Source organism: Pelobates fuscus, chromosome 8, assembly GCF_036172605.1.
Source record: "Pelobates fuscus isolate aPelFus1 chromosome 8, aPelFus1.pri, whole genome shotgun sequence".
In the NCBI taxonomy this organism is placed as follows: Eukaryota; Metazoa; Chordata; class Amphibia; order Anura; family Pelobatidae; genus Pelobates; species Pelobates fuscus.
The window spans coordinates 41,278,604-41,422,782 of NC_086324.1; the positions used below are offsets into that span (position 1 = coordinate 41,278,604).

General features: G+C 39.0%; 1 protein-coding gene across 3 annotated transcripts; it reads left to right on the plus strand.

Moving 5' to 3' along the window:
• The first annotated feature begins 58,797 nt into the window (after positions 1–58,797).
• ITGA6 (integrin subunit alpha 6) lies at positions 58,798–121,493 on the plus strand. Of its 3 annotated transcripts, none has more exons than XM_063429734.1 (26): positions 58,798–59,360; positions 84,777–84,901; positions 86,258–86,337; positions 86,651–86,909; positions 88,363–88,494; positions 89,659–89,775; positions 95,292–95,505; positions 97,364–97,560; positions 98,909–99,000; positions 99,536–99,663; positions 99,753–99,848; positions 101,116–101,177; positions 101,520–101,680; positions 102,457–102,603; positions 103,751–103,863; positions 103,968–104,157; positions 104,241–104,324; positions 105,106–105,185; positions 105,289–105,366; positions 106,175–106,277; positions 106,601–106,774; positions 107,321–107,422; positions 108,526–108,636; positions 109,745–109,843; positions 110,443–110,568; positions 120,071–121,493. In XM_063429734.1, exons 1-26 carry the CDS (start codon positions 59,179–59,181, stop codon positions 120,230–120,232), a joined length of 3,414 nt encoding a protein of 1,137 aa, XP_063285804.1. In that variant the 5' UTR covers positions 58,798–59,178; the 3' UTR covers positions 120,233–121,493. The 3 variants fall into 3 exon arrangements, with proteins under 3 accessions (XP_063285804.1, XP_063285803.1, XP_063285802.1); XM_063429733.1 differs by lacking the exon at positions 89,659–89,775 and adding an exon at positions 110,993–111,124 and having other exon boundaries at positions 58,799–59,360; positions 120,071–120,159; XM_063429732.1 differs by lacking the exon at positions 89,659–89,775 and having other exon boundaries at positions 58,799–59,360.
• The last annotated feature ends 22,686 nt before the right edge of the window (positions 121,494–144,179 follow it).

Here is a 144,179-nt window from a genome sequence, read left to right on the forward strand (position 1 = left end):
AAAGCATTGGAAAAGCAGAAATTGTTGCCATATTGATATTGTGTTTCCCAAGTTCAGGTGGGTGTTGTAGTAGATGTATCTAGAAAACTAAACAAGTAACAAGGAATATAGGATATTGGAGGAAAAATCCTGGTCTCTGCAATAATTAAAGGATTTGATAATACAAAAAAAACAACACGGGTTAGGCGCTCACTAAGATAACAAAATAGAAGGCAGCAGTAAACCAGCAAGTATTGCCAATCTTGGCTAATGATAACCAAAAAGTGAAAAATAAGGTGGTAAACCGCGCCAATAGGTTAACAGAATAAAAGCCAATGGCAATATTCACTACATACTGTGCCATTGGATTTTATTCTGTTTTTTCCCTATATACGGCTGCTGAGAATTGGACACCAACTACCGCTACTATACACATATCCTAAACCGGGGATTATACCATCCATGTGATATACGGCAGAGCTCTTAGCAGCTCTGGAAAGTGTGAGTTAGTATTTTATTGGGTTTTTATATACACATATGTGTTAAAATTTATGTGACATATTGCACTATTATTTTTTCTGTTCTTATTTCTTCGAGGGTAATATACACCACCATAATATTGGACTTCCTCTAGTGTATGTATATATCATTATTTTTATTGTACGCACTTTTGGCACTGTTAACCTTTTGGAAAGGATTTGATAAACCTAGTTCCATGTTAGTGTTTTCCATTTGACCTGTACATTTCCCAGATCTAGATACCCTGAACGTTAAAACATTGGAGACAATATCATTCCAAGGAAAGAAACAAAACAAAAAAAAATCTGGAAAAGGATTTTATCCCCCAAGTTCTTTACACTAATACTCTAATATCGACCATCAGGCCATGACCTAATGGGTTAACCTTTTTTGGGGAATTGATGCCCATTCTGTCTACAAAAAAAGTATCGAATGTCATGTGGATGAGTACAAAACCCTTTCTAAGTGATTTGTATTTAAACTGTTATAATTTATGGTATATAGTTATATTTCCTCTCTTACCTTGGGCAATCTATGTGTTAGTTAAACTATGACCTAATCTCTCATAAATAATAAATCAAAGTATTCTTTTATATTTTTAATATAGCTTATTATTCTATGTATCTCAGATTTATTCAGCTTAATCTTTAATATAGCATTTCCAAACAAGTTTTTAAAAAAAAAACACAAAACAAAACAGGCAAAAAATAAAAAAAATAAAAAACCATTTACCCTTTTAATAAGAAACTTCTTCAAATTAATTGCATATCAGCTTACTAATGCAAACTTGTAAGCAAAGTCTCTTGTGAAATGCATACATATATATTATTAATGCACAGAAATGCACAAGAGAATCAATACGAGTAAAAGTACATTGACAAATTTTCAGATCAATACAATAATTCATATATTAAATATCTTCTGTTAAGGGTAATAAATTTCTACATGTACCAATTTGTTTGGCAGGGAGAGTAACAATTATACACAGTAATACAAACCCACTAAATCAATAGTAACTTACTTAGTTTTATACTTTGAGGATATTTAGTATAATTAGTATTAACAGCCCAATTTATATTTGTAATAAAACTCTTGGGTGTTGCATGGAGTATGCAAAAGTTAAATACCCCTTTTTGCTCCTAAACTGGTATTTGAGTTGGACAATTTTATGTCGTATAAGTATATATTTGTCAAAAGTGTGACTGTGATTTTATCCGCACAGCTCTCCTGTATTTTCATTTACCCGGCAAACAATGCAGTTGCAATTACAATTAATTATATAGAGCTAACCTATTCTACAGTGCTGTACAATAGGTAAAACGAGAAAGTTTGACATGCGAGAACAGTATGCCCAGATGATCTCACAATCTAAAATAACGATGGACAAATACACAGAGGGGGGTGAAGGAATCAAAAGGATCTTGATATACCTGATAAGATGGGTGTTTGGAAAGAGGTAGCACAGTAGATGGGAGACAGCAAAGGCTGTCAAAGGTTTAAGGCAGGAGGGGTTAAGAGCAAACTGATAGGCTTCTCTGAAGAAGTGTGTTTCAAAGGATATTTTGAAGGATTGAAGAGGCAAGGAGAGTCAAATGTAGCATAGGAGGGCCTTTCATAAAAATGGGGCAGCCTTGGAGTTGGTCCTGCAGACAAAAGTCTGGGTGCGGGTTCTAGAATGGGATAGTAACAGCTCGATGGCTCATATCCCCTTAGAATAAATATCACTTCGAATGTAAGCTCATTTGAGCAGGGCCCTTACCACCGTCTGCTCCTGTATGTTCAGCTTGTCTTGTTGCAACTACTTGTTTGTTAATCCTCTTATTGTACAGCACTGCGGAATAAGTTGGACCTTTAATAGTTATAGTACCCGCTAATTAGGGGGGAGATGGAAGCAGTGGCATGGTGGCTGGCAATACGTTTTAACCCTCATCCATGTTATTACACATTTCTCTGGCAAGCAGGGTTCCACTTAATAACATACATCTCCTGCCTCTCCCTTGTAGGTTGGGATTAGTGGGGTTCCTCAGTTTAACAGTAGTCAAATATGCAGAGAGGAAAATATAAGTGCCATAGTGCTAGCATCACAGAATTTTTTAAAACACAAAAAGAAAAATGTTTACAAAAAACTAAGCTGAGAGACTGATGTTGGGATTCTCAAGGTTCCGCCATTGGAGTTTTAGTGCCATGGGAAATAGAAACCACAGCACATACAGCGCAAAGGCATGACCAGCACAACTTCAATAACTCACTTGTATGGTGCAAACATCCCAAAGTATACCACGCTGTGCTTAAATACGAATATTTTAGTCATTTTTGAAACTGAACTATCAAAAGGGGAAAAAAAGGTACATTCCAAGCCATGTGCACACACAGCATTATCCAACATTACTTGTCATGATTAAACATAAAAGAATGGCAAACCTTTTCCAAATGCTTGAAATGTGCCTGGCCTGGAGCCAGTGTTTTGTGTTAGCAATCGCATACTCCACCCTAAAGCAGGATGCCTTGCCCATCGGCTTAGCCAGGATGCGAGAAACACATTTGTTTTTTAACGCAGACCCCTCTAGGTTATTAAGGGAAACACGTTTAATAGCTATTGTGTTTTAAATAATTTTTTCACAGTGGTAAGGTCTCATCATCCTTTAAGACTTCTTTCATTTCATGCAAGAGATTTTCAAAGAGCTGAAAAGTGTAGACAGCATTAATTCAAACAATTGAATAATGGAAGTGCCAACCCCTTCTTTGCTATAATTATAAATAAATAGTTTTAAATAAAGGTAACAGTAATTTGGAATGTTCTGAAAGTGGAATTTTGTAATCATTAAAGAAGGGTTTATTTATAGCATGACTTTGTTTATGTTACTGTTGAGATTTCTCATATTAAATTTTAAGTAACATCAATTCAAACAGTTCGTTCGTTCGTTCATTCGTTCAGTCATTCATTCACAAGTGCTCTTTACATTGTGTAAACAGTTTGCAGACATGGGAAGTTGTTACCTCTGGAAATACGACTTTGTCTCTTGTTGCAAATGTAGCAAAATTATTACCTTTGAAAAATAAAATACACAAATGGAACATGGAGATAATTCTAAGTAAAATCCTGCATGATCTTTTTTCTGGTTTGATGGAATGGAAAATTAAGCCAAAAAGAAGACAGGAAAAAAAAATGATGTGAAGAAGCAATGGGGACCTTTGACCCATTCTCTAGTTCTAATCTCAATCCCTTCTTTCCAATTGTTTTTGCTCCATAACAATTATCAAAAATTGGCGCAAATTATTATAAAAATGATTTTATTATATAAAACAATTAACAAAAAAAAATGACAGTACAATATACAGTAGAGATACATCAAAAGCATGATTGAGAGCGAGAGAGAATCATTAAATGCTTAAACACTTTTCTAACGTCAATGAAGATTGATAAAACATGTCATCATATTGCTTTTAAAAATGTGATATTCAATAGAACCCTTTTAAAGAATGATAATGCAAGGCATAAATATTCATTAGTCCTTAGATAGTTTAAGGCCTGAATTTTAAATCAGTATATAATGTACATCTATGAACAATTGTCTGTGTCTTATATGAAAAAGAGGGGAAAAAAAAACAAAAAACACAAAGCAAAGTCTGTTTTATAAAAAAGCAAAAGTCCAAAACATTTTAATTACATATTTTAATTATATCATGAGCTGCAAGTTGCAAATTGTTTCAGTGTCATTAAACATAATGCAGTTGTTTTCTGTTTTATCTGCACATACTTCAAAGGGTTACAGCGAAGCATCATTAATTGTTTTGTTAGTAGGCTGGTTAAAACAACAGCACATTTAATTAACACTGTAAACAATACTTGATTTCACAAGATCTTCCTTAGAATAATATTAGTATGTTAATGTTTAACTCAATGAGATCACTGTTGGCACATATATAATAAGCAAAGACAGTGGTAAGGTCTCATCATCCTTTAAGACTTTTTTTTTTGTATTGACCTTATCTTCCCAAATCAGCCAGGACCCCATTCTAAAATAAGAGTTTATGGGTTCAGGACCCCTACTATGGCCATTCCAACCCTTGTATTCGAATGATCCGCAAATGAACCCATATGGATTTCTCATTAGCTTAAATGGCGCCAGCATGTTTTATTTTCTTTCAGTTTTTATATCCTTATGGTTCGTGTTAGGGATGCACCGAAATGAAAATCTTGGGCCACAAATACAGGATGCCCCTGGCCGAAAACCGAAACCGTTAACCTTTACTTTTAAAAAAAAAAATGCAAAGTGATAGAGCCACTTTAAACATTAATAAGAATGATTCAGGCACTGGTTGAACTCTTGGGGAGTACTGAGCTGAGATATAGAGCAGAAGACAATGCACGTTGCTGCAACAACCAGGAGAGACATTCAGACAAATAGTGAGTGCAGTAACCTTATAGTCCAGAGTCATTCCTGGGGCTCCAAAACATGTGAGTCGCATGATGCTTGATGGATCTTCCCAAAGTAGAAAATAAATAACTAATTTTAGGAAGAATTGTTTCACCATTAGGACAAATGATAAATTCAATTATTTGTAGAACGGATAGATCACAAGTCATATCATATAAGTATAATAAGATCCAATACAGTTAGACTGATGTGAATTATATAAATATAATGTTAACTGAAGCTCTGGCAGTTCTGCATTGTAACCATATTATTTGCTGTATTAGTAAAGAAATCCACAGACCTATATCTTAATTAACAACATGACAAAGGGCTTTCACCTGATAGTCATACATTGCATATTGATTTCCTGAACAGAGAAGCTAAGCTATTGCCTTCTGCGGCTGGGGTATCGTCTTACAGGCAATTCCTCTTTACAAAGCTATTAGAGAAATGGCTTCAGATAACATTCATTGATCACAAGTTTCTCTAGTGATAATATCGACATCCTCGCAAAACCTCTCTAGTCTCATGGTGCTTCAAAGGTTAATCTTAAACATATTTAATTCTGTTACCGAGCATTCAACATTTACAGGAACAATCATTTAAGCCATGTAGCCTTTGTTGACAAGATTTCTCCCAATTTTTCATCTTGTTATCAATTATCAATTGCTGATACCAATATTTGGTTATAGAGTCTCAGTAGTGTTCCATGTAGATATTCTGTTGAGGTCGCATTTTTCCTAGAAATATTTCAGTATTAGTAGGAATAAGAGAGTAAGGTGAGTTAGGATTAAAATCATGCAAGGGGGTGAGTGGATTGGGAGAAGCACACAGAGCGGTAGGGGATATATGAGAAAACACAAAATGGTAAGAGGGGTTCTGCGATATATACGAAACAATATATAGAATAATTGTAGTCTGCTGTATTCATTAAAGTGTAGATACTTAGTGCAGCTGTACTTACTTTGACTGGGCAATATTCACATATACAGAAATTATTTTTTTATTCTCAAAGTATCGTTAGAAAACTATGTTCTCAAAAATGCTATTAGATGCCTTATACACCCCCATAAGTACTGTATGCAACCATTTTTAGTTTATCTATTATTACTATTGATAATAATAATAATACTAAATATTTATTACGCATACATAATAAAAATAAAACCTTTTGTTAACATTTCATGATATTAAAAACTAGAAAGAAAGAATAAAATATATGTACTTTGGGGGGGCGGAGCCTAACCAGCGAACTGGCAAGACGTGTGTAGCAGGAGCTCCTGCCACACGGGCGCTTATAATGCCCACCTTCCGAGCTATAGAGCTCAAATCCTCCTACCAGTGTGCCCACGACACAGAGGATGCCTGCCGGAACACATCGATACCAAACCCGACGCCCGGGATGACCGAGCACCGCAACGGCAGAGTGAGGCAAACAGCCGCAAGCGCGTATGATATATCCCCCCCTATGGACCAGTGGGGGAGCCCCACACTCTGCACCACATGAGTATGCCTGCAACTCCTACAAGCAAGGTGGGAGCTGGGGCACCCAAGATGGCGGACACAAGCGCATCCAGCATGAGAGGCAAGCAACAGCCCGCCAAACAAGGCAACCATGCCCAGGCAAGAGACTCAATCAGTGAAATCTTTGACTGTTTCTGGGCCAAGCTACAGGCACACATGCAGTCAGCAGGGCCAAACAGCATGAAACCGGCGAAACACACAGCCCAAGATGGGGGGAGGCCTGAGAAACCTCCTCGGGGCACCACGGAGCACCAAGCGACAAACCCCCGAGATGGGGGCCCTCCCGGGCTGGGAGCAATAGGGGCAACACCCCACAGGTGCCAACCACGCCGGCGGATAGGGACAAGAGGTAACCGACTGAAAACGGAGAAAAACACCCACCGCAATATCCCGACAGGGAAGACCCTGGACCACTACGGAACCCAGGCTCGTGGCACAAGAGCACCAGCTCCCGTACAGCGCCGGGGCAGAAGGACACAAACGACTGACCACAGATCCAGACGCTCCTATGGAGGACTGAACTTGGGCCCACTAAGGAGACCCCAGGGCCGGAGTGCACAGACTGTAATACCCAGCAGTAGACAGACACCAAAAGCAGACAAGAGTATCCAACGCCCAGCAGGGCCACAAGACCATCTCCGGATAAGCCCAGCGGCACCCAGGACCCCCACGGCCATATCTGATGACCACCCCAGACAAGCAACTACAACGTCCAGACAGGGCATCGGCTGACCTATACAACCAGAGACTCACAGGGACTTTCAGGCTGTACCGAGCTGAGACACTGGCTGACAGTGCCAAGTTATCCCGAGCAAGGTAACAGTGCCTTATCCCACCCAGGACTAGCAGCTACGCAACAGCATGGCCATACCCAGTTAATTTTGAGCCAGTCCAATTTGCTTGCACTATTATTTTCTGGTATCACCACTTAGTCCTACATATTTTTTGGCAGCCTTTTATTGCGCACTCTCTCCTCCTGTTGTTTTGTTTTTATTTAGTTATGCATTTACTGGATAGGGCAACGCAAGCCTCTCACCTGTCGGGGCTAAGCAAGCGATTTATATGTAACCAAGCACAGGGTTCATAAAGTACAGCTCAGAGTAAAGGTTTTTTTTTTATCTGTTCTACTGAGATATAACCTGCTGCACTGTTAGCGAGAATGCCTAAAATACTATGTGTTTATATGTAACCAAGCATAGTGCCTATACAGAACAACGTAGAGTAAACGCGCTCTCTATTTGTCCTACTGAGATATAACCTTCTGCGATGTTAGCGAGAACAACTGAAGTACTTATTATATTGCTTATTATAGCGAACCTAAAACAACGCCAGTTTAACTTTTAACTTACTATAGAAATGTCGAAGACTGTACAAACACTAACAAGTAGTTAAATCTGATGGTCAACCTTCTAACAAAGTTCTGTCCTATCAAAAATTAAAGAATTAAAAAAAATATATATATATATATATGTACTTTATACTTTGATTCCATTCATATAAATAGGGTTTTTTAATTGCGAGGTAAGCCGTGGGGTCTGACCCTTATATATATATAATATATATATATAAAAATGATTTGACTATGTGCCACAATAGATAAAGATTCAGTGACAGTATTAGAGTCAGTTTGTGGTTTTAAACCACAGTCTAACAAAGTCCAAAATATTAATATAGATGATGTCTTTGTCAAGCTTGAGAAGACTTGCTGTGTGTCAAAATGTTGGCAGGTCCATTTATTTGAATGGTGGATTCATCTATATTCGGACCTCAGTGGTGTTGCCAAGTTTCCATTTATCTTCTCTGATTGAGGGACTTGGGAACAGGAGTCCTCACTATAGCATTGGTTGATATCGCCTGGAATATAAGATGTTACTTAAAATACAGTATCTTAGAGATACTGATGCTAGCCAATGTGATGGTACCTGTGGTCACATAGAACACGTCTTTTTTTGTGTGTCATTTTCACATCAAGTTTTGATACATGACTCTGCCATAATGTGTCTCTTAATTCACAACATTTTTTGAATGTAGACAACCCAGCGTTATTCCGGTGTTGACACACACACAACATTCTGGGTGTTCAGAGTGGCGCAAACCAGTCCTCAGGTATTAACAGCTATGTAAACCTCTCACGTGTTTGAACACATCGACCTGTTTTGTTTTCATCTTTCCCAATTGTGCGACCTCTGTTTAGTATTCATTGTTTTTGTATTTTGACTAAGCTTCTTCTGGACCTTCCTGCCCTCTGGTATCACTGATGTGGCCTGGCTTATCTTTAACCTTGACTCCTTTATTTGCACTTACTATCAGGTGATATGAAGTAGGTATTTCTCCCCTTAAAGTGGCATATTCACTTTTAAAGTGAATTCATGAGAAAAAGAGAAAAACAAGCTGATCACCACATTCCTGGTGTATAGTCCTTCGATACTGCTCAACTTTAAAGAATGGGAAATAAAGCATAAACAAACAAACAAACAATAGTGACAATAATAATAATAAATGCAATGAATAAAAGTCCTAACGCATTAAGTTCTGGTCCTGGACTTTGTCAGGAAAATGTAGCTAAACCAGGAATGAGGACCACTGTTTGTGATGATTTGCTTGTTCTTATCTTTTTCTTATGAATGCACCTTAGAAGACTCTGTGAAGTGAATATACCGCTTTAAGTGGAGACAGGCTTGTTTAATATTATTATTATTAATTTATTATTTATATAGCGCCATCAGATTCCATAGCGCTGTACAATGAAATATCACCTGATAGTAAGTGCATTACTTACGTCCTAGGGATTGGTTTTATATAATATATTACCCCGAGATTAATATTGTTGTTTGCAGCTATACACACTAGAAGTCATTATATATCTTTATCGAAGAACGCATCACATATCTATTGGATTGATTTGTCCTACATCAAATACCAGAGGGTGCTTTTCACCAATAAGTGTTATATTTATTAGGTAGTAGACACTTTTATCACTTGTTGGGTTCTTTATTTTGCGGGGGTGTTGCTTATTCTCTGTGTTCTGTTATACATTGGTTATTTTTGATCTGTAGCGAGAGGCACTTTATTATTATATATACTTTATTATATTATTTTTATTAAATAGGTTTATACAATGCATTAATAATTTAACTTTTTGGGGTCAGGGCCCGACTGCAATGGCGACTGGACGTGTTTTCTAAGAGCTCTTCAAATACTACAGAGAAAGGCTTACTCCCAGCTATCGACCAAAACAGGGGCCTCCTGAGAAGCTTCATGCTTGGAGAGGACACTAGCAAACAACACAGGACCTGACTTGCCACCCAGGTACTGCCTCACCACGGTCTCTGTCGCCCCCGGTCTGCTGACCTGTGGTATAGTGCGGGTCATAGTCTTGCCCATGGTGGAAATCAGCTAAGGATCACACATAGGACTTTACATTGGCTTACCCTAGGCCTGAATTGTCTTCAACACAAAGAAACAAGGCTAGGCTAATATTACCAACCCATTTTAGCTAAAGTCGCATGTTTTGTTTATTGTTCTTAGTACTCTGTCTGTACAAATGTTTCTCGAACTCAGTAATCTATAGTATATTGAACTCTCCTATCTCTTGCTTTTAGAGTCCCTTGTGGTGGAACCATCGCTAGATATTATGCATGTAATATGATACCCTACATTACTACATAAAAATGTGCAGGATATTGAATGCCATACAAATGCTTTTCTTACATAGTGTTTGTATTGCTTGCTCTAGCTGTTGTGGCAATGCAAGCCTGTTTGTACCACCTATGCACAACTACAATAAAGAATTTTAAAAAATAATAATAATAATTTCACTTATTGGATTAGTAAAATTCAATACTTTAGTCCTAAGTATTTTAGTTTTAGTGCATTTTGTTCTCATTATCTATTTCTTACATTTTTAAATAACACATTTCATTTATTTTATGGGTTCAGGAAGGTGGAAGAGAATTTTCCTCATCTGTTTTAAGATACTCTGAGCGTAATTAGGTGAATATTCACTTTATTAGTTAATATTGTTTTTATATGTTCATCTAAACAAGATGTTGACAGCAACTGATGTGTTCCCAACGCAGACATACATTATGTTGTGTCCAATATGTACGTAATGTCTGTGGGTAATGTATGTCAGGGAGGTACAAAACATATTAAGTTACCTTTTCTTCGACTTTTCTATTCTAAGGAATGTTCTCGGTACTGGATGAAAGTTTTAAGCGCTAGAGGCAAAAATTGTATGTTTTGATGTACGTGAAAGGTTACAGAGCTCATTGAGGGTTGTGCCCCACAGCAATGACCTTAAGAGACGCACTTACTGTTATATATAGCACTGCACTGGAAAAACCTATAGGATATATTATCTATAACAAAAATTCTAAATTCTAAAAAAAGGTATTTTACTACCTTCTCTTCACTTCCCAGGTAACTCATTTCTGCATTTACTGTTTTTAATTACTATTACTAAAGGTTTTAATATAAAATTCAATAAACAAAAAAAAAAATAGTGGTCAATTGTTACTTTGTTACTTTATCCATAAAAATAAAATAAAACAATTTAAAATTGTAATTTGACCAGATATTTAATTATATGACTTATATGAATTACTGGCTTAGGAGATCAACCAGCGGACCCAGTTCTGACGATTATTATCATTTTATTATTTATATAGCGCCAGCAAATTCCGTAGCGCTGTACAATGGGTGGACTAACAGACACGTAATTGTAACCAGACAAATGGATGCACAGGAACAGAGGGGTTGAGGGCCCTGCTCAATGAGTTTACATGTTAGAGGGAGTGGGATATAGTGACACAAACGATATAAGTAGGGGTATTGAAATAGGTTGCTATAAAAGTAATTACTGAGAACTTAGTAGGTTATTTTTGACAGTTGAGTGTAGTCATGTGGGGGAGATGAAAACCAACTAACAGTTTAAATGATATGCTTTCCTGAAGAAGTGTGTTTTCAAATATTTTTTGAAGGAGTGGAGACTGGGTGAAAGTCTAACCGTGAAGGGAAGTGTGGCAGACCTATCTGCCTTTGGATTACTATTATTTCACCTTGCTTCGTCTGTTTGTTCTGTTATTGCCGGTTGTTTGTATGGTTCTGGTTACATTCACCCAAATACAAATAAACTACCGAATGGCAGGCCACCCAGAAGGGAAGTGTGCTGCTCGTTAACCTTTCTGACCTCAATAACATTGTGGTTAACCGCAGACACTTCCAACTCCCGAATGGTTGGCTGGGTGGTTGTCGTTCGGATGAATGAACATGTGGTGGTGGCCATTTTGGACAGTTGAACGCCCAGCGCTGTTCGTCAACAAACTCATGGAACTGATTTCGGACACTGCTTCCCACGAACACCGCTGAAGTCACCGACCCTTTATCGTTCTCTTCAAGGTTCATACGAACGCTGTGCCATTCGGTAAATTGATAATGCACGAACGGAACTGTACCAGGTAGCAAACCCATGGAGCTCATTCGTTTCATCGAACACACAATGTACAAGACTTTATCTCCATGGCGATTGAACTACATATATGGGATCTGAGCGCTATTCGGTTATATTGAGCGCTCAGATCTAAGCTATCTGGGGATACGTTGAATGTGTGGGTTCTTTTCGGTATATTTGGAAATATATGTTCCAAATTATTATGCAAATTATATTTTTCTCATTTACCCAAATAACTGATGTAAATAACAGTCAGCATAATTCTTATGTTATCAACTATTACAAGTACAATTCAAATGTTATTGAACAAACCTCCTAATGATAACAGTATTTTTTTTAAACATAAAAAACTTACAATGCACTGTTCCAAATTATTACACACAGTAAATTTCAAAACACTTTATAGGTTGTAAAGAACTGAAAATTGTCATTTGTTGTGTTTGCAACATATTTACTGAAATCAAAAGGTATTTCAATCAAACTTATAACAACATTTTAACTTTTTAAACATTTTAACAGGTCACGTTACATTTTAACATAGGACCCGTTATTTAAAAGCAGGTTCACAAGTCTTGCATCCATTGAACTTGTGAGTTTTTGGACAGTTTCTGCTTGAATATTTTGCAAGATGTCCGAATAGCCTCCCAGAGCTGCTGTTTGGATGTAAACTGCCTCCCACCCTCATAGATCTTTTTGCTTGAGGATGCTCCAAAGGTTTTCAATAGGATTGAGGTCAGGGGAAGATGGAGGCCACACCATGACTTTCTCTCCTTTTATCCCCATAGCAGCCATTGATGCAGAGGTATTCTTTGCAGCATTAGATGGTGCATTGTCATGCATGAAGATGATTTTATTACGGAAAGCATAGTTCTTCCTTCTGTACCAGGGAAGAAAGTGGTCAGTCTGAAACTTCACATGCTTAGCAGAGGTCATCTTTACACCTTCGGGGACCCTAAAGGGGCCGACCAGCTCTCTTCCCATGATTCCGGCCCAAAACATGACTCCACCACCGCCTTGCTGACGTCGCAGCCTTTTTGGAACAGGGTGGCCGTCCACCAACCATCCACTACTCCATCCATCTGGACCATCCAGGGTTGCATGGCACTCATCAGTGAACAGGACTGTTTGAAAATTAGTCTTCATGTATTTTTCTGCCCAATGCAGCCGTTTCTGCTTGTAAGCATTGGTTAGTGGTGGCCGAATAGAAGGTTAATGCATAGTTGCAAGACTCTGGAGGACTCTACACCTTGATGTCCATGGGACTCCAGAGGCACCAGCAGCTTCAAATATCTGTTTGCTGCTATGTAATGGTATTTTAGCAGCTGCTCTCTTGATCCGATGCATGGATCTGGTAGAGATCTTCCTCAATGTGCCTTTATCTGCATGAACCTGTCTGTGCTCTGAATCAGCCACAAATCTCTTAATAGTGCGATGATCAAGCTTAAGTTTTCATGAAATATCTAATGTTTTCTTACCTCGTCCAAGGCATTGAACTATTTCACTCTTTTCGGCAGCAGAGAGATCCTTTTTCTTCCCCATATTGCATGAAAATGGTGCTCTTCTTAATAATGTGGAACACCCTCCTTTAGTAGTTTTTCCTTAAATTGGGCTCACCTGGCAATCTAATTATCACAGGTGTCTGAGATTGTTTGATCAAAAGAGCCCTGAGACACAATGCCATCCATGAGTTAAACTGAAAAACAAAATATTTAATCTTTGTGACACTTAAATAGAATTTGCATAATAATTTGGAACAGGATTTATACTTTTATGTGTTTTTACTTACAGTAGAATGGAGGATATGCTCTATCCCTGGAGCTAATTGAGTTACCCAATTATCTCCAGGATAGAGAGGAGGAGTTGTACTGTGTGTGTGGGAGTGTTTGCATTCTGTCCTTGTACATGATTGGTTACTGTAAAACTTGTCTCAGTCTTCCACAAGGTCCTTATGGGAGTGTCCCTTGCTGGAAGGATGACATGCAGCCCCCATTAAACAGATCCTGCTCGACCATCAATACAGAGCCTTGTCTCGTACTTGGGGGGGATAATTCATATGTCTCCTATTCGGTGCTTAGGAGTGTTCGGTAGCTGACTTCATATTTGGGAAAAGGAACAGCTTTGGCGACGTTAACCCCTTCCCTACTCGGGGTGCCATTACAGGAAGGGAGTTCCACAGAAAAGGTGCAGCCCTGGAGAAGTCTTGGAGGCAAGCATCAGATGTGGTAGTGCAGACAGTGGATAGGCGTAGGTCTTCGGCAGAGCGCAGGGGCCTCAACGGAACATACTTGTGTATTAGGGAGGATAGGTAGGTTAGAGGAGCATTATGTATGTACTTGTAAGCAAGCACCACAATCTTAAATTGAGCGCTATATCTAACTGGAAGCCAATGTAGGGACTGACAGAGGGGAGAGGCGTGGGATGTGCGGGGGACAGGAAAATGAGCATTCATTGTAGATTGCAGCAGTGCAATCTGGGAACACGTAAGACCACTGAGAAGGGGATTGCAGTAGTCGAGGCGAGAAAGAACAACGGCATGGACCTTAGCTGCGTCTGGTGTTAAATAAGGGCGGATGCGAGCTATGTTTTTGAGATGGAAGCTGCAGGATTTGGCGATCGACTGGACATTAGGAGGGGTCGGAGTCAAAGAGAACACCTAGGCAGCGAGCCTGCGAGGAGGTGACATTGACTTGGAGGGAGACAGATCAACGAGGATGAGCCATTCCAGAAGCCTTAACTCTTAATTGTACTTTTTAAATGCATAGTAAGACATACATACAGGTCCTAAATCTCTGTCTTCACCAGCCACAATGAGATTTTAAGTAATACAACTTTGATTCTATTATGATGTACTTGGAATTAGAAGACAATCTCCAATTACAAATAATTAGAGGTGATGTATTATAATAAAGGCAGATTCTATCATACTCAGTAAGATAACTTAGTTGGGTAAAGTGCTGACTACATTATCTTTCCAAACCTTTTGCTGGTTGGCTTGATTCCTGGCTGGATCAATTCAACCCACCCTTCCTAGATCAAAAATATGAGTCCCATAAAGTTAGTTATCAGGAAACTTCCAATCTGTTTGTCAAGAGGTGCACTACCAGCTTTAAGCCCCTTTTTAGAAAATAGCTTGAAATGGGTCAATTATATTATTACTTTGTATAAATTACCAAGCAATAGCCTTTAGATATTTTACACCTTAATGCAAGTCACTTAAAGGGTTACTTGAAACACCATGACCATTTCAGTGATTTAAAGTGGTCATAGTGCCTGGAGTATTTACGTGCTTTTGGAGGTGTAACTCCAAATACAGGAGAGCAATTTGGGCACCAGTCACCATGCCTATTTTGTGCATTTTCTTTTGCATAGTGTGCCATTCATTGGCTCGGAGCACTAAGTCGTCAGCACAACAAAAAACTATTTCGGAGCCCAGTGGGAACTCGGGTAAAACAGGCTGTAGTGGTTATGATACTTGGAGTAAAACTCTAACTACCATTTACATCAAACATATGAAGTACTTCAAAGATATGAGTACATTCCTCATCTAAAAGTAAATATCAATCCATTTTTACATTAATATCCCCAAGAGATATTCGCAATTATCCGGGTCAAGTTGAACAAAGCTGAACGTTTGAAGAGGCTGCTTGTACAAGAAAACACCATTAAACCCAACAACAATTGAAGCAATACATCATCACATCGACATTGACACTGTAAGAAAAATTTTAAAACATCTAAGACCTTCCCTTCCAAGCAATTCTTATCTAAACAGGAAGTAAAAACATACATTACTGTACAATATAGCAAGCACAGGAAGACCGATTACGCTCCGTGAATGATGGGTGCTGATTTGTATAAGTGGTCAGCCTATAGATCGCAAGTGCGATAGGAAATATAGGAAACGTTTTACACAAGGTTGGAGAGCCTTGGATATGTTCGTGAAACAGTAAAATCACCAGACGTTCCACACGTAACAGGGACTCGATGGATTTAGCAGGGTGATCCACCAGTTGTAGCACATAGATCGTTTAGTCTTGGAATGTTGAGTAACTTTTAAAGCCTGGTTAGCAGTATAGGACTTGGATTGTAAGCACAAGTAGCTCAGTGACCTGTTATTATGTGTAACATTTTAAATTTAAAAAAAAATCTTCTTTCAAATACACTATATGGGCAAACGTATTGGGCCACCTGACCATTACACCAAAATGGTGTTTATTTTGAAATATAACCAACCACTTCCATGTGTCAATCTGATATGAATCTCATATGAGATAATCTTGCAACACAAATCTTAGTATTTTTGTTCCTGAGTACCCTGTCATAACACGAGAGTTCCTTGTTCCTTCACCTCGGTGGACCTTAGTTCAGCATTTACTGGTGTGAAAATAACTGCTTACCATTGGTGCACCTCTATGTTCCGGCGACTTCACAGTCCCATGATGCTTTGGGAGCAGAGGGATCTGACAAAAGAATGTTGAACGTGCCCATATGTGTTTGGCATTTTCTCCAACAATGTTGTGCGCATGCATACACCATATTAACACATTTGCATAATAACAAATAATTATGTATGTAATTTAATATAAAATTAACTACAAAGATTTTAGAAGAAAAATAAATAACACAAACAATAAATGGTTCATACCTTTAGGCAACTCTTACGGTTTGTTTAAATTTAGGAAGTGACAGCTCATCTTTAACGCTGAAACAAATCGGGTTATATATTAATATTGTATTGGCATGTATGTTACACCTCTTGCAGGTGTGCTGGAATATCCTTATTTTGTTGCCTTGTATTTACGGGTTACAGTGTATGTCTGAATACATTGCTATGATCTGGTTGAAGTATTATTTCATGTAGCAAACATCTTCATTATGATAAACATACGTACATCCTGGATACAGCTTGCAGCTCTTTTTTTTTATACACAGGAGAAGTCTGGTACAATAGCCGCCTAAGTAATTGATGTGAAGAACAAAGCTTTCAGCTGCAGAGACGGAATTATAGGGTCAGCAAACAGCGGCATACAATCTGCTTTAGGAATAATGATAGTGCTGGTATTATCCAAATGTCAACTTTGATATACAGATCTTGTTAGTTAATACGATTCTACAAGCTAACCCTAGCAGCTAAAATGCACTCAGGTCAGAACAATGAAGTCATAACATTTTTGAAATATGATTACTTTGTATATAGTTTTATATCTAATCTAATGGATAGCATTGGGAAACACAAAAAGAAACTGCTGTGGCTAGCTTGTGGCCATCTTATAGCCACTAGATTTTTTTTTTTTTTTTAACTCAATAAGTGGCTATATTTACTTTCCTCCTCTGGCCTTTCCATTACCTCTACCTGAAATAAATTTTGTTGTCCTCCATTATCGTGCTTACAGATTGGTGGGCTCAATGATCAGTAGGGCAATTGGCGCCCTATAGAGAGCTTCTCTACTTTTTGAATATTGAACTTAATTTGTCTTTATAATTTTCCTTCATTTATGAAGTACTATGTTCAAAGTCCTGTACTATTTGCCTTCATAGTAATTGACAAATTGGATAAAAACGATACCATTACATATAACGATACAGTAGATGTTGAAAGTCCAATCAGTGATTCAAGAATCCAGTAAAGAATAGAATGGGATGGGATTTGTGCTGGTAAATTTTCAAACTAAATTGAAGTAATTAAAATGTGCCCTTCGAAGAGGCCCCATCAAAATGGCATGCTTATATTAACGCTTGTAAGAATAATATGGCCGTCAGCAGGAGGGGCGCAAGAGGGCGCTTGCCTCAGAATGAATTCAAATGTGCACAAGCAACCTCTTATCAGATGCCTGTGTATAAGGCAACCTTTAAGGAGTCTGTTGACTTGCACTTACAGAAAAAAAAAATACTAGATCACAGCACAGATGTGTATTCTACCATGGTATAAATCTCTGTTAGCTTCTTAGAACACCATGAAATAACCCTGGGCATAGTTTGCCCCCCACCTCCTCCCAGCAGGTAAGCTATTGGTGTAAGGAGGTGGCTTGAAATAAAACTGTTAAAGGGACACTTTAGTCACTATAACTATTTAATTTCTTTGAACTGGTTAGAGTTTCTGCAGTCCCCTGGCACTGTCCCTTTATTTAGTTTTAAGCCATGTTCGATCAGTTTAACACTAAATATGGATCCCTGGCCACTCACAGTCCGGCCCCTTTTGGGTGTGTGGCCAAGGCAGAGATTACATAATTCCTTGCAGTCATACCATCAGTTGAAGCTTTGATAGGCTACCAGCAGTCAACTGACACTCTCAACCAATCACAGCGACCCATTGCTGCTCAGTATAATACTTCCTCATTAGCCAAAGCAGCACAGAGAGGATGGGCTGCTGGGGACTCTCATTTTGAATTAAAACATTAAAAACTCTTTAATGCTGAATGAAATCATGGCACCAGAGGATTACAGACACTATAACCAGTTTAATGAGATAAGGCAGATACAGTGGCTACTGTATACCTTTAATTATGCTTTCAGATCCTTCAATAAAACATATCTATCTATATCTGAGTGCCATACATTTTACAGTGTATTTCACTTCAATGTTTTCTTGACATATCTGGCCCTTAAGCGGTTAACTTTGTGAGCGTGGGTTTTGTACAGCAGTGAAAGGAAAACCGTGTTAAACAGGAAGGAAGGATTGCCATGGAAAATAGCAGCTTACTGCCTGGACAATTTAATTTTCTTGTACCACCACATGGCTATTGACTTTGGAAAATAGAAGGATTACTGAGAAATTGACAGAAACAGAGGACGGTGATTTAAGATTCCTGCGCACATGGATACAGTATGGCTGGTAATATCTGACCCATTACATCCATTAGATTTTACTAGAAGATATTGGGATGGAGGTCCTGGTGCAGCTGAAAGAGAAAAGAAAACATGTAGGGCTTACTAATGTATACTAACAGGGTTACTCACTAACGTAAACAGAACTGGAATTATCCTCTACGTTAGCTCTCAGATTGGCTTGGAATTCTTACTATAGTGAATAACCCTGTACACTATTCATAAAAGTGGGTGTAACTTCATATTTTTCCATATATAAGACTGTAATTTTTTTCTAAAACTTTTTAGTCTAAAATTGGGGGTCGTCTTATACATGAAATGTCATTGCAGGGATAAAAAAAAAACACTAGTGAGCAGGGCATGAGTTAAAATGGCACCTGCCGCAGTTCACATTGCCACAGCCCCACACATACCTGGTCTCCCTCCCACTGATCCACTTCTGAATGCTGTGGCAGGGATCCTATATCCTATATCAAGAGGTCCCTATATGAGTGGGAGCTGCAGCAGACATCAGCACTTGCCACCAACGGAGCTCCAGAAACATGCCACACGATAAAAGGTGCAGCCATATTAAGGTTTGCTCCATCTCAGGAAGGTCTTGCTTTCTGATTTATATTTATGGGGGAAGAAATGAGGATCAGGGAGCAGAGGGAATACTGCTGTGATGTCCCAGCATGCCCTCACACCACCTGCTGTATTGTGGGAGCTGTAGTCTCCCAGCATGCACTATAGAGCCATTAACTTCCCATAGTACTGTGGCACAGGGGAGGCATGAGAGTCAGAAGTGTGCAGTTCATCTCAGAAGTCACCTCTAAAATATCAAAGATGTTCTATTTTATGTTTAAAATATTGATTTCTTAATTATGGGCTCAAAAAATAGGGGTCTTTTTTATACATGGGGCGTCTTATACACAGAAATATACGGTATATTTACACAATAAATGTAACAAACATTTATACTCATTATGATGTTGAGTTTGTTTTTGTTTTTTGTTTTTTAATTCTTTCTTTTTAGTGGTGCATTGCCAGTTTCACAGATAGACGAGACATGTTCGAAAATAAAATTTCAGTTTTTAAAATTGGTTTTTAAATACTATGGGAGTGCTACACAGAACAAAGTGAGCAACTGGATAAATGAAAAGCAAACACTAATTGGAATGTAGAAGAGAGAAACAAATTAAGCTGGTGCAGATGGGAGATACGGGAAAGCTACCTTATTCTATTCTACTCAGGTACAGAATGCTGACCTAAGAACAATGTAGGCTTGATATTTCCTATCCTAATGTTTCTAATACCCCACTTCCTATAGACTGTAAGCTCATTTGAGCAGGGTCCTCTTCAACCTATTATTCCTGTAAGTTTTCTTGTAAATGTCTTATTTATTGTTACATCCCCCCCCTCTCAAAATATTGTAAAGCGCTACGGAATCTGTTGGCGCTATATAAATGGCAATAATAATAATAATAATAGGCTTTCTATTGTACCATGGTGCTAAAATCAATTCCTCATTGGAGTGAATCTCCGTCATAAATGGAGTGTGAGTGGGCATTACTGAACATCAGGATATTATTAATTATTATAAATAAGAGGTGAGTTAGTGCGAGTTACGAGTTGGTTGTGACGTTTTGTTCGAGAAGCATGGATGGAGGAGAGATTGGACATGTTATATGATGTTACTTTATAGATTTTTCACCAACGACGGACAAACTGTGACAACAAATAAAAATGCTGACATATGGCGGTTCTAATGCTGTAGAAGAGCAGAAAGCAGCACATTACTAATTTGTTTTTGCTAGTTTCACAATCAATTTCTCTTCTAAGAAACAGTATTGTCTTTATTTTAGTCCAAATAACATAATATGAACATGTAATCAAGGTCAAGAATACAAGTGAAAGTCATGGAGCTAGCATCATTTTACACTCAAGAAGTCCCTACTGTAGAGCAGACTTTCATTTATCCTCAACTTTGGATTTAGTCATCGCTGACAATGATTTTAAATTTGGCTCTGCCATGATTGGTTGGACGCTTCAAATAACCCATCTCAGCTGAAGTGGTAGAGGTTAACACAGTCATGTGTCCTTAAGGGGTTAAGCTATCCTAGACTTAAGATAAGGCCAGGGACTAATTAAAAGTATTTTGAAATATTGGGCAGACTAGATGGGCCGAATGGTTCTTATCTGCCGTCACATTATATGTTTCTATCTGAATTTAGCTTTGTGTTCATGTTGGGTCACTTAGTATTTTTGCTTTTTTCTCAATAAATCTTTCTGACGATTCTCTCTAAAATGCATGCGGTATTGAACATTTGACTAGAAAGAAGTTTGTTAAATGGAGGCTGGCCCAGTCTTGAACTACGTTTCCCACAATTATATTAAATATCCCTAAATGCATCATTGTTGTAATTAACAAAACACTTTATAAATAAATATGATTTATACTATACTTTTTATAGCGTACATTGAAAGATTTGATATTCCTCTGTGAATGTGGCAAACAGTTGTTGGCTGGTACATTGAACCAGATCCCACCCAAGCTCCAACAGAAGTGTTTAGTACAAAGCAATTTAGTACCGCTCACCTCTGACACTTTATCACACAGAAAACAAGCAAAGTGATGGCTATAATGAACTTCTGTTGGTATGATCAACATTTAACTGCAGCTGAAAAGTTACGTGTTTATGGTGTAATAAAATATGAAGATCGACACTGACTATTTGTGTCTGGATTCTTTTGGGTTGATAACGGAATCCAAGATGACAATACACATGACTATCCATATGGAGGAGATATGGGATCTAGTAATTAGTGATTTATATCAAGGTACAGACCCCACCCCAATACCTTACTCCCTCACTGTGTATGGTTTAGGTAATGTGACACAACAATAAAAAAAAAAAATATTTGTCATAGGAATTGTTTAAAATATATACTCTATGAATACACACCCTGCGGTAGAAAGCGTGGTTAATGTGTGGGCTGGTATGCTTCCCTTTGATACAAGTATTACGTATTGAGTAAGATATTTTGCAGGTTAATAAAGGCAATCGTTCGTCCACATTTCCAGATCCCATTCACATTTCACTTGGAAAACGGTAACTTCACAACTGTCTTTCAGTTCAAAGCAAAACAGTTCTATATAATTTACGCTTGGCCACAGATGTGTAGATTAATGAAATGGGAACTTTCTAAAGGTTTTCATAGATCACTAGCCAGCTCACGGTTGTCCTGCTTCCTCCTTCCTATGGGCTCTCTCCATCTATAATACATAGCTACATATTAACTTCCTTAACTACCCAAGTGTATTTTCCTCTTGAGTTTGGGCATTATAATTTTTTTTTTTTTCTGTTTCGGTTTATTTCATGTGTTTCATTTCGGCTTTGTAATTCCGCACCCTCCCTCCCACCCCCTATTATTTCATTTAGAAAAATAACTTTTTATTAAGTTTTAAATTCTCCAGATGAACTATTTTTTTTAATTTTGGCTGTTTAGGGCAAAAGTTATCTCAACTGTCAATTCTTCAGAGTTCTACTGAATAAACCTGGAGTTGTAGCAAGCTGACAATCAATTTGGCTGAGATTATTTCCAGCTACCTTGAGGTGAATTTTAAAAGTTCACAATTCACTTTTTAGCAAAAAAGGCTCTAAGTCAATCAGCACCATGCCGACCATGTCTTTTACATGAAATTGCCAACCATGTCTTTTATATGAAATTGTACAATAAAAAATAAGATCATTCTAGATGTGATAAATTAAAAGGCAAATTGAGAACAAGTAAGGGTCTAGAGACTCTAGACAAAAATGGCATTGCAGTGGATTCCCCGGTGGAGTAATTTTTTAAATGTTGAAAAAGACCTGCTAAAAAGTTAACTTGATATAGGAAAATATTCTAATGTCCCTGCATTTATATGACCACAGCATTACTAAACAGGTAGAAAAATATATTAAAACAAAGATGTAATGTGAACGATAAAGGTTAGAGCTTTAAGGCAACATCTTGTTTGCATTCCTTTGTTTTCTCAACCCTAATTTAAGCAAAACGATTTGAAGATCTCCTTCCCATACAAGATAAAAATGTATCAAATAATAGCTTATAAATGTAAAAATCACGTAAATGCTTTCAGTGTGGTGATTTTTGTATTGACCCTGCCTTGCCTATGATTATTGTGTTCGCTAATTCCATAGACTCGGTGTGTTACTTACTTTCATACTCTGTATTTCATGGGTCTGTTACCTCTGTTAGTATTATAGAGCTTGTCTACTTGTTTGGAGACTTTCTTTTTACTCCTCCGAGATTCCATTAAGCCTAATTACCTTAAGGACTGATAATAAATCTTTTTATTCCTGAATTCCATTCCAATCCTTATATCTGTCTGCTATTTCTCACAGATGCATTGTGGGGTTTATTCAGTGATGTATTTTGGATTTGTGCTGCCCTAGGCACGACTAAATTCGGGCACCCCCAAAATTGAAGATTATATTAGCTTTAGTGTACTAATAATCTTAATTTTAGTAATGACAGGAGGCGAATATTTGCATATCTTTCTTTACTGAAAACTCCAGCAGCATAGAAACAGTAACAACCAATCAGAGAAAAGATATGCTGCCCATAAAAGGCCCTGTCTATGACATCACTTCCTCTTTCTTTGAAGCGAAACAATAAACAGCAACAATAAACATAATCATATTACGTCAACAGTTCAAAACATATTAGAATATCCAACTCCAGTAGTTCCGTGATGCAGAGGTATGGAAGGTGAATCTTTGTCTCGATGAGAAGACGTTCACGCTGCAAGAAGAAGAAAAAGGTGAAAGGTTTCTGGCGTGATAACTTGTCCGCATACAATAAGCATTAAGCATCTGACATACCAACGAACATTAGAGTGTGAAAACATATCAACATATATTAATACTAAAGCAATGGTATTTAAGAATCTATAAACACCACATAATTCCAGGTTCATGTCTAATATTCAACCTATACAAGACCCTCAAGATACAGGTCTAATTAACAAACATACAAACCATAACGTACTTACCTTCCTGAACATAAAGGGCATATTCTGTTCCACACGAGAAACATGGGAGGGATCCTATAGGGTGGGAAATATTCGCCTCCTGTCATTACTAAAATTAAGATTATTAGTACACTAAAGCTAATATAATCTTCAATTTTACCACATGACAGGAGGCTTCATATTTGCATTTTTAAAGCTTTGAATTGACCAATGTGAAGGAAGCATGAGATGTTGTCTGAATAGAACATTCTAAACGTACTTTCTCGCGCCCAGACCGCGCAGCGTATAATGCTGGCTAGGGGAGCGTCAGCCTGAAAAGGCTTGTGAGGCCGCCGCTCCCCTGACCGAGTGGGCTCCGAAACCAGGTTCGACGCCAGCGAAAGACAATAGCCAACGGACCCATCTGGTCAGTGTTGCGGTAGTCACCGGTCCATGAGGGTTCACGTAAGACGTCAGGAGGTGACCCGTCGAATGAGTTCGAAGGGGGATATTGATATCCGCATACCCATTAGCGTTCTGACCACGCATAGTGTGGTGTCTGACACTGAAGACGAATCGGACTTAGTTCGTCTCGACATGGTAAAGGCAACCCCATCTGGTGTGAGAGAGAAACCATCCATATCGCAAGCCCTAACGTTCGCCACACATCTAAAGGATTCGAGGCATAATAGGAGGGCTAGTTTGGCTGAAGGTTGTTTCAGTGACAAACAAGGATTGTCCGATCATTCCCTAAGGGATCTCAGCACCACATCCACCTGTCAGAGGTGTGAGTACTTGGGTGCCAGGGGTCTCGATAATTCGGCACCCCGTAGTAGTCGACAAAACCAGTGAATATTGATCTACTGACCTGCCCTGTACCGGAACGTGCGCCGCCGATATGGTGGGTCAGATCACGTTGAGGGATCGATATGACCGACCCACGAGACCAGGTGTGACAGATAGTAAGGATCAGCGTGACAGGTGCGGTAAAGGGGTCGGAATCCCTTTCCACCCACCAATCACTCCAGGCCGACCAGGCAGAAATATAGCATTTCCTGGTGCCGGGAGTCTACGAGTCCCATAGAAGGACTTAGGTGATGCAATAGGTCGTGGACTGATCAGGAGCCCCTGAAACCGTCCAGGTCACTAGTGCCAGTAGTCCTTCCCTGACAAGGGAGTGAGCTTCCCCTCGCGGTCCCGTCGGAAGAAGAGGAAAGTCAGGGAGTAGTAGAGGGTCTTTGCGCGACATCTTCAGGCGATCCGGGAAACCGCGGTTGATCTGTCCGAGGGGTGTCATGAGCAGGAGCGATATCTTGTGGGTACGTGTGTATCGAAGCACCCTTGCTATTGTGGAGAACAGCTGGGGCACGTTTGTAGGATACATCCACCGTTTCGCATCCGGAGGAAGAGTCAAGGATCGTTCAGCCAATTCAAGTTTGTATGTGAAGTAATCACTATCGAAATTCCGTCCTCATTTCTGCGGACAGTGAGATCCAGTGGTTCTAAGAGTGGCCGGTGCGTACGTATCTCGCCATCAGCTGTTGCATGGCCCTGAAGTGTAGTGGGCCAGGGAATATCGCTTGTATGGAGGAGGAGAGGAGGAGAGGAATCCCGCAATCCGGCGAGTATCCTGAGAGGAATCGTATCCAACCTTAGGGTGTGTCTGACCTCTATCCTTATAGAGGCGATCTTTGCCCTAGACCGACGCGGAACGTGGTTCTCCAAGCCGATGTCGAAAAAACCGAGGAATTGGCCCAACTCAGATGGAGAAGCGATCATTGTTTGTGTACTACCAAATGAGTAAACCAGTCGTTATCGCTTAGGAGGTCTTGTAGAAGATGAATTTCCTCTATCTTGAAGTGTTTGTGACATAGCCTTGTAGTGTCTGGAGAACCCCAGTGACTTAGGTAATCGTCTCCCAATTCCGTAAAACAGAGAGAGGCTGCCGGTCGTAAAACGGGAAACAGTTAGCTATGTAGGTCGACTCACTAGTAGAGAAGCGAGTAAGAAAATATATGAGGACTGTGTATACGACCTGGAACCTGTCGCCCAGAAGCGGCTGGCGGCTCGGTTCCGCTACCGACCAGTCCTCCCAAAAACATCCTTCCCCGTAGGGGAGACTTGAATAGATTTACGTGCTCCTTGAGTTCTGCCATGAACACTACGTCAAATAGTAGGCCTTGTGCTTTTGGGCCGAATTCTTGTAGTTCCTAAGTCCCATAATGTGTTGTTGATGTGCACCAGAACAGAATTGCGTCTGTTGGCGCATAGTACGCCAGCTATTGGGCTCGGGCGCAACTACCACTTTGTCTGGGCGTTTGGCCTTGAGGCGTGCGCATACTTCCATCCCCAGAGGGTTGCGCAGCCAATAGCGTTCATCCAGGAACGGTCCGTCTTCGGTCACTCTGGTTTTAGTGCCGCTGTCACCGAGTCAGGTTTCCCCAACGTACTTCGAGGAAGTGTCCTCCATCAAGCGGTGTGGGGCAGAGCCCATAACAGAACCTTCTCCACTGAGGCCGCTACAGCGGCGTTTGTCATTGCCTAGAAATCTTGGGAAGGTTGAGTGTCCACCATGACTCATTCCCATCCTGTTTGGAGACAGTGGTAGTCAGTGGGAGTAGTGGTTGAGGATCAGCACGTAGGAGTGCTAGACTCCTGGCAGAACTGGGGATCACCCGGGTAAAATGGTTTGAATTGCCTGTTTAGTTTTTTTGAGAGTATGAATACCTGTGGCAGGTGTAGAGGGGTCACCTCTATTAGTTTAATCTGGCTACTGAGAGCCGCGGTGCAGGCCCGACTGACAGGTAGTGGTGTCTGGTCAGGTTAGCCGGGTCCACCACAAATGTACGCCAGAGCTGTATGTACGGTATTAAATTATACAGGCTGATTATAGAGGCGCGTGGGGCCTGTCTCCATAAGGTCTGCAACCGCAGGACCCACGTCTGTTTGGTTGGGTTCATCCCAGGTGGTGTGCCATGGTAACCCAGAGGACACCCACAGCAAAGGTAATGGTCTGTCAGTGACCTTGCATGCATATCTGGGGGGTCACCCCAGGTGGTGTGCCATGAAAAGTACCCAGAGGACACCCACATTATAATTATTGGTACCTTGCAAATATTGCATGCATATCTGGGGGTCACCCCAGGTGGTGTGCCATGTAAAAATAACCCAGAGGACACCCACGTTCAATATGTACACTAGGCACCGTAAATATACATATATGTATCCCTGTGAAGGGTACTACGCAGTACACTCAGTTTCCTTAGTGGTCCTGCCGTCAAACCGTATCCTGCATGGTACTGTTGCTTTAAAGTAACTGACAGGCCGTGAGAGGGCTGTATATGCACGTAGTCAGTGAAATCAGGGCTGTATGTGTTTATCTCTTGAAAATACAGGCCCTTGTGCATATCATCGGGGTTCACCCCGGGTGGTGTGCCGTGGCAATCAGAGGACACCCACATCAATTGAAATGGGCCCTCAGCGCCCTTGCATGCATATCTGGGGGGTCACCCCAGGTGGTGTGCCATGAAAAAATACCCAGAGGACACCCACATAAATGTTGCACCCTTGGGTACAGTAATGTAATATAACCCTGTGCCGGGTAATCAGTATAATATTCCCTTTTGAAGGGTATAGCAGTATTTGAACCCCTGAGGGGAAATAACGTTGCATCCGTCCCTGCAGGGACCAGTGAGGCAGTATGTCAGTTAAGGTATGTATATCATATATAGTACAGCCTTCATACCAAGAAAACTCAATTGTGCCTGCATAGACTATCTTGTACCGAACAATAAAAAACAGGACCACCATCAGAATGTGATCATACCTACTGACCTTGCACAGGATGGAGAGTAATGCCTACCAGAAACTTAAATTTGTACCTTAAAAACTGGTACGTAGGCAAAAAGGGATACATTATAAAACTAATTGATTAAATTTTAACATAGATAATGAATGTTATATACTAACATTTGATAAAAGGTCCTTATATATATCCTGCTTTTAGTGCCAGTAAAAATGCCAGAGTTTTTCATAGGTGCCCATATTGGGGCTCAAACATGCATATAGCTAGAATAGCAGTCTGTTTGTTTGCAGGCAAACAGCATGACACCTAAACTGTGTGTGGTAGCTTTAAGTCAATAGCAGTGAGTGTTTAAAGCCATCTTGCAAATATGGATTTTTAACCGATCTATACATAGCATGTGACAAGGGTTGAAAAATGTGAAATAGTCCATATATTTTTACTAGCTTACTATTTTAGCTGGTGGTCATATATTTATTAAATGGTTAACTTACTAAAAGGAACTAAATAGTTTAGTTCCTCTGGAAGTAAAGCGGGGGTTGGGGGGTCCCTGAGGGGGGGTCCCCCAACTCCGTTGCGGCGATCGGGTGATTCCCGAAGCGCCGAGTGAAGAGAGAGAGGGGCCGTCGCGGGTCTCGCGAGCCGCGAGAACCAAGATGGCAGCCGGCCGCATGAGTGGGTGAGAGCTACCCGCTCGCGGCTGCGAGCGGGAAGGGAAAAGGAGCGGCAAGAGACAAATCTAACCCCGGCTACCCTCCACCTGTCCCTACCCAGCCCCCTGTGCCAGTAAGGGCCGGTCCGCGCGGCGAACGCGGCACGGACAGCCGTGACGCCCGCGGACCGTCAGCCCGAAAGAAGCGAGGTAACAGAGGCACAGAAACAAGCAGGGCGACTGAGTAAGTGAAAACAGGAGGGGGACAGGTATAGGTAGATAGGGGTGAATAAGGAAAAAACCAGTCATAATACATTAAGAAAAATAAGAAAAACCAGTAATAATACTATGAGAAAAATATGAAAAACCAGTAATAATACATTAAGAAAAATAAGAAAAACCAGTAATAATACATTAAGAAAAATAAGAAAAACCAGTAATAATACATTAAGAAAAATAAGAAAAAACTGTAATAATACAATAATAAAGGTAAGAAAACAGGAATAGTGCAATAAAAAGACAATATAAGTACATAAACCAGAGAGGTAAAATTACTCTGACCTGTTGATGGCTGGAGCAGCAAAGAAAGAGGAAGTGATGTCATAGACAGGGCCTTTTATGGGCAGCATATCTTTTCTCTGATTGGTTGTTACTGTTTCTATGCTGCTGGAGTTTTCAGTAAAGAAAGATATGCAAATATGAAGCCTCCTGTCATGTGGTAAAATCTAAATTTGCCCCCCCAATTTGTGTCAAGGACATTTTTTGACTGACAGACACATGCCCTCCTTGATACGTGCACTGATATACACTCACTGACAGATACACAGTCATTGGCACACACTGTTTAACCAACACACACTTTCACTGACACACACACTGACACACCCACTCACTGACAGGCACACACTCTCAGATACACATAAAATGACATACACACACTCACAGGCACACCCATTCTCACTCACAGACACACACTGACAGCTACACTCACTCACTCACTCACAGTAAGGTGGACAGCCCCAGAACACGAGGCAAACAAGGCATTTGTCCTGGAGCTTGGGGTGGCATTTTTTGCCCCCCCCCCCCCCACCAAAAGTGCCGTCCTAGGCAAATGCCTTGTTTGCCTTGTGGTAGATACATCCCTGGGTTTATTAACTACATTGCATTTCCAGGGTTAGGGAATACATTGCTTGCTGTGCCATATTTATATATTTTTATACTGGATCCAGTGGAAAATGTATCAGTCTGTCATCATCAGCATTAATGCTTTATATTGCACATTGTGAGCTCCTTTGATCTATGGCCTTTTCATCCCTTGGTCTTGTTGATATTATTTTGGTTGGCAATTACCTACTGTTATATATCTAATTTATAAAATTATACGGCACGGAGTGATATGTTGGTGCTATATAAACAATACTCCTGGTTTCTCACTGAATGTAGTTTGGTGACGAGATTGCATGCTACATATATAACGTGAAGGAAAGTAAAATATAATATTTTAGATGAAAAGGGCAGGATCTGACTTGTGTTTAACTGTGCTATAAAGTTTATAGCCTATAGTATTGGATTCATATTTATTTGCGGATTATGACGTCTGCAGGAAATCGCACATTCCTTTAGAGCGGTAACATAGATCATTACAAAGCACACACCTATGGCAACTCTCATAAACCACAAAATGTTTATCTGCAGGGCTGAATAAAGCTTCCCCTGCCTGCCAGCTCAGGTACTGGTCACCAAGAACTTTACAAGACAAACACACACCCTTTTATTAGTCAGATTGCTCATGTCTAATGATTAATGTATACCTGACGGGGCAGAAAAGTGAAATGTCTAGACTTTTCCTTTTAACACCTTGATATAACAGGCACTTATACCACACAATACAGGTACACGTTAGAAGTAGAACATGTGTAATAAGGACATTATTATTATTATTATTATTATGATTAACATTATTAATTAACATGTTAAAGTTTTTTTTACCTGTACATTTTTACCTGTAACATCATAAAAACATTAATAACACTCCTAGTATCAGATCACTGTTTTTAATAGACACAAAAATGTTAAATCAGTCTGTCTGTTTGTCTGTCTGTCTCTCTCTATCTATCCATCTGTCTATCTACCTATCTATCTACCTATCTGTCTATCTATCTATCTCCTAGTTCAGACATAGGCACTCCAGATGTTGTGGACTACATCCCCCATAATTCTCTTACACCCATAATGCTGGCAAAGCATCATGGGAGGTCTAGTCCAAAACGTCTGGAGTGCCAAAGGTTGCCGGTGACCTAGTTCATCAGAGGCTGGAGCTAAATGTTAATGGCTCAGCCTTTCTATGTCAATCTGTTTAAATGAAGTCTATTTCATGTAAAGGAGGAAGTACATGATAATATACAGAACACTTAACATTAAAAGCTGCATGGGAATGCATTTAGGTAGGACTTCTTCATTTACATCTCAGCAATTTTAAAAGGCCCAGTGCTCCTTATAAACTCTTCTGTAATATAAGTAGTGTTCTTCTTTTTGCAGTAAGAAGTGTGGGAACTCCGTTCCCTCTGTAAATAGTGAGAAAACCTAGTTTCCAGAAGGTCATGTAAGCAAATTTTGGTGACTCGTGACCAGACAAATTTTAAACCAAAAAGCAAGAATAGTAAAAAAAAAACAAAAATAAAATTCTGCTAAAATTTTTATATTTTTTTCATCTCAGATACTGCGGCCAAGCTGGGTCTTCGCAGGTTATTCTATATCGGTCTATTTAAAGTACGCCCACCTTAATTTGCGTCTGCCCATGTTGCATAGGGAGAAGGCTGATGCTGGTCTATAGCTTTAGTGCAGGGGAGCGGGTAGACTCAAACATTTAATTATATAAAGTCCTCTTGCCTGTATGATTTGACAGTCTGTGCTGATAGAGACCTAATGAGTTGGAAAATCGAGTCCTATGTAGGTGTCCTCTGCTACTGATTGAGTAGACCAGTGAGAGAAACAAACATAATTATTCTCTTTTTTTGTATTGGACCTTAGATACAGATCTGGTTGTTCCTCCGTGAATATCTGGTAAATGGATGTAGGTGGTGGTAAGTGGCACAAAAACCTGCACTAATTACAATTAGTAATTAGTAATTGCAATTAGCTAAAATCTCATTGCAGTTTTTATCAGACTAGGAAGCATATTTCAGCACACACTTAGGAACATATCAAATGATAGGACTGATTGTATAATAAAACAGGAAGTGCAACAGGAAACTGTACCATCCAAGTCAGCTGAACAAAGCAGAACGTACACTTTAAAAATATTCATTACATATACTACAGTCTACATTAAATTGTACAAAACACATATTTAATTTGGAGAAACTGATTTGATATGAAAATTCTTATAGGGGAAAAGTCTATCTTACGTGGATAGCATTTAAAATGTTAAGTATAATGTTGGCTTTTTGTTTGCTGCCACTATGCAAGTAACAATATTATTTACTTGCATTTTTATGGCTTAGGTTTTGTTTGGTCAAAGGATATGACTGTTTCCTTATTCTTTATGGAGATTTTCTAAACATGTTTTTTTTTGTATTCTTTATCAAGTGTACACAGCAGTGTGATAAGGATTCATCCTCTTTCTCACTTGGTTATATATTTATCTTGGTATTCCCAGTTTAAGAGGCCATGACCATATTCAAGCATTAAAAACAAAAAAAAACTATCTGTTGGCTGGCATGTTAACACTATTTTAAATGTTCACCTCATTTTAAGAACTAACCATAACTCAATAGCACTTGATTTTGTCTCTTGTACTTAGAACATAATTTACTGGTTACTGATTGGCTACTTTTGTTGTGCTTTATCTTCCCGATCTTATGAACATGTTTTATAACTCGTGCTGAAGGCAGGATGAAACAAGGCCTTGTCTGTGTTGATTTTAAACCTGTTAATAATGCATGCCAAAGATTTAACTTAAAGTGCTCTATTAAATCTATTTTACAAACCACAGCGCAGTTGACAAAACTGATCTATTGACTGAAGGTACATTCCAGGTTTACCACATATATTTTAATGCATAATCATTCTACATATTGAAATGTATGTAGTCAGTTGTTTCAAATTGTAAAAAAAAAAAGTCCTTAAAGAAATACTCTAATATTATACATACATATAGCTATTTATCAGTATTAGAGTGTTGTTGGTAAATTCTAGATTGTTGACCTCCGCCTGCCTCCCCTAAACCTCCCTCTCCCCCTCCCCCCGAGTTAAAAAAAATACTGTTAAAGGGACACTAAGCAAAATAACAATTTCATCTCTTTGAATTGGTTACAGTGACTAAAGTCCCCAGGCACTGTTCCTTTATTCAGTGTTAGACCATTTCTGAGCAGTTCAACACTAAGTATGGGTCCCCGGCCATCCACAGCCTGGCCCCTCAGGGGGGTGGGGCTAAAGCAGAGATTACACACTTCCTTCTTACCATACGTATTCATTCCAGCAATAGACTCTGAACACTCTCAGCCAATCACAGCCTCTCAGGCTACTGCTTCCTCATTTGGCTGAGCAACAGAGGTGGGGGGGGGGGGGGGGGGGGGGAGGGGGGGCTGCTGATGGCTCTTATTTAGCATTAAAACTTTAAAATGGTTTAACACCGAATTGAAGGACTGCCCCAGGGGACTGCAGACACTATAACCATATACTATAAAGTGTTTTGATATTGTATATTTTCCTCCTTTAGTGAATTAGATACTTATTCTCTATCCCTTCATCCCCTCCCTCCCTCTACTATACATTGTACTTCTACGCACTGTATCCAATTACGCAGTATATTTTCTGTTGTGTTCTTTATTTGTCTTTTTGTATTCAATGTACATATATAAATCAAAACAATTTATAACAAAATTATCTAGAAATGTGTCTGGTGTGGCTGATGTTTTTTTAAGATGCTTATATTATGGTGCGATTTAATAGTATTTTAAATTTTTCAGGTGCAATATTCTCCATTACAAGTGATATTCTAAGTAACATTTTAAACCACTATAATAACATATGCCATGTGTTTTTTTTTTTTTATTGAGTTGTACTTTACTAATGGTTTGGCTTTGTATATTGGTGTTAACGCATGTCATCTTTGGTCAGCCATAGGACCTTGTTTCTTTGGGATTTGGAGGTCAGTTAATGGGGTTATGGAGTTCAAAAAGTTCTACAAATGCCTTTCAAGATGTATCGAGGGGGAAAAAAAAGAATCTGATTCATGTAGTGATATCAGCTTATGGCCTTTATTCTAACTAAACAACCAAAGTGATAAAACTTAAACTGTTTAATAATGCTCTTTCCATTACAAAAATGATCAGACAGATGATAAAGTGTATTGTGTGTGATAATCCTATTATTTTATAGGTGCATTGGCCTGGTGAAATGCTAGGGGAAATACTTTTTACCTACTCTTCAATAGACCCATCTATCTGTTAATCAGCCTCTCTGTAATTAAAGGAACACTATAGGCACCAAGACCACTTCATCTCCTTGAAGTGGTGTGGGTGCAGTGTCTCTGTCCCACTTAGTCTTGTAATGTAAATCATTGCAGTTTTAGAGAATGCTGCTTCCGGGATTTTTCCGGACCTTAGGTCGCCTAACTGACGTTCTGCATGAGGACATCAAGCGTCAGTTAAATCCCTATAGGAAAGCATTGTGTCAATGCTTTTTTTTAATGGGGAGGGCCTAATGCGCTTTCGGCACTCGCTGCACATGCACATTAACCCTCAAGTCGGGTTATGTTGGATTCGGCGGTGTACCGACGCAGCACAGAGGGACATTGTGCAGTTTGTTTCTTTTTAGATATTTTGAAAGATGGAATGGTCAAGTAAAAAGTTAATTTATGAAATGGAACAGTGTGCTGAAGATCCTTACAGGTTAACCGGGTGTCCTTCTTGTCTTGTATATAAAAGTGTTGATGAAGAGAAATTGGTGCTTTAGTAATTTAATTAATTTGCACAATCTTGGCTGTTCATTAGACTATGGGGTGAGGAGTTTTTCTTATCCGGTTTGAGAATTCGCCCAAAGTAGAAGGTAATTCATCTCATAGAAACGTATTGGATTCATTGCTTCTCTCTGAAAAATATTGCATGCGCTGTAGGACCTATCTGTTTCTCTATGGGAAGTGTTGTAGCGGACCAGAAGATACTTACTAGTATTTTGTATTGTGCCTTCCTTAACACACATCTTCAACTGCTCTCTCTTCTGGCGTTGTCCCTGCTGACCTTAAACAGGCCACTGTAGTACCTAGCCTGAAAAAAAAACATCTCTTGACCCGTCCTCCCCTTCTATCATCCCATATCCCTGCTCCCTTTTTCCTCAAAGCTTCTGAAAAGACTTGTCTTTACCTGTATGTCTCACTTCCTCAATTCCAACTCTCTCCTTGACACTCTTCAAGCTGGCTTCCGCCCTCTCTACTCTACTGAGACTGCTCTTATCAAAGTTACTAACGACCTAATCGCAGCTAAATCCAAAGGTCACTACTCCATACTAATTCTTCTTGGCCTCTCTGCTGCCTTTGACACCGTTGATCATGCTCTCCTTCTTCAAACTCTTCAATCACTCGGTCTCTGTGACTCTGTTCTCTTGTGGTTTTCCTCTTATCTCTCCCAACACTCATTCAGTGTCTCCGTTTCTAATGATACCTCCTCCCCCCGTCCTGTCTCAGTTGGAGTCCCCCAAGGCTCTGCCCTTGGTCCCCTTCTTTTTTCTCTTTATACTGCCTGTCTTAACATACTTATTACCTCATTTTGATTCCTCTAACACCCGTACGCTGATGACACCCTAGATATATCTCTCCTCCCCAGACCTCTCCCCTGCCGTCCTGCAACGTGTCACTACTTGCCTTTATTCCATCTCCTCCCACTTTCTGAAACTCAATCTCTCTAAAACTGAGCTCCTTGTCTTTCCTCCTCCTAATACTGATCCTCCTCTTTCGCTCTCCCTTCAAGTTAGTGGTATCCATATAAGTCCATCCTTGCAGGCGTGCTGTCTTGGCGTCATACTTGATTTTGGCCTCACCTTTGAGCCTCACATCCAGTATGTTGCCAAATCCTGTAGATTCCATCTTAAAAACATAGCCCGCATCCGCCCCTTTCCTACGCAAGATGCTACTAAGGAGCTTGTCCATGCTCTAGTCATTTCCAGCATGGATTATTGTAACCCTCTCCTAATTGGTCTTCCCAAAAGCCATATTGTCCTGCTACAGTCTGTAATGAATGCTGCCGCCAGACTGATTTTCCTCTCTAGTCGGTCCACTCACACCTCACCCCTCTGTCAGTCCTTACATTGGCTTCCTGTATCCTTTATGAGTCAATTCAAAGTGCTAACCCATACCTATAAAACATTGACCAATTCTAGCCCATCTTATATCTCTTCACAGATCCATAGGTATGCCCCTTCTTGGTCTATCCGCTCTGCCCGTGACCTTCTCCTATCCACTACTCGCACCCGCACAGCCAACTCACACTTGCAGGACTTCTCGCGGACGGCTCCCTTCCTATGGAATAGCCTGCCTAGCTATCCCAGCTGTCCTATTTAAATTTAAATTGCCCCTCTTATAATATTGTAAAGCGCTACTGAATCTGTTGGCGCTATATAAATGGCAGTAATAATAATAATAATAATAATAATGAGCACCCTATTACTAGATTATAGGTAAATATTTTTTTCTTTTTTTTAAACAGGAATAGGGATCGGGCCTAACTACAAACAGACTGTGGAACACTACACCATTAAAAACAAATGTATTTAATGTTACTGTGTGAGTGGTCTTTTAAACCAAAAGCTGCTGTGTTGGCATCGAAACATAAACGAAAGCTGATAAAAATTAAAGAAAGGTCTTTGAGGCAGAACATGGTGGAATGTTGGTGAAGCCCGCGTGAAAACATGGGATATGGTCTAATTATTCAGTTGGTGGACAAAGTCTTTATTCAAAGGCCTTTTCTTTCAAGAACTTTCTTAATCAGATCATATTGCTAAGGGCAAAACAAGTTCTGACTTTAAAATCTGTGAACATTAGTCACTTCAAGATAATCTAATTCCAAAATGCCTGTGTGTCAAGAGACAGAGGAAGCAATGCCCATATACAAATGGGAGTAGATAAGAATAACAAGTTCAATTTCATATAGTTATACAAAAAGCATTTTTACATTATGCTGGTGAGATTGGAGTTGAATCAGTAAACACGTTTTATTACATTACCAGATGCACCTGTGTATGTACACATCTGCCAGAAAACCAGGTGATACTATATATATATATATATATATATATTTTTTTTTTTTAAATTAATTATATATTTTTTTCAAGGGAATGGTCACCTGCTAGGTGTGAAAAATATAGTTGAATGTTCAAACCCGCACCTTTTTATCTTGCAAATGGACACCTCCATTTTAGGTCCTGTTCAATCATTGTTATAAGCATTCAAAGAGACATGAAACTATGTTTCTATTTCTAATCTTTATTTGCAATGTTTGTCCTGGCTTTGCCAGGGCTCGACTGGATTATGAAGTTAATTGCTTAATCTTTAATATAAATTTAAAATAAACAAAACATCTAATAAAAGAAAAAGATAATCCAAATTATAGTTGATTTTCAAAGTTTAATTGAATGGTGTAAATTCCAGTCAAGTGACAATTCCTCTTTGCAAGTCAGCATGTTTAAACTGGGCTCTGTCATATTTGGCAGAACAGAATGCTCTTAAAGTACACCAACATTTAGCTTCACACGTTATGTCACATTGCTATGAAACCAGCTCTACAGATCATAAAGGGTTCTCAGAGCATAAAATGTTTGGTTTGAAAAGACTTGTTTGATTTTTTACACATCACCAAAAACATTACAGACAATTCCAAATGTCGATAGTGAAATGTATAAGTATCCAAATAATAGCGGAATGGTGGTGGTTAACTTTCAAACTCCATCTTTTAGCAGACTACAATTCCCATAATTCTCTGCTAGTAAATAGAGGATGTTGGGGGAAACTAAGCCCAACAAGAAGGGTCACGGTTGTTCACTCCTGTTCAAAAAAATTTCAGATTAAAATACTCCCACCCAGAACTGCTTTACACTTTACCAGTTACATCTGAAAATATACATGATATGACGCTTTATGAAGCATTTCTGCACAGACATCTATTGTGCTCGATGTCTGACTCCTCTGCGGACTGTTCTTAATTGAAGATAATGGCTTTAAAGGGTTTCTAGGGCCATTCTGTCATAGGACAGAAAGAATTCCTTTTAGAGGCCGAGATCTAAAAGGAATGAATAAAGAGAGTCATTAAATTAACAATTCACTGCTCAAGATCAACCAGGCATTAATACAAGTATGTCAGAGTTCAAAACCAAAGTGAATCATCAGCAGGTTGCCTCTTATTTTTGTATTTCATAAATCTCTCTGAGACCATTTAGAGCAGACAGTAATTTGTCTCTAGTAATAAATATCTTTAAAAAAATCCTTCATAACTACATTTTTATCAAAGGATAACTCCAATCACCATAATCGCTACAGTGCACTGTAGTGGTTACGGTTCCAAGAGTGCCCTTGCCCACAACCATTATAAAGAGTCAAACCATTTTCAAATGGTTTGAGTTCTTACATGGGATTGAGGGTCACTTTCTGCCTCAGTGAGACACGTAGGTTCTCTGCCTGAGCTAAACCCGGCAGTTAAGGGCTTAGCTCACTGGCTGAGAGTGATCAGCTGACGCTCTAAGCCAATAAGCTGTCCTTGCACTGCAGAATTTAGCTCAGTGGAGCTAACAGAAAATCCTAACAGGAGCTTTCAGCTCTGAAAACTGAAGAGAAAGGGTGAGGATGGGCACCCAGTGGACACCAGATAAGAAGTCAAACCGTTCAAAAACAGTTTTACTACTTACAATGGAAGGAGGATGGGCCAGTAAGCTGTAGTGGTTATGGTGCTCGGAGTGTTGCTTTAAATGCACATCACATTAAATTGTGGAAAATGCTGCTAGTTAAGCATTGTTGGGAAAAAAATCCTCAAACTTTTTCAATGCCAATATCCTCATCATAGGATGGTGTTGCGGGAGCAAGAAACAAAATTAAAAATAGAAAAATGGATAATGATTAGTAATGATCAGGCCATTTTGTTGTGTACATATAGGAAATATGTGATATATATTTATATATAAAGCTACATTCTGACGTTATAATGCACACAGGTTGTTAATTTCCCCACTACCAATTGGCCACACTACCTAAGCAGTATGCTCACTCCTCTTAACTTTACAATTTCCACTTCAAAAAGGAAGTTGGCCAAGTCGCTATTATTAGTATATTATTATAACGTTATCTTCCATAAAGTGCTGCATGTGCCAGAGTATATCCAATCTGCCACCTGTCTAAAGTGCTTGAAAAGTACGGCACCTTCCATCAAATAGCAACTGATGCATTGTTACAAAACAAATCGCAGGTGGTTCACGTGACCGTGTAATAGACAAAAAAAAAAAAAAAGGAAACACTAAATATATGTGGTAATTAAATTCTGTTTACTGTAAATACAATTACAAAGTATTAATAAATAATGCACAAAATACACCATTTGCATAAAATGCCATGCATGTGCCTTCTAATATAGCAATTGGAATGTTGAAGTATTGTCGATACAAATATTTCAAACCCATATAGATAATAGCTCAAGTTATCGCTCTATTTATGTAAAAGAATAAAAAATCTTAAACATGTCAGTTCATCTTTAATCAAATATGCCAGTTTCCTGTACTTCCTGTAATATGTACTTGCTTTTGCCATTTTTTTTATTTTTTTCTGAAGAAACAGGCTTCTGCTTACAAAATGAAAATGGAGAGGAGAGGGATATAAGTTTTATGTTTGAGTGTTACTACCCCTCAAGTGAACTTCCTGCCACAGAATATGGCTTTAGGTAAATTAATAAAACGATATACACACCTATTTTATTTGATATGGCACAACATGTATTGGTTGCTAGGGCTATAAATCCCCAAAAGAACATCTTAGAACATCATTGGATACCTAAGGCTACATCTCTGGGACAGCAGCAAGTAAAGACATGACCCGAAAAATCTGGGTGTTGTCTCAGAACAGTCACAGCAAAGACATTTCCCTTCAAGTTAATTTCTTGGCTTCTTTCTTACGCACATCATTTTAGAACATTACATTTATTTCTACGTAGATATTCCGATTTCTATGAACACGATTTGAAAGACTTAAAATGTAATTTTTGTTTCTCTGTAGCTACAGAAATAGCTAATTTAATGATAAGGTTCCCTAGGTTTTTGTTCATACATCATCATGTGCTATGTCTGCATTTTTTAATCACTCTTTTTTTATTTATACACTGAATTTGGATCTGGAGTCAATTACAAGAGATACCCTATCTATGGAAAAAATTACCATTCGATGCCAAAGATGTGCTTATCTCTTATAACGGCATCTAGCTGTTAGTGTGCTTAACTTCAGCAATAATTTAAGTATCTGCATTTTTATGTATTTGATAAGAGATGCTAACTCTTTTTAAAGTATCCCAGCACAATAACCATTGCAATGCGCAAACCCTAAAGCAGTTTACTTACTTAAATGGGGGAGGTCACCTGGACTCTCCCTGGCACAATAAGCACCACTGTAGTGGTTGTGGTGCTTAGAGTGTTCCTTTAATACAGGCAAAAATGTAGGCACCATAACCACTTCAGTTCTTCTTTAGCAATGTTAACCAATTAACACATGATATTGCAGAGATGCTCAGTCTGCAGGCTAGTCTCCAATGACGATATGGCAATGGCGGAAACTAATCTCTTCTTCGCCCCATATCAATTACCAATAAAGCTTAGAATCTCAGCCTGTTACTACCCACTAAATCTGCATGGTGCCTTTGCTTCGCCATATCATTGGGGGACAGAATGCAGCCTGCCGGAGACCAATCATCTCTGCTAAACAGGGAGTAAATTATTCAACACTATTGAAGGACCTGACACCTGTGGACTCCAAGTACCATAACCACTTCAATCAGTTATGGTGCCTATAATATGTTACCAGTGGATAGCATATGAACAGAGAATAAAGGTTTAAACATTAAGGCATCTATCACAATCTCACATTTATTTTCGGTTGATAATGGCATCTAAACCTAATTTTTCCTCCCTTAAGTATAAGGGAGCAGGAAACTGCAAAAGGTTTTCGATGTTCTTCTTCTATATAAAATGCTGGCCATGTAGCTATATCCATGGCTTATGTACTTTTCCAGCAAATGTTTCTTGACCTGCAGAATACAAGTGGAAGAATTGAAATGAGCTTTGAGCAAGTACTAACCACATCATACTTCCCTTTCAATATTGCTGCGTGGCCTCTTCAAACTGACTACAATACTCCATCTCATAAGGGCTGGATCTATAGTTCATGTCGCTAATGGGATACCTCAGGGTAGGGATAATGGGTAACTAACTTGAACCCTTAAATTCAATGTACTTGATTGATGATCATAACAAGGGCTCAGATTTCCCCGAGCCATTGGTGACAGAAAATGTATCCCCGACAAGTAGAAATTCACCCCCTGGCCTATGCTATTGACCCTACAGGATTTCACTGGTAAGATGCTGATACAATAAAACAAGCTGTGGACAAGATATTTTTTTTAAAAAAAGTAGTGCTGAGTACATTGCAGAGATAACCGTAGAACAAACAAAACTGAGAATAAAGATAGATATAATACACAGAGCTGGGGACAATACAAACATACCTATACAATACACAGAACTGGGTAGACTACAGAGTTACCCATAGAACAGTGAGAGCTGAGTAAAATACAGAGAAATAACACACAGAGCTGGGCACAATAAGGAGATACCATAACTACCCCACACAACCAGGATCACTGTGATGGATTACACAGAGCTGCTCAACAGAGATCCCCACACAGTATGTCTCTGTAAAATGAGTTAGTTCTCTCCCTCACCCTCTCTCTATATCTTCCAAGCCCTCTCGTAGCTCTCCCTTAAATGAGCTCATCTTTAGTAGTGTTCCTGATAACTTCTATTAAATATTGCTGCTGTTATGGAACATGTCAGCACATAGTGTGCACATGGTTAAAGCAGAAGGATACTGATAGACTCCTAACAAATTTTGCAGCTGGCAATATAATTATTCTGCAGTGGTAATATGGATCATTACAGATTACAACAGATAGAAATCAGAATGAGATCAGTCCTCAGAGTCACAGTCCCAGTCCTGCAATTTGAAGCTTCACAACTTTCCAACTAGTCACAGCATTAGTGTCTCAGGTTGTAGAGTGACTGTGCACTTTGCAGAAGATGGTGAATATGTGCAGTAGGAGTTATTAAAACTATCAGTGAAAGGCAACACAGAGCTCTGTGTCAGAAATGTCTCCCTTCCTTTTGTCACCCTTGCCTTATATATAATAGTTATGCATTTGAGTAATTCCCTTGCTAAACCAGCCCTCAGGCAGTCACTGGGGATATTATTATCCACTTACATTTGGATGGGGCCGGGATCTGCTGCTGCTGTGCTCTCTCTGTGCTGCTTCCAAGATGGTTTCTTGCTTCTCTCTCCTGTGGACATTGTAACCCCACCCCTTGGTGCTCTGAGCCAATGGTGGTCCCTAAACAGGGAGGCCAATAGCATGCCTCCAACCATGGGCGGCTGGGTCTGTAGCTCGAATGGCTATAATTTGGAAATACCTGAAATTCCTTCTTAAAGGACACTAGACATGTGCAAAACCTGCTGAAACAGGGCAGATTTCAAACCAGCCCCATTAATGGACATGCCTAGATGGTCTCAAGTAGGCTTCTCCAAACAGTTACAAGTGAGGGGGAATGGGCTCTGCAGAACTGAAACCTATTACAGAATTATGGAGATTCTTTTCCTTATTCCTCCCCTCCAGAAAAAGAATCTTAGAGTTTCTAAACTACTGCAAATATTTTGCCCCCCACATAACAATTAGTGTGGCACTGCCCCAAGTGCCCATACGTATGAGCCTCCACTGCTCGTAAGATGTGTAACTACTGTGCACTTTTCCTTTGTTATTATTATTACTACTGTCATTTATAAAGCGCCAACAAATTCCACAGTTCCATACCATTGGGGGAAAAGAAAGACACAAACCAATACAAAAGATAAAGAAAGATAAAGAAGGCATCTGAGCTGAGATATAGCCATTGTTGGGCATTTAAGTCTCTATAGTAGCACAGCTATTAAGAAATGCATGCTCTGAGTGTGGCCCCTAATTTATTTATATGGCCTTATGGTATAACCAAATAATGTGAGACAAGGTTTTAAGTATCCTTCTACGATTTGAAAACGTGCGAGTTAATTCTTTACATTCCGTATGACTGTAGGTTTTTGTAGCAGCATCGATATTAAGAAATTCATGTTCTGGGTGGAGCCCGGCAATTCTCTTTATTTTCTTTGTGCCGCTTTTGACCTGAATTAAAAATGTAGCATTCAGCAAAAAATTTAATAACTCTTAAACAGAAGAACCTTATCCCAACTGTCAGACCGAGTGGTGGGAGTGTGATGGTTGGAATGGCCGTGCTGACTCATTATTTAAATCTTTGTCTAATCATGATTTCTGTGACATATCAATAGGTTGCATACAAAAAACAGATAATCCATGAAATTAAATCAGGTAACACAAAATCATAGCAATAAATGTGCAAACAGAAAATTAAATATGCAGAACAATAATTTCTATGTTCTTGTCGAAGTTTGGACTCCATCAACATGTTGTCAGGATCTGAAGTCTATCTAAGTAATCTTTAAGTAATGGGGCTGTAAGTGCCCAGACCTGATTTCATTTACCTGTTCCTCATTTAATTCCCGATTTAGATTTTTGTTTTTTCATTGTCCGCTCTCCCCATTAATTGTTTGTCCTTCTCTCCCCTCCAATCCTTTCCGTATAAGGACTGAGATTAAATTCTGCTAGTAATATAGGTGTGAAAAACGTGCCAATCCTGGGGATTGCACAGGATATTTCTCACCACTGTACCATGTTAGCTTTGGAAAATAAAGATTTAGTAAAGTCAACAGTTTCAGTGGCTTAATGAATTGGATATATTCCCAGTGCTACTTAACCATCAATCACCTTCATTCATTTAATCCTGTGTGCTCCGTCATGACATTTTAGTGTTACTACAAATCAGCTCTCTGATGCAATACAGTTAGACAATAAAATCTATTTTCCTGAGTGAACATGATAATGCATTTGTTTTAAAGCGACACTCCAAGCACCATAACCACTGTATCTTATTGTAGTGATTATGCTGTTGCTAGGCTACAAGTGCAGTTCCTCTTTTTTTTTTCTCAAAGTGTTGTCAAGTGGTTTGTCAAAAAATGGAGGTTATCAAGCGCCCAAAGACCACATTCTCTGCTGCCCTAATAATTGAGAAAGTCTAACCCTCTCACCTCCAAAACATTTGGTTAGCAGGATTTGGTTGCAGTTAATCACTATTAATCCCTTTTGCTACTTTCAGAACTCTTCCTCCAATGAAAAGGTTGATTTAAAATACTAGGAAAGAAAATTCAATTTACAAAAACACTTAACTTTCTATAATAGTTATAGCTAATACTGTACTGATGATGTTTGTAAACTGCATTTACCATAATGCTCAAACAGCGCTTGAAATGTTTAATGTTTACAAAAATATTAAAAAAAATTAAATCCTTGGTGCAACATGAGCATCATGGGAATTGAGGATTCTATAATTCCAGAACTCCGGAAAATTGGAAACAAAGAGTGACAATAGAAATGCATCATTGGCCACTGCAACAAGGGGGAGAAAATTCACGCTTAGAAGCTTACCTTACAAATCCGAGTTGTTTTGTAACTGTGAATAGCCTTATTTACATAATTCCCAGAATTTAACCTTGCCAACTAGTCAAGGAATGGTTTTAATTAAATTACACTTTATTGACAGAACTATAAAACTTTCGTTATTGTTGATGATAGACAGACAGACAGACAGACAGACAGATAGACAGATTCAGACAAAGTACAGGTAAATATCTATAAATATCTATACACATATTTATTTATTACTGGTATTTTAAAAAGCGCCAACAGATTCTGCAACGCATTAATATACTAAAAGCAGAATCATGCATTTGTGAATTGATCTTAGAACACTAGTATAAAATTCTAGACTCTAGAACTGAATGAATATTAAAAAACAAAATATTTAAGAGTGCCTTGCTTACAGTGGTTCTATTAACATATTTTTATGTTTTACTAAACATTCTTGTGATATTAGAAGAAGACAAAGCTGCTCTGTTCCTTTTGCTTGCTGGTTCCATTTGTCTATACTGTATGAGATTCCGAAGCAATGTGTGGTATGAAATTCAGAATAACTGAAATATGTCAAGGGGCTACAATGACAAATGGCACTGAATGCACTATTCATTTAAACAATGTCCCATTTGGCTTTAATGAAAAGATCACACAAGGCAGCCTGCTTTACATTTCTAGGCTCACAGAATAATGGTCTATATATGAAATGATTGAGTCACATTAGAAAGTAGAATCTGCTTAGAATCTTCTTAGAAAGTAGATAAATTGCATTAAAGATCAGATCACACAAAGCTGATAATTTTATTACCATTTGTGTAGCACAATTATCTACATTCTAAGTTAAAACAAGAATCATGTGTCCAGTCTCACTATTCTTCAATTACAATATGTTTCAATAGATCTATAGCTATATTTTTTACTGTAAAAAATTACAGAAGAAAGGGTGGTTTTGCCCATAATAAAAAAAAAAAAATAATTAACATGCTTTAATCACATGTATGACAATTTTTTTTTTGTCATGACTCAAAACTGTTAACCAACTACCCAAGCAAAGTGTATAAACACAAAGTACACAGCGAATTTGCTATAATTACAATGATTAATGATTAACCCTGTCAGTCAAACACTAGTTACAATAAAAAGGTAATATATCAACCAATCTTACAAGTGGATTTCTTATGACGCTTATGTGGTTTCAAAACATCAGTACTTTTTATTAATTTATTTATGTATTGTTCAAACTTTGTTTTATTGCGATTATAGCTTTAAACTGTTAATGAACAGAGCAATATCAGAGTTTGACAGTTTGGCACAGTACTGTTTTATGCAATTCTAGTATCCGTCACCTCTGGGTAATATCAATTTCTCATTTTTTTTTTAAAGAAATATAAGTGATACAGGCTATGAACATGTCTCAACTGAGGACAAAGCAGAATCTGTGATTTAAACTGAACTAGGTAAACATGGATAATGCTAGTACATTGAGTTTACCACTGGAACTTAACACAGTGTTAAGACTCTGCACCCCTTTACCAGCTTATCGCCTAAGCATGAATAAACACAGAATGGCGCTGGTATGGTGGCCCTTGGGGCTAACAGTGGCAGAGTCAAGTACAACCTGCTCATTGAGAGCGGAGAGGAATTGCGAACCAGCATGTCCATATTCAGCCAATGCCTATTCTCGGAGGAGGAGCCACAGGGGCGTTGGGGCTGCATATCACAGCAGAGCAATGCGGGCGGGTTGAGGTCCCCCTTCAGCCCCAGGCCTGTGTGGAGGGTGGCATCTGTGGGCCACAGACTCCAAGGCACCAAGAGGCCAAGTCTTTCCCTTGCATCGGGAGACCCAGTTCTGCCGCCGCCTGCGGCGGGCAGTCTTCCAGAAGTGTGGGTGTTGCTGCTGAGGCAATCTCCTCAGGAACCTCAGCCCAGGTAGGCGATCAGTGTGGGAAGCTGACGCAGGAGTGTTAGTGAAGATTTCCTACGTCAAGAACTTTTCTTTATGTCATGCCGTGGACCTTTTAGCAATTTGGAACTCTGTATTTCTCCTTGTCCCAGAACCAGCTGGTGAGGATCCCCAATGAACGAGACAAGACAATGTAAGGTTCAAGGTGACTTCTAACATTTAATAGGCTGTGTAACAGGTTATATTCAAGAGGAAACAGGGGTGGTCTTATAAACATTATCCAATAATAACATCATTCATCAATCTTATCTCAACATAAGCTAGCATGCAGGTGTCATGTTCGGGCCTTGCACAAAAGCTAAGTTTCAATATAACTACGCACTTAGAATTAATACACATACGCACTTAAAATTAAAGATATTACGTACGCAGTTCTAAATCACACATTACTAAGCTGTTGTGATCAAAGGGAGAAGCACAGGAAATAAAGCCAACGGCAGAAACATACAGGATATAACACTAATACTTGTTACACGATGTTCTATGGCTCTTGTCCTGGGTATATTCATTGAAGGAACACTATAGTCAACCTAAATTACTTTAGCTAAATAAAGCAGTTTTAGTGTATAGATCATTCCCCTGCAATTTCACTGCTCAATTCACTGTCACGTAGGAGTTAAATCACTTTGTTTCTGTTTATGCAGCCCTAGCCACACCTCCCCTGGCTGTGATTGTCACAGCCTGCATGAAAAAAAAAATGGTTTCACTTTCAAACAGATGTAATTTACCTTAAATAATTGTATCTCAATCTCTAAAATGAACTTTAATCACATACAGGAGGCTCTTGCAGGGTCTAGCAAGCTTTTAACATAGCAGGGAATAAGAAAATCTAAATTAAACAGAACTTGCAATAAATAAAGCCTAAATAGGACTCTCTTTACAGGAAGTGTTTATGGAAGGCTGTGCAAGTCACATGCAGGAAGGTGTGACTAGGGTTCATAAACAAAGGGATTTAACTCCTAAATGGCAGAGGATTGAGCAGTGAGGCTGCAGGGGCATGTTCTATACACCAAAACTGCTTCATTAAGCTAAAGTTGTTCAGGTGACTATAGTGTCCCTTTAAGCATTGTATACAGACAAAGTATATTATTTCAAATAGCTGACATGCTCCAAGTTAGCCGATTTTAAACAGACTGAACATGCTGTCATCTGTAGCTTGAGCCGTGGGTCAGTATAGGCAAAGTATATTATTTCCAACAATGAGCTTCACCCGAGAGAGGCTGTTCCCGCACCTCATCCCCATCTCTCCGCTCCTCTCTCTCTGTGTGTTTCTGTGGCTGATACTATTGTGTCTCCAGCTTTGCCCAGAAACATCGGAAAGTTTTGTTGAGCTGTGTGAGCGTGTGCTCCAACATATCATGATAGTTTCTGTGAGGCTGCGTGGATGTGCACACCGATGGTAGAAGCTTGTCCGCCATCTTGTCACCATCTGCAAGGCTCGATCTGCAGCCTGTTGCAGGGATCGGCAGAGGTATGTGCGTAGAGCCAGCGGGGACCGGGATAACCCCCACCAGTCCAAAGAGGGGGGGGTGGAAACGGGACATAGGAAACGATACTTCAGGGAGCTGTCCTGTGGCATTTTGCAGGTAGGTGAAGCGGTGGCCATCCACCTCACCCCTCGCTTGAGTAGGCCGCAAGCTCCAGATCCACCAACTCCCTGCAAGGCTTCACAACAACCACCCAAAGCTCCGCAGGCATATTGGTATCTGCTCCCTTCTCTGCTGATCATTTTAAGGCACAAAGTGAGTCGGATATTTGCTGTTTAGTAGCTTCATTACAGATTTCTGGCAGGAGCTTGTCGAGCAAGCAACTAGTCAGCATGGCGGTCCAGCCCCACTCCCCCTTTTTTTTTAGCTTTTTAATTAGAGTTTTTTGACTCCTTATAACCTATTTAAACTTCTACTCAACAAATATTTAGATCTTACAAAATATTTTTAGTTTTATACCTTTCCTTTCTCATCCTGTATATACTAAATAAGTTAAATATGAGCTTTTAACAGTCAATTTTTTCCTTTAACAGATATCCAGAGAAATGCAGTTGTTTTAATGTTATTATTTTTGTTTTCAACGTTTTTTTTTTTCTTTTAATGTTGTATCAGCTTTACAGTAGGTCTGTAAGATTTTCCAAGTTGTATAGAACTAACTAACTTATTTTGCAACTCTGTGTGAAACTCTCAGTACAAACATATCTGAATTGTTCTTCTTTCAAGTAACGCAAAGTGTTAAATCTCACAAGACTCTGGGGAACTGAGTGCTGTTCACTAGGTCAATGAGAAATGACATTCTGGGGACATCTAACTCCCACAGGGTAAGGATAACAGCTTGCTGACTGATGGGATAGCAATGTTACAGCTGCCTTCAATCTTATTTTTGTTGGTGTCTGTTCACTAAACAGTAAGTTGTGGTGCTTCCAGTTCACTTAGAAAAATGCTTATATAGAGTATATGCAATTAAAACGTATCCCTTGAAAGGTTTACTACGTGTAAGAAAATATAAATATTGCAGACCTTTCAACTTTTCTGTATATCTTTAAAACCCACGTTAGCAGCGTGTAAAGAAGCGTGCCAACATGGCAGGAGGCATTGCCAATTTACCTTGTAAAAACTTTCTGTGCTTTTAGAGATATAGTCTACTTGTATCAGGGCTTTGTCTTCCTATTAGTGTGTTTCTGTATTCCTGAGTCCGTGGATTAATTGGTTTCACCTTGAAATATCTCCTCATTTATAAATTTGAGCTACCTTGATTAACATTTGTTACCGTACCTGACTAAATTCCCGATTTTGCTCCACTATGCCATATTAATAAAGATATCGCCTTGTTCTATCACTCAACTTTCTATTACGTCCTGTCTCGTCTCCAGATCTGTTGGTTGGCTAACTGTTTCGTTAAGCTCCACTTAGCCAAACCTAACCAAAGCCTGTCCATTATTTGTTACAATCTTCACCACTTGACATAATATATGGAACAAACATGGCCAAGATAATCTTCCCTCTGCCTTTGGCCAATTTGAGATTTTGAGGTTGTGCCTTTGTTGCTCCCACAGTACCAATGTTATACAATTATGGGGATGCATTGTGGCAGAATTTTGGCAGGGACTGGATGCATTGCTCATCCAGGTTGTGCTCAAGAAATGTTTCCTTCACAGTCTTCCCAGTTTTCATTAATATCCATTTTCAAACTCACCAAGATGTGAGCCTGTTTTTAATTCTTAAAACTAAAAGTCATCTGGGACTTATCTTGTCTGGAGTACAAGTGGGCTGACTGACGATTTGCAGAAAAATATTTGATTTGATATTAAAGTTTCCCCATTTCATTACTTGTTTTAAAATGTTATTAGAGCGGATTATTATTGCTGACTCCTATAGTCCAAGTCTTTATTTGCAGGTAATACTCCTCATGTTACAAGGTCAATGAAGTGTAACATTTGCAAGTATTAAGCCACAGACCCAGGAAGAGGTGATAGGTGTAACATCTGCAAGCATCTACAAGGCCAGGCAAGCAGGATTCAGAGAGCAAGAAAAGGAAGATATTAACCAGTGCTTTTAGCTTTGCCAGCTGACACCGTTTAATTCCCTTTGGTTAAAGTAGTTCTAGAAGATAAAACATTTTAAAAACACATTAGATAAAAAGATATCTAAAATCCAGAACTGTCACCTGGCACTCAGTTTCTCTCCTAAATCCCAAAGCCCTTCGGCAGCTGGTAAGGTTTTAAGATGATGGGGTGCTTGCCTTCCGCCCCCCACCCCCCCTCAGAATTTTACTCCATCCTATATTTTACAGAGATACTCATACAATATAGAGAGCCAAGCATATTACAGAGATGCCCATACAATAAAACAAGCTGGGCACAAGATATATATATAAAAAAACATAAAGCTGAGTACAATGCAGAGATAACCAGACCACAAACAGAAATGAGAATAAAGATATAATACACAGAGCCTGTCCTAATACAAAGATACCTATACAATACACAGAGCTGGGTAGACTACAGAGGTACCCATAGAACAGGTAGAGCTGAGTAAAATACAGAGAAATAACACACAGAGCTGGGCACAATAAGGAGATACCATAACTACCCCACACAACCAGGATCACTGTGATGGATTACACAGAGCTGCAATACAGAGTCCCCACACGGTACATGTCTCTGTTAAATGTATTTCTCTCTCTTTATCTTCCTAGCCCTCTCTTAGCTCTCCCTTGGTCTCATATTTAGTAGTGCTCCTGCTATGATAACTTTATCTTTCTATTAAAATTGCTGCTGTTATGAGGCATAGTGGTAAACCGCGCCAAAATAGTGAAACAGATCAATCAGTAATGGTTATGGTATATACATACATACAGAAAATCCTGTGGTATATAGCCCTCAAAAAGAAAGAAATGCAAAACAATAAGTGCAATACGTCAAATGTATAAGAGCATAGATAAACTGGTAGATGACTAACTCACACGTACAATCCCCGTCTTGGGATAAAGATGATGGTACAGTGCGGTATCCAATTCTCCACAGAGGTGTATATAGAAAAAATAATATAAAAAATCCAATGGTATAGTATATACAATAAAAAATATATTAGTAAAGGAAAGGTATCCTACTTACAATTTCCAGAGCAATGCCTTGCTCGGGTATAAACAGCGTGTGGTGGTATAATCCCCACCAAAGGATACAGGAAGTAAGCAGGATTCAAGGTGCACCAGGAACAATAAATGTAATAATAAAACTGGAACTTTATTAATACATAAAAGTAGAAAATAAATATAAAAAGAAATAGACTTCAAGTCTCTTACTTAACGCGTTTCGCCCGGTCTAGGGCTTCTTCAGAAGTATAAGTCCAGTCATTACTAAATTTTTCTTATATGGGAGTTCCTGTTTGTCTTGATCCTTTTCTGGTGTAAATTTACTAACTACTTCCGGGTCGCGTGTGTCGCCCGGAAGTGACGTGGGCGCATCTCTCGATGGTTGATGGGACGTGTAGTTTTAATTTCCCAGTTTGCCACCAACGGTAACCTCATCAACCAGAAGTGACGTGTCAAAGTTCGCTAAGGTTGATGGCACATGTAGTGCAGCGCTGTGCTGATAAATTTATATGAGTCCTAAGTAAATAGTCTATAGCACATCTGTTTTGTTCAATAATTAACAGATATATTGAAGGAAATTTTTCCTATTAATTCAAACTTATAAAAAAGCACCATAATGAATAATAATAAAAATATATCTAACCATATATAATTAATTATGCAATTTAACAGGGACATTACAATATTTTTGTAACTTGAACCATTCATATTCCCTTTGAAAAACACATATTATGCAGAAATTTTCGCACCCAGCTATGCCAATCTCTTCATGACCGAGTGGGAAGAGAGAATGGTGTGGAGTGGGCATGGCTGGGTGGAGAACCTGGTCACTTATTTCCGTTATATAGACGACCTCCTCTTAATATGGAAAGGTCCACTAATGGGCAGTTGGTTCTGCTGCCTGAATGGCGTGCATGGAATACATGTGCAAAGAAGGCATGTGCAAACCTTTCTGAAACAGGGCAGATTTCAAACCAGACCCATTTTTGATATGCCAAGATGCTCTCAATGAAGCTTCTCCAAACATCTACCCAATGTTTTGAAAGCAAGCAGAAAATAAGAGATTAGGTCATCTCTAGCAGATGTTGGGGAGATTCCACAGTCTAAGCTGTATCTTGCTGTAGATATAACCATGTTTCTAAAGCACTTAAAGGATTAAGGTATTTGTTCTTATACCGTTTACCTCCTTACTAAATGTAACCATTCTTTGTAATGTAGTCACTGCAGTCGTAGACTTGTGGATTATACTAGTCCTCTCCATATGATAATTTATGGTAAAGGAGAGAATCTATCACCTATTTCATGAGAAGGAATTGCAGACTATAAACTCTAGCAGTGCACATATTACCCATAAATACATATAGGCTCCTCACCATCAAAATATGTCCCAAAAAGTGGACACTTTAAAGAGACACCATAGTCACTATGGTGAGTATAGTCAGTCCCTTCGGGTATTTTATTGTTAACACTACCCTTTCTGATATAAGTCTAGTAGTGCCATACACATGAATGTACAATGCACGCAGCACCAATTTACTTACTTAGCCCTCCTTAGCTGGCCAGGTATGTAAGGAAAGAAAGAAAGAAAACAGTTTTTAAAAAACAAAAAACAAAGAGCACACCTGATAGCTACCTTTTAGTTATTTATTTGCTTGTGATAAAAGTAACAGTTTGTGTGGAATTTTGCGATAGTAGCAAGCTCCAGGAGGATGCGCGACTCTGCAAGTAACTCACGAGGTTGTACGATGCTTAGGAACTGTTATGCGATGCAGTAATGCAGTCCTCAATAATAAAAAATAAAACAAAATGAGAAAAAAAAACTTTCTTTTTTTATTCTTTATTTTGCTTTATTTTATTTTTTTCACTTACAAAAGACCGACTTGAAGACCACTACACAGATATCAATAAAAAGACAATAATTGTTTTTGAAAAAGAATCTTTCAAGGTTAAGCTGCCTTCCTGTAATGTATGTGACAATCACTGTATTATAACTGAGCGTCAGAGCAGCATAAATATCAAGTAAAAAAAAATAAAAAATAAAATGCACTTCAGTTTAATTGGTGACCAGAGTGTTCCTTTGACACTTATGTTAGAACACTCAATACCACTTTAAAATGTTAAATAAATAATGTCTTGTTCCTATTGTATCTGTATATTATGGCACAGGTCAACTCCTCACGACGTTTAGATAAAATACACATTTAAGAAAAGTACAAAGTATAAATGATCAATATTGGTGTACCTTATTCCACCCCTTACAAAATTAAATAAAGCAAGGTAGATATTTACAATAATTAAGACTGACATAAAACTTTTTTATGTTATCGTTGCATTACGGTTAATGTAACCTGCTCACTTCGGGTGGAGATTTTATGGCAGCTATATGTATATCATTATTATTTTATTATTTATAAAGCACCAGCAAATTCCATAGTGCTATACAAGAGGATGAGTCCGGGACTTGGATTCCAATTGATGTAATTTGTACTGACTCTGTCTAAAGCACTAGCTATCATGTTTTATTTGATTTTTGTATGCTTTAGAATACAGTATGCTTTTCCTTTTATGTTTTTGCGGTGAATGGGTTTTCTAATATCACTAAAATGTCCAGCGCATAGGAGAAACAGGAGGTGGCACGTCCAGAACGTTATTTCAGAGCTGATTTGAAGAATAAAGCCGATAAATGCACATGAAAGTTTTAAGGGAAATGTTTATGAAAATAGGCATACGCAGCTTTATTTACTAAACCATTCATTGTTGGGAGTTCGCCAGAGACCTGCATATTTTAGGTGAAGATAGACACATTTTAACCCCTTAAGGACATATGACATGTGTGACATGTCATGATTCCCTTTTATTCCAGAAGTTTGGTCCTTAAGGGGTTAAACAACTTCCAAGCCAGCGATAATTCCAGCATTGCTGGATTTTATTTTTGAGGAGTTCCAGTCTACTTGACAGAACGTGTGAACTTTTTCTGCATAATTGTGTACTTTATTAGCAATCCTTTTTATACGTATACTAAAATTTGCAGTTCCTGGTAAATACCGAATGACCCCTGCTTTATTGAGCAACCACGAATAATCATAAATATGTGAAATTTACCTCAAGGAGAAAATAGTTTCACAGATCCAAATCGGCTAGCTGGGCCTATCCAGGCTCTCTATTTAATAACAGGCAAAACACTAAGGATTTTACAGTAATAATATACATTTTTATGTCAGACAATGCATAAAAATAGCGGAAATGTACATTTTCTGCTAAAACTTGGGGTTTGGTTACTGAACGTTGAGTAATGCTGTCGTGAGAACAGACATACAAGATTTAGGCCCAGCCTTAAATTTGCTCTCTGTCTTCAAACATCAAGACGACAAGTTCAATATTTGTGAACGCAGGTTAAGCACTGGTTTTAACATTATGTAATACATTGATAAGATCTGGTTAGATTTTCAAGAGGTCTGAAGGAACACTTTCTAGGATAAAAAAAAATAAAAATACTGGCAAACATCCCCCCTCAGTGCAATATCACAGAAACATGTCATTCACTTCACATTCCTGTAACCAATGGCAACCAGGCAGGTATGTAAGAAAGGTAAACTTGTTTCAGGCGAGAGGACTAAGACGCCTTTAATATCACACAAGTGTCAATGGAAAACACAGTGTATGAATGGCTCTTAACATAATTACACTATTCTCAATACATGGCTGACCTGATCTGCCCAATGACATTACTGTATAATCACTGGCAGGGAGAAACAGCTTGGCTAGTGTCTGATTGGACGGCAAATACAGCTTTTTTTTCCAACTTAAATTTATGGAATACTGAAAATGCAAGGAGAATTGAATGCTAAAACCAGCAGTGAAAAATTAAAGATACAGTAACACCTTTCTTTCTCTCTCTCTCTCTCTCTCTCTCTCTCTCTCTCTCTCTCTCTCTCTCTCTCTCTCTCTCTCTCTCTCTCTCAACTATCATAAACTCATGCTGGCCAAGATATTATAAGGTAAGTTCACAGTCTAGTTGAAAGAAGACGTTAAAGATGTAGGACGCGTTGTTCAATGGTGCAGAATGTGTTGGTTCTTTGATATATGTTAGTAAGAATAATAATAATGAACACTTTTTGGCAATGGCAATGGTTCCTGGGAGTTGTAGCTTGGATGTCCTACATCATTATATCAAATACAGCAGTATTTTTGCAGCAAAGTGGGAAAGAAACATTGCAGTTTGGGGATGAGAAGAAAAATAATTGTTGAAAAAAAATATACTAAAAATAAAACAACTCACCATACCTACCTGTAACCTAATTTTAATATTACTCCTAAACTCCACCTCCACTTAGAGCGACCCTCTAATACATGAAAGCAAGATGGATATCAAATAGATATTTTGTGAATAATATTTATTCCTTTATTCAGAAGTTTTTTTTTTTAATAGAATAATGCAATAAAATTATTTAAAAAATAAATAAAGTGATCTAGATGTACAATGGTGAACAAAAGTGCCTATCACATCACAGTAACGGAATTGTATTTACATCATGTTTAAATCGAACCGGTATACTCACAGTCCTAATTGTGACACAAAAAAAAGTTTATTAGCGAACATCCATCAAATTCAGATTTTCATGTGTATGGCATGTACGCAAAGCTCAAACGTGTGTTAGCTCTCTTATAGAAGTTGGAAGTCAGCCGTTTAATGGTTATTAGGTTAATGTTATACAGGATATGAGTAATGCTATGTGGTTATCAGGAGGGTGGTTTGAAGATTAGGACAGTACAAATATATATCCTGGAGATTTACAATAATGAAAGCTGGCTAAGGCCACACTGGGAAGTCCTGAGAGATTCCTTGTTATGTTTTAGTCTATTGTTACAAATATTTAGGAATGACTAAGTATACTGTGTTTCCACTCTCAGAGTGTAGCTACAAAGTGCATTTCCGGGCTGGGGTGATCTTTTTTACCATTATTTAAAGTGAAACAAAATGTTCTAACAGTCGATATATACGTAAATGTTTAGACTATTTGACATTAGAATTAATTGGAAAATAAAACTTGGATAAACTATAATATAAAGCTATTTGCCACCACCAAGTCTTAGTGTTTATTACAGTGAAATATACTATATATGTATATAGGCATTAGAAATTAGAGGAGTCAATAAAAAGATACTAATTCATATTATTGAGATCATGTGGGGTTAACTTGGTAAAATAATCCCGATTTTTTTAAGCTTGTTTTGCAGAGCATTGCCCTGCTTTTGCACTATATGATTTGTGAGTAATCTGAGTTTGTAATATGTTATAATTAACATTAATACTTCAGGCTTAGCTCAATGGAGGCATTCAGTTTATCATGCAAGAGGAGACCAGATGTAGCACAGGTGCTGGGGGCCCCAGGTAAGTTGTCAAACCTTTCTAAAAAATCTTTGACAGATTACTCTGGGAAAGGGCTAAATTCACTCCAGGCACCATCATCACTACCAGGGCCAAATTTACCCCCTCTGCTGCTCCAAGGCCAGTTTCCACAATGCGCCCCAGCCCGTCTTATATATGAAGTCTGGTGTATGTGATTGGAAGGATGAATGTGACTTGTCTGGTGTATGTGATTGGAAGGATGAATGTGACTTGTTTGGTGTATGTGATTGGAAGGATGAATGTGACTAGTTTGGTGTATGTGATTGGAAGGATGCATGTGAATGGATGGATGAATGTGACTAGTTTGTGTTATGTGATTGGAAGGATGCATGTGATTGGATGGATGAATGTGACTAGTTTGGGGTATGTTATTGGAAGGATGAATGTGACTAGCTTGGTGTATGTGATTGGAAGGATGCATGTGAATGGAGGGATGAATGTGAATAGTTTGGTGTATGTGATTGGATGGATGAATGTGACTAGTTTGGTGTATGTGATTGGAAGGATGAATGTTACTAGTTTGGTGTATGTGATTGGATGGATGAATGTGATTAGTTTGGTGTATGTGATTGGAAGGATGAATGCGACTAGTTTGGTGTATGTGATTGGATGGATCAATGCGACTAGCATGGTGTACGTGATTGGAAAGATAGAGCTTGTTTGGTGTATCATTTTGGATGGATATGACTAGTTTGGTGTATCTGATTGGATAGATATGACTAGTTTGGTGTATGTGATTGGATGGATGAATGTGACTAGCTTGGTGTATGTGATTGGATGCATCAATGCGACTAGCATGGTGTACGTGATTGGAAAGATAGAGCTTGTTTGGTGTGTTTTATTGGATGGATATGACTAGTTTGGTGTATGTGATTGGATGGATGAATGCGACTAGTTTGGTGCATGTGATTGGATGGATACGACTAGTTTGTCGTTTGTGATTGGATGGATGAATTTGTCTAATTTGGCTCAGACTGCATGGTAATTAAGACTGTGTGGCTGGATGGCAATAAGTGCAAGGTGGGTGCTGGTAGGTGACATGTTATGTGGCTAAGTGTGTAAATGTGATTGGGCGGGTGGGTATGATGGGACTATCTGAATGGGTGGATAGCGGAATATGATCAGTTCAGAGTATGTGCTTGGTTGGGAGGCTGAATGACAATGTGTACATAGGAGCATATTATTGTGTAGTGTTAGTGAGTGCACATGAAAGACATGTATTTGTCTAGAGTGCTAGTGTATGAACATAGTGGTGTGTTAGAGTACTAGTGTATGAATATAGTGGTGTTTTCATAGAGTTATAGAAAAATAAGCCCTGTGCTCAGACTCCCATTACTCTTGGGTGGCAGCAATGACTACAGGACACATCAGCCCCTATACATAAAATAAAAACCAAAGAATAAAGTTACCTGCACACAATCCCAAATCGCTATGCACATCTAGATAATCGGAGGTTTTAAGCATCAATCCAGTAACCAATAGAGGGGAAGCTCACCTGCTAAACCCATACACATTTATTAACCCTTAATAGGGAACACATGGGCTGGGCGGCAGCATTATAACATGGATGTGTATTAAAAATATACAAAATGAAGTTCCGCGTTCAAACGCCCACTACCCCTGGGCAGCAGCAATAACTATAGTACATGTCAGCCTCAATATACCCCAATTTTCCAGCGAGACAGAGTGTTGCCACTGGCACTTGCAGCGAGCCTCTGTCTCTCTAGAAAGCGTTGAATTTCAAAGGAGGGTTAGCTGTGGTGCCTGCACCTACTTGAGGTGCAGACCAAAGGCTCACTTGCGGTCTAGGTGCTAGGGAACTGTAAGCTGGCTGGAGAGATCCTCTAATCTCTGCAATTGACCAATTTTGGAAACACAAGCAATTGTTCTAGAAAGTTTAGTATTTCTATTTCACTAGCTCTTCGATTCCTGCTGTGAGATTTGCAACAGAAAGTGAAAGTTTCCGATTTGCAGGATTCACAATTACAAACTATAATTTCTTCTTATTTTTATGGTTTTGTATCATTACTATGATAGTCAGATATTATACACCCTGTAAATGTGTCAACACGCATATTAGCTGGAAAAAGTGCCAGTCTTTTTTTTTTTATAGTTTTATTATAATTATTATTTATTTGTATTATTATTTTATTTATTTTACAGAGCATTAGGAATAAAAGTATAAAAACGTAATTTAATAAGTAATAAGTAAAAAAAAAATCTGGATGATCAAAAGGCGACTGATGAGTCAACACAAATTAAGTATATAAAAAAAAAATAGAGAGTCAGATTGTCACACGAAAAGGGGAGGGGAGTAAAAGAACAGAGGGAAGAGAAAAACGAAATAAAAGGCTAAAACAGAAGCCAGTGTTGTGTCACAGACAGTTGCAGTAACAATAAAGACACATAAACAGTTTGATAAAAGTCAAGTCTTCATTTTCCAATTTGAGATTTCACCCAAAATTATGAATAACCTAGCAAAGAATTCTTACAGCACACAAACCACACTGCAAAAAGTACACACCACAGCTTTTATATTTATTTTCTTAATTAACGTTTAGTGTGTACATAAAATGCCAGAATTACCTGCATGCAAAAAATGTGGTAAAATACAAAAGGGATGTCAAATAAAATACCATCCCTAGTCCTAAGAGCTTACAATCAATGACAGGCAACCCTGAGTATTCTCAATTCTTTTTGCTGCTGCAATCCCTGGCTGAAATAGTGTTACCTGAGGCACAGTATTTGGGTTTGACTAAGGTATGGCTGTGAGCCCTGCCCAGATCTGCTGGCTCTCATTCCCATGTACTGACTGAGCCCCTCCCTGTGACTGTGTAGACTTGACTCAAGTTATTATCAGTTTGCTGTAAAAGACAAGGCACCTGCTCTGCGGGCAGGAAGTGTTGGAGAGTGGGCAGGGCTAGGTTGGGCATTGCTGGGCAGGGCAGGGCTGGGCAGGGAAACCCTGGAGAAGACCTGAGAGCCCCAGGCTGCAAAGCTTGGGCAGAGGGGGCGGAGTGTGATTGGCTGGGAAGCTCTTCATATAAGAGCCCAGTCTGCTGGAGGACAAGGGAGCGCTCAGTCTGCAGCAGGGGAAAGGGCACAGGGAGGGGGCAGCAGAATCCCCCCAAAAAATTACCCAGGCAGGAAATCAAAGGACACTGAGCCCTGAGACAGAGCCTTGGATTGAGTGGATCTAACACTGGGAGTTATTTAATACTTGGAGTGGATTTAATACCAGTCTGTCACACATGGCTGCTGCAGGGAGAATGGCTGCCTGGTTTTACCTGTCCTGCTGTCTGACATGGGGCCCCTGGGTCACTGCCTTCAACCTGGATACTGACAATGTCATCTCCAAGAGCGGAGAACCCGGCAGCTTTTTCGGCTTTTCTCTGGCCATGCATCGGCAGCTGACCCCCGAGGATAAACGGCTGTAAGTCCCGAAACGTTTCCTTCTATAATGTGCCACCCGCAGGATTGGCTGCGATGATCCTGCGGAATGGAACGTTCAGGATAAGGAGTATCTATTAATCGATACATTGATTTATTTATTATTATTTTTTCTTTAAATTAATTTTGGAGGGGACAGAAAGTGTGTCCAGGTGTACTTTGCAAAAATTGGTTTGAGCGGAAGCACTGATAGAGATATAGAAATATAGTCCGATATGTGAATAAATGCTGAAAACAAATAATTCAGATAAAGGGGTTGTTTGTAGATCTGAGAGGTTTTTACAGCTGCAGACACGGCTTGGTGATCAGAGAGGTGACAGTCAGCCTCCTGGCCGTAACTTTACACAAAACAATGATTGACAGATCAAAACTGTAAAGTATCCCATATGGTACAATAAATGTTTCAGGAAATATACATATTTAATATATAGTTAGTATCTGAGATATATATTAAATATATACACATACACCTACATATAGGCATTCAAATCATTTGCTAATGTTTCTCAGATCCTGTTGAAAGCTCTGTGTTGTTAACATCTGCCATAGATGACTGATTCTGTGGACTTTGCAACTGTGTATTTTTCAGGTAAATGATTAAACGACAAAAATAATAGATCCTTTTCATCTCCTGATTGCCTAGAATCAGGGATAGGCAACCGCCGGCACTCCAGATGTTGTGAACTAAATCCCCCATAATGCTCTTACACCCATAATGCTGGCAAAGCATCATGGGAGGTGTAGTCCAAAACATCTGGAGTGCCGAAGGTTGCCTATGCCTGGTAGATGCAGGTGTCGCTTGTCCGCTTACACTGTTGCAATCCTGCAGGGCTCTAGCTGCCGGCTTGGTAGGTCAGTCTCTAAGAGTTTCTGCAGCAGCTGAGGCTTACAGAGAGAGGACTGCACTGTGTGTTTGACAAGCAGGAACAAAGCAGCCTCTATCAGCATAGAAGCTTTGAACATACCCCAGATATGCTGAACTAGAAAAGTGTGTGGTTGCCAGTCCATATGGACAAGTTGCCTTTTCTGGTGTTTCACAGCCCCTAGTTTAGGGCAACTGTCCCCATTCCCCCACCCCCATCATGTCACCCAGTGTAACCTTTCTGAGTCACCCTCCTTCCCCAGCCCATGCATGCATTGTTCTCTCTTTGTATTGCCTTTTTTAAGCCCCTCTGGTTGTTCCCAGGAGTGGCTGCCTCTGGCCCTCCAGCTGTTGTTCTATACATCTTTATTGTCACTCTGTGTGTTGTGCTGGGGTGACTGCCTGATAATTAACACTTCTGGTTCTGTGGTCTGTGTGCAGGATACATTGTTTTTGATGCTCACAGGAAGAAAGGGGTGTTGAGGAAGTTAAAGCATATTTTGGTCAAGTCTCTAGTCTAGTGCAACAAAAATGATAGAAAGTGGAAGGCTTGTCCCCTCCCCCCCCTTCTCTCTCTCTTACCAGATAAGTCTGTACAAGTAATGGCTGAGCATGATAGGATTGTTGTCTTACAGCAGATGTTTGCCTGAGAGAGGTTTTTGAGATTTAACACAAAGTAGTGTAAATGTTTCATAAAATATCTTAGATTATGGTAATACTTCTGGGATTATTGCACAAACTCCCTCTTATACCATTTCTTAGTACATCTCTCAATATGACGCCCAGCTGTTAGTGCATAGACACCAGGAGGCAAACAGTAACTTTCTTGTTGGAACCCATCAGTTTCTTTCCCTTTTATGTGAAATAACAGGAAAAATATTTCTTGCTGCCCAGAACCTTAATTTAACAAGTGCTTTTTACCGGTCACACCCATTGAAGTAGCTCACAAGTGTTTCAGGAAATAAACTCCTCTGTATTCATTTCAAATAATGCGGAACCTCACCAGTGACATAATACATTGGAGTCATTTGTACGACACTATGGTATAGAGTCCACGCATTATACATTAAATAATTATAATAATGGCTCAGAGATTTGTGTTCATAAAGTCATTCTGCCAGCTTGTTTTTTATTTAAATATGCACAACCTTTCCAATTTAATATTCACAAGTGACAATAGTAAAATACTGGATTATATTATTTATACTTTGAGAATATACACTTTTTAGGATGCGGTTGTTGTGTTAGAATTGGTTCAGCCACATGTCTGTCTGCTGACATGTTAAGTGCATTGTAAGCTTCCAGCCAATTGATATTCTGAATGCTAAATATGTTTTCCATATTAATATTGGTAGGGTCGGAATTTGTGACTATGGCATGATTCAGTGCTACTGTATTTCATTATAATTTATGATTCTCAAGAACTTTGCTATTTTTAAATAATTGATTTCTTGCATCCGTCGGGGTCTGCCTATGGAACATCTATCTGCATTTGGATCATTCTACCTAGGGAAGTTGAATGACAATAGCAACACTATTGCCAGTTCACTTTTGTAAACATTCCAAAGGGATGGTACTGGGGTGGGGGTGGAATTTACACTGATTCCACAAATTTTTCAAAACCTTTTTTTAATGTCAAAAACTAAGAATTAACTGTCAGCGGTACGGAATATGTTGGCGCCTTAAAAATGCCAGTAATAAAAAAAGCTGCTTAATTTGCACTGGTGCAGACTCTGTGTGAACCCCTGCAATTGGCCACTCCCAGCTTCTGCAATCCCAAATGAATCCTTTGTCCCTAGTGTTTGACACAGTGTAGTGTCAGGGCCAGCAATTCCTTCTCTTGCCTACACATTACCATGTCCTACAAAAGAATTCCAGGGCATCAACAAAGCTCTCTGAATGGCCTGGCCTGGGATTATAGCAGTCTATTGTTATTTGACAGGCTTAGTCAGTAGTGAATAAACCCCTCACCCCAAAAAAGAGACAATTGGTTTGCATCATGCTCATCCAGGCCATAAACCGGTAAAGGTTTTTCATCTCTGAGTTGATTGATAGAAACATTTCATTTTATGGTTTACAGACTACTGCTTTGCATTTTGCATAGACATGTAATGTACAAACATCAAGGAGTTTATTAAATAAATTGTGAGATTTGGTGTCGGTGAATTGGAGTCTAACATTGATCCATGGTACAGCGCTATGGAATCTGATGGCGCTATATAAATAATAAAATAATAATAATAATATTGTAAGATAAATTAGCTGAGAGTGGCAAAAACTATCTCCAACTTTTCTGTTTTGGTCTATGCTCAACAGTTGGGATGCCAACTGTATATAACTTACTGTTTAAAGAATGCACCCTGGGAAAAGTCATCATTGCAAATGACAGAAAGATCATCGGACACTGAGCTTTATGGTGATCACCTCTTTTTTACCATTAACCTTGTTTGTCATCCAACACTTGTATACCTTGTTTATGCAGTTTATGGTAAAGCACAATTTGTCCATGATTTCTAAAGAAAAATACTTAATGTTCTAAAATGGAATGTCCAGTTCAAACAGGTGTCTTAGATGTACATAATATTGCTTTTCATTCACTAAACATTCATTCAGTTGTGGTGGGTTGACTAGCAACTTTTTTTAACCAAAAATTGGTGATTTTTTTTGCTGAAGTTTGTTATTTTTTCCAATTTTGTTCTTCCAGCCTAAATTTTGTGAGTCATTAGTTGACTCAGTACAGCTTGCTGTTTCGTGAATAAATGGCTTGTATCGTCCTATATTCTTGTACTCCGATCATCTTGTACAACTAAATAGAAGATACAGACAGAAGTGAGATCCCATCTCTGATAATGCTCTGCCAGTCTGCAATATAAGACTTTAGTTCTTTGTAATGTAAATAGTCCTAATTATTATTATTATTATTATTATTGTATTATTTACATAGCACCAGCACATTCCGTAGCGCTGTAATTGTTTTTCTTTCCTGTTGCATAAAGAAAGTTGGAACCTGTAAGTTAGATAGCAATATGCATTCTTGATTTCCAGAACCTCTCCAAATCAGCCAATTTTTCTGCTCGGCAAAATTTAGCCTAAACTTTGTAATTTACTTGTCAATTCTCGGTTTAATGAATAAAAAAAACAATAGATGGATTTAGATACATTGCATATTTCTTGTACACTTAAATATGTCAAACTAATGTAAACTCCAGTTTTATGTATCTTTAAAAAAAATTGGGGAAGAAATCTGTTTTTTTAATTAATTAACCTTAATCAAGCTTACGTTTGTTGTTTATAGATTTGTGAGTTTTTGTTAAATTTTTGAAAGGTCGTCCCAGCTCTTCAATGGTTAACATTTTTACATGCTGGAATGCCTGCCATTTATAATAAATCTCAAACTATTCCGTGCAAGCCTTGATTAATGGCCAGTTTCCCTAAGATGAATCCCTACCATTCAAACCTTCCATCAGAATTTGTAATGATCCTTTGAGCGTGGATTGGCAGTGGCCTCTCCTTGTGTTAGGCCGCCCAGCTGTAAATTGTACAGCATTGGAATTCCTACTTCCATTTAGAGAGGTTGAATAGCCTGTTTTTAAAGACTGCTTGTTAGGAAAATATCTGCACCTATCCCCAGCACTTAGTTATTTACAATCTGAAAGCTGATAGAATCAATCGGTACAGTAAAACAAATCCGTCGCCTATAAATATTTGGATGACAGGGTCACCAATAAAATTCAGTCCACAATTAAATATAGTATGTTCGAAAATCAAATGTAAAGCTTAAAATATAAAATATAGCATACTGCGCAGTTATATGAGCAAGCTGATAAATTCTTTTTTTTAGCAAGAAATACAATTTAGATATTAGCTTGCTCTTTGGCTAGCATGGTGTGAAGATTAAATTTTATCCTTTAGAATGTGTATTCAAGTAATTTTTGTGACAGGTGCATTCTGCCATCATCTAAGCTTGTTTTAAGAGTAGTTTCTCTTTAATTGGTTTTGGACTTAACAAATCTTACCAAAAATGTTCTTAATCTACAGAATATAATAAACTTAAAGGACCACTATAGTGCCAGGAAAACAAACTCGTTTTCCTGGCACTATAGGGTCTTTGGGTCCCCCCCACCCTCAGGGTCTCACTCTCGCCGGGCTGAAGGGGGAGGAAGGGGTTAATCCCTTACCTTTCTCCAGGGCCGGGCTCCCTCGGCACTGGGGACTCTCCTCCCTCTTCCGACGTCATCTGCCGAATGTGCATGCGCGCGTGCATTCAATCAGTCCATAGGAAAGCATTTCTCAATGCTTTCCTATGGACGTCAGTGTCTTCTCACTGTGATTTTCACAGTGAGAAGCGCGGAAGCGCCTCTAGCAGCTGTCAGTGAGACAGCCACTAGAGGCTGGATTAACCCTAATGTAAACATAGCAGTTTCTCACAAATTTCGATCCGAACAAAGTCCCGAATTGCATCCTAACACTAATGGAAAATGTAGTTTTCCGGCATTCTGTCTAAAAGACAGGACGTTCGGGAATACTGACAGGAAGCATCGCAAGATCACGGAGGAAAGGTAAGAATTGTGGGAAATTTCTCTGACCACAGGAAACGGAGCACAGTTTGTTCCTTTGCTGGTCATAGCTGGTCAGGCGTAGGAAACCTCCATAAGACAAAGTAGTTATATAAAAGTGTTTTTTATAAATCTTACTTTTCGTCATTTCAATCTCTATTTTTTTCTTTCTGTTTATATTTATAGTTGCAGAATGATAGAGAGCTAGGATTGCATGTTATCTAACACTCCAGTCTTCATTCTTCCTCTTAGCGAGTATGTTTTCACAGCTAATCGCTGGCACTGAGCTGAGACTAGGAGTTTTTTTTTATCAGCTAGATGTATTGGAATATATTGGTTGCTGCATGTATTCACAGCACAGCCTGTCTTGTCTGTGCATGTTTGTAAAGCAAAGCAGCCACGGAAAGTTAGGAAAGATCATTCCAAAAACGGCTTACAAAATGTAACTCAGTCAGTCAGTACTGTGTGCTGAAATTGTTCTTTAAAGGACTCTCCGATCACCATAAAAGCTACATGGAATGAAGTATTTATGGGGCCATAAGGGGTTAAACCATTCTCGAACAGATTACCCCAAAGATTGAATCCAGTGCTGATCTCCAGGTCCCCCAGAGGACAGCTGGCTGGGGCACACTGATTGGCTAGAGTGGTCAGCTGACGAGGTAACCATTCAGTAGGTCCCCATTGATAAGAAAGGCACGTATGGCAGATTAAGTTGTTATGGTGCCTGGAATATTTTCTTTAACAATTTTCTTTATTTTTTTTAACAGGGAGCCATATTATGTGCTGAGTATTTGCTTGGTGATCCATTCTTGAATTGCAAAACTAGCTTGGTAACCCATTACCAAAACTAATAAACACTTAACTGATTTGTAAAAAAAAAAGCACTTTCATCTGACTTGTTTCTTTATCCATTATGTGACCATTGCACTGGGCAATAAGTGTATTCAAAAATACATAACTTCTTTGCCAGATGCTTAGATGAATAAAAGAACTGCTAAAATGATATAGGATGAGGGGGGCACTTTTAAGTCCATATCCAGTAGTAAAAAACTGTGGTATATTGGATCAAATTATGGCGAACTGTATAAAATTTTATCGTCTATCTATCTATCTATCTATCTATCTATCTATCTCTCCTATCTATCTATCTGTCTGTCTGTCTGTCTGTCTGTCTATCTATCTATCTGTCTGTCTGTCTGTCTGTCTGTCTGTCTGTCTCTCTATCTCTCTATCTATCTCTCTCTATCTATCTCTCTATCTATCTATCTATCTATCTCTCTATCTATCTATCTATCTCTCTATCTATCTCTCTATCTCTCTATCTATCTATCTCTATCTCTCTCTCTCTCTCTCTCTCTCTATCTCTCTCTATCTCTCTATCTATCTATCTATCTAGTCCTCTATATATAGAAACTTGTTTTTTTAAGGTAAAACAAAGTATTTAAACGTTGAGTGCCAAAGAAGTGGGATATCCATTACAACGAGGAGCTAAAAAATATATAAAGTACAATTCTAAGACTAAATTTTGGAATTAATCCAGCTCTGGCAGCAGACTGTCGGTTATGTGTGATCATGAGTAAGTGTTATCACATGGTAATCCAAAACAGAGACTTGATGAGAGAATATACATTTATGCAGTTACTGTTTTTTTTTTTTAAATGATGGTATTTGTATTTTTGGTCAATGTCACATAATCCTTGCTTGCCGAAAATATGGTCCTTGGGCCTCCAACTGTTAATGGACTGTATAGCTCAGTTGGTAAGTGCCACACCTGATCACATCTCAGGGTCATGTGTTTGCAAGCTCCAATCATACTGCGGCCAATTAAATGAGTAATACTGGCTTTGGCAATATTAAGAGTTATACCCAGGCCATGTGTGTGACGTAGAGAAATCCATGTGTATTATTCATGATAAAATATGTTATCATTAGCAATTTAGCACCCAAATGAAATAATAGTTATCATGATCTTTGGGCAGCTTGGAGCGTAATAATATTCAACCACATGGCGCTGTGAAATTGTCACTCTAAGAACTATCACCACTTTGCAGTGTTGAGGGTGCAATGAGTAACCAGCTTGCGCTCTCATTTCTAGAACTGCATTCTGTAAGTATTGTTGCAACTCTAAGTCATCCCCTCGGAGTGTCAGTCAGGCAGCCAGAATGCTCAGTTTTGTCCCACTTACGGTAATTTCTGTCCTTAAGATGAAAGGAATCGCTTTGTAAACTTATAGCACCCATATCGCAGCTGTAGAACTGCAACCCCCCATATTATAATATACAGAAAATAAAAAAATATTTGTAAAAAATAAAAAATAGCCAGGTCATAATTATTCTCCAAGAATCTGCTGGTATTTTTTGAACAAATGTTCCAAAGTGCAACCAGAATGTAAAAATAATGTCTGAATATTGGCTTATTGAATGACCGGAACTCATGGTGAAAAATTATTTTTTTTCCCTTGGGTAAGGACCAGTACTGAAACAGACTGCACAGAAAGTACCATATTTACAGGAATCTAATGCGCCATCGAATCTAACGCGCCATCGAATCTAACGCGCATCTCAATTTTTGAAACCTGGAAGCTGAAAAATGTTTTTGCTGGCGAATGTAATGCACATTTATACAAGAAGATATTACTATACAACATTGTGCTACAATGAAAATGTTTATTGCCATACACCATAGTAACAGTGATGGTATTTCAATTTTGATGTAACATGTTAAGTCTATTCTTTCTTAAGCCCTCTTTCAGGAAGAAAATTTGCCTGTGTGAATTTGCTGGAATGAAATTTGCCTGGGTGAATTTGCCTGTTTGAATTCACCAGATTTAATTTGCCAGAAAATGTAGAATTTTGCCCAGAATGTAGTGCACCATCAAATCTAATGCGCATTCAAATTTTGGGAACTTTATTTTCCAAAAAAGGTGAACACTAGATTTAAGTAAATACGGTAGATTCTATTTGTAAGAAATTCGTTGAGCTTGGCAACTTCCCAGAGGGCGAAATACATTATTTAAAAGTAACAAAACAATTAACAAAGTAGAGGTTGCAAGATCAGGAGTTTCATTTTCATAAACTGCCTGTGCTATCTCATTATGTAAATGCTACATTAGTGTACGCTTAGTTAGGATCACTATCATTAATACAGAGAATATAGCATGGTCTGCTGCTCAAGGTTTCTTCATTATGCAGAGCATGTGATGGATTTCAATGTATTATTCATAAAGTGTGTCATTACTTTACATTTTAAAGCATTGGTGATCAATTTGTCACTTTTTTACGATTGCAAACTAAATGGACGTGGGAGAGTGATTAAGAAGTTTGTTTCATTTGAGGCTATGTACGCGTACATGGTAACATCAACGGGGGTATTCAATAAAGTGGGAATTGTCTATAATTACGGATGAAATCCAAGTGAATTTAAAATTTTACACCAAATTGCAAACATTCTACTAGTCAGCTATGTTTCCCATTTTGTTATTTCGGCTTATAATTTGAAATTCACGTTAAATTTATGTCAATTCAAACTTTATTGAATTACCTTTAAGCAGATTTTGGCTACATTTATTGTTTTTCTGGTCACCTGAAGAGTAATGATACATTTCCTAGGTAAAAAAAAATGGTTATGTATATCCAACTTGTATCGATGTTGAGACCACAAGACTTTCCATCCAAGCCCGTGCATTGTATATACAAAGAGATGCGGAAGCTCTCATTCATGGCTGAATCTTTGTGAGGTCTTTTGCGACCAAGAGTGTATTTGACGAGCTTGCGCACACACTTGGTGAAAAGTCTTAGTGGTGAGAGGTGTCATACATAATGACTGAAACACTGCTTCCGGGACACTTGGGAGATACATAAATGTATACTATGTATCTTATGTGCTTTCCTGAATATAAATGATTTTTTTTTCTAGTAGAGAAACATTTTATCAATGAGTATTAAAAACTGTGAAAATTAAAGGACCACTATAGTGCCAGGAAAACAAACTTGTTTCCTTCCACTATAGTGTCATTAGGTCCCCCCCACCCCCACCCTTAGGGCCCCCCTCCCGCTGGGCTGAAGGGGTTGAAACCTCTTCAGCCACTTACCTTTCTCCGGCGCTGGGGAACTCTCCTCCCTCTGCCAACGTCAGCTCAGACTGCAGACGGCAAGAGCCGCTCGCGCATTCAAACCGCCCATAGAAAAGCATTACTCAATGCTTTCCTATGGACGTCCAATCCCGGAAGCGCCTCTAGCGGCTGTCAGTGAGACAGCCACTAGAGACTGGATTAACTCTCAGTGAAACAGTGTTTTCAGCGGCAGGGTTAAAACTAGAGGGACCTGGCACCCAGACCACTTCATTGAGCTGAAGTGGTCTGGGTGCCTATAGTGGTCCTTTAAGTACTTTTCGGTGTGTAGATAAAAAATAGACCTGCACTGTCCTAGGTGATCTCTTTTTTGCAGGGAGTTTGAATAGTAAGCACCAGAAGACAATTCTATGAAAATGCATACATGGTGTTTATTTGAGTGTTTACACAACATTCCAGCTATCCTTTTAAGGGCAGCAAACTACCAGAGCCCGCATTTGATAAGGTAGAATTAAACACACATCACAGGCAGGAGATGCCCAGCTCGCCCCCCTTTGACTATTGCAGACAAAGCTGTATTTGATGTTTAAAGAGATGACTGAGCCATCTGTCTGGCACAATTAGAGCTAGGATAACTTTTCTAATAAGACCTATTGGCTTTGATGCTCATAAAATAAATCCTTTGTCTCCCTCTGTGACTTTATTGCTTGAGATCTGGGAAAGACAGAAAACTGAATAGACTTGTACATAAATCTGGACTCTAGACCAGTTAATGACTGAGCACCCCTTCACTTAGCCCCCCTCCCCTCCCCAGGAAAATACAGGTCACCTATCTGCATAGATAGATGATATCATGTGTTTTGTCTCCCTTTCAAGCATGTCCTGGAATGTTTTTCCAAGAGAGATAAGGTGAGGCTATCAGACTGTGTGTTCTCTTTGCCCCCTGCGTTTATATGCTCCATTCCTACTGTTATCAATGGGAAACTGAGCACTCATCATTTCCTTTAATGATCTTTCCCCCTATTACCCGTACTGCTAGAATTAACTAAATGTATATTATTATTATTATTAATATTATTATTTTTATATAGCGTCAACAAATTCCGCAGCGCTGTACAAAAAATATTCTTTGAGAAATGATATCCCTCTTAGACTGTAAGCTCGTTTGAGCAGGGTCCTTACCACCGTCTGCTCAGGTATGTCCAACATGTGTTGTTGCTACTATATGTTTGCTTGTCTGGCTGTTATACAGTTATTATTATTATTACTATTTATTAGGCGCCAACATATTCGGCAGCGCTGTACAACAGTTTTAGTAATAATAATAATAATAAAAATACAACCAAAGGCTTATAGCAGGTAGATCAGGACTCTTATACCGGAATCGCCATTTCTCTGCAGATTGCAACATTCAATAAAACATTGAAAATCAAGTTGTTTCTTGTGATGCTAGATTTTCTTTTAACCCCTTAAGGACCAAACTTCTGGAATAAAAGGGAATCATGACATGTCACACATGTCATGTGTCCTTAAGGGGTTAAAGTGTATATTAAAGATTTTGCAATTGACATCAAAGTCCAGTCTAGTCACCACCAGGCCACGCAATACGAATCTCTTTATTTTGGTTTCTTTGATTTCGCCGTCTGCTCAATGGTGAAAAAGAGCTACATTTAAAACAGTGATTGACCGGGAGCCAAGATGGAGGTGTCCAGTTTCGGAATGATGTAAGGATTTCTTGACTGAATTATTTCTTTCTGACTTTACAAAACTATTTTTGTCTAATATAGGGATAATAAGTAAATATAATATTAAAAATCCTGGCAATTGTTAGTTCCCCTCTAAGCTTGGTAAAGCACAATAAAAGCTATAGCTCTTCAGAAACTGTTGATCAACTTTTTGACCACCATAACTTTGATAAATGTAAAATCTTAGCATTATAGACTGTGAGGGTGAGAAATTAACCTGTGCTCCGGCACAATGTCCAGACGCAGGAAATAAAGCAAATTTTCCAGAAGTCATAATGATGGATACATAAACAGTGGGAGTCTGGGACTGTTATTTGTGGGTTTGGTGTACCAGCTGTGTTATTTAAACGCAAGGTGCTCTGCGCTAAGCCACTTAGAGGGTCATCTGCAACATCTTTGGCAACAGACACACTTTTTATTGTTTTGATGCTCTGTATTGGAAGCAGCTGTCAAATTAGGTGTGTCTGGGGTGGTTAAAAAAAAAACCTCGACAGTGCTTGTAAAAGGACATAAACTTGAAAAAGACTAGCAGCAGGGTTAATCATTAAACTACGTTGCAGTGAATTAAAATCCAGATTGCAAAATTTAGGAAAGAACAACAAAAAATCTCCATCTCTCCTATAGACAAAACTCGATTTTTATTTAGCCTGAATTTAACTACTTGGATTTTAATGTGCTTTGGATCGTACGTTAGTGAATAATGTTGCAACACAGGTTGTGAGCTGTAGTTTTAAGATGTTCACCATTCAGCTGTAAAACTGTAGTCAACTGAATTATTATTATTATTTTTTTTTTTGCTGGAGAATGTTTCTGACTTTTTCTGAGAATTTTGGCGTTAATAATAAGATGCGAGAATACCAGAGTATTGCAGTATGCAATGATACCTTGTTTATTGGACTAACATAATATTTCAAAGACAAGCTTTCAGGAGTTTTCCTCTCTTGTTTTTCAAATATTATGTTAGTCCAATAAAACAAGGTATCTTTGCGTCTTGTCTACTGGACTAATACGGCTAATCCAATCTACATGGCTTTAATAATACATATATGGTTTCCAATTTACAATTCGCAGTTTAGCGTATGCGCCCCTAAACGTATACATTGATCAGCTGCCTAGCTAGCCATTTGGTTTATGGTTCTTGAAACAGAACTTTAAAATGTCTTGACTACTTATAGCTGTAACATGAGGTCTCTTTGGTTACATTCATGCACATAAACAGCTGTGTTAGGCCCTAGTGAAAGTTTCTTAGTTTTTTTCATAAACCATAATAAAGGAGGAATTATCCCTAAGTGTGAGCTCTAGTTAAATTACAAGTCTTTGCTCTATGACAAAGAACCATGCCCTGAAGTTATAGGTGTTGGAAAAAGATTGGCTTAGCACTCTGAATACAGACTGTTTGTACGTAAAAAAAAAACAACACTAGGTGTGCGTACTAAATTCCTCATGTGACTCAATGGGCGGTGTCCCTGGAGCTCCTGAAACATTTCGTGTCAGTTTGTACTCAAAATATGGACGACTGCAAGTTCTAACTAAACGTATTCTGAATCATTGCTGAATGTAATCCTGGAAGAATTTAAACCTGCAGGTCATGATTTTAGTCTGAGCATGCTTGGAACAGGAGTGTTCTGCAACATTAACGATTTGTTCACAGAATTGGGGATTTGACAGCTAAAGGCTTAGATTGCAATGTGGTATATTGGTTTTGCTTTTTGACTCAGCTATTTTAGTTTACATTTTGCTGATAAGGGGTTTACTTGCAACCTTGCAGTTCTGGAGAATTGACAAAGGAAACCTCAGATTGTAGCGAATTGAAAACCAAACGGCAGGATTCAGCGTGGGAACTGTAAAGTCAATTTATTGTGGCCTAACTGTTGCAATTCAGTGATTTATTGCTAGCCTTATAGTACCCTCTGCCCCCCTTGAGACCCTCCGCTCAGCATTGAAAGGGTTAAAAGCCCTTTTTTTTGCCTTACCTGATTCTAGCACTGATGTCCCTCCACTCTTCTTCAGCTGATGGATGGGACCTAAGGCACATGTGCGGCGAGCGCCATGACCGCATTAGGACTTCCTCATAGGAAAGCATTGAATCAATGCTTTCCTTTGTTGTTTAAGATGACGCTGGATGTCCCCATAGAAAAGCGTGAGGACGTTCAGTATTGTTAAGCGGACCAAAGGTCCACTAAGACCCTGGTAGACAGCCACTAGAGGTGGAGTTAACTTTACAAGGTAATTATTGCAGTTTCTCAATAACTGCTGTAATTACAATTACAGGATTAAGGGGACAGGGACACTGCACCCAGACCACTTCAATGATTAAGTGGTCTGGGTGTCTATAGTGTCTCTTTAAGGTTTGCTGGAGGAGTTCAGAGTCCCATGATGTTCTTAGAGCCTTGCACCTCTACTGTAAAATACCATACGAGCATTTCTTCAGATGGGCTGTTTGCTATTAGCGCCTTAAGGTTTCTAGAGGTTACGTTAACATTCTATACGCAATGGGAAAAAAGTGCGTTCTTGATAAATGGATTATAAGAAGCACTGTAGAAATTATGAATCGGATTTTGTAAAGCCCTGGTCGGCTTTAGATAAGTGAAGGAATCTTTTCTGAGATTTTATAGCAGGGTACCTATTTCACATAAGGAAGATGAGCAAAATATTAATTAGATTTTTTTTTTAGCTAGCAAATAACGGAAGACAGACACGTGGTTTGTTTTATTCCCGACTTCTCTATTTTACCTTGAAAAAGCCTCTAAAAAAATATTGTCTTGGTTTATGTTGTTATCAATATGAACATTATTGTGGTCACTGACTACAATGAGGATTGCAGAGAGTCAAGAAGAGAATTTCAAATTTCAAACTGAGCTCAACAGTTTCCCAATGGTTGGTATTGGAATCCATTGTTGCACATGTTTCTAGGTTTGGTGTTTATTCAATAAATTGGGAAATGTACAGAATTGAAGAAGGAATTTATAAATTTCCGGTCAAAATTGCTGATCAGTAAAACAGCTGAGCTGGAGATATATTTGAGTTCTTTTTTTTTTTAAATTTGAAATTCCCTTTTCAACTCTCCATCATTTTGGGGTTTAATGAAAAGACTGTATATGTAAATATTGAAAAGCAGTGGATAACATGATAAATCAGTCTTAGTTCATGTGGAAAAGATGACTAGGTATTCTCTCACCATGTACCAGGACGTGTTGTGGTTTGATGTGATATTTTTGTGCAAATTTTTCATTGCAAGTCATATCCCAGGATATTTGTTAAACTAACACCTCTGTCCCTCCGTTCCTATATTTCCTAGACAAGTTCAAGATATGCTTGATAGATAAATGTCACAGCAACTACAGAGCATGTACTGTAGTTGCTGTGCCAAAGAAGGAACCACCGGTAGGATGGTTTTAATGCTCTACCCTTCATTCGGGGGAGAGGTTTATGTCAACTCTATCATGAAAATTGATTGTCAGTTGGAGAAGGAAGAAGGGACCCTATATTTTGATATATTCATTATAAAATCTGTACATCGCAATTTTGCTAGCACTATGTATAGATGAAATGTTATATAAATCTATTTTTACAAAGTTATGTGTACTGTAACAGGTACTTCTTAGCACTTTTAATCCTATTAAATAATCAATGCTGGAGTGGTAGTTCAGTTGTCAGTTTTCTGTTGTAGAGAGTAAATGGGTGGAATACAATTCCCAGGATCCCCAGGAAGTATCTTTTTTTTTTTTTTCGCAAAGAAATAAAACTGTGCAAGTTGAAGGAACAGAAGTGTGTGGTTTTTGTGCAAATGTAGTTTTTCAAAAACATAAAAAAAGGTTAATAAAAAAAAAAAATCTCACCCAGCAAAATCAGTTGTAACCCTACCTACACATTGAACCTATTGTATTGGTTCTTGGACTGTCCCTTTAAAGCCTCGTGTTGTTTTCTTGAATTGACTCATGCTGTAATTTATCTGTTTCCTTGGAAGCAGTAGAGGCAGTCTTGTATAGTTTCCCTGCACCAGTCTGTGCCAGACATTCCATAATGCAAGACTGATTCTCCAGCCTGATGTGCGTAGAGGGTAAATAGAACTGGCAGCCGTAATAGATGGTTTAAAAGTTGGGAGGCTGGGCACTGTTTGTTCACTGGCACTGGAGGGTGACATGAATTGCAACCGGAGCTAGCACTAAATTACATTTTAAAAGGATTGTTCTTATACTTTAACATCAGCGTGATTATTCCAGGGATTAGCAACATGTGATTACATAAATTCCCCTTTTATTGTAAAGCGCTGCGGAATAAGCTGTCGCTATATAAATACCAATAATAATAATAATAATAATAAAAAAGAAAAACTCCAACTCCCATCATCCGCAGTCAGGATTTAAATAAGCAAAGAGTACTAACATTTTTTAGATATTTCGTCCCTTGGCTATTTTAAAATTGCAAACAAATTAAAAAGCATTGCTACATTGACGGAAATATCTGTATGTATCTATCGTACACAAGGATAGAGCAAATATGTAAAGGGATTTTTAGCAACACAGATGCTGTGGAAGTATTTCCTTCATTTCCTCGCGGGAACTTTTGCTCAGATCTGGGAGTGTAGGCTATATCGTGGGAAACTCCATTCAATCCGTATCTTTAGTAATTCAATAGTGACTTCGATTTCAAAAGGTTAAAGGAACCGAGCCAAATTTTCCCGCGAGAAAGTGATCTGCTTTTTTTTAAGTTTGAAAAATAACATCAGAAGTAATTTTTGAAGATTATTGCTAATGTAGACTTAAAGTAGCATTTCAAGCTGCCTATCAATAAACCACCAATAGTTATCATTCCATATCAAAGCTGGTCTTCACCAGACCTAGAAACTGATTAATCAGCCAGAGATTCAGTTAGTTTCTTGGCATCTTGCAGAGGTCCTGTAAATTACACCATTCCCATACCCCTCCCGCGCTGTACAGGAACCTGGACTGATAAAATCAAATCACACAATCAAATCATGAAGCGGGGAGGAGGGACAGGAGAGCCCTGAGCACACACCAGCTTTCTGTAATACAAATCTGGTTTTATTCTGTGTTCACTGTATGTAGGAATAATGCACACAATGACGCTCAATATACTATTCTGCTGCCATTATTGGAATCTGCATTCCCAACATTGCCAGCAGATTTATTAGAAATACCTGTATAAAACTCTATAACTTATTTTTTTTTGCGATATTACATTTTTATGTATTCCTGAACATTTGTACATTAAAGGAACAGTAGTGTTAGCAATACAAACATGTATTCCTAAAACTATAGTGTTGGACAAGCTGTTTAGGACCACGGTCACCCTCTGTGTGGAGTAAAAAGGTTTATTTACTCATCTTTTCTCCATCGCCATACTGGCTTTGCCGTGGCTGGTCCCGCCTCCATGGCTCAGATCTTCAGTCTTGATGATCTCAGCCAATCCAATGCTCTCCCACTGGGAGGCTATTGCACATGTGTGTCAAAACAACATGCTGCACCAACCAGCATCTATACATAAACATGCATTAAAGATGCCTTTGTCCTAAACTGAAAAAAATATAAATAATTTTTACACTGCGATTGTTTAGAATTAAATTGTAATTGCTTATTTAAAACAGTTGCTGTTTAATTTAAAAAAATAAAAAAAGGTACAAGGTACAAATAGGCCATATATTTGTAGGATTGTATACATTTTTATACTTTTTTTTAAAATATCTTTGTTGTACTAATAAGGGGAATCATTTAACCACATACCTTTTTACAATTACCTGCTGATTGAGGGTTTAAAGCTAGCTATATAATCTTGTACTCTTGGCACGCCTTAACTTTTTTTGTCACTTATCTTTTTTACTTTCCCTGAACAACGTGGGTAGAGAGAAGGCCTTGTTTTTATGTAACCTGACGCCTTGCGTCTCTAGTGAAGTCCTGTGCACTTTGCAGACTTGCTGTTCCACAAATCTAAAAACAAATGAAACTTTACCTACTCAGCCCCCTGGGAATAGAAAAAAAAACATGTATTATGTCTTTTATTGTACTCCTTAAAAGCATTGAGTGCTTTTTATGTAATTTGGAAAGTTAGAGAACTACCATCTGTTGCACTCTAACACTTTGCCGGTTGTTTCAAGTTCTCCTGGATCCATATCACTTACACAATTGGGCATTACTTGAAAGGTTTTGTGTGCAGGTAATTTATTAAAGGGAAACTCTGAGCACCAAAACAACTTGAGCTTAATGAAGTGGTTTTGGTGTATAGCTCCTGCTCCTGCATGTTCAAGCTCAATTCTTGGCCATTTAAGACTTTAATCACTTTTGTTTCTGTTTAAAAGGACACTACAGTCACCAGAACAACTTTAGCTTAATGAAGCAATTTTTGGTAAATAACAATTTCTAAAGCAAGTTAACATCTGATTGAAAATGTAATTATTTTTCATGCAGGCTGTGTCAGTCACAGCCAGGGAAGGCATGGCTAGGGCTGCATGGACAGAAACAAAACTGATTTAACTTCAGCTATACAGTGTATTTATCACTGAACACAATTATGTGCCTAATTTGCTCAGTCATCTCTATTACATTTGATAAGTGGAAACATAACTAGCATGCCTTGTTGAGAATTGAATTGAATTGAAAGTGAATCCAAAGGGAATTTCAAATAATTTAAAGTTAAATCCATAGATTGAGATTTTAGCTTGGGGTTTCCCACAGTTGTGCTGGTTTGCTATGATGTTTAGTCACTGTTTGCATGATATATCACTTATCTTACCCCTCTGTTTGTAGAATCAGGTGTTGCTTGATATACACAGAGATCTTTCTTACTCCATCCACAAAAACAAACATGGGGGGTTGGCAGGAGGGGAGAAGGGGGAGGGGGGCATTACCATGATCCAGTGACCACATGAGCATGCACTCACCCAGTGAATGTACAGTGTAAGCATAACCTGGACAAATTTAGCACAGTAAAGAAGGAACTTACCGTAAATGCCCTTCTCTGCTGTTTGCCCTGATATGACCAAAAAGTAACAATTCCCTGACACATGTTCCCAATTCCCAATATAGTGTAATAGAGAGAGAAATGTTGGGAACAATCCAGTTGAGGTCAAGCATAGCCAGGGCACACAATGCAAATTGAGGAAAACATTGTGAAAAGGCACATGTATACATAAGGTTATTTACTAAAGTGAAAATTGTACTGAATTCAAAGTGAATTAAAAATTAAAGGCCAAAATAGCTGAACTAGGAAAATTCTCGAAGTCAGCTAGCTATGTTTCCAGTTCTTCACTTTTGGTATAAATTTTCAAATTCTCATTTTAGTGAGAAGGAAAGACTAATATTATTATTATTATTTTATTATTTATATAGCGCCATCATATTCCGTAGCGCTGTACAATGGGGGGACTAACATACATGTAATTGTAACCAGACAACTAGACGAACAATATGATAAGAAAAAATATTTACAAATAAAATTAACTTTTTTTTATAGAAACGCGACTTGCACAGTTTAGGATTAGAATTGTATCTTTTATGATGTATATTATGTATTTTATAATGTGATTTAATGTTTATATATTCACATACTTTATGGAAATCTTCTAACCTTTGCCACAATCTCTCCTGGGTCTGAATGTCTCGTGAACTGCTGGGCAGATGAAGCCACAACTTTCTCAACGAAGTATTGTCTTGAGAGTTTGTGTGTGGAGTTTACTATACATGAGAAAATAGCTGTGGGAACGGTTAGTTAATTTGCATCTGCAAATATATTGCCATTGCCATTGTAGCCTTAAAAAAAATAAAAGTAACCCTTTCACTAATTACTTTTATTTACTAGATTAAACACGTCTTATTAAAGGGACTCCATAGTCACCAGAACCACTACATCTTAATGTTCTGATGTCTGTAGTATGTCCCTGCAGTATTTATCAGGATAGCGTCCTGGTCGGGGTGTATCAATTCCCCGTTGAGTTAACAAAGTTTGTTACAGAGGATGTGGAGGGTAATTTCGGATAAGTAGGATCTCAGCAACGGATAACTATTCAACCAATAAACATGAACATAGTATTAGAGAATTATGAAGCATTCAGTATGCAGTTCGTCTGTATATTCCTGTGGTCACGTATAGTCCTTCAGGCTTGTTAGTGGAGATATATCCTGCAGCCGGACTATGTGTCACAGGTCCGTCAAGTTACCGGTGGTCCAGGTGGGTGTTCAGAGAGTGACCTTGGTGTGAAAGACGGGATCCTGGACGGATCCATGTTGCGGAGACGGGAGGTCGATGCGTCCTGTTCAGGTAGCAGCTTCAGGCTGCACATAGCGGCCTCCAGTTCTTGTGGGTTCTTGGCCCTGTAGGTGCCTTCCTGGTGGGTGAATATAAGATGTCTAGAGTTTCCCCAGTGGTAGGTCACATCCTGGTATCTTAGGATGTGGAGAAGGGGTTTCATGGATCTGCGCCAAAGTAGTGTATTTTTGGTTAGGTCAGGGAATATAAGCAGGGATGAGCCTTCGAATTGGATGGGGGTTTTCCCTCTCACTGCTGAAGAGATTAAGGCTCTATCTTGCATGGTTTGAAAGTGGAGAATAAGGTCCGCCGTGGCAGTGTTAGGGGCGTTTTTTGGTGTTGGTAGCCTGAACATGCCGTCCAATTTAAGTGCCTTTGCCTGTTTGGTCGGTAGCAGGGTAGAGATGAGTCGCCTTATGTAATGCAGCATTTCCTCCGTACTCACTGTGTCAGGGATGCCCCTCAGTTTAAGGTTGTGCCGTCACCTCTGGTCTTCCAGTGTATCGACCCTGGCTTCCATTCCCCTCTGGGCCAAGTGGAACTCCTCAAGCCTCCGCTCCACTTTAGTGATTCTGGATTCTTGGCTGCTGGAGGTGGCCTCTAGGACCGTGAGTCGTGTGAGTGCCCCATTTACTGTCTCTTTAAATTGTGCAATGTTGGCTGCTATATTGGAGCGCAGCTCTGTTAGCATGGATTGCAGCATATCTTTAGTAATTGGTTCTTGGCCAGCAGATGGGGTAGGTCGTACCTTTGGCACTGCTCCCAGCATGGCTCCTCTCTCCAGATCTGTATGAAAGTCCTCGGAGGAGTAAGTGCTTCATCCGGAGGCGCCATATTGGGCCACGCGGTCTGCTGTGTGCGCCGCAGGAGATCGCCGATATCTCAGCTGTTAGATGCCCGGTCCGACTTGTTTTTTTTCGATTTTCGGCCCATGATTGCGTGTCCACCTCCAGGTTAGGTGCCAGCCTGTTTGCCTCGGTTTTTGCGGGTCAAATTGGCCGTTTATCGCTTGTTCGTGTCGGAGCTCTTTAGACTTGCGTCTGGCCGGGTCCGTTGCTAGCTCCGCCCCCATATTGTAATGTTTTTATTTATTTATTTGCTGTTACAGAGGTGGCTACCATGTCATAATAAATTTTTTTAAATTTACTGAGGAAGAATATAGAGAGTGAAGTCATTGGACTTCCTGGGAATATAAAGTGAATTTTTACATGTTTGGCCAAAAATTCTCCATTCTAGAGAATTTATTCTTCGTGAATAACATGTACTGCTCTTTGTCTTTGTGTTTAGCTGAGATAGCAGTGGTGAGAATTTGGTTCCCAAGGGCGAGGAGGGGAATATATGGGAATCTTTCCCCTGTAGCTAAGGTACTAATTCATTCTGAGTTATGGCATTTTTAACCTCTGCTATTTATGCTGAGCACACTGACTCTCAAAGTGTCAAACTCCCCTCTGTGTTAACAAGAAATCTAGAATAGCAATGCAATTGTTATTCTATATAATCTGGAATAACAGTGGCTTTATTATTAATCGGACAATAAAACTGGTTACCAGAGCTTTTAATTCCGTAACAGATTTTCTTTGTTTGTCTGGTGAAAAGAATTTTCCACTATCCCATTTTACTTTTTTCCTTCCCTTAGAAAGTGCAGTGTTTTAAATGTTCAGGCAAGAAGTCATTGAACAATGTCAGTTGCAGATTGCAACTTTTTGAGTTCTTCTGTTTAATAATCCTTGTACCGTAATTAAATGGGAACTCTAGTCACCAGAACCACTTCAGCCTAATGTAGTGGTTCTGGTGTCTATAGCCTGTCCCTGCAGGCTGTGCACTGTAAATGTTGCCTTTAGTGTTTACTAGGGATCGACTGATATTGATTTTTTTAGAGCCGATACCAATAATCTGTGAACTTTCAGGTCGATAGCCGATAATTTACTGATATTCTGTACATTTACCGTTTTAAGAAAAAAAAAATTTTTTTGCAGATCTTGTGTGGTAAATGGACACAATATATACATGCCAGTCAGATTTTTTTCATGTTTTCAAGAATATTTATATGTGTGTGTGTAGTGGATGCAATGAGAGTATTTGATTAGTAAATGCAGTGTGTGTATGTGTGTGTTTGTGTAGTGAATGCAATGTGATTGTTTGTGTAGTGGATGCAGTGTGGGTAGTGGATGCAGTGTGTTTGTGTGTAAATATGTGCGGTAATGCTCCTCTCCCTTATCTTTTAGTGCTCCTTTTCCCTTCCCTGTACCTTAGTGCCCTCCCTCAATGTTCCTCTCTCCCCCCCTAGTGTTCTTTCCCCCCTCCCCTGTCCCCCCTGTGTTCTCCGGTCCCCGTCTTTCTTCCCAACCCCTTCCCTGTCCCATAGTGTTCTTTCCTGCCTGCCCTTGTCCCATAGTGTTCTTTCCTCCCCCTCCCCTGTCCCATAGTGTTTTTTCCTCCCCCTCCCCCATCCCATAGTGTTCTTTCCTCCCAAACCCTCCCCTGTTCCATAGTGTTCTTTCCTGCCCCCTGCCCTGTCCTATAATGTTCTTTCCTCCCCCCCTCTCCTGTCCCATAGCGTTCCTTTCCCCCCCCCCCGTCCCATAGTGTTTTTTCCTCCAGGCCCCCTCCCCTGTCCCATAACGTTTTTTCCTACCCCTCTCCCTCCCTCCCCATTTTCTCCCAAAATGTAACTGCCCCTTGTTTTGTCTCTTGCGGTACAGGAGATTCAGTCTCCTACACCCAGCCAGACTGACAGGAAGTGCTCTCTCAGTGAGCACTTCCTTTCAGTCTGGCCGGGTACAGGAAAACATAAGCTCCTGTACCGCGGTGCGCACTGCTCTGCTCGGCCACGCAACACAGAGTACCTGGCAGGAGGGAGCGCTGTCCACCCACTTCCTGCCGGTCACTCCACCACCTTATGGATGTGCAGGCCCACCTCATTATCGGTATTACCGCTGATTATCGGCCAATATCAATATTTAAAAATTGGAATATCGGCAAAAACGATAATCGGTCGATCCCTAGTGTTTACTCTGCTGCTTTGTAACACATCTAGTGGCTGTAACACAGATGGCTATTAGTGGTGCTTCCTAGTCCAGTGCTGCACAGTGTGCAGTATCTCCACGCTCTGCATGGAGGTGCTAAACATTGCCCTTAAAGATCTATTAATTCAATGCACAGCACTGCAGAATTTATTAATGCGTTATAAATAATAATAATGCATCTCTTTGAGAAGCTGCTGATTGGTTCATCTCAGGGGGGGGGGAGGGGACGACGACGACTAATAGTTAGTTTGACACTATAGTCTAAGGGATATATGTTTGAGTTCCTGACGCTACAGTGTTCCTTTAAGTACAAATCTACAGACAGAAGCAGCAATGTGTGAAGGTCAAATTCCCAGACAAGTCTGTCCTTGAATGAGAGCTGAAAAGAAAATTTAGATCTAATCTGGCAAACACAACAAATGTTTAATAACTTGCAGTACTTTTTTTTTTTTTTTTTTAATAGATTAAAATGATCTGTTATTTTGTATAAAGTAACAATATGTACATATTTATTTCCATACTATTTAAAAAAAATGAAGAAAGTGAATCCTTACTGCTGCTACTTCCCAGATAACCAGTGTACAAGGACTGCCAGCCAGGAGCTTCTCATTGTGTTCTATAGAGTCTACATGTATGATAAATCCCTATCTAACAAGTGTTTATGGGACATATAATTCATTCAGCCCCCACTGCAGTTTCACTCATCAGATCTAATGACTGGCCCTGCCAGATGAGGTCACAGCACTCATACTGTGTCTACAATCAATGCATTGAAATCGAGCTGCACACAGCATTACCATGATCCAGTGACCACGTGAGCATGCACTCACCCAGTGAATGTACACTGGAAGCACAACCTGGACAGATTTAGCACAATAAAGAAGGAACTTAAACTTCCTTCTGTGCTGTTTGCAAGGAACTCTTATATGTGGTTGGAGTTAGAAGTTTCCAATTAATCTGTTTTCGCAACTTTGCATTTTTTCTTTAAAACCCACTGCAGTTTCAAATCACTGTGTGCTGGGACACGTGGGCCTTTCATGCACAATAAGTTTGTCAGCTAGCATGGTGCTTAAAGGGACCCTTTAAGAGTGCACATGCCCTGTCCTGTCCGCACTGCATGGCAACGAATCCGTGTGGACAAGACATGCTGTAAATTATTGGGACAGTTGGACATTGGGTTCTGTAAAGCTCTCAGCCAGCAGCACTACAAATAGACATGCTCATCAAGCATATATTTGTTATATAGCACTGTATACCAGCTGATATTAATGCTGTATCATATAAAACTGAAATAAAAAAAATCTGTGGATTCCCACCTTCTCTGGTATCATAAAGATTTTGTTGGCTCCTAAATGTGTCCCCTTAGGTTTGTCAGTGGCTATCCAGTCGCTAATGCATCATCTTGGCTAAGGGGGTGTTTATTTTAATAGAATAACAAGGGTTAACGTCAGGGGTCTTTTTACTCTCTTAATATACGTCTGTTTCATATATCATGTAAATGAATATAAAGATTCAAACTGTTTACATACACTATGTGCCCTCTTTTCATTTAGAAGTAGTTTTGTGCCGTGATTTTTGTTTTGCTTTTAAACAAGTTTTACAACATGGATTAGAGTTCTTATACAACTTTTTTCAATTCTTCAATCAGTTTGTTCTCTATGTATTCATAAGATTATACCTGTATACCGATAAAGATCAATAGTCTGGTGGAGATAATTTACCTGGTCTGCCATCACTCAATTACAACAAAGGTGATAATAAATGATAACTGCCAAACAATAGGGTTTATCCGCTAAACAGTGAGAGCTGATGACTTAACAACTTACTTTTAAATATAGGCTATTATAGTCATACACTTCGGCCATAAACACCCCCACACTGTCAGATTCAGTAGGACTGTTTGATCTATGGCTACTGTCCTGTCCCCAATAAGCACAACGCATGGGCACATCAGAGGGAGTGCGGCTTGATGACAGCTGTCAATCAGCTTGCCATTCATTCATATCAGGCTAACATGTCACAATTTTTGGGGAAGGTTTGCCTCCCCTAGCTCTTCGTCAGTGATACTGGGAGCTGTGTCTTCAAGTGTATGACAATTTTCTTACCTCCTATTTAGACCTTCGTTATGCATGTTGGTTCTCAAATTGCTCTTCGGAGCATGCTTTCCTATGACGTAGCAAGCTGTGATCAAGAATAAAACAACATACTTTAACAAACTTAAAAAAGCTAAACAAAAAAATAACAATAATAAATAAATTAATACATTTTCACACGTAAAATACGTTTAGTACGTAGTTTGGCAATAAATACTAGCTATTTAATTATACTTTGCAGTGTTTGAGGTTTATACATTTTCATTTAAATAATCTGCTAACGAGTAAATGTCTGTACTGCTACATTGATTATTGATTGATGCCGTGTTATTGGAATGATTTGCACTATTGATCATGCTAGAGTGACAGTTACAAAGTGGCTGCCACTTGTGACTTATGATTCATGTTAATACCATTTAACAAAGTCATTGTCCCTGCAGTGACATATATTGATTCCTCACTTTAGTTTTGTTGTGGTTTTTAGCTTTTTATACCCATACATTTTAACCTTTACTGCTTACGTGTATTCACTAAAGCGTAAATCATTCGGAGTTTAAAGTGAATTCCAAGTAAATTTAACATTTTAGACCAAATTAGCCAAACTGAAGATGTAGCTAACATGGAGATTATCTTCCAATTTTGTGGTTTCGGCATAAAATCTGAATTTCTCTTTGAATTCACTTGATAATTCTCACATTAGTGAATAATACTGTAAATGTCATAAATTTTAACAAATGACACATGTAGTCACTTGCGTACTAACTGCGTACCTACCTCTGCCTGCAGGTTATTGGTTGGAGCACCTCGGACCAAAGCCTTCCCGTCCCAGAAAGCCAACGTATCGGGTGGTCTATTCTCTTGTGACATCACCTCAACTATGCCTTGCACACGGGTCATATTCGATGACTCAGGTATGTTGTATTAGTGGGTGTCCTGTCCAATCTAAAACTCAGTGTGGCTTATTTACTAAACCAGGGATTGACAAGTTTTAGGAAAAAAATAGTCCAAGTGCAAAAAATATTTTTCCAGCTATTTCAGCCTAAAATGTGTAGATCCTCCTCAGTTCCTGGTTTTGTGACACTCAGCCACAGGGATATGCACTAAACTCCAAATTGTAGTGAATTGAAATCCAAATGACAACATTTAGGCTGGAATAGTTTGATCAAATCAACTATGTTTAGCTAAACTTTGCCATTTGGATTTTAATTCACTACAGTTATGCTGACTTGCATTCGTGTAAAAAAAAATATAGAAATAAGAAGATATTAATATTTGTGAATCCAGTAAAAATTCATGTTATTTTTGGTAAACATGTTAAAGCGGCACGCCAGACGTCCATACAAGTTCGGTATGATGTGAAGGTTCGGTTACTGATAGTTATACCAGCCTTCGCATTTAGATTTTTCGTTTTAAGTCATTTGTTTTTCTTTCTGTCTTCCTTTCAACCTGCAGTTTTTCTCTATTACTGCAGTAATACAGCTGTATGTGATGTTATCACTGAGTAAATGGAAGCTGTACTTCAGCTATTGGCTTTCTCTGGCAGAACACTGATATTGAAAGACCATCCAAGACCAGAAACCCCCGCTGTGCTAATTAACAACACATATGAGTAAGATCGGTTGTGCCATAGTCAAAAGGCCACGTTAAGATCCATAACCAGTACAGCCCGCATTAGTGGTTATGGTGCCAGCATGCCCCTGGTGGTGTATCCCAGTTCGGTGTCAAACTCTTATCAAGCTGTTTGATACAAATCATGGGTTCTTGGAAGCTCGTGGTCCGTCCTCCTTACTCAACATATTGCTAATGCGGAAATTACACATAAATTAACAATGCCAATACCGTCCATATTTTGAAAACATGTATTGGATGGCTGCTTGATATTAATGAAATCCAAATTTTGACAAAATAAATATTGCTATTGTGAAAGTGCAACATCTGCGATAGTAAAATGCTGAGTGGGGGACTAGGCTGCGGGCACTTAGGGGACCCTCAATTTATGTGAAACCAGTAATCATTGATAGCAGCTCACAGATAGAATCCAGGTGGGAAGCTTCAACCCCTGGATGCCTGTCTCTCAGTCCCCAGCTGTGTTTATCTGACACCATAACACACTAGAAATAGGGTACCTATTGGCAGTCCGAGTCATATAATGATAAACTTAGACTTTGACGTCAGTATGGCACATAATCCCTCACACTGGACAGGCAAAGTCTCTCTTTATTTTACAACTCTGTAATATAATAAAGTAAATGTCTTTATGTTTCCAGTTGACCTTTCTACGGAAAGTAAAGAGAACCAATGGATGGGTGTCAGTGTGCAAAGCCAGGGACCAGGAGGTAAAGTCGTGGTGAGTGTTTTTCCTTCATATTTTATATTCTGCTTAGCCTTAGATTATGAAATCTGGACAAGTTTATTGATTTTACGTTTGTGTTGTATTTTAGGGGGGGTGGACAGGCAATGTACCAGAAGCATATAGATTCAGTTGGCTGGACATGGGTATTTGCAAAAAAGTAAAATAAAATGTCCCTAGTGACAGATCTGCTTGAATAAGACAAAATATCCTAGTTTTGATACATCTCCTGTAACCAACTGTAACTTTTAACTAAAGTGGTAATTAGAACTTTCCTAATGGTCTTAATTATCAAACATTCTCGCAACAGACGTGTGCCCATCGATACGAAAGAAGGATAACGTTCGCAAACTCGAACCAGGAGACTCGAGACATCATAGGGAGATGTTACGTACTAAGCCAAGACCTCACCATTTCTGATGACATGGATGGAGGGGAATGGAATTTTTGTGATGGACGACTGAGGGGACACGAGAAATTTGGATCTTGCCAACAAGGTGTTGCTGCAACGTTTACCAAAGACTATCATTACGTTGTTTTTGGCGCTCCGGGGGCATATAATTGGAAAGGTATGACTTCCTACTGTTACCCTGTACAATATACATGTACGTAGGGGCCATGGCCATCCAGTGATGTAGACACAATAAAAGTCCGAAGAAATACTGTGAGGGTTTATTTACTAAACCGTGAGTGGTTTTGACTTGACTTGCAAAATTCAAGCCAAAATAGAATTATTATTTTTTTTAAATCGACATTTTGGCCAACCGTGTTTCCCTTCCTGCTAGTTTTGCTTATATTTTGCACACTGTTTAGTAAATAAATACTCACTAAGTGGGAATTGCTGAAAATTCCAAGTAAATTTTAATATCTAGTTCAAATTAGCTGAGCTGGAAATATTTTTCCAGTCCGCAATGCTTTCACTTTGGCTCGTTTGGTCTTAAATTTGAAATCCCCTTTACATTTTTGCCCATCATTAACTTCCTTGTTCGTGCTGGGCAATGTCCAATGAAATGCCTCTCATAAAGAAGCATAATGGGTACAGCGTATACATATTTAAACTGTAAAAAAAACCAAAAACGTGACAGTATTAGTAAAAAAATAATATATATATATATATATATAACATTATTAATTAATAAAAATGCTGGATATTTTAAATATTATGTGAGTAAAATAAAATGCACGCAAGTTCCCAAAATGTCTACTCATATAATACAAACAAGTCTGCAGGTTCAGTGAATTATTTCTTCCTGTGAATGTTTGATATTTTCTTTCTTTATCTAACTTTATCTAATCTCACACAGGGCGCTGCTTTGCACTACCAAGACAATTAATAGAACAGGAGATATGAACTTCTAAAGTAAACACACTCTCCCAAGTGAAACCCATGCTTTTCTCTATTAAATGAAGTGAATTTCAAATTCAAGGCCAAAGTAGCCAAGCTGTAAAGCATAGCTGACTTCAAGTTTGGCTATTTTGGACTCAGAGTGAAAATTCTCTTTCAATTCTCACTTTAGTGAATAACCCTGAAAGTAACAGGGTTATTTACTACGGTGAGAAGTCAAGTGGAAATTAAAGTGAATTTCACTTTTTTTTAAAATTATTATTATTATTTGAATTTTTTCCAGTTTGACTATTTTAAAATTAAATTCGAAATTCACGTTGGAAATTCTCACTTTAGTGAATATTCAGGGTCAATTTAAATTTTTTGACCAAAACAGCCCAATTGAAAATATAACTGATTTTTTGAATTGTATTTTCCAATTTGGCTATTTTTATCTGAAATTTTAAATTAAAGGGGCTACCATGGGTTTTGCCATTCCTTTACTATGGGATCACACATTTTGCCACTCCATTAAGTTCAAATATCATAAATCACATTACTTTCTCTAGAAGCAGCAAAAACATTTCATGTGTTCCATTAATTGTTTTAACCATTTTTATTATTATTATTGTTTTTTTTTATTTTGTTAAATTGTTCTCCATCTTATTATTTTCTCCTCCATTATTTCATTCCTCCAGGAACTGTTCGTGCAGAACATAAAAATCAAACATTTGATGATCTGTTATTTTTAGAAGATGGTCCATATGAAACCGGTGGTGAAACTAAACACCTTGCCGAATTAGTTCCTGTTCCATCAAACAGTTATTTAGGTAATCATGTGGTTTCCCTGCCATTCCTGCAGCTATTGCGAATTCAGAATATTGTCCATCCATTCGGCTCATATGGTGTTATTGCTTGTTAGAATATAAAATGCTTGATGACAATACAAACACGATTGCCTAGTTTATTGAGTACCAGAGAGATGAGGAACACAAAAAAGCTTCGAAACAGTGGCTTCTATAGGTTGGTATAGTACTCCAAGCAACACGTTGTTGATCAGCAAGTTCATCAAGGTCAGTGCTAGGCAACATTCGGCACTTCAGATGTTGTGGACTACATCTCATTTAATGCCTTACAGCAGTGTCAATTTTGGCGGCAAATTTTAATTTAGCTTTAGTCATAGTGTTTTGACTAAAAAGCCATTTTAGTTTTAGTTGTATTTTAGTCATCTGAATTGTTTAAGTTTTAGTCTTGTTTTAGTCGACTAAAATTGTAGGTAAATAAAATGAACACTTCGTTACAGACGTAGTGATGGGGTGCCAAAGGTTTCCTACCCTTGATCTTGGTGATTACTGGTTGTAAAATCTGGTTGGGATTATAAAAAAAATGTTGGAAATTGTGCAAAAACTAAAACAGCATTTTAAAATTTTAGACTAAAAAACCACGGCTGTCAATATAGTTGAGGTAGACAAATTTTTAAATATGGCCTAAAATTTGCAATTTGAATCATCACAATTTGTTTGAAGGAAAAAAATAAAATAAATGGATTAAAAACAAGAGTTTGTGTTGTTAACACTGTTATGTGTTAATTACACGATTATATATTAGAATGTTTTATAATGCATTGCATAATATTTCTTCTTTGGGGGATTTACAGTAAGGGCATAAAAGTAAGTGGTTTATGGATTTAGCAAAAAAGCATAATAAACTATTTATCATCTGTAGAGAATAAAATGTATATTGTACTAAAAATTAAATTGGATTTTCAGTCAGGTTCAAAAATTGACGAATATAAATCTTGCCCTGGGCTATGTGCTGGGAAGAAATATTTTGAATATACTTAACCCCTTAAGGACCAAACTTCTGTAATAAAAGGGAATCATGACATGTCACACATGCCATGTGTCCTTAAGGGGTTAAAAAAATATGTGTAAATATATAAAGTTGTAATTTTTGTCTGTCCGCCCTGTTTATGTTTATGTATACACCTGCAGGTCTTCTCTTTATGACAACTGTATCCAGTACAGACCCTGACCAATTTTTGTACAAATCTGAGCCAACTAGAACCAATTTGCGTAAATCTGCCGATGTGAAGGCTAATAGCTACTTAGGTTGGTCGGTTTGTTTCCCAGGAGCATGATCTTGTTTGGTGACATCATTGTATTGCTCTGATGACATCATCATCACCCATTTGACATATATATATGCCAGAGAACAAACCAGCTCATTGCATCACATTCTCTATGGAACGTATAAGTTTTGACCTTGTGCTCCGTTTTCCACTGCGCGCATGTATCATCATTCATATGAAAGAGTTGACTGTTTTGATACATTGCATTAAGTAATGAACGCAATATGTTTTGGGGCAAAGCTATATCAGGTTTTCATATACCATCAGGTTATAGCATAAAAAGTGTATATTATGGACAACCATGTCTGTAGCTCTAACCTAGTCATCTCCTTTTTAACCTCTTAATGGTCTCTCCAGCCCGCTATATTGTTTATGATGCAAGGAGTACCCTGGGGCTGCTTTGCTGGTAATGGGGTGAAACGTTTAGCAACTGTTTACCCTCTTACCTAGGTCCCTGCCGGGGTCCGAGGCTCCTCTCCTGCCAAGTGACGTGCTTCTCGTCTCTGCAGAGCTGGTTAACCTTCACTAGCATTACATTACCGATATCAGTAAAAGCAAAAAATTCAAGAAACCACTGTGGTACTCCGCAGATGTGGCCAAAATAGTAAAAAACAAAAAGTTAGCATTTAGTAATTATAAAAAAACCCAGAGTGAGGAAGACAGAATGACCTATAAGATTAGGCAGAAAGAGGCTAAACAAGTTATAAGAGCTTCCAAATCACACACAGAAGAGAAAATAGCACAGTCAGTAAAAAAGGGGGACAAAACTTTTTTTAGATATATAAATGAGAAAAGAAAAGTAAAACAAGGATTAGTCAGATTAAAAACAAAAGAAGGAAGGTATGTAGATGAGGATAAAGGTCTAGCTGACTGCCTCAATGAATATTTTTGTTCGGTATTTACAGATGAAAATGAAGGAAAGGGACCTCAGTTAAGAAAAAGGATAAATGAGTCATTTATTACACGTGGGTTTACAGAGGAAGAGGTTCTATTTCAACTGTCAAAAGTAAAGACAAATAAGTCAATGGGACCTGATGGAATACACCCAAAGCTATTAAAAGAGCTTAGTGGTGTACTAGCAAAACCATTAACAGATTTATTTAACCAATCATTGATAACAGGAGTAGTCCCAGAAGATTGGAAGTTAGCGAATGTTGTGCCCATTCACAAGAAAGGTAATAGGGAGGAGTCGGGCAACTATAGGCCAGTAAGCCTTACTTCAGTAGTGGGGAAAGTGATGGAAACCATGTTAAAGGATAGGATTGTTGAACATCTAAAAACACATGGATTTCAAGATCAGAGACAACATGGGTTTACTTCAGGGAGATCATGCCAAACTAATCTTATTGATTTTTTTGATTGGGTAACTAAAATTATAGATCAGGGTGGTGCAGTAGACATTGCTTACCTAGATTTCAGTAAGGCTTTTGACACTGTTGCACATAGAAGGCTTATCAATAAACTACAATCTTTGAGTTTGGATTCCAATATTGTTGAATGGGTAAGGCAGTGGCTGAGTGACAGGCAACAGAGGGTTGTAGTCAATGGAGTATATTCGAAGCTTGGGCTTGTCACCAGTGGGGTACCTCAGGGATCTGTACTTGGACCCATTCTCTTTAATATTTTTATTAGTGATATTGCAGAAGGTCTTGATGGTAAGGTGTGTCTTTTTGCGGATGATACTAAGATATGTAACAGGGTTGATGTTCCAGGAGGGATAAGCCAAATGGAAAATGATTTAGGTAAACTAGAAAAATGGTCAGAGTTGTGGCAACTGACATTTAATGTGGATAAGTGCAAGATAATGCATCTTGGACGTAAAAACCCAAGGGCAGAGTACAGAATATTTGATAGAGTCCTAACCTCAACATCTGAGGAAAGGGATTTAGGGGTGATTATTTCTGATGACTTAAAGGTAGGCAGACAATGTAATAGAGCAGCAGGAAATGCTAGCAGAATGCTTGGTTGTATAGGGAGAGGTATTAGCAGTAGAAAGAGGGAAGTGCTCATGCCATTGTACAGAACACTGGTGAGACCTCACTTGGAGTACTGTACACAGTACTGGAGACCCTATCTTCAAAAGGATATTGATACCTTAGAGAGAGTTCAAAGAAGGGCTACTAAACTGGTTCATGGATTGCAGGATAAAACTTACCAGGAAAGGTTAAAGGATCTTAACATGTATAGCTTGGAGGAAAGACGAGACAGGGGGGATATGATAGAAACATTTAAATACATAAAGGGAATCAACACAGTAAAGGAGGAGACTATATTTAAAAGAAGAAAAACTACCACAACAAGAGGACATAGTCTTAAATTAGAGGGACAAAGGTTTAAAAATAATATCAGGAAGTATTACTTTACTGAGAGGGTAGTGGATGCATGGAATAGCCTTCCTGCTGAAGTGGTAGAGGTTAACACAGTAAAGGAGTTTAAGCATGCGTGGGATAGGCATAAGGCTATCCTAACTATAAGATAAGCCCAGGGACTAATGAAAGTATTTAGAAAACTGGGCAGACTAGATGGGCCGAATGGTTCTTATCTGCCGTCACATTCTATGTTTCTATGTTTCTATGTTTCTAAGCCACACAATTACAAACACATATTCTCTGAATTCTCTCTAAAAAAACATGCTAGAACATTTTTTTTGGACTACAGTAAAAATAAAAAAAAGTAGTGACTACAGGAAAATATTTACAAATCAATTATTGTTTGCCTAAATTTTGTAATGAGGATTTTATTTCAGTATAATTTGGTGCTTAATAAAGAAAAGTCCAAATAACAATCAGAGCTATTCGGTAAAGGGAATTGTCAGGAAATCAAAGTAAGTTGAAATCTGTTAAAGTAAATCCATAGTTTAGTGTTTGAGGCAAGTGTGCGCATGTGAAAAATGGGAAATGTCGGAGGCGGAGCTAGCAACTCAACACGAACAGACGCCATTTCTAACAGCTCCCACAACCGTCAGACAAAATCCACAAAATATCCCGAAACCCTGAACCCATCTAACCACAACACTAACGCCAACGGCAGCAGCTCACCGTACTGCATCCATCGATGCCGTTCTTTCAGCCACAGAAGCTGCAGAAGCGGAAAATCAAGACCGGGGCCTACCACGCACCATCGAGCCTGGACCTCGAGGAAATCCTGTGCGGACACCTGGCGAAATACACCAGCCAGATAAACCCGCATCCCACTGACTCACCGGATCATACTCCGGCAATGGGACGCCGCTCTCAGAGACAGCAAGGTACTGGGGACAGAGATATAGGGGTCATGTTCCAGAAGCCCAACAATCCCCCGCCGGCACCCGCGGCATTACCGCCGGAACACAACCAGGCACCGCTCCACACATGGCAGAGCCCAGATCACCCGGGTAGCTCCCACAGTGCCCAACCTAGGGAGGCACCCAGGGCAACAGGACAGGGGCCTGAAACGCAAAGGCAACCCACCACCCAGACAGTGCTGGAACAGCCAGAAGGCCCAGACGCTCGGGAAGGACCCAAGGGGAGGCCCCCAACACCCCTGCAAACCCAACCACATACAGCCCAGCCAACAGAACCCAATATGACCCCAGCGACAATGAAATGCGGCAGCTGCATGCAGCGGATCTGGACTTGCTCAAAACGGAGATAACTGCGGTCGCAGCACGCACACAAACCTCAGAAGGAGACATAGTAGAACTAAAGCAAGAAGTTCAAGGCCTACAAGGCGCCCTGCAACTGCTGCAAAATTCCCAGGCCATGCTACTTACTAGGGCAGACCAGGCAGAAGACCGACACAGGCGGGCGAATATAAAGATAAGGGGCATACCCGAAACTATTGGTTCCACGGAACTCCCCCACTACATGAGACGGCTCACCGCCTCCATCATGTCACACACTCAAACTAAGAAAATCGCCTTTGAAGGCGTATACCCAAGCCGAGGCAAGCACCACAGGGGGCACCGCAAGACGTCATCGCCCGCTGCCACTCAACCGCTGACAAAATTCAAATAATGACAGCGGTCAGGGGTAAAACCCCGCTAAACTTCGAGGGTGCCCAACTAACTTTCTACCAAGATGTCACCCACACCACACTCTTATGGCGCAGATCGCTGGGCCCGGTGACCAACCACCTACGCACCATGGGCATTGAATACCGGTGGGCACTACCACGCACTCTACTAATCACTAAAGACGGAACCACTAAGAGACTATCCACGCTGCAAGCCGCTACCTCATACCTCCTCAACCTGGGGATTCCCATGCCGAATTCGGAGGCAGCAATCCCATCGAGCTCACATTCCTGGGACCCAGCGGGATCAGTACCCTTTACTCCGAGAGACACTGACCATACAATGGCCCCAACCTGACAAAACAGGCCAACACAAAGAAACAGGCCATATAGAACAACCGGGACTCTGAGCCTCAGTTACACCAACTGATGGCCCCCGCTCTGCTTTATTATGTTTTATTATGTTTTATTATTATGTTTAAGTTTTGACAGTATTATTTTTCAGTGCATCACACTGTACATTAACCTATCCCATACTGGCACTACCGCGCCAAGATAGGCTTTGCTCCTTAAACGGCGCATGGACTCTCCCACGCACCCAACACACACATACCAGACAAGAGACGAGACATATCTCAGTCACACCTCCCCCACCCTCACAACCCAACGACAATACGTGGAACACGAGACAACGCCCCCCCTCCTCTCTCACTGCTACCTCCCGAGGTTAGATGGCCCCCACATATGACACCGCAAGAGGCACAAGAGACCCCCATAGGTCCACACAGACAGGCACCGTGACTGCCCTCTTACACGGTCAAATAGACACGACCAGACTACCCACAACCACGCACGCATAACCCACGCACAAGGGACCGAAGCAACCCCCGAAACGCACTTTAACTCCCCCATAGGGGGACACAAAGAGACAGGGGATCTACAACTAGACACCCCACTGCACTAGACACCCCAACAAAATAAAAAAAAAAAAAAAAAAAATGGGAAATGTCAGTCATGTGAAAAATAGGAGATGTCAGTCATGTGAAAAATGGGAGCTAGATTTTTTCAACACTGCACCTAGAGCATCTTGCATCAGATGCTCGCAGAGGGATTTATATGCAAATGGAGCTTGTAGTTAATTTGCATTTGAGGTCAGAATGGGAAATGATACAGAAAAAAATAATGTATCAAACATAGAATAGTATGTTATTCCCCATGTGATAAATTCAGCAGTAGTTTTACTCAATGTTCGGTCAGACAGGTTTGTGCTATGTAATGCTTCCACAAGCACTGGGTGATATATTTTTCTTACTAACAGTTATCTTTGTGATTTCGTGCCAAATCCCTCATTATTTTCCTTCCAAAATTGCCATTTCATGACTTGTCTTACTAACCATTTGTATTGCCCATGAATGGGAAGTACTGTGAAAGGGTTATATTGCTCTGTTTGTTTTCACTGTTATCATGCTGGGTTGCTCAATTGCTGTGTCTGGTGCTTTTTAGGATTCTCCCTGGATACTGGTAAAGGGATAATCTCAAAAGATGAATTAACCTTTGTTTCCGGGGCCCCAAGAGCCAATCACAGTGGGGCTGTTGTACTCTTGAAGAAAGACGCTCCCCATGAAAGAATGCTTTCCGCAGAGTATATATTTGAAGGCGAAGGGCTGGCCTCTTCCTTCGGGTACGATGTAGCAGTGGTGGATCTAAACAGTGATGGGTAAGTCTTGCTATGTGCATCGTTATATAAAAAAAAACAAGAAAATGAAGGCAAGCTACAGTTAACACGATCCCCTATTTTAAATGCATTATATGGATAAAACATAAAATGTACAAAAAAATTTAAAAACACTAAAGAGGACACTGAACTAATTAGGAAGAGGCTCCACCCACCAGGAACCACATTTTATGATCTATGGAGTCCGACCTTGTGCTGGACAGTGATTTATGGGAGAGGTAGTTTATCTCTTAGGAGCAGTTCCACTGATCACAGCATGAGTAAAATTGCTCCATAAACTGTGAGTTTTCAAAGCATAAACAGCCCTACCACGGATGCCTTGAATGCACACAGCACGGTGCTCAGCTGCGGATGTCCCTCTTGTGTGTGTATTGTAATAAAAGCAGAGCTTTATTAATTAAGCAGGAATTGTGGAAAATTGACATAGAAATCAGCAGCATTTTTAGGCTAAAACAGAAGAGTTGGAAAATAACTGATTTTTTTTAATTTTGGCAATTTTTTCATAAATTTAGATTTTCTGGTTTTAATGAACTATAATTTATTCTTTAGTAAAAAAAAAACAATTCACAAATGTAATTTATTGGGTTTTGTGTGTGCGTGTGTGTGCGTGTGTGCGTGTGCATGTGTATATATATATAATAGTTTGCAATCTTGATAAAAGGTTCTGTCCCCCCACATTTTGTGTCGGCTTGCAATTCACACTTTGTAAAATATATCCATTCATAGAAAATTAGTTTGACTCAAAGTTTGTGCTTTAAAATGTCTGAGCCTGTTTTATTTTGTTAATTTTTTTGTCTCAGTATGTTTGATGTTGTAAATTATTGTTGAATGTATCTAAAACTCTAGCTGGGTGGGAGGATGTTTGATACCAAAGGGATATCCTTGTATGGACTCCCTCGAATTGTTTTCTATTTTTAATGTGGGTAAATAAAAGCAGTTATTGTACCACTGGGAGTCTGCACGCTGCATTTCCTAAAGCAAATGTGCTACCAACTGACATAAACAGCAGATAAGGACTTGGCAGGAAAGCACAGAAGGTCTGTCTGTTAGTTAGTTGGCTAGTTGAAGATCTGCTCACATTATGATAATGTTAAGGTCTGGCTCTTACATCCTTCCTATGAGTCAGCCTTTCATTCCTCAGCTGTTTATGGAGCAAATGAGCTGTAAAATTCATAAAATGTACTATATAGTTGTAGCATCCCACATGGGAAGCCAAAGTCAATCAGATCTTTGTAAAGTAAAAATACTCTTGGCGTCAGCGTTCCCATAGTGTTTCAGCCTACCATTGCCACCCACGGTTGAATGGGATATTGAAAAACTACCTTAATAACCAATCATAAGGAAAGGGATGTTGTGGGCACAGGGAGAACCCATTTATATTTAATGCCAAAACAATACTTTGAGTAAAGTCAAGGGTGATGGCGCACACAAGCTCTAGAATGATATGTAGTGGTTATGGTACTTAGAGTGACTCTTTAAGAATGTTTATTGTTAAGAATGCTAAACGATATATGGATATATACTATACTAAGAAAGCTTCAGCTACTTTAACCGTAGCCAAACAGGAGCTAGTTATTACGTAATTATTCTTAAGGCAGTAATGGTCAACAGAAGGTTCTAATGGCCTACAATCCCATGATGCCTTTTTCGCATTATGGAACGTAAAATCCTAGAGCTATGAGGTCATCAGCTGTAATACTCACTGGCTCTTGGATACTTCTGCCAAACACAGGGACCTCGCAGTATCTCCATCTTTATTGATTAAATTATTGATTATTTACCTACATGGTTGGCGGAAATTATATATAAAAAAGTGTTTTTATGTGTTTCCTTTCTTTAGGTGGCAGGATATTGTTGTTGGTGCTCCTCAGTACTTTGATAAGAATGACAAAGATATTGGAGGTGCTATTTATGTATACATCAATCAAAACGGAAAGTGGAATGATGTCAAGCCAATTCGTATTGAAGGAACCAAGGATTCCATGTTTGGAATTTCCGTAAAGAACATTGGAGATATAAATCAAGATGGATACCCTGGTAAGAATATATAATAGAGTGGAACAGTTTCATAGGTTTATTGATTGTGAAGTTGGTGGTTGTTTTTTTGTTGATATTTGCTGGTTAAAAATGTCCACTCACAACTAGCCATTGGAGAGTGAAAATGTAGCTCTGGCAAGTAGAAATTCACCTCTGGTGGTTATAATATGCCTTGCAGCAGCGAGTAACTTTTAAGGTCTAGGTAGCAGCATAAGACTTTGGATTGGAATCTGTGAGGATAATCTAGGAACTGGCAAAAGCTCAGAAAACCCAATAGCTGGTAAATTCTCAATCAGATTTTACATTTTTTCTGCTCAATTGTGCCTATTCCATTTGAATATCAGGCCAATCCCACCCATAATGGTGGCCCATATCCCATATGCTGGCATGTTCCCTCTGCACAAAAAATATTATTGTTTTGGCCTTCTTTGAGCCTCGTCAGCAAGGTGTGGCTGATACCCCTCTAGGATCCTTGAGCACAGGGTCGATATCTAGGTTACCCTTTTTAGGCGGCACTGTCACCCTCCCTATTTTGCAAGATGAGTAGTCAAAAAATATACTGAGACAAGTTAGGGACTACGAGAGTACAGCAGTGATGTCAGCTCCTGGCGCATGAGAGAAAAGGGACACATTGGAAGACAGGTGGCACCTGTGAGGGACAGGTGTACATAAGTAGAATCACCACTGGAACCAGCGGCCATGTCACTGCCGGAGGTCTCCAAACTTTCCAGACAGGGACCAATCCGCTTTACAGATAATGTGAGTAATATGTTAGCTGCAAAAGCTCAGACATTTTCCAAAATTCCTCTCCTGCCATTGCTTATTTGTTATCATAAAATTCTGTTAATTTTAGACCATTGTTGGACCACTCCTTGCTAGACCAATCACAGAGTTCTCTTTTAGAAGTGCCCAATGCAAAAGGCACACATAGAACCATGTTTATGTTTATTAGTGGTTTAAGAGATTATACCACACACTTGGGATATTCTACACTTGGGAAATCCCTGTAGAATTACAGATTAATAACTTTAACTAATAAATATAGTCAGGTTATGTTTTAAGGAGAGCTTCTCTGCTTGCACATTTAAAGGGTTAAAAGAAAACTATCACTTGTCTGGAAATTAAACCATTAAAAAAGAACACTGAAAATAGTCTGAAACTTGTGTTAACCTGTTTTTCCACACAAACCTCCGTAAACAAAAAAAAAAAAGTGCATTAACGTTGTAGCAATTATGGCTCAAACGGAGAAACATCTCCTCTCTCTATGATCTCTCTAAAGAATTACTAAGCATAATAATAAAACCATGGGAAGCGACAGTTCTGCCTAAACTTTAGCTCTTGTGCCTAGATATTGCTGTTGGAGCACCCTATGATGATGGCTTTGGAAAAGTCTATGTGTTCCAAGGGTCAAAGGATGGAATAAACAGAAAGCCGTCGCAGGTAAGTACTTGGTTCCATCTGTGACATTAATTGCAGCGTCTCATTCCCTAGCACTTCTTATTACCTTATATTTCCCTTCTAGTTTTCATAATTTATATATATATATATATTTAGTGGTTCACTGGCTTTGCAGCTCTTCCCGAGTTGTGTTTCAAAGCTGTTGTATACAGCAAATACAAACTCCAAGGAATCCATGTTTAAAATGGAATGAGGCAAAAATTTAATTCTTTGTTGAACTAATTTGCATATGCCCACCCAGAATGCTTTGCAGTAGCAACATCACTGCAAATGTGTGATTTCTGTGGGAAAAGCAAGTCGTATGGCTTCACTGGTGTGCAGATCTTTGTTTAACAATTTATTGACTATCAACTGACTTCAGGTGGAAGGGGTTTTCAATCACAAGTTTTCCCCACCATAACTTTCTTGGTATATATATATAAATATATATCAATCTAATAAGCTGTATGCATTTTCATCATATTATAATCAGTTATTTACTGTAACATTAATCCACACTTGTTTCTTTTTTATAAAGATTATTGATGGTAAAAGCACAAAGACTATGTCGTTTGGTTACTCCATTGCTGGAAATATGGATCTGGATAAAAATACTTACCCAGATATTGCCATTGGATCGCTATCAGATTCTATAAATGTATTCAGGTAAAAGGAAACATCCTTACAAAGTCTAATGTGTCGGAATGCACATTGCTGCGTGAGAGTTTTTACATCTGTTTCTATGCTCTGTGCAGGTCACGTCCGGTTATCAACATCAAGAAGACAATCACAGTCACTCCAGATAAAATAGACTACAGCAAGAAGAATTGTAACAATTTCAATGCAATCTGGTAGGAAATGCTTTTTTTTGCCGTTTTTTTTTTCCATGAATGGAATACTTTGTCTCAAAAATGTTCCTGTGATTGTATTCTAAAAACATTAGGATGTCAGTTAGTTGCTTTAATGCTTGTTTACAAGAGGTTTTAATTATTTGTACTCGATGACGCCATACAGTATATGTTAATTAAAACCTCTGATCACTTATTAAAATCAGATATGTCCTGTGGTGATTATTATTATTATTATTATGGCATGCCAAAAGACTGCAGTGCATTACTAATACGTTTTCGGAAGTTTAGTGGCACCAGCCTTAAAAGGACTTGCCATGCAACATAGCCGATACAAGTCATTGTAGTTGTTATGGTGCCAGGAGGCCATGGCTGTTTCTCCATTATTTATAAGTGTTCTCAGGCATTTAAAAAAACAGTACAGGATACATCTGCACCCAAAGCCCATACCGTCAGTTTGCAATGTCATAATGAGGAAATTTCATATCCTCAGCCATCCAAGTGTTTGTACAATGAGATCAAGTCATTATTTACAACATCCTTCAGACCCTCAGACCAAATTGACACATCAAACCAATTAATTGTGCATTGGGTCCAGGGGAGGGTATACAGTATATCCACCGATGCTGCAGTATTTCACGTGCCATAATGATTCGCCAGTCTTAAATCCCCAATCAAAGCACCATAACAACCTTGCATGATGCAGACAGAGTATAAGGTGCAGGTAGTACCATGGCCCCAGTCTCAGCTCTGAGTGTCTTATAACTGCAGGAATTCGTAAATCAGAGCAATCAAACTGCTACCAACAACTTGGGCTGCGCTTTCTATCTTTTACAGGCTGAGCACCAAGTCGCAGACTGTGCTTTACCAGTAGCTCTACACAGCCTTGCTGACTAAACAGTGAAAATAGATAGCAGCCGTGGTATGTGGGACAAGAGCAGACCCCTTAGACCAGAATGAAAGTCTCTTGAGTGTTGAGAGTTGAGTTGAGAAGTGTTAAGACAGGAAGCTGCCTGAAGCTATAAACACCAATCATTTGCCCCAATCAAATCAAAGCATTTGCCCCTATGTTCAGGCAGGCTAAAGACTAGCAGAGGATTATGGGAAATACAGTTCACTAACCATTGTAGTTCCATATTTAGCCATGACTGTACATCTCCAAAGTATAGCATTATTGCATTCGTTAATTAGTTAATGTAGTTAAATGTATGATTATCCAGTTTTCCGATTTTAACACCCAAATATTTACCAAATCGGTTTTGCTTTTCAGTTTAGATGTTGAAGCTTGTTTTGAATACACAGCAAAACCCGATGGTTACAGTCCAGTTTTAAGTAAGTGAATTTTTTTATATCTGAAATTACAGTTCGATGACGTGTGTTTTAATAACTGCTATAGTCAAAATAAAAATGTCACAAAGTGGCCAGGCATTACCGATAATTTTATTAGAAATTTGGTATATCAGTCTATGACATGTAGTTAGGGTCCATAGAATTTGTGAGATAAAATGCCTTTTGATTTGTGTGATAAATGAAATTTGAAATAGATGTGATATCAGCTGTATTAAAGAGCAACTGTAGCTAAATACAGGTATCTTCTTTATACGTTCAGTATTTATGAATGATCGCAATGTTTATGTGTAGAATGGTCAAGTAAAGGTTTTCTTCCCTTTTTAGCACTTAACTACACGTTTGAGGTTGAACGTGAAAGGCAAGAGTTAAAATTACCTTCAAGAGTTAATTTTAAAGACCAACTATATATCAATACGTTGACAAATACAATTGACCTCACGGGCCAAAATCAAAAGAAGTGCGTAAAAACATCTCTGGTGTTGCAGGTAAGTGGAGAAAAACCCAAATTGAATTATTTTATTTAACTGTAACTGGAATGCTGTTGAGAAAAAAAAATCTTATTAAATGAAAGGAATTAAAATATAAAAACAAAAATAGAGCAAAAATAATAGTTTAAAATACAGAGATTCTTTAAAGAAAGTGAGAATGATAGATAATAAGTATGACAGATAAAATAGAGGATGTATTGTAGTATAGTTTACACTAGTAGCCTATTTATTTAGTTACACTCAAAAAGTTAGAAACAGCAAATTACCAATAGCTCCCATAGGCCACCGCACCAGCCATTGTGAGACGTATTTAGTGATGTTGGTGGAATCAGTCTGATGTACAAATAGTAAAGGTTCTAATGTGATGGGACAAGTGAGCTAAAATGTGTTTGACATCTTAACAGGGATCTACCAAAAGGGAAAACTGATTGAGTATTTGTCTCTCTTCGTATTCTAAGCTTTGATCTCATTGTATGTAAATAAACAAGAAAACAAAGCTATGTCTAAAAGAATTAAAAATAAATAAATCTGGACTCTTCTACATTTGGCACATTTATTTCACGATGAACTTTCTATACCAGGGGTCCTCAAACTCCGGCCCCCCAGATGTTGCTGAACGACAACTCCCATGATTCTTTGAATTACAAAGGTAGCCAGAGAATCATGGGAGTGGTAGTTCAGCAACATCTGGGGGGCCGGAGTTTGAGGACCCCTGTTCTATACTTTGTGTTTCTATGATATGTTGTACCTTATGTCGTATCATTTTTTTAAAGGAACCCATTAGGGATAAATTGCGGCAGATACCGGTGTCTATTACAGCAGATATAAAAAGTGCTCGTTCTTCTGGCTCACAAAGGAGTGCCCTCCCTGAGCTGCTTCCAATTCTGAATATAAATGAGCCAAAAACCACTACTGCAAATGTAAGTGTTCTCCCAAAGCAATGATTATATGTTTGTGTTGATTTTACAGATAGTTTTTTTTTTACACACCAATTTATCACTCAGAAGATATTGCCAACTGTCCGTTAATGATTGTTTATTGGATACATTTCTCAACCGTAGCTTCTTCAGACAGTGCATGCTAAGTTTCCCATTTAGAACCAGACGTATTCACAAATAACAACTGTAGCTACAAAGTAAATCTTTGCACCAATTAAATAAGGAAACAAGATAGCTGCTCCCATGTAAACACTTGGGAGCAGGGGAGAAGGTTTAGATAGTTTGTAGAATGCCTTCCCCAAAGAGACAGAGAGTGACCACTGAAAGAAAATGCAATATTTGCTGTCTCGAGGGGGTTGGATAAATATATATTTACACCCCTGGTGGTGACAATGAGTTAAATGGATCTCAATATATTGATCAAGGTTGCCATGCATGTAAAATATGAAAATAGAGCATTGTTTGAGTGATGCTGTAATGGTGGTGATTCATTATGCGTTACTACAAACTGCCATAGGAGTGCCCTTTATAGCTACAATTAGGAGCTGGTTAGGTTTAAATGGTTGTATAGTTAGAGGTGTTTTGATATCCCCCCGATCACAAAGACCATGTTTACAGTAATGTGACGGAAAACATGGGGTATATAACTGCATTTGAGATACTGTGGACAGACACGCCATTCTCAGCCATAGCATCCCTGAGTTTCACGTTAGCCTGGCACTGTTAAGGAGCAGTCTAACAGTGAACGCAGGGCTGATCTGGATGTGAGTTTAGAAACCCATCTAGCTACCGCACACAGTTAAATAAAGAAATAAACGACTAGACTGGGAGACAGACATGTATCTTCCTCTCTTACTCCTCAGTTTTCTTCCATGTTGTTGGGGTACCAAGGAAAATGCATGACTTGGGGTTCACAGGGAACCTTTATAAATCAAGGAGTACTCCTCAATGGCCCTTCCTATTCAAACACGGTCTGAATTACTTCTCCACTGCTGCCATTTCATGTGTGGGGGATGTGGAGCTTTTAACATTTTGGGGTTCCTCACAAGTCCATGGAGGAGGCCCATGAAATACACCTCCCCCATTTCCGCACGCCATGTACATAACTCAATGATTTAAATTCTCTTAGGTCCAGTTTCTGAAAGAAGGGTGTGGAGATGACAATGTATGTAACAGCAACATGAAAGTTGACTACAAGTTTTGTTCCAAAGAGGGAGCAGACACATTTACTGAATTACCAAAGTAAGTTTGAATGCACACAGACCTTATGTAGAATTTATTTGATAATCTGCTTTTTTATTTTAATTTTACTATTCTTTTTTCTTTTTTTTTTTTTTTTTACTCAGAGAAAATGGTGTCCCAGTCTTGGTTCTCAAAAATCAGAAGGACATTGCTCTAGAATTAACTGTCACCAACAATCCATCGGATCCAAGAAATCCTAAAAAGGACGGTGATGATGCCCACGAAGCTAAACTCGTTGCAAGTTTGCCAAGCAGCTTGTCGTTCTCTTCGATGCGAGACCTGACTAACACCCCCGTAAGTAAATGAAATGATATTAATTTTAATTCGGCTATGTTTTAGTAATGTGTTTAACACTCTCCTTTTTTATGTAACTGCAGGATAGACAGTTCATATGTTCATCAAATCCAAACGGCTCAGAAGTCACATGTGAGCTCGGAAATCCTTTCAAGAGAAACACCAATGTAAGTGACCAGTAATAGTTATTTAATACAAAAATATTCAGTGTAGCCCTGTCCTGTATATTCTTGTGAGTATTTGTAAGTGTTTAACATTAAATGGACAGTCGAGGCAGCCTAACTAGCAGAGCCTGCTGATATGTTCAGGAAAAAGTTATATATAGGTTGAGACACTGGCACCTGGGGGACTGGCTCAAGGGGCACAATGACACCATAACCTCCAAAGAGAGCCAATGCCAGCGTAGATGTGACTAGGGCTACATAAACATAAATGGGATTTAACTCCTAAATGGCATAGACAGGTAGGCTGCAGGGCCTTGATCTATACACCAAAACCACTTCATTAGGCTAAACTTGTTTTTGGTCTTAAAGTGTCCCTCAAAGCTTGTTGACAAGATCATACCAACCTTTCATCATTCTGAGGTCAATACATAAGTACCATTAACTGGGGTAATAGTAACATCAAGATGCACTTGCAAACTGATGAAATAAAGACACAAATATACTCTGATATTATTATTATTATTACTACTGTTATTGTTATTATTATTGAGTAATGTACATACTTGGGCAATTATTGTGCGCCTTGTAATCCATTTTGCAGCAATGTGAGGTATGTCGCCTATTTATAAACAATAATCTAACAACAATAATAATGATATGATAGTAATGAATGTAACTCATTGGATTGAGTCTTCTTAACTCACTTCGAGAGATTTTAATCAGTTTGCTTGTTATGGACATATCTCTCCCTTGACTTTTTGACATTATATTTTCCCTTTTGCAGATGACATTTTACCTGATTTTGAGTACCAATGACGTATCTGTTGCAACTACAGACCTGGACGTCAATCTCCGCCTGGAAACGTATGTCTGATATTTCTATTTTTATTTGTTTACTTACAGTCCTGGTCATGTTTGTACAAAGCACCCTGTCTAAAATGGCATGTGTGGTTATTTTTATTTTCAGAACAAGCTCCCAGCCCAACCTTCAGCCCCTTCTGGCCAAAGCTCGGGTAGTAGTTGAACTTCTTCTGTCTGTATCCGGGTAAGTTGTAATTTTTCTTATTTTTTTCCAATCATTTCTGTCTCTCAGTCAACTAAGTTTGAAAGGGTAACTGGTTTCGGGTCCAAACCTAGTTGTTAATGACCATTGGTGCATGTGAAGATAAATTCACCCTGTTTCATTTAGTTTGACTTATTACATTGGTGTTAAACAAAGTAACAGTAATTTGTAAGAACATTTAAATAATTAGATATTTAATGCGCTTAGTTTAACCATAAAAATAATATTTAAAACTCCTATACATAGATATAATAATCTGATATTTTACCAGAACACCATGATTAAAATAAATAAAAAAACATTTACAAAAGCTGTTAAACAATAAGTATGTTGAATAAGGAAAAATAAACATATTTTTTGGGAAACTATACACAAAATATTAATGATACTTAAAGCAATCCAAATGCATTTTTTCAATTTTCTATTTTTTTTTATAATTTGTGAGTCCCAACAAAAACCTTTTTTTCCATAATTTTTTTGTATCTTACTGTTATAATTGCTTTAAACGTACATTTTAAGTGACCCTGTCTAAGAATCTTTCCTCTTCCTTTCTTTACCTGGTTTGCCTCAGTTCTATGATCTCAGAATATACCGTGTGCAAAAAGTTATCAACATTCTTCACAGCACTGGTAGTCAACAAAAATATGTTTTTAAGTGTTCATATAACTTAGAATGAAACAGCTATAGCAAACGTGTGTTTAATTTAGAAGTGGACGTTTTCTGTTCCACACAAGAAACATGCAGATTTCTCCTCTATGTCTTGTAAAAATTGCTGCTCTGTCCCTTTTAGGGTTGCCAAACCTTCCCAGGTGTATTTTGGGGGGAATGTTTTAGGAGAGAGTGCAATGAAATCAGAAGAAGACGTTGGAAGTCCAATTGACTTTGAGTTCAGAGTGAGTACTTTTTACTATTTCATGTATAGTTTCCTTTCATTTCCCTTTTTATTACAAGCTTAGAGCGCCCCCTTCTGTACAAAACACTACAGTGTCATGCTTGAAAAAAGCTGAATCAAAAATCTCAATCTCAATATCTGTGGATGGAGTATCCTTCAAGGTATGCTCAGATAGCTGGACCTGGTAAGGATTGGACATTTTGTTACCAACCAGGCAACCCCAGACCATGACCTGGTCAAGCAAGTGCACTCAAACCTTTCATTGAAATGGTATATTGTTTTTTTTTTCTCTAAATAATTGTATATGCTTGCATTTATGTTTAGATCACTAATTTCGGAAGACCTCTTAAAGCCCTTGGTACTGCATTTTTGGAACTTCAGTGGCCAAAGGAAATAAAAAATGGAAAATGGCTGCTTTACTTGATGAAGATAGATTCAAAAGGACTGGATAAAATTACTTGTGAACCGGAGGGTGAAATCAATAAACTAAGACTGAAGGTATGTACATATTTTTTTCTATGTTATGAACAGACCCCTTTCTTGTTTAATAACTCAGGTAGATCAGCTGTATGCTCCGCCTTGGACCAATTTCTCAAAAACTGCAAAATGAGAATCGTCTTCGAGCATCTCTAATGCACATCGGAAGTGGTCAACATGGAACTTATGAACTCATGGAACACGTAACTGTACATCGGCGGAAGGCGAGCTACCCCTGATGCACATACACCAAAATTCTAGAGATTACCTGTGTGTGATTTTAGTTTAAAATTTAATTAAAATTGGCTCCTAGAACTACTTGTACACCGAAAAAGACCCTATCCAGTACCTCTGTCTCTTCCAAGTGAAGACAACATTTGAAGCTCCCCTTATCAAAGCCTATGGTGATATAGTTGAAATCTATACATAACTCCAAAAACCCTTATAGATTTCTGAATATTATTGGCTTATAGTGTGTATGTTTTCTAATTGAAAATGTGAACTAATGTTATTTTTTGTAATCAATATGTAATCTTTAACAACCATACTATTTCCTTTCTCCAATAGGAGGCAGGGAAGACTAGAAACAGACGTGAACTGGGAGAAAAAGAGACTGGGAAAGAAGATAAACTATATTCTCTGTTTTCTGAAAGGAAATACTTGACTTTGGTAAGAACTGACAATTTTTTCACGTTTTAGCCTTTTGCTTGGAAGGACCCAAAAGACACTGGTGGGCATAGGGTGGCACTTGCATAGCCCCCTCTTCCTAGTCTTGCAGGGCTACTCACTAAACACAGAGTTAAAATGATATTTAAATGGCCAAACGGAGGCAATAATAACTGATTTAGAAAAATGATACACCGGAGCTTTTGCCCCAGGTTGGCTAATTTAACCTCAGTTTAGCCATTCAGATTTAATTTGCTAAAAGTCTGTGCTTCATGAATTGCCCTGTTGATCTCTAATTCTACACATTGCAAAGTGCACAAAAATGACAAATGACCTAACCTTGTAATAAAGTTGTTTGACCTTGATAAAATCACCATGCTGCCATTAGATAAGGCCACTGTGTTTTTGCACTTTTGATTATCATGCTATTTAAATACCGTATACATTCTACAAATCTGCGGTATGATATGATAGAAACATTTAAATACATAAAGGGAATCAACACAGTAAAGGAGAAGACTATATTTAAAAGAAGAAAAACTACTACAACAATATGACATAGTCTTAAATTAGAGGGGCAAAGGTTTAAAAATAATAGGGTAGTGGATGCATGGAATAGCCTTCCAGCTAAAGTGGTAGAGGTTAACACAGTAAAGGAGTTTAAGCATGCGTGGGATAGGCATAAGGCTATACTAACTATTAGATAAGGCCAGGGACTAATGAAAGTATTTAGAAAATTGGGCAGACTAGATGGGCCGAATGGTTCTTATCTGCCGTCACATTCTATATTTCTATGTGTGTTAAATATACTATATGGTAAAAAAAAAAAAAACCCAACCAACTAATAGTGGTACTTTTATTCCAATTCCAATAGTGGTACTTTTATGATAGTGAAAGAGTGAAGGAATATTACCAAATGTGTTTATTTTCATGTGTGCTATTGTCATAAAAGAACAGAGCAGACTGTATATATTAGAACCAATTAGTATGATATATGTATAAATAAGACTTATTGTTGTATTTGACAGCCATCGGATAAACTGACCAGTTCTATATAACTGTATTTACATGATCTCTGACAATGTTTTCTTTTATATGAATTCCAGGACTGTAATAACCATGCAAAATGTGTAAAAATTAGATGTCCACTTCAAGGCTTGGACAGTAATGCAGTGGTTACGATGCGCTCACGGTTATGGAATGGTACCTTTTTGGAGGTAAATCTGCAATAACACACATAGTACACTCGATGTTTATGTTTTAACATAGTTTTAGCATTGGGTTACTATTTTTTTGTAATTTTAGTTTGGAATTATGAAGGCTAAAGATATTCGTAAATACAGCACCAATAAGAATAGAAACGGGCCAAGTTTTAAAGAAGATATTGTTATTTGTACCTTCAAACACTAACATCAAAAGTAACAAACGAAATAGTAAAAGGAAGGGAGAAACTAAGAGGAAAGAAAACAATATAAGACCACAAAGAGGATAAGGAGTGGTACGGGAAGATCTATCCTGATAATCCTTCCAAGGTGTCCATACTGCATAGACAAATTTAGGGGAGGTATGGCCCCTTTCCATAAATGTATTAATCCTCATGTTATCTTCTATCATAGCCAGTACCCTGAGGATTTGTGAGTATGACCCAAACACCAGATTTTTGTGATGGACCCTTCTGGCCACTAGTGAGCCAGGCTGAAGGCTTATTTTCACGTTTAGTATGGCTCTTCACAAGTCTGGAGAGGAGATAAGCCTGCGGGTCCACAGGGCTGGTGGAAACGTTTAGCATTTAGGAATTTTCCTGCGTTATGGAATTTCAACACAATTATACTTTTGTCAGTTAGTTATGCTGGATTGAAGCTCATTGCTTTTCAGTGCAATGTCGTTGTGATGCATGAATGGTCTACCAAGATAATGGTAGACCATTCATCAATAAAACAGGCCATTTGAAAAAAAAGAAACAGTATCGTCACTGAAAGCATTAAATATACAATACAGAACAGGATAATAAAGCATTGATTATGGATGGGATGATTCAGTTTGCTGTTAAACAGACTACATTTCTTTACAAGAACAAGGACTCAACCATTCTACAGCATTTTTTTTTCCAAATACTTTTTTTTCTCTGAATGCAAAATGTACAGCTATGTATTATTGTATACAGAAAATAAAAACAGACTGTATTTTTTCCTTGTTCCTCTTGGGTTATTAGGGTACTCAAGTAACAGACCTTATTCTGCTGCCTTTGGAGTTAGCGCGGTATCTCCCCATCTTTTTATTCCTGGTGTATTCTTGTATGTTTCATTTTACATTTGTTTCAAACAGGAATATTCAAAGATGAATTACCTTGACATTCTGGTGAAAGCTTCTATCAAAGTGGATACAACTTCTCAAAACGTTAAATTGACAAACGACGATTACCAGGTACATAATCCCCAATATGTGATCTGCATGCAATGTAGTTATATATTTTTTTTTTTTATTTTTTTTTATAATGTATATATTTATTTTTCTAGTTTAGGCATGATAAAGACTACATGCAGTTATAGATGTGGTGTTAAAAGTACAAATATATTTCCCACTAAAGGGAGCAATGGTGAATAAATAACTAGATACACAAATCTGTCCACGCATATTTCCCACCAACAGGTTCCTCCATTGATTTTGTTGAACTCTATGCTGGTTCTGCGATATTATCCCCAGGGGATAAGCTTGTTGCTCCCTCTGGAATCAGATGGAGATATAATTATTGTAAGATTTTATTTGGGAGCCTGCGGGATGTTACATTAGACTGTTCAATGCCGCACATATATAATAATACGCTAATTGTCCTAGTTGTTCCCCAACCAATCACCATACGCTTATGCCTATTTAAGCCTATCTCTGATATCACTTTCTTGCCCTGTCGTTGTTCCTCTGATTAAATACTCTCATTGTAGCCATAGTTTATTGCTTGATTTAATGGTGTACAACGTGGTGTATTTTTACATTTATTTTGTTTTTGTTTTTTTAATCCCTTTCAGGTGCGTCTGACCGTTTTCCCTGAGAAGACTGTAGCTCAGTACACCGGAGTGCCATGGTGGATCATCTTTGTTGCTATCCTTGCTGGAATCTTAATGTTGGCACTTTTAGTATTTCTGTTGTGGAAGGTGAGTACATGTTTATTCTAAATGTTATTATTAAAATTTCTTAACTTAATCTGTAAATGTTAACTGAATCTGTCGTATAGTGGTATGCGTAGTAGTTAGTGATAGTGAAAGAAGTTATAGGAGTAGTAGAAGCAGTAATAGCCATATTCAAGGTATACAATCGTTTAATTAATAATGACCGCATTAGACTTCCATCTAAGTTTTCACCAGGAATTTTCTGACAAACTTCTACAATGTATCTACATTAAGTGTTCTATTTCATATTTCTTTCCAACTATCACATATCAACTTGATTTTTTTTATTACATTTTGTTTTTTTTTATGTAAATGTATTAATCATGTGTATGATTGCTTTTTGAATGATTTTTTAATCCATAATCATGATAATTCATACAATCTTTCCCATGACCTTGATTCTTCGTAGTGTGGTTTCTTCAAGAGAGATAAGAAAGATCAGTTTGATGCTACATATCACAAGGCTGAGATCCATGCTCAGCCGTCAGATAAAGAGAGACTAACTACTGATGCATAGTATTGATCAACAATCTGTGATTTGGTAATTGATTATTTTCAATTGGTGGCTGCGGATCATGTTTTTGGCTGCAAGGGATTTGGAACTTAACACTCGCTTTTGCTGCACTGAACTTTTATTAATCCGTGGATTTTGTGTGTGCATTTTCCTTGTTTCTCTCTGTAATAAAAGTGATGATAATTTGGAAACACACCATTCTTTAGTCAATGGGGTATATTCACTATTTATTTTAGATTTACCAATATAGCTTCCGTATCCAGGGATAACTACCTAGAGAAGTAATCATAATGTTTTAGTGACTTAATTAAACATGAAGGTAAAACAGAACTAAATCAATATTTACAAATGTAAAAAGGACATGTAATGTCAGGAATTGGGGATAAAAGTGAGGCACGAGGTCAAAGATTTTGAACTCAAAGGGGCCAGTGAGGGATTGACCTATTTAAGTCAAGGAAGTGTATGTCAACAAATGGGCCTTTGACAGGTTGTGTGGACAATGGCCAGTTGGATACGATAAGGGCGTTTGAAAACCAGAGTTGAGGTTAGGAGGAAGAATGCTGAATTCTGAATGAATACATTGATAAGAGGGACAGGTAGGAATACAGAAGGAGAAGAAGTCATAGTCAGGTACCAGGTTTTCTAAAGGTTTGTGTTGTAGAGTAAATATTAGAAAATTGGGTATTGGTAGACCAGAAATTAGGTATGTTGAGGGCGAATAACCGCAACATATTGAGTTTGCTAAAGTGGGCTACTGGTGTAGGAAGTTTGGGAAGATCAGGGAGGTGAGGTTGCGGTATTCTGGTAAAGATAATAGATTACGTGAGAAGTTTGAGGCAGAGCAGGTACTCAGTGTATGGGGTTTTTCAGTTGGGAAAGAGGTGAACAGGGTTGGTACAAGTAATAGAGAATATCTGATTGTCATAGAGAAGATGACAAGATGACACTAACTTTGTGATCTTTGGGGAGGATATTTGGGATTGGGAAATACTGAAAGAGAAAGTGATAGAGATGGTACTGCCAGGTAAATGTAAAAGATTCTCATTTCATCCAAGATGGACATTTTTTTTCTACTTGTCTATATTGAACTGAATTGAGAATTTTGACCTCAAATCACCACCTAGTGAATATACTCCAGTGAAAATAACTATTTCCCCAAACTGGATTGGTAACCTCAAGCAGCCTAACTGCAGTGATCTTTAAATCACCCATAATGCTCTCCCATTCATTTGGTTAAATAAGGTAAGCATCATGGGAAATGGATAGTCCAAAGCATACGCCAGTCATAATTCTTTATGAAACAACATTATTGATCTATTCTGACTTTAAACTGATTTTAATAATGAGCAATAGGTTGCATCCAAAATTCCAATATTAGAAGAATTCTCAATAAGAATGTGTGTGTTTTCAAACGAAGATTTGTCACAGGGAAACACAGCTATGTCTATGGTGTATTTCCTGGCTTTGTGAGGGTTAATTGTTCTTTATTTTCCTGCTTATTTTTTATTATGCAATTTTAATAAAATCTAAAACTTAATTCTGATACTTTGTGTAAGGCAACAAAAGTCACTATATAATATTCTATCTACCATTATTTCATAAGGATTTAGATAAGAACAGCAAATGCAACATTTTGTACCCTTTAAACATCACAGTGGATCTCTGTAACACGGTGTATATAGCGTACTGTGAGACTCTGCAATACACTCATATACTGCACATTACTATTAGACTCTTCAATACACTCACACATACTGCCCATTACTATTAGACTCTTCAATACACTCACACATACTGCCCATTACTATTAGATCCTGCTATACACTCACACATACTGCCCATTACTATTAGATCCTGCTATACACTCACATATACTGCACATTACTATTAGACTCTTCAATACACTCACACATACTGCCCATTACTATTAGACTCTTCAATACACTCACACATACTGCCCATTACTATTAGATCCTGCTATACACTCACACATACTGCACATTACTATTAGATCCTGCTATACACTCACACATACTGCCCATTACTATTAGATCCTGCTATACACTCACACATACTGCACATTACTATTAGATCCTGCTATACACTCACACATACTGCCCATTACTATTAGACTCTGCTATACACTCATATACTGCACATTACTATTAGACTCTTCAATACACTCACACATACGGCCCATTACTATTTGATCCTGCTATACACTCACACATACTGCCCATTTATATTAGACTCTGCTATACACTCACACATATTACCCTTACTATTAGATCCTGCTATACACTCACACATACTGCCCATTACTATTAGATCCTGCTATACACTCACACATACTGGCCATTACTATTAAACTCTGCTATACACTCACACATACTGCCCATTACTATTAGACTCTGCTATACACTCACACATACTGCACATTACTATTAGATCCTGCTATACACTCACACATACTGCCCATTACTATTAGATCCTACTATACACTCACACATACTTCACATTACTATTAGATCCTGCTATACACTCACACATACTGCCCATTACTATTAGATCCTGCTATACACTCACACATACTGCACATTACTATTAGACTCTGCTATACACTCACACATACTGCAGATTACTATTAGATCCTGCTATACACTCACACATACACCCATTATTATTAGACTCTTCAATACACTCACACATACTGCCCATTACTATTAGACTCTGCAATACACTCACACATACTGCCCATTACAATTAGATCCTGCTATACACTCACACATACTACCCATTACTATTAGATCCTGCTATACACTCACACATACTGCCTATTACTATTAGACTCTTCAATACACTCACACATACTGCCCATTACTATTAGATCCTGCTATACACTCACACATACTGCCCATTACAATTAGATCCTGCTATACACTCACACATACTACCCATTGCTATTAGATCCTGCTATACACTCACACATACTGCCCATTACTATTAGACTCTTCAATACACTCACACATACTGCCCATTACTATTAGATCCTGCTATACACTCACACATACTGCCCATTACTATTAGACTCTGCTATACACTCACACATACTGCACATTACTATTAGATCCTGCTATACACTCACACATACTGCACATTACTATTAGATCCTGCTATACACTCACACATACTGCCCATTACTATTAGACTCTTAAATACACTCACACATACTGCCCATTACTATTAGATCCTGCTATACACTCACACATACTACCCATTACTATTAATTCCTGCTATACACTCACACATACTGCAGATTACTATTAGATCCTGCTATACACTCACACATACACCCATTATTATTAGACTCTTCAATACACTCACACATACTGCCCATTACTATTAGACTCTGCAATACACTCACACATACTGCCCATTACAATTAGATCCTGCTATACACTCACACATACTACCCATTACTATTAGATCCTGCTATACACTCACACATACTGCACATTACTATTAGACTCTTCAATACACTCACACATACTGCCCATTACTATTAGATCCTGCTATACACTCACACATACTGCCCATTACAATTAGATCCTGCTATACACTCACACATACTACCCATTACTATTAGATCCTGCTATACACTCACACATACTGCCCATTACTATTAGACTCTTCAATACACTCACACATACTGCCCATTACTATTAGATCCTGCTAAACACTCACACATACTGCCCATTACTATTAGACTCTGCTATACACTCACACATACTGCACATTACTATTAGATCCTGCTATACACTCACACATACTGCACATTACTATTAGATCCTGCTATACACTCACACATACTGCCCATTACTATTAGACTCTTAAATACACTCACACATACTGCCCATTACTATTAGATCCTGCTATACACTCACACATACTGCACATTACTACTAGACCCTGCTATACACTCACAAATACTGCCCATTACTATTAGATCCTGCTATACACTCACACATACACCCATTACTATTAGACTCTGCAACACACTCACACATACTACCCATTACTGTTAGACTAATCAATACAGTGTTATAGACTGCACATTTTTGTGGGTCCTTTAGTACACTCATAGATTGCACATTACTTTTGGCCTTTCAGTGCTGTGCACATTATTGTATGGCTCTTTTACACACTGCATGCTACTGTGGGGCCTTATAATATTCTTCCCATGAAGTTGGACACCAGTGGGCATGTGTAAAAGGGGGCGGAACTCTGTCACACACTGATACACACTGCACACTTTGGAACTCTTGTCACACACTGATACACACTGCACACTGCGGAACTCTGTCACACACTGATACACACTGCACACTGTGGAACTCTGTCACACACTGATACACACTGCACACAGTGGAACTCTGTCACACACTGATACACACTGCACACTGTGGAACTCTGTCACACACTGATACACACTGCACACTGTTGAACTCTGTCACATACTGATACACACTGCACACTGTTGAACTCTGTCACACACTGATACACACTGCGGAACTCTGTCACACACTGATACACACTGCACACTGTGGAACTCTGTCACACACTGATACACACTGCACACTGTTGACCTTTGTCACACACTGATACACACTGCACACTGTTGACCTCTGTCACACACTGATACACACTGCACACTGTGGAACTCTGATACACACTGCACACTGTGGAACTCTGTCACACACTGATACACACTGCACACTGTTGACCTTTGTCACACACTGATACACACTGCACACTGTTGACCTCTGTCACACACTGATACACACTGCACACTGTGGAACTCTGATACACACTGCACACTGTGGAACTCTGTCACACACTGATACACACTGCACACAGTGGAACTCTGTCACACACTGATACACACTGCACACTGTGGAACTCTGTCACACACTGATACACACTGCACACTGTTGAACTCTGTCACACACTAATACACACTGCACACTTTGGAACTCTTGTCACACACTGATACACACTGCACACTGCGGAACTCTGTCACACACTGATACACACTGCACACTGTGGAACTCTGTCACACACTGATACACACTGCACACAGTGGAACTCTGTCACACACTGATACACTGCACACTGTGGAACTCTGTCACACACTGATACACACTGCACACTGTTGAACTCTGTCACATACTGATACACACTGCACACTGTTGAACTCTGTCACACACTGATACACACTGCACACTGTGGAACTCTGTCACACACTGATACACACTGCACACTGTGGAACTCTGTCACACACTGATACACACTGCACACTGTTGACCTTTGTCACACACTGATACACACTGCACACTGTTGACCTCTGTCACACACTGATACACACTGCACACTGTGGAACTCTGTCACACACTGATACACACTGCACACTGTTGACCTCTGTCACACACTGATACACACTGCACACTGTGGAACTCTGTCACACACTGATACACACTGCACACTGTTGAACTCTGTCACACACTAATACACACTGCACACTTTGGAACTCTTGTCACACACTGATACACACTGCACACTGCGGAACTCTGTCACACACTGATACACACTGCACACTGTGGAACTCTGTCACACACTGATACACACTGCACACAGTGGAACTCTGTCACACACTGATACACACTGCACACTGTTGAACTCTGTCACATACTGATACACACTGCACACTGTTGAACTCTGTCACACACTGATACACACTGCACACTGTGGAACTCTGTCACACACTGATACACACTGCACACTGTGGAACTCTGTCACACACTGATACACACTGCACACTGTTGACCTCTGTCACACACTGATACACACTGCACACTGTGGAACTCTGTCACACACTGATACACACTGCACACTGTTGACCTCTGTCACACACTGATACACACTGCACACTGTGGAACTCTGTCACACACTGATACACACTGCACACTGTTGACCTCTGTCACACACTGATACACACTGCACACTGTGGAACTCTGATACACACTGATACACACTGCACACTGTTGAACTCTGTCACATACTGATACACACTGCACACTGTTGAACTCTGTCACACACTGATACACACTGCACACTGTGGAACTCTGTCACACACTGATACACACTGCACACTGTTGACCTCTGTCACACACTGATACACACTGCACACTGTTGACCTCTGTCACACACTGATACACACTGGACACTGTGGAACTCTGATACACACTGATACACACTGCACACTGTTGAACTCTGTCACATACTGATACACACTGCACACTGTTGACCTCTGTCACACACTGATACACACTGCACACTGTTGACCTCTGTCACACACTGATACACACTGCACACTGTTGACCTCTGTCACACACTGATACACACTGCACACTGTTGACCTCTGTCACACACTGATACACACTGCACACTGTGGAACTCTGATACACACTGATACACACTGCACACTGTTGAACTCTGTCACACACTGATACACACTGCACACTGTTGAACTCTGTCACATACTGATACACACTGCACACTGTTGACCTCTGTCACACACTGATACACACTGCACACTGTTGACCTCTGTCACACACTGATACACACTGCACACTGTTGACCTCTGTCACACACTGATACACACTGCACACTGTTGACCTCTGTCACACACTGATACACACTGCACACTGTGGAACTCTGTCACACACTGATACACACTGCACACTGTTGAACTCTGTCACATACTGATACACACTGCACACTGTTGACCTCTGTCACACACTGATACACACTGCACACTGTTGACCTCTGTCACACACTGATACACACTGCACACTGTGGAACTCTGTCACATACTGATACACACTGCACACTGTTGACCTCTGTCACACACTGATACACACTGCACACTGTTGACCTCTGTCACACACTGATACACACTGCACACTGTGGAACTCTGTCACACACTGATACACACTGCACACTGAGGAACTCTGATACACACTGATACAGATTGCACACTGTGGACCTCTGCCACACACTAACACACGCTGCATGGTACTTGAAAGCTCTGCAATACAGGGAGTGCAGAATTATTAGGCAAATGAGTATTTTGACCACATCATCCTCTTTATGCATGTTGTCTTACTCCAAGCTGTATAGGCTTGAAAGCCTACTACCAATTAAGCATATTAGGTGATGTGCATCTCTGTAATGAGAAGGGGTGTGGTCTAATGACATCAACACCCTATATCAGGTGTGCATAATTATTAGGCAACTTCCTTTCCTTTGGCAAAATGGGTCAAAAGAAGGACTTGACAGGCTCAGAAAAGTCAAAAATAGTGAGATATCTTGCAGAGGGATGCAGCACTCTTAAAATTGCAAAGCTTCTGAAGCGTGATCATCGAACAATCAAGCGTTTCATTCAAAATAGTCAACAGGGTCGCAAGAAGCGCGTGGAGAAACCAAGGCGCAAAATAACTGCCCATGAACTGAGAAAAGTCAAGCGTGCAGCTGCCAAGATGCCACTTGCCACCAGTTTGGCCATATTTCAGAGCTGCAACATCACTGGAGTGCCCAAAAGCACAAGGTGTGCAATACTCAGAGACATGGCCAAGGTAAGAAAGGCTGAAAGACGACCACCACTGAACAAGACACACAAGCTGAAACGTCAAGACTGGGCCAAGAAATATCTCAAGACTGATTTTTCTAAGGTTTTATGGACTGATGAAATGAGAGTGAGTCTTGATGGGCCAGATGGATGGATTGGTAAAGGGCAGAGAGCTCCAGTCCGACTCAGACGCCATCAAGGTGGAGGTGGAGTACTGGTTTGGGCTGGTATCATCAAAGATGAGCTTGTGGGGCCTTTTCGGGTTGAGGATGGAGTCAAGCTCAACTCCCAGTCCTACTGCCAGTTTCTGGAAGACACCTTCTTCAAGCAGTGGTACAGGAAGAAGTCTGCATCCTTCAAGAAAAACATGATTTTCATGCAGGACAATGCTCCATCACACGCGTCCAAGTACTCCACAGCGTGGCTGGCAAGAAAGGGTATAAAAGAAGAAAATCTAATGACATGGCCTCCTTGTTCACCTGATCTGAACCCCATTGAGAACCTGTGGTCCATCATCAAATGTGAGATTTACAAGGAGGGAAAACAGTACACCTCTCTGAACAGTGTCTGGGAGGCTGTGGTTGCTTCTGCACGCAATGTTGATGGTGAACAGATCAAAACACTGACAGAATCCATGGATGGCAGGCTTTTGAGTGTCCTTGCAAAGAAAGGTGGCTATATTGGTCACTGATTTGTTTTTGTTTTGTTTTTGAATGTCAGAAATGTATATTTGTTATATTGGTTTCACTGGTAAAAATAAATAATTGAAATGGGTATATATTTGTTTTTTGTTAAGTTGCCTAATAATTATGCGCAGTAATAGTCACCTGCACACACAGATATCCCCCTAAAATAGCTAAAACTAAAAACAAACTAAAAACTACTTCCAAAAATATTCAGCTTTGATATTGAGTTTTTTGGGTTCATTGAGAACATGGTTGTTGTTCAATAATAAAATTAATCCTCAAAAATACAACTTGCCTAATAATTCTGCACTCCCTGTATACTCAAATAATGTTGTGTGACCACCACACCCAAGAAAAGGTGATCTAGAAATATTTTAATCAGTCTTTAATTAAAAAAAAATAAAAAAAGGTGGTCAGATTTACATAAAATGATCACAAGCTTTTTGATGGCAGTATCACTTTAATTGGTTGGATCACTGCTGACTCTCGCTAACTATGGCTTGGAAAAACACTTTCCCATATTCTGTCTAACTGTCTGCATCATTTAGATGTTCTTTTGTGTAAACCCCAGGATGACTGTGATCTTGTCTCTCATTGCAGTGTGGGTTCTTTAAGCGCTCCAGGTACGATGACAGTGTCCCAAAATACCATGCTGTACGAATTCCCAAAGAAGATCGACAACTCAAAGACAGTAGTCTGTCAAAAGACTGTGAGAAAAAGCAGTGGGTCACTAAATGGAATGAAAATGAAAGCTATTCTTAGGGAGGTTTTATTTAAATTTTATTATTTTTAGTCATTGAAAGATTATTGAAATATTGGTGATATGTGTACGTGACAGAAACAAGAGGCTTTAACCCCTTAAGAGCATGCTGGCCTTTTACGCCTGAAGCTGTGTCCTTAAAGGGTTAAACTTTGGTGGTCTCACGGTATTCTTACTGATCCTGAGGCCCTGGGCACCATAAACATGTGGATGGTTACAGACATGAGATTTGCATGTGAAATATTGATAGGTTTGTGATAGGTGTGAGACATCTCTTTAAGTCCTATGTCATTCCATATACTTGGAAAATAGGGGCAGTGTCAGTATGGTCTTCCAAAACGGAATGAATCGATTTTGGTGCAAGTATGTCCAATATACGGCGTCTGTGCTCTATAACATAGATTTTATTTTAATACAAAATGAGATTTAATAGAATAATAAAAGGACTTAACGGAGATCTCCAACTTATCATAATTTAGTACATCTCTCTCCGTTCTTCAAAAGGGAATGGGTCCTGTTTGTTACCTAAGCTAATGTGAAAGTGTTAAGCAATAAAACAATTATATGGGCCGCGAGCTGAAACTCCCTTTTGAAAGCAGGGCTGCATTTTCATCATTTAAGACCCACATATTACCTTTCATTTTCTTTAAATGTCCCTTCCATGAGCTGCCTTATTGTACAACTTGTGTTATCACTGACCATGCCAGCATATCGCACTGTGATATATTGTAATATACGGTATATATATATCGGCCAGAGTTCTATGCTAATCTAAACAAGCAAGTGGCTTCTGAGGTCATCTTTGCTAATGGAGCTTATGATTGTTTTTTTCTATGTTGGTGACTAATCGCTTAACAGGGCTGGCAAATTCTGCCTTCGTACATCTTTACAGCCAAATAAATCTACCTTGCCATGCTGAGAATCGAACATGCAAAGGGAGCCTTTAATAGTCTATGCAAAATAGCAATTCGCAAAAAAAAAAATGCAGTCGTCGTTTATGACATTGCCAAAAACAGCTATTATTTTAGTGTCATTTTATGGGCGTATATGAATCTAACACTTTGATTGCCCCTCTTTGGAATTCAAAGAGTTACACTGGCAATCGACAATCTATGGTTTACTGACAACGTTTTTCTACAGCTGCTGTGATCATCGGCTAGATAAGGGACCTGCAGATTGTCTACACTTGACTTAAAGTTTTGTCTGTATTTAAATGTGCAATAGAATGTCATCATTTTGTATTGTACCATCTGTGAATTATGTGTCAGATTTCCTATCTTAAAAAAAAAAAAAAGAAAAAACAGAACAAAGTTAAAAAAAAATAAAAAAAAACGCAAAAATAGAATCTTGCTAGGATAACCTTCCGCTGTACATAACTTGACTTACGGGGTATTTATTACTTTTTTGCCTTTAACATTAAGGCCAGGAAATAACTACATGAACCGCTTTTCAAATAATTGATGTGGGCTACGGTAATCAAAATTAACGTCAGTGCAATTATACTTTGTCTTCATAGAACAGGTTTCAAATATTGCTACACAAGACACCCTGCCTATATGTTTTAATATGCCTGTTTAACTAGATTGAGTTTTTTTGTTTGTTTGTTTTTTGTTTTGTTTTTTAACAGTTGAAATGTGTGTGCCCAATCGTTTAAAAACGTAGTTTGTGTTCCGAAAAAAAAAATGATATATCATGGAACCTACTCATGGAACAAAATGATCGTTTAATAAAAAGACGTATGTCTGTGAAACATTTATTTTTATAAATTTGGTGTGCGCCTGTCTTTTTAATCTCAGTGGATCCAAAACTGGAAAGATCTTTTTTAATACGGATGTAAATGAGATTTACGTTCAAGAGAATCGGCTCTGCCAATAAATTACTTATTCAGAAGATCCAACATATACGTAAGGTGATATATTCTGTATAGTGTGTCTATACAGAATGCTAGTTTGGACGTCATTCATACCTGAACAGGAACTGCTTTATTTAAAAAAGAAATTGGTAATTAAAAGTAAATTAAAGAGATGTTTGGTGATTAACTTGTAATATTCTTATTATACTGGAACAATGATAGTTTTCTAGACGATGGATTATTATTATTACCTGTTAGTTAATTTTATTACATTTATTTGTGTGCAGAAGGATTTTGTGATAGGGTGTAAATATGTGCTCCGGAGTTTTAAAAGAGTTCTATCAAAGAGCAGGAATGGCAGGAGAGTCTGATGGGTTATATTCAGCACAAATGATTTAAAATAAATATATTGTTATAGTTTGTATTTCGGTTACATTTGTTTTAATACATGGCCGGGTAGCTGCAACTGTCAGAGTGCAACTCCTATCACGGCTCGTACAACTGAATTTAGTATGACATTGAAGTGCCTCCCGTAATTAATTGAACTGGAGCAATCCAACACGGAGTAGTAACTAATAATAACAAATAATAACAAAGTATTTAACCAGGAAAGGAATTCCAATTCCAATTACTCTGGTCAACATCTAGGGGATGTTACGTCACTTAACATGATCATTGGGCAACATTTTATTTGCAATGTATTGATTTAGTATCTTGGGGATAGTGTTGATTAGATCGTGATAACTAGATTGGCAGCACGGAATTTCTCTTTCTCTTTCTCTTTGTTGTGGCAGGTGGCCTGTTTTTGCCAGGTGCTTTTAGCTCCAAGAAGAGTGTTTTAAAATTTTCAGCGTGGCTCGAAACCATACCTCTAAATGCACCTTCCTTGTATGTAATTCTCTTTAACCCCTTAAGGACCAAACTTCATGTCATGTGTCCTTAAGGGGTTAAAGAGCCGTGTTAATAATTCCGCTTATGTATGTAGCCTCACGTATGAGTCACATAGCACATATTTTATTTTGTGTTCTGTCTCTGTAAAACAGCTCGATAAGATGGATTAGTAGTGATAAAAAGAAGTCTTGCCAATAGAGTTCTAAAATCTAGAATAAATTAGCCAATTAAAGATATAATCTAGCAATAAAAGGGTGAATTTTCAGGAATTCAGATATGTTTTCAGTTAGACTATGTTGATTGAAAATCCTGGTATTTCATACCTTAGTGAATAATCCTGTCTGTAACAAATGTATAGACCTTGTGTTAATAGTAAAATATGCAGATTAATTTGAGTCATTTTCTGAAATATTAAAAAAACAAGTTTAATCCTCTTCTTTATAAATAAAAAAAAAAAACATAACACTTTATTATATTTTACTAGTATTTAATATTAGGAGGTGCTTATGCAGATATTAATATTCTACACTAATGTATAGATTAGATTAGAACATTTGTGCCGCAAAACTACTGTGTATATATTCCTGCTACCGCCTCTCAGCTGGTAAATAGCTGATAAACACGGGATTTACAGTCTCATTATAGGGGCATATAGAATAATTCCTATAATATATAATATGCCTTATAATACCTAAATAAACTAATTTTCTTAGCAATATATTTTGATGTAGATTTTAAGATGAATAATAACTCTGAATAGAAGGAGTGATAATATTGAGATTCAGTAACCCAGGAGATTAAATCATTAGATAATGGTTATTGATAAGAATGACAAATGCTGCCTTACTGCTCTCACTGCTATCCATAAGAATGAATGTGATCCTCTTGCACATGCTCAGTACAGCTGTCCGTTGATTTCAGTAGGGAAGATAACAGAGCTCAGTGTATTGGGCATCGTTAGTCCCTATGGGCATATCTAACAGGAAATGTAAATACACGAGCTATATAGCCAAGCTGCACTTTCTCCAACAAACCCAAAAAGAACAAATCTGAAGCCTTAACCGTGTCGCTGTTAATCCAGTTAACATTTCCCAGATAGGAGAGGCTCTTTTTGGACAGAAAGAAAAACCTGTTAAAGTAGCTAATTTGGTATTTAACTTTGACAGTGCCTTTAATGCAGGTTGGATGAGGGAATTCAAGTGAAACGAACATAAACTGTGTGTAGGCCTGAGTTCAGGTCTAAATATTAGCTGTAGTCTGATTCCTAGGTTTCTGACCTGTGACATGAAGACTGATACAGCGTGCTTTGATGCTCCATTGACCTTCAGGAATTAATCCCATTTTAGAGTTTTTGGAATGGTTAATGTATCTTCTTTCTTTTTTGTTTAACCCCTTAAGGACCAAACTTCTGGAATAAAAGGGAATCATGACATGTCACACATGTCATGTGTCCTTAAGGGGTTAAATAACATGTTTCAAATGTCTGTAGCTCCTTGGGTGGAGAGCTGTCCCCATTATTATGTCATTCATTTAGGGGAATTAAAGTCTCTCAGGTACTTCCCTAATGGTCCATCAGGTAGCTTGCCCTCTTGGGTGGTTATATCGTAATATCGTGCCACCAAGAATCCAGCACCAAGTGTGAACCCAGCCAATAGCTATATTCATCTCATTACAGTTAAGTTCTCTTCTTGTCCACACTGGTTTATATTTATTGATAACGATTGATAGCGGAAAGCTGAGTCTTGATGTTATTCTTTAGATCAATGTAGTTTTAGAAATGTTTACAAAGTATGCATTTAAGATAAGAACTAGAATTCTGAGAACTAGATACATTTATTGTAAGAATGCAACGTGCAGGGTATATACTCAGGACCCACCTGTATCTGTAAGATGCTTAATGCAAAATCTCATCATTATTTAATATTATGCTTCTTAGAGCTTTCTGACTTTCGACTCCCCTTGTATATTAAATGTTGGCGAAAATATATTATTGCAATAAAATACCATTTGTTTCAGCGGGAACCAACTCTGTCTCGTCCATATGTTAGTCTATACATGCGGACCTTCATGTTTCTGCACATGGTCTTCCTCGGACAGTGATGACTGCTCTTTATCACTCCAGTTGCTCTGGACTATATTTCTAGGAGTGTCAGTCTCAGCATCATGGGAAATGTAGTCAAAAACAATTTGGGTACCAAGGTTTAGCCCTCACTATTCTAGAAGACAAAAGGAACCAAAGATGTTTTATTCATAGAAGTAAAAGCTCTGTAAACACACAGCTAAAAACACCTCCTGTAGATTGTTACACGACACTGCATAAAGCTATGTTAAAATGCATTATTACAGATATATTCAGTTTACACTAAGGATACAGAACACTTAATGACTTAATAACACTTAAAAGACGACTCTTTTTTTTTTTTTTGCTACTGGACTTAACCCAAGCAGCATGACCACTTCTGTGATTTGACCTTTACCCCTGGAGGTATAACTGCACCTCCGGCAGCGTAACTAACCAGCCTGGGACTAGATTGCCGGGCTGGCCAATAACAATTCGGAGCATATTGGATGTCTGTCTGTATGTCGTTAGGCAGGCAACAGGTATACAATGGCGGCAGGCCCACTCTGTTCCACCCAAGTCCTCCACTCAGCCTGTCCTTTCCTTACGTCCCTCTCCCTCCTGCGAGATAGAGTGACTTCAGGAGAATCTGGCTGCAGGGAGAACTTGGCGTTGGAACGGCAGTAAGTTTATGTTTTATTTATTTAATTTTTTTTTACGTTTGAGGGGAGGGCAAACCAGGATAGAAAGGGTTATGCTAGCCAAATTCAGGGTTTTCTTAAAGCACTGGCTTCTGGCTGGAGTAACCATTTAAAAGATTGTCAAAAAATTAAGTTTGTAATTGTAAGTTTGTTTTTTGTTTTTTTGTATAATTTTAATAGGTATTGTATTTTGGAACTGTGGGCGGGGGGTGGTAAGGGGGAGGGAAGGTACCATATATTTGACCGTATGGTAGGTTCTGTACAGTAAAGTTAGTAACTGGTAGACAGTGTTATATTCCGGACGAATTAAACATGCACAGAATTAGAAAGAAAAGGAATTTAGTAATCCATGAAGCTACAGTGCTACCTGACAGGGGTTATTGTTAATAGATCATGTTAGCTAATCAATGATTATTAAAAAATAAGCAATGATCCTAAATATTGAGAATGGATGGGGGCATGGCCCAATATCTCTCTTATGAACTTTTATAAGAATAATTAGATGCACCTCTTCACTGTCATCAAACGGTTTAGATTTGCTGCCAATTGTAGACAATTTGTAAATAGATGCTCAAACAGGGCTTTTCACTAAAGGGAAAATTGTTGCGAATTCAAAGTCAATTCAAATGAATTTCTAATTTAAGGTCAAAATGGAAAATCATCTCCAATTCGATTATGCTTCTAGTTGGGCTACTTTGGCCTTACATTCACTGTGAATTCCAAACAATTGTCACTTTAGTAAACAAGCCCGATGGATTCTCCAAAGGTATTATCTAAGCATTGGTCAGCTAAAAAAGAACTTTGTATCTTGGCTGACCTGGGTATTTTTCAAAGTTTCTTGGTGTAGCCTAAATTTTGCAAGTTTGCCACATTTAGCAAATAGACCATTTGACCACAGGAACCTTTTAATAATATAACTTCTAAAAATCAGAAATCGACTTTTGCAAATGTGACTGTTGTGCATGCCTGTGTTTAAGACATTGCCTCGGTTTTCAATAAAAATAGAGAAAGACATTCACTTCTTAATAGGTATGTTTAAAGACACGATGATTAAACGCAAGAGAATATATAGAAATATTATTATATTTTACTATTGAAGGTAGTGTTACTACTGATCATGTTAGCAAATCCAGAAATATCAGAAGAGTGTAAATGTTTTAAATCTTATTTTGTATCATACCTAATATAATGTAAATGTTCAAAAATTGTATGATGTGTTTTGCAATACCTGACTATTACATTAAACAGACACGTCTCTGTGCCACCGCTGTTTGCAAAGCACTGCACCCCCCCAGACTCAGCACATGCAGTGATCAGTGTTCTAACTATATCACATTTACTTCTGTGTTGGCAATTCATGTTATACTAATTAGTAATGTTAAACAATTCTATGCATTGGATATACCTGTGGATATTTGTAAAAAAATGTGTGAAATAAAATTGTTTTTGTAAAAAAAATACAATGAAAAATGTTGTTTCTTTGTACTGTAATGACCTAAGTAGAACAAAAGCATTATAACTGAAGTATGCAAAATATATATATATAACAGATAAAAAAAATTCTATCACACTATCTTCTTGTAGTGCTGGAAAAAAAAGGAGAAAATGTGAGGGTTCTGAAGAAATGAAACGTAGATTGTACTAGGTAGGGTTACGTAGAGAAACAATATTGAGTGACAACATGCGCGATGAACTGAGTTAATGGAACATGTAACACAACGTAGTGTGAATTGTTAGTAATTCAGATTTTGCAATTTTAAAATTCATATTCATGTTAAGTGAAGATGTAAATAGCTGAACTGAAGCTGATACAGAGCGTTAGCTATATGGCAGACATTATGTGATTTACTTTGAATTCTTGACATTTCACACTTTATTTAATGACGATGATAGGTTTCACTAAACCTGGAAATTTAACATTTTTAGGTTCAAATAATCAAGCTGGAAAAAAAATGCTCTTAAAATTATGTTTCTAGTCTGGGCTATTTTGGTCTTAAGTTTTTAACTCTCCTGTTAATTCCCAACAATTCCCCGTTTAGTGCATAACCCAGTGTGAGCTGTATTCACTAAACAGGGAATTGTGTAGAACAATCAAGGATTTTTTTTATTTATTTTTTGTTACAATCTGGCCTACGATTCAGGGTTTAATAAATACACTGCAATAATAATTGAAACAATGATATAGAGCCCGGGCTGTACCAAAGGAAATGACTGAAAGAGTCGAAGAGAATGTCATTGCTTAGTCAATTGGTGGTTTTTCTTTATTAAAACAATAAAAACGGAGGTGCCTTTTGAATAATTAAACAGATGCAAAAATAAATAGAGTAAACATTCTGAAGTTAAAGGGACACTTTGAGTACCTATACAAGTTTAATGCGTTTGGTAGATTTTGCCCGCATCAACATGCTGCATTTTAGTGCATCATTCGGCTCAATGAGAAGAGATTTCTTTACAAGACAGGTGCTCTGTGCCTCCCTCTTGCATTTAACTTCACTGCGCTAACCGAACCAGGAAGTAACAGGACCTGGTGTGTGATTGACAGGCAGGGGTGGTAACAAGGTTCATTTAAAAAAGTGTCAATTCTATTGAGATCTGCACTTTTAATGAAATGAAAAATATAGGACACACTCTTCACACAAGAAGCATTTCAGCAAGCTAAAGTGCTTTAGGAGTCTGGAGTGTCCCTTTAACATATTATACGTATTTGCCATTTGTGTATGGTTAGTGTATAGTTAAATTCATGAGTTATGTTATGTTAGAGATGGCTCCTTGTGAATATTGAGCTCACACTTCATTAAAGGGAACACAGAAAACTCAACTTTAAAGGGACATTGGCACTCGGACCGCATCATTTCATTGAAGTGTCCCTGTTTCCATAACCTTGCAATGTAAAACATTTCAGGTACAGAGAAACTGCAATGTTTACATTGCATAGTGAAGTCAACCTCTAGAGTCTGTCTTCCGGAGTTTAACTCCGTGAAATGACGTTGGACGTCCTCACACTTTGCATGAGGACGTGTAACGCCTTCAAATTACTTATAGGAAGGCATTGATTCAATGCTTTCCTATGACGTGGCGTGACGTCACGGGATAAGGAGACATAGCCAGCATTGAGAAAGCCTCAGCGCTGGAATTAAAGTAAGTAAAAAAAAAAAGGTTGTTTTATTTCCATATATAATTTTTAGTAAATAAACATTTTACGGAAGGGACTGATGCAGGTAAGAAATGTACACACAAAATAAAAACAATATAGAAACAGAAAGAGAGTACATGTAATGCTATTGATACAATGCTTTACTCATTGGCTACTAAATACAGGTCATAAGGTACAAGCATATAGGCAAAGCAAAGGCATCGAAGTCCTGAAGGTCATGTAGGCCCACTGGTCAAGAACAGTGAAAGGAAGGAAGAGAAAAAGAGGTAAAAAAGAGAGTTGGGGGTCAAACGTATAGACGTTTTATTTATATTTATTTATTACTGGTATTTACAAACGCCAAACATATTCTACAGCGCTGTACAATTGGGAAAAAGATTTTACAATCTAAAGGTTAAACAGTGGAGATGAAACAAAAGGTAGCAGAGGAATTAGATAGACCACTCTGCCACTGTGTCAGGGTACCTGAAGCCTCTACCTCCGAAAGAGGTAGAGACTTAGTAGTTTACTCCTCCAGCAGGTCGGCTTCCTCCATCCCTCGCGGCTCTCCTAGACACTCTCACGCCGGCCGCGAGGGATCCGTCTCATTTTATGACGTCACGCACGCTGCCCGACGTCATGACGTCAGTCCGGACCGATCTGTCACTCAAGTGACTGGAAGCCACTCAGGACTCGTCGGAGGCGGGTATACTAACTGTAACCAGGGTATTTAAACCTATTTCTCCCATTCACTCATTGCCCTGTCGTGGTTCTAGCCTGTCTAGTCACACAGTGTTCTGGCGATTTCAGTTATTCCTTTGGTTCCGACCCGGCTTGTTCCTCGCTCACCTGTCCTCTCGTTCCCTCGACCTCGGCTTGTTTCTGACCATTCTCTTTACTCTCCGTACGTTAGTCCGGCCATTCTAAGGTCCGGTATACGTACCCTGTCCTGTTTGTACTTTGCGTGTTGGATCCCTGTCCCGATCCTGACATTACGACAGGGCCAATGGATCCTGCAGGTACAAACAGTCAGGTTGGTCCCTCTGATTCCAGGTTTGACGCCATGGAACACAGAATGGACCAGATGGCACTAGCACTACAGGCGCTATTATCTCGTGCCAATAACCCACCTGAGGAGATCCGTACTACTTCCATCTCTCCTGTAAGTTCTGGTCTAGAGGTAGCCACTGTAGGTGCCTCTTCCCGTATTACCCCACCTGTACGTTATGGTGGTTCACCGGAGAAGTGTTGTGGTTTTTTGAACCAGATTAGTATCCACTTCGAACTACAACCTCGCTCCTATCCCACAGATAGGGCGAAAGTTGGATTTATTATCACCCTACTCATTGAGAAAGCTCTGAGATGGGCCAACCCACTATGGGAGAATGATAACCCATTGGTATATAATTATAATTATATACTGCTGGTAGGAAGGTTAATGCAGCCAGATTACTGTTGCACCTGAGACAGGAGAACCGAACACTTGTGGATTATGCACTAGAGTTCAGGTCTCTGGCGGCAGAAGTCAAGTGGAATGAGCAGGCTTATATAGATGTATTTTTGAACGGGCTATCAGATATTATCCTTGATGAGGTTGCTACTAGGGAGCTTCCTGAGAATTTAGAGGACTTAATTTCGTTCATTTCTCGTATTGATGAGCGTTTAAGAGAGAGACAGAATACTAGAGAGAGGAACTTCAGACCTGCCTTTAAATTAGCCCCTACATTTCAAAGTCCTGATTCCAATACCTCACTGTATCCTGAACCTATGCAGATAGGCAATACTCGCCTCTCTGAAGAGGAGAGGCAGTACAGGAGAAGGAAGGGTTTATGTATGTATTGTGGAGCCAGAGGTCATTTGCATCTGAATTGTCCTACTCGCTCGGGAAACGCCCGCACCTAAGTTTCTCTAGAGGACAGGCCTTGGGTGTTTCTATTTTGTTCTCTACGCATAATTATAAAGATCACAGGCTTCTGCTACCAATTTCTTTAACGTGGGAGAAGGGAATGCTAAAGACCATGGCCTTGATAGATTCCGGAGCTGCTGAGAATTTTATCGACCAAATCTTTGCTACTAAACACACTATCCCATCCCAGTTAAGGGATACACCCTTGGCCGTTGAGGCCATAGATGGTAGACCTTTACTTGAGCCTGTTATCTCTCGTGAGACTATACCCATTAACTTAACTATTGGTATCTTACACGAGGAGAACTTATCACTTATGCTCATTTCATCTCCTTCTGTTCCCATAGTCCTGGGCTACCCATGGTTAAAGAGACATAACCCTATTATCGATTGGGAATTAGGGGAGATAATCTCATGGGGCCAGGGTTGTCAGGAGAGGTGTTTACGCAGGGTGTCTCCATTGGCTATGATTAACACACCAGATAGTTCTTCCCAGTCTACAGGGAGACAGATACCTCCTCTGTACATAGACTTGAAAGCAGTGTTCGATAAGAAGAACGCTGATACACTACCCCCACACAGGACCTTTGATTGTAAAATTAATCTTTTGCCCGGCACCATGCCCCCCAGGGGTAATGTATATCCTCTATCCATTAAAGAGAATTCTGTTTTAGAGGAATATATTCAGGAGAATTTAGACAAGGGATTCATTAGGAGATCCTCTTCTCCCGCCGGGGCTGGATTTTTTTTTGTTAAAAAGAAGGATGGCTCACTCAGACCATGTATTGATTACCGAGGTTTGAATAAAATAACCATTAGGAATGCCTATCCGATCCCCTTGATTACCGAGCTCTTTGATCGGCTAAAAGGTTCTAAGATTTTCACCAAGTTGGACCTCAGAGGGGCATATAACTTGGTGAGAATTCAACAAGGTCACGAGTGGAAGACGGCGTTTAATACCCGCTACGGGCATTATGAGTACACGGTCATGCCTTTTGGCCTTTGTAACGCACCGGCAGTATTCCAGGATCTAATTAACGAAGTTCTTAGGGAATTTCAACAGGATTGTGTTATTGTATACCTGGATGACATTCTCATACACTCTAGAGAGATTGAGACCCACCATAGACAAGTCAGAAAGGTATTACACAAACTTCTACAACACGGCTTATACTGCAAATTGGAGAAATGCAGCTTTGACCAGACCCAGATAGATTTTCTTGGATACGTGATTTCTGGGGAAGGCTTTAAGATGGATCCTGACAAACTCCAGTCTATTCTAGATTGGCCATTGCCTAAGGGACTCAAGGCTATCCAGAGGTTTATTGGGTTCTCCAATTATTATAGGCGCTTCATTAAGGGTTACTCTTCTATTATTGCACCTATTACCAATATGACCAAACAAGGGGCTGATACTAAGACTTGGTCTACTGAAGCTCTCGTTGCTTTCAAAAATCTCAAAGAACTTTTTGCTTCTGCTCCAATATTAGTCCATCCTGATACATCCTTGCCGTTCCTACTTGAGGTCGATGCCTCTGAGACAGGAGTAGGTGCCGTTCTCTCACAAAGGTTGGGGGTGGATAAACCGTTACATCCTTGTGGGTTTTTTTCCAAGAAACTTTCTGGTCCTGAGAGCAGGTATGACATCGGAGACAGGGAATTGTTAGCAGTCATTAAAGCCTTGAAAGAGTGGAGACATCTATTGGAGGGCACCTTACATCCGGTTACTATTTTGACGGACCACAAGAACTTGTCCTATATTGGGGAGGCTACGCGTTTGTCCTCTAGGCAAGCTCGTTGGTCCTTATTCCTGACTCATTTCAATTATGTACTTACTTACAGACCTGGCTCTAAGAACTCTAAGGCCGATGCTTTGTCTCGACAATATGAACCTTTCACTGTATCTGAACCGATTCTTTCTTCTATAGTTCCTAAATGCAAGATTGTTGCTAATACGAATCTCAGGATTCATTCCCCGTTACTGGCCGAGATCATTAAGCTGCAACATCTAGCACCTAAACAGACTCCTGAGGGTCGACATTTCGTTCCTCCTACTCTTCAACTGGAGCTGTTGCAATGCTTCCATAACAGCAAGATGGCGGGACATCCTGGTATCCGCAAGACGTATGCTTTGATTTCTAAAGACTTCTGGTGGCCTGCTTTACGTAAAGATACTAAAGATTTAATCGCTGCGTGTGAAGTGTGTACTAAGACCAAACAACCTCATACGCTCCCAAGTGGATTCCTGCATCCCTTAGAGGTACCAGAGAAACCATGGTCTTGTTTGGCCATGGACTTTATTGTCGATCTACCTATCTCTAAAAAACAGACTGTTATCCTCACCGTGGTTGACAGATTCACCAAGATGGCCCACTTCATTCCCTTGCCTAAACTTCCATCCTCCCAAGAGTTGGCAGAGATATTCGCGAGGGAGATTTTTCGCTTACATGGGATACCTTCCCAAATCGTATCTGACAGAGGGTCCCAATTTGTTTCCCGTTTTTGGAGATCCTTTTGTTCTCAACTAGGTATTAAATTAAATTTCTCTTCTGCCTATCATCCCCAGTCTAACGGAGCTGCTGAACGTACTAACCAAAAGATTGATCAATATCTACGTTGTTTTGTTTCCGAACACCAGGACGATTGGGTCGGTTTGATTCCTTGGGCGGAGTTTGCGCACAACAATCTCGTTTGTGACTCTACTCATTCAAGCCCCTTCTTCATGAACTATGGCTTTCATCCATCTATTCTTCCCTCGGTTTCTCCTTCCCAAGGTGTACCGTCGGTTGATGTACATGTTGCCAATTTGAGGAAGTTGTGGGATCAGACTCGACAAATTCTTCTACACAATTCTATGCTGGTTAAGAAACACGCCGATAAACGTAGAAGGGCGGCTCCGATTTTCGTTCCAGGCGATAGAGTATGGTTAAGCACTAGGAATATTCGGCTTAAAGTTCCTTCCATGAAATTCGCTCCTCGATATATTGGCCCTTACAGGATCTTGACTCGAATTAACCCAGTGGCGTATCGTCTAGCTCTCCCAGCTGCCTTACGCATCCCTAACTCCTTTCACGTTTCATTGTTGAAACCCCTAGTTTGTAACAGATTCTCCTCCACGATCGCCCCTCCTCGCTCTGTTCAGGTGGAGGGTCAGGAGGAGTATGAGGTTAACTCCATCATTGATTCTCGTATCTCTCGGGGGAGAGTACAATATTTGGTCGACTGGAAGGGATATGGTCCTGAGGAGAGAAGTTGGGTACCACAAGAGGATGTTCATGCTCCTCGCCTTCGCAGGGCGTTTCACTCACGCTTTCCGTCTCGTCCCGGTTCCTTCCGCCCGGTGGGCGTATCTGAGAGGGGGGGTACTGTCAGGGTACCTGAAGCCTCTACCTCCGAAAGAGGTAGAGACTTAGTAGTTTACTCCTCCAGCAGGTCGGCTTCCTCCATCCTCGCGGCTCTCCTAGACACTCTCACGCCGGCCGCGAGGGATCCGTCTCATTTTATGACGTCACGCACGCTGCCCGACGTCATGACGTCAGTCCGGACCGATCTGTCACTCAAGTGACTGGAAGCCACTCAGGACTCGTCGGAGGCGGGTATACTCACTGTAACCAGGGTATTTAAACCTGTTTCTCCCATTCACTCATTGCCCTGTCGTGGTTCTAGCCTGTCTAGTCACACAGTGCTCTGGCGATTTCAGTTATTCCTTTGGTTCCGACCCGGCTAGTTTGACTTACTCTGTTTCCCTCTGGTATCTTTGACCCGGCTTGTTCCTCGCTCACCTGTCCTCTCGTTCCCTCGACCTCGGCTTGTTTCTGACCATTCTCTTTACTCTCCGTACGTTAGTCCGGCCATTCTAAGGTCCGGTATACGTACCCTGTCCTGTTTGTACTTTGCGTGTTGGATCCCTGTCCCGATCCTGACACACTGTCAACCAGCTCAGGTCCAATGTGACGTTGGATGTGAGTTTAAAAGTCTGCATGCAAGTTATTTAGAGAATTATTTTACTTTGCTAATTCATTAACTACATCTTGAGGGTTGGTTAACTTGACCAGGATTTTCATCTGTACGTACTTCTATTTTAATCTGGAAGCTTATTGTTTTCCTGCCCATTTCCCGTGGCTGTAATGAATTTGTCCTTGTTTGTATTCAGTGCTCAGGATGGGTAAGCTGGAGAGATTGCATTTCTGATTTTACTGTCGCAATATTCATTATGCGTTTGGGTGTAGGAGAGTTTTTATTATCCCTTTCCAAGGAACCGAGTCATATCTGTAGTGAGTTCACCTTTTTATTCCTTTTCCGTTTGATAGTTGAACCTTGTTGTGGAATGAGTAGTTCTTGCATCACCGCCTTGTGGGCTAACCAGACTGTCGAAGTACTCTCATAAGCAAGGATGGACTGGGAAAAAATTTGTTTTGGGCATTTTTTAATCACGCAGCCCAGTGGGAAGGGGGAAGGCATAGGTGAGTGTTGTGTCATCTCCCATTATAAGCACGTCCCCCCTTAAAGTGAGCATGATGGTTCAATACTCTTCCAGAGCAGCTCATGCACAAAGCCCTGCTAAAGAGCACTCTCATCAAAATGAGACCCCACATTTCTTCTGCGCAGCAAATGGAAGTTTAATGACACGCTTGTGCTGCATTTGCTTGTGTTGTCTCTGGTGTCTCCATAAGTGGGATACCAGAGGACAAAAGGGCCAGTAAAATATATTGTGCATATGGTTGAAGGCTGCTTGTGGGATTGCATGTGTGTAGAGTGAGCTGATTGTATTGTGGTGCTTTATATAAATAGGTTGGCTTCAGTTGTGTAGCTGTAGTGTGAATGTCAGGAATGTTGTGTGTGTAGGTTGTACAGTGTGTGTCTATAGGGGATCTTATGTGTTTAGGGGGTCCAGAGTGTGTATAGGAAATCTAGTGTGTGTGTAGGTTGTGCAGTGTGTGTATAAGGGATGTAGTGTCTACAAGGGATATAGTGTCAGTGAGTGAGGGGTGTAGTGTGTGACCATGATGGGTGGCATAAGGCCTATATTGTGTGAGGAGATGGGACTGGGAGAAAATATTTAGATTTTTTTTATTTAAAAAAAGAAAACAACTTTATATGCCCCATCCCTTTTTCTTACCTTTTGCAAGGCAGGTGGGAAATTGCAAGCCCTGGTAGTCCGGTGGTGATAACTCTAGCCTGCAGCTCCTCTGGTTGCAGGTGGAGTTTATTCCTCTTGCAAGCTCCTCAGAGCGTTGCTGTGGTAATAGTAATAGCTCGCGTGAGGAATAGATTCTCCTGGGTCCTCCTCTCTCTTTCTCTCCCGTAGTAAAGTGCCAGTGGGCCGGTGAGGGAGATTGTTGATCCCCCCACCAGCATTTGAGGGCACACAGCAAGCCCGGCACTTTGATAACCACAGGATATATCCTCAGGAGAGATCCTCTGATCTACCAAGTTGGACTAGGCCTATGGCCATCATGGCAACCGAACATTTGGGCGGTTTGCCCAATGGTCAGTCCGGGCCTGGTCATAAATGTTATGAAGGAAAAGATCTTGTAGAGAGGTGTGTATAGCCTGAGAAACCTCTAGAACCAATATGAGCTCAAGTGTTATGAAGGATATAATCTTGTAGAGTGGTTTGCACAGCATGGGAAACCTCTGGATCTGATATGAGCGTGTTATTAAGGCACCAGGCCACTTGGCCCCTTGTGGGGAAGTCTGATGTAAAAGTAAATGATATTGGTGCGTGGTTGGACCACACCTGCTTTTTTTGGCCTACACGAGTCTATGAGACATAAATTAATTCTTGAATGCTGATGGGGGATAGAAAAGTTTATGTTATTCCTAAGGCCCAGATTAAGTGCAGACCAGGAAATGTATAAATCACCAACCGGGTAAGCGCTCGTCTTATTCTTAGACTCGTTTTTGAGGGATGAGTGGACGTCACTCCCCAGGTGTCCAGCCTAGGATCCAGTGCACTATTAAAATCCCCACACACCATTACCTTCCTTTAATGATAGTACTTTTTTAAAGCTATTTTATATAAAAGTGATTTGGTTGGCGTTAGGTGCATAAAGGTTTTCACTTGTGGTTGGTTCAATATTGAGTTTGCCCACTAGGACTAAAAATCTGCTGTAAGTATTGAACAATTATTTTGTAAGAGAAAAAGCCCAATCTGTGTGCAACATGACAGACACTCTGTTAGATGTCTTATCTGCATAGGAGTGGTAAGCCAGGGGTATTTCTTTGAATGGAAGATAGGGGGTGATTATGTTTACCGAAATGGGTTTCTTGGAGACAATCATTTTAGGCTTTGCTTGATGGATGCCTTTGAATAACATTCTACATTTGTGTGGCATGTTTAGTCGGGTGTTATGTGAGAGTTATTGGATTAATTGGAGCCATGATCTACTATGTGACTGCGTTCTGCTACCTCTGTATGTTTCATGCGTTTGTCACTCATGAGGATAGGTCTGGTGGGTACCGAGATCTTGAGAACACATTACGGATGTGCCGTTGGAGCTCATTCAGTTGTAGCGCCCTGGGACATATTTCGGTCTTGCACTTTGCCAACAAGGCAGGTAAACTTAGGAACGTAAGACCAGTCAGAAAAAAAGAAGGTTGGAAGAGTGAAGGACCAAGAAAGAACACAATTGTACATCAAACTGTCAGGTATATAATGGCTTTTTATTATTAAATACAAAAATTCTACTGCTACCTTTGTTCCTGCTCTACTTTGGTTTCCGGATATCTGAATTCAGTGGATCCAGTTTACCCCCCGCCCCCTTTAGGATTAGGGGTTGGCACCTTGAATGCGCATTTATTATCTACATCTTGTGAGTGCTTCTGATAGCGTGTCTTGTGTTACATGCATATTATGGTCTTCACTATGTATTGTTAATCTTTTATAGGTATAGACAGCGGTTTCCCCCTATCTTCTGTATACATTTGTTCTAACAGGCACCTATGTGGATAAGTTGCTGTTGGGAAGCTGTCACTAAGTTAAGTTTGTTTTTTATATTTTTTGTACATACTATTGTAGTGTGTGTGTTGTTTTATATAATGGTTGATGACAACTAGTACTGCTACTTGCTGCAAATATATGGCAAAACCCAGAGGCTAGGAAAATCAATTGTACAACAAGATGATCAATGTACCATTGTTTTATGGGTGGTTGGGTGAGAAAAATCGGTGTCGGATGAAACAGGCACTTTTTTTCCCAAAAAAATATTTTATTGTGAATGCATGATACAAAAATTCGGCACAAATGACATCAACAACTTAAAAGCAGTGAATCAGGCACTTTATAATAAACATATGGCAATCTATATGATATGTTGAGACTGGGGGATAACGGATAGTACGGTAAGTGCTCATGTACACACATTAAACAGTGGTGATAACCTGGTATTCTCACAAACGTCGCCATGCGCTAGTGGGTTAAGTGCTAAAAGAACCGTAAACATGACACGGGACCACCTATAGTAGGTTTGGGCCACCTAGGAGCAGTAGGTGTAGGGGGTGAGGGCAGCAGCCCATTGCATTGGCAACAAACTGGGCACATAGGTAAACAAATTATTTGCTGTAAAATAAATAAAAGCCCAATGCCCAAGGCTGTGTGTGTGTATACATGTGTTTGCAGCAAGCTTTCTATTTAGATGTATATGTTCTTTTTTGTTTGTTTTTTTAACTAATATTTTTTGTTATATTTTTTCTTTATAATATTATGTTAATAATAGTGTATTAGTAACATTGTAGTATTGCATTTATGATCACAAAACCTAGGCCCTCCTGTCTTAAATCCTCATAAACATTCAATCATACCTGCCAAATGTCCAATAATTCCAGGGATAGTCTCTAATATGATCTCCCAAGTTCCTATATATTGAACCCATGCCTTATTTGAATGGTTAACAGGATATGCTATTCCCAAGGTGGGACATGAGTAATAGGCAAAGTGTTATTTTCTCGTCCACCAGCCACCCAGATATACCACCTGTGCATATTGCCTCTTAAATTTTAGTAGTTCCATATTTCAGACTTTCCTTCGTATATATTCAATCCTATGGCCACTCATGATACTGGTAGATGATAATCAATAATTAAAAATGTTCTAATACTCAACTGGTTAATTGGTAAATACTCAACTGGTAACATTGGTAAATATTTAACACAGCAATAGCTAATGGCGCTTGAAAATGCATGCGAATTACACTTAATGTGACGCTACCCAAAAGTCAACTATGCATCATGGGATATGTAGTTTACTAACATCTGCAGTGCCACGGTGAGCTATCAAAGTTGTAACATGTTACACTGTGGACATTAAAACTCATTGTCACACAGAGCCATCTAGTGGCTGATCAGATTAATAGCATTTTAAAAATGTTGATGAGTTCTCAAACATTTTTAATCTCTGTATAAATAATGCCATACACACCATTAAGCATGCTTCAATTAGTTCACATTTAGGAAAATGAATTACTTCGACCTTGGAAAGATATTATAGATTGCACGAACCATACTCGCCTCTACTTTCCAAATTCATATTGGTGATTTATCATCCAAATTTACGTCCTGAAATAAATACTTTTTTCAGAAACAATTCATATTTAAATCCTGAGTTAAAGGAACAGTTTGTGGCATCTTTGACACAATTCCATCTCAGTCAGTTTAAATGTTTGTATTATTCATTATGCAGCCTTGTACTTAAAGTGAATAGAATAAACATCATAGTAAAACATTAAAAGAATCACACATGCTTAACTCCAGGAATATCATTTACTTTTCTTGATCAATTGTGCTGAAAAGAGACCAACAGTGTGCACACATGCACACACTGACTTAAAGGAACGCTCCCACCTCCATAATAATAACTTAAGCCTCTTAACTCCTAACTGCAGACAGGGATGGAAGCCAAGAGGAAAAGCACACAAAGCCCCAACTATTATTAGTATTATTGCCAATTATATAGCGCCAACAGATTCCGTAGCGCTTTACAATATTATGAGAGGGGGGATTTAACTATAAATAGGACAATTACAAGAAAACTTACAGGAACGATGGGTTGAAGAGGACCCTGCTCAAATGAGCTTACAGTCTATAGGAGGTGGGATATAAAACACATTAGGAGAGAATATAGCAATCAAATAAGGTGGGAGTGAGGCAGAACTGGAGGATAGTGCAACCCTATAGGAGAGGGCAAGAGACAGGTATGTGAGGTAGTGGTTACTCTGGGAGGCCATAAGCTTTCCGAAAGAGACTAGGGGAGAGTCTGATCGCAGTAGGCAGGCTATTCCATAGGAAGGGAGCCGCCCGCGAGAAATCCTGCAAGAGTGAGTTGGCCGTACGGGTGCGAGAAGTGGACAGGAGAAGGTCATGAGCAGAGCGGGGAGACCGAGAAAGGGGCATACCTATGGATCTGTGAAGAGATATAAGAGGGGCTAGAATTGGTTAATGATTTGTAAGCTCTATGGGGAGAATTCTTTCCTTAGCTGTTCAATCTTGTTGGTAAAGTAGAATGCAAAGCTCTCGGCTGTATGGTTAGTTTAAGGGGTGGCCACAGCAGGGCGGAGAAGAGAATTAAAGGTGTCAAAGAGACGCCTGAGATTGCGGGAGCATGAACTAATGAGAGAGGAAAAGTATGACGGTATGGCTAGGGCAAAGGCTGCGCTGTATGAACACAATATGAATCTATAATGGAGAAAGTATGACTGAACAGTTACTAAACAATTTAAAGTGAACCTATTATGAAAAAATTTACTTAACATAGAAACATAGAATGAGTCATCAGATAAGAACCATTCGGTCCATCTAGTCTGCCCAATTTTCTCAATACTTTCATTAGTCCCTGACCTTATATTATAGTTAGGATTGCCTTATGCCTATCCCACGCATGCTTAAACTCCTTTACTGTGTTAACCTCTACCACTTCAGCTGGAAGGCTATTCAATGCATCCACTACCCTCTCTGTAAAGTAATACTTACTGATATTATGTTTAAACCTTTGTCCCTCTAATTTAAGACGATGTCCAGTTGTTCTGGTATTTTTTTCTTCTTTTAACCCCTTAAGGACTTAGGACGGTTCAGGACCATCATCGGCATTTTTCCATTGCCGACCGACGACGGTCCTGAACCGTCCTAAATTTAAGATATAAATTTAAGATATACAGCCCAGACAGTCTCCCCATGGCGGATTAGGACCCCTGTGGCCATGTGATCGCTCAACAGGGCGACCACATGGTCACAATAGGTGTCCATGTGTCTACCTGCAGGGGGACTGTCTGTGCTGACAGGCAGTCTCCCTGCATGTGTAAAATCATAAAAAAAAAGTAAGTTAAAGTTAATAAAAAAAAATTATTATTATATATGTGTATATATATATATGATATATAGACATATGTTATACCTATATAATATATGTCTATATATCATATATATAATGTCATGCTAAGTGTATTTTTATATTAACATGTACATATATTAATATAAAAATACACTTATAATTAAATTACACACATATATATATATAATATATATAATAACTATATATATTGTATATATATATTATTATAAAATACAAATAATAAGTAATTTAAATTAAATTAAAGTTAAGTTAAATTAAGTTATTTTATTGATTGCAATTTAAGGGACCTGCCTGCCAACCCAGGACGAAAGTCCAGAGAATTTAATTTGCTATCACTGTATTTTACCCTGTAACGTTCTACGACACCCTAAAACCTGTACAAGGGGGGTACTGTTTTACTCGGGAGACTTTGCTGAACAAAAATATTAGTGATTCAAAACAGTAAAACATATCACAGCGATGATATTGTCAGTGAAAGTGACTTTTTTTGCATTTTTCACACACAAACAGCACTTTTACTGATGATATAATTGTTGTGATACATTTTCCAGTTTTGAAACACTAATATTTGTGTTCAGCAAAGTCTCCTGTGTATAACAGTACCCCCCATGTACAGGTTTTATAGCGTTTTTGAAAGTTACAGGGTCAAATATATGGGTCAAATATTTTTACATTGAAAATGGGCAGGTTGGTTACGTTGCCTTTGAGAGTGTATGGTAGCACAGGAATGAGAATTACCCCCATGATGGCATACCATTTGCAAAAGAAGACAACCCAAGGTATTGCAAATGGGGTATGTCCAGTCTTTTTTAGTAACCACTTAGTCACAAACACTGGCCAAAATTAGCGTTCAATTTAGTTTTTTTAGTTTTTTCACACACAAACAAATATGAACGCTAACTTTGGCCAGTGTTTGCGACTAAGTGGCTACTAAAAAAGTCTGGACATACCCCATATTGAATACCCTGGGTTGTCTACTTTAAAAAAAATATGTACATGTGGGGTGTTATTCAGCAATTTATGACAGATAACAGTGTTATGACAATGTCACTACTGATACATTTTAAAAATGTATGTTTTGAAACCGCAATATCCTACTTGTACTTATAGCCCTATAACATGCAAAAAAATAGCAAAAAGCATGTAAACACTGGGTATTTTTAAACTCAGGACAAAATTTTGAATCTATTTAGCAGTTTTTTTCATTCGCTTTTGTGGATGAGTAAAAGATTTTTCACATAAAAGTAAAAAATCATGTATTTTTTTCAATTTTTCATCATATTTTTTCATTTTTTTAAAATTAAATTACATGAGATTATATAAATAATGGTATGTAAAGAAAGCCCCTTTTGTCCTGAAAAAAAATATATATAATTTGTATGGGAACAGTAAATGAGAGAGCGGAAAATTACAGCTAAACACAAACACCACAAAAGTGTAAAAAGATGCCTGGTCGCAAATGTACAACATCGCAAAAACAGTCCGGTCCTTAAGGGGTTAAATATAGTCTCCTGTTTTACTGTGTTGATTCCCTTTATGTATTTTAATGTTTCTATCATATCCCCTGTGACAAACCACCCTAAAAACCCTGTGATTTCCCTTTGCCCAGTTATCTTCCCTTTATTTGGTAGTTTGATCTATCGAACGATGACCACCCCCCTGGCTCATTGACTTCAAAATAACCACAAAGTTAAGTGCTCTCCCTGGGCGGCTGTTGTTCGTATAACCAAACAACACGTGCGCTGGAAAACGGCGGGCATCTTGTCTCCCAAAAGCAGGCAGTGGTACTTGGTCGTCTATTGTCTGGAACTCCAAGCCAGACACTCTAATTTGCGAACACTGGTAATTTTGTACCACCGCCTGCTTCTATTGCCGACAAGCCAAACTAAAAGAACAATCGCTACCTATGAGCCAGGGGAACTGTTCGGTATTTCATTAGATTTGGGACTCCCAAAAGTGACCGAAACTTTACCACAGTAGCGATTCGTCTGTATTCATATGGGCGCTCAGATCCAGGCTATCCGGGGATATAAGACTTGTGGGTGCATATATTAATATTATGTATGTTTTAGGATCATTTATGTTTTATTCATTGTACTTCTAGTGCTTAGGAGATAATTAGTTTAAACAATTACACTCAATTATCTCCCAGCACAAAGACATCTGGGCGTGTTTTACTCATGTTTTTGCTGGAGACCCCCTGCTAAGGGTCTCTGTATAAAAGTGGGCCATCTAGCCATAATAAAACATTCTTGTTGTACCATTCATCAAGTCACGCAGGGGTGTGCCTAGAGCATGTGGCACCCGGGGCGGGTCCTGGGTTTGGCACCCCGGCTACCCCCATCCAAAAAAAAAAAAAAAAACACCTACTAAATTTTTAAAATGTATTCTTTTTTGAACTTTTTTTTTTTTTTACCATTTTACATCTTTTTTTAAATGTATTGAATAAGTTTGTAAACTTTTTAAAACCTTTGCCCCTTCTTCAAAATCCCTGCACCCCCTCACCCACAGGTACAGGCAGACAGTCACACACAGTTACAAGCAGACAGTCACACGCACACAGTCACATGCAGACAGTCACACAAATAGTCACAGGCAGTCATACACACAGTTGCAGGTAGAGAGTTACACACACACACACACACACACACAGTCAGTTACAAGCAGTAACACACAGTCACGCACACTGTTACAGGCAGACAGTCACATATACAGTCACACACACGGTCACAGGCAGACAGTCATATACATAGTTACAGCCACACACACACGCACAGTTACAGGCAGCTAGTCACACGCACACAGCTGTAGACAGTTACACACACAGTCACAGGCAGACAGTCACACACACAGTTACAGGTAGCATCACACAGTCACAGGCAGACTGTCACACACAGTCACAGGCAGTCACACACACACACACACAGTTACAGGCAGACAGTTACACACAGTTACAGGAAGACAGTTACACACACACGCAGTTACAGGCAGACCGTTACACACACACAGTTACAGGCAGACACTGACGCATACAGTTACAGGCAAACTGTTACACACACACA

Bases quoted from the DNA above. Each gene is read 5' to 3' on its own strand.
- ITGA6 (XM_063429734.1), top strand. From the start codon at position 59,179: ATGGCTGCTGCAGGGAGAATGGCTGCCTGGTTTTACCTGTCCTGCTGT. The intron at 59,361-84,776 runs GTAAGTCCCGAA...CTCTGCCTGCAG, and splicing joins ACCCCCGAGGATAAACGGCT to GTTATTGGTTGGAGCACCTC. The intron at 108,637-109,744 runs GTAAATCTGCAA...TGTTTCAAACAG, and splicing joins GGAATGGTACCTTTTTGGAG to GAATATTCAAAGATGAATTA.